Source organism: Erpetoichthys calabaricus, chromosome 18 (assembly GCF_900747795.2).
Source record: "Erpetoichthys calabaricus chromosome 18, fErpCal1.3, whole genome shotgun sequence".
Lineage (NCBI taxonomy): Eukaryota > Metazoa > Chordata > Cladistia > Polypteriformes > Polypteridae > Erpetoichthys > Erpetoichthys calabaricus.
In genome coordinates this window covers 9,636,171-9,780,349 of record NC_041411.2, presented here as the reverse complement: position 1 = coordinate 9,780,349, position 144,179 = coordinate 9,636,171, and the positions used below count along the sequence as shown (strand labels likewise).

General features: G+C 40.3%; 2 protein-coding genes across 9 annotated transcripts in view; one reads left to right on the top strand and one right to left on the bottom strand.

The window, feature by feature from the left end:
* rimbp2b (RIMS binding protein 2b) overlaps positions 1–52,267 on the top strand; it is a 118,361-nt gene extending 66,094 nt beyond the window's left edge. For 3 of the 8 annotated variants that reach the window (XM_051921078.1, XM_051921079.1, XM_051921077.1), the window contains 9 exons: positions 1,113–1,265; positions 3,397–3,575; positions 4,708–4,876; positions 13,473–13,538; positions 14,860–14,963; positions 18,887–18,937; positions 25,716–25,787; positions 41,642–41,776; positions 50,416–52,267. In XM_051921078.1, coding sequence (XP_051777038.1) covers positions 1,113–1,265; positions 3,397–3,575; positions 4,708–4,876; positions 13,473–13,538; positions 14,860–14,963; positions 18,887–18,937; positions 25,716–25,787; positions 41,642–41,776; positions 50,416–50,604 — 1,118 coding nt within the window. In that variant the 3' untranslated portion in view covers positions 50,605–52,267. Of the gene's footprint in view, positions 1–1,112; positions 1,266–3,396; positions 3,576–4,707; positions 4,877–13,472; positions 13,539–14,859; positions 14,964–18,886; positions 18,938–25,715; positions 25,788–41,641; positions 41,777–43,865; positions 43,913–50,415 lie in introns of all 8 variants that reach the window. The other 5 variants (XM_051921082.1, XM_051921081.1, XM_051921080.1 and 2 more) reach the window with 2 other exon arrangements.
* Positions 52,268–75,568: 23,301 nt separating this feature from the next.
* Positions 75,569–135,932, bottom strand: piwil1 (piwi-like RNA-mediated gene silencing 1). Its single transcript, XM_028824765.2, has 22 exons — positions 135,881–135,932; positions 131,608–131,660; positions 108,752–108,841; positions 106,423–106,525; positions 106,217–106,348; positions 105,337–105,551; positions 100,238–100,359; positions 99,967–100,047; positions 99,633–99,830; positions 97,874–97,982; positions 97,379–97,502; positions 92,362–92,479; positions 92,108–92,222; positions 88,764–88,951; positions 88,611–88,683; positions 83,592–83,792; positions 81,599–81,702; positions 80,888–80,958; positions 80,641–80,794; positions 79,861–79,986; positions 77,859–78,006; positions 75,569–76,047 (listed from the first exon to the last, which is right to left on the bottom strand). Exons 3-22 carry the CDS (start codon positions 108,833–108,835, stop codon positions 75,931–75,933), a joined length of 2,583 nt encoding a protein of 860 aa, XP_028680598.1. The 5' UTR covers positions 108,836–108,841; positions 131,608–131,660; positions 135,881–135,932; the 3' UTR covers positions 75,569–75,930.
* Positions 135,933–144,179: the final 8,247 nt, after the last annotated feature.

The window sequence follows — 144,179 nt, the reverse complement described above, 5'->3', positions numbered from 1 at the left end:
CTGAGCAAATGATAGCCCTTTGTGACCTATTATTTTAATTAAATATACAATACGTTCCCCTTTGTACTATAAGCATCTGACAGGACTTCATTTCAGTTTAGCTATCATAACGTTGGACCTTTTTAGCTCATACCAGCTGTAACACTAGATGTTTTGCTGTAGAACGAAAGCCTAAAGCATTGTCATCTTCACATTTTTCTGTACAAAATGCAGACAGCTTTCAGTCTGTCCTAAGATTCAAATCTTTTGATGAAAAGCATCTTATAGTGCTGTCTGTTCCATCACGTTAGTAGTTCTACGCTTTACTTGCTTTGTTTTAGTTCTCTAAGGCAACTGGCTGCTCTGTTGCATTCTCTAAATCAGTCACTCCCTTACTCACAGGAAATGTGTTAAGAAAGGTTCCTGTTTATTAAAAGAAGTAACCCTGACATAAATGTAATATAAATACACTGAAAAGAGGAGGTTTTTTATGATAATACTGAGCTCTTTTTTTATTCATTGGGAAATCTTAATTTGTTGTAAAATGTCCACTGGACTATGGGGTTAGATCCTAAATGAGGTATAATTTTCATGGGAGAATTCAAACTGTATGGCTTAGGTTGACGGGACAGGAAATATAATATATAATTAAAATCTAAATCTACTTTGGCATTTTAGAGTAAGTACATCAAGAGGTCAGAGCAGAGTACATAGTGTAGGGCTGTACAATAATTATCTGTTAATAATATAATGTCATTGTTCTACCTTCAGCAAACATCTGTCAGCCTTCTTCCTAGACTTAAAGCCATGGTGCACTGACATGTACAGAACTGGAGGCCAGCCAGTGTGGACAGAGTTGCAGTAGATGGTTTGATTTCAGATTAGGTGGAATTTATGAAAGTACAGTTTAAAGAGTTATTTTTTTATTCCTCCTGTTCACCTATTAATCCTTACTATTGTTGTTTTACTATTGTTTATTTTTAAAGGATGATAATAAACATCCAACTCTTAGAAGTTGGTTTTGAAATCCTTTTACAACATTAGTTCAACACGCAAGACTTTTGAAGGAAAAAAAGATTCCTCCCCCGATGGAAGTTAACTAAATGGAATGCTTTCATTGGTGTCTTCTGTAGAAATCACCATGGACAGTAACAGTGAAGGGGGCCAATCCAGGTCAGGGAGTGAGGGGAATGTCTCACCTGTCAAGGAGGATGTTTACTATCGCAGTGTAGCTGGACGCAGGAAATGGCCATTGCAGCGCAGTATGGCCTCTGAGCAACGATATGGTATGTGTGCAGCTTCTGAAGGTGCTTTACAAAGCATACGCTTCCTGGTATAGCTCCCCCATCAAAATGGTAAACTGTGTTATCCTCTTCCCAGCTGCAGTGCTATGATAGTGTCTTTTTAAGTTGCCTCTGCCATGTTTCTGTCTAAAGAGAAAACATTTCATTTGGTGTTGGTTCCTTTTTTGTGGTCTTTATCTGACCTCAACACAATGATTCTATATTTGGATATGTTATGAGAATGTATGTTAAAATAATAAGGATGTATATTGTTGGAAATAATACTTTGAGTGCACAATGTTGATGACATACTGTGGACTATGTCATGGGTGAAAAAGATATGTTATAAAAGGTAAGGTCTGATGATTAAAAAAAAGACAAAACCTAACAAATGCATTATCATCATCATCATCAGTTTAATTTAAAACATTTTTGGAGGATGCAAGATAGAAAAAATGACTTGTAACCTGAATTGCTTTATTTTTTGATTTTGGATATTTATCTTTTCTTTCTGTGCTATTCATCCTGTATTTAACTTTCCATGATCATTTTAATTTACCGAGATCAGTTTAAACTTCTTGTTTTATATAGCAACTACCCACTACACTGAGTTACAGCAGGCATCATGGGTATGTTCACGAAACTGACTGAAATGCAAGGCTTCTTGTTTAACTGTCTGGCAGGTTTAAAAGTAGACGTTTATTTTATGGTCCAGCATCAAAAAGAACATGACATCTACTCTCTGTGACCTTTCTCCACATAATATTACTTCCTAAATAATTTGTTCTTGTGTCTAGCCAGTTAGATATTTTGTTAAAAGTAGTACTGTTAGAAAATTCTAGGCAGAATAGGTCAAATCATGAGTAGGTATATTAACAAAGTAAGAGAAAGTATTGCACAGACAGTTCAAATTTGTTGCAGCCATCTTTATTTTGCTAACTATTCATGCAAGGATCGTCTTGATTTTTCCAGACCCAAACTGCAGCAGTGTAGATCTTTGCACTCTTGCACTTCTGTTTTTTACCTAACAAAGAAAGCTTTAGCAAAAATGAACCAGGTGTGAATGAATACGAGACTGAAGGACAAAGCAGAAAGGGCTTGAATTTCAAAGACTGTTAAGGGTTTAAAAAGATAAACGCAAAGGATCATGGGTCTGTGTGATAGCAGACTGCCAGCAGTTTCAATAGCACACTCATCTGTGTGGTGAGGAGGCCACCACCATCTTAGTGATGTTTTAGGAAATATAAAGCTTTATCGGTAATCAGGTTTCAGACTACAGTTACTAGACACAGTGTCAGCCTCAGATAGTTTGGGTCTGAGATACAGACATTGACCCAACCTGCGTTTCCTTTAATTTAATCCCACTAAAAACAAGAGCGTTGCTACAGATCATAACATAGGGATGGCCTGCAGTTTATGAAGCAACCATACACCCTTGATGTCTTATCCATGGATCATTTGGCATATGTTGAATTTGAAGATTAAAAGACTGTTCACAGTCAGTAAAGTAGCAGAATTTGAAGTAATAGATTATATTGCATTTCCTAAATATCGCAGCATTTTGCTGCTTCAGTTTCTGTGTTGCAAATTGTTGGATGGATTTCTTTAAATCACAGGTATTTACAGTGTAGCGTGCAAAATCACATGTATTCACACGTTTAGAACTGTCAACAGGTTTCTCTGTGTTATTGTACATCAAGTCATTACTTGCATCTCATGTTTAAGTGGGTTCTTGATTTTATTAATCATAAAGAGGCTTTATATGGGCAATGTAGTGACTAACATACAGAACTGTTAGTCACGGTGTAGTGTGGGTACAGGCACAGCCTAATGGCAAAGGGGTAATGGAGAAGTCAAAATGCGTCCTTTCCTTCACTTTGTTCACAAGCTCTGATTCTTTACCATTGGAATCTGTGTTGAGAGTCAAACAATGAGATTTACTTCCTGCTCCAAAATGAGTGTTATGAATTTGTTAATCCTGTTTGGTTTCCAAATAATAGAAAAAAAATCAACTATCATCTTATTTGGTAAACTCTTTTTGGAGGTAAAACACTGATTCCCAAAGCCACCATCTAAAATATTAATATCTGGAGTTTTGTACAGTATGTCTATGTACAGTATGTATGTGTTCTAGATGGTTACAGTGGCCAGGACCGGCACTCTTCTGAGTTCTATGATGAATCGGAGCCCGATTTGAATGAAGAGCCAACTCGGATATTTGTTGCCCTGTTCGACTATGACCCTCTGTCAATGTCTCCTAATCCTGATGCTGCAGATGAGGAGCTTCCTTTCAAAGAAGGACAGATTATAAAGGTAAACATTAGACTCTTTCATGGGTGAAATAATTTTTGTTCAGTAGGGCTGATCCCACATACGGTAGTTTAAATTCATTAGTGAGTAATCAGTTTTATCTTCCCATTTTAATCTTGGCCGGTAACATCAAGATAAAGCCAATAACCATAATTAAACTATTTGGTATCCCCAGTCCTTTACAGCATGTACTGTAAATATGTAACAACAATCCATATAAAGCTCTGCAGGTCTGATGGGACACGAAATGTCACAAAGGCTACAGGCCGTCAGAAATAACAGAAGCGTGATGAAGGGAAAACTGTCTTGCATTTATTGCACATTGCAAAACTATAACTACAGATTATTTTACTGTGTTTCCGTGTGTTGTGTTAGATGTTGTTTCACACTTATGTGAATGTGGGTAGGTTAATAATCAGTATATGGCATGAATTCTAACAAATGGTAGACGCCATCCAATCTGTGCATCTTTTTAATGTGTCCTTTGTTTGGAGAGCTAAAACTGCTTATGTTTGGTTCCCCAAGTTAAAATTGAAGTGAAATGAAATGGTCCACCGTAACCTTTAACGTGGTTTGTACTTCCACCTGGTTGTGTCCTGAGAGTGTGCCTGTAATAGTAATAATGCACTAGCAGTGCAGGTTTTAATAAAACACTTACCGCATGGCACATCTCCAGTAATTGCAATGAACAGAATAAACGCCATTATGTATGTATGTGTATCTATTTTGATTACTGCTAAAATGACGGAGTATTCTTGTATAGTAGTATATGAGAGGGAAATGAATGAATCGCGTCAAGTTTATTAAAAAAAAAAAAAAAGTCTTTATTGTCTGTAAATATATTTCTTTAAGCATTAAAACTATGAAGTTTGAAAACTTTGTGTGTGTCAGTAGTTTCAAAGTGCACATTGTTAATATACAAAAGGAGTCCGACTCGACACACACTGCAGCGTTAACTGTGAAATTGAACCAGTCGATGGAACTGACACAAAATAGACTTTGCATTTTGAATGTAGGAGCACTGTCCTTGGAGTTTTAGCGTTTATTTTGAATAAATACTGTCAATGACTTAATTACTGACGCTTTTTTTATGTTTTGTAACATGTACCTCTTTGTTCAATGTGCTACTTTGCAGGTGCATGGCAATAAAGACACAGATGGGTTCTATCGAGGAGAAATAAGTGGGCGATTAGGTCTTATCCCCTGTAATATGATCTCTGAAATACAGACGGATGATGAAGAGATGATGGAACAACTCATCAAACAAGGATTCCTTCCACTCAACACACCAGTTGAGAAAATAGGTAGAACTGTTTATTTGCTTTCCAATTTGGCTGCTATCTGGAAATGGCCGTAAAAAGAAACGGAATGAAATTTTCTCAAACAGAAGGAGGTGCAGTGAACAAGGTTACATACTGTATAAGGACGGAAATGAATCTTGCGCGAATGTGAGACAGCCATTGTGTTCACACAGGATGCATTTACAGTATCTGGAAAGCACTAATTGCAATGTTCTGCATTCTTAAGTAGTTCCACTCTGGAATCAAAAAATGTACCAATTTGTACTAAACACCAGCTGCTTACATTAGAGATTAAAAGATGAATATAGATAGATAGATAGATACTTTATTAATCCCGATGGGAAATTCACATTCTTCAGCAGCAGCATACTGATACAATAAATAGCAAGAAACAAAAGCACAGAATGTCACCTTTTATTTTTGTCCTGTTTGTTTAAGGATACATGTGTCTATTTATACAGTATATGGATTGTGAATGCTAAATCAGCCTTAGTGTTTGTGTGTTCACCTGCAATGGTTCTTGCTTTGAGCCCCATATTTTTGCTGCAAAAGGCTCCAGCCCCCTGTAACCCTGGTCAGAATCAAGTGGGCTTAAAAATTATATGGTATGTCACCATTTTTGAATAGTCCTAAACTTTGTGTTCCATTACCCTGTGTCAGTTGAGCACAAATACTGGCTGAAATTAAAGAAAATTAAAAAAATGTCAAATGTGCATCAAGCCTGTGACTCGCTGACATCATTATAGTTTTACAACAACAACATTTATTTCTATAGCACATTTTCATACAAAAGTAGCTCAAAGTGCTTTACATAATGAAGAAAAGAAAAATAACAGACAAAATAAGACATTAAAATAAGGCAACATTAGTTAACATAGAAAAGGAGTAAGGTCCGATGGCCTGGGTGGACAGAAAAAACAAAAAAAAAACTCCAGAAGGCTGGAGAAAAAAATAAAATCTATAGGGGTTCCAGGCCACGAGACCGCCCAGTCTTAATATGTTACTTTTAGGTTGTAGAACTATAATTAAGTCACCAACCTACCCAGTCTTAAATGTTATACCCTTTAGTTTTTCTTCTAATAAACTCCATAAATGTATAGCCAACTGTGTTTAGCATCCATTTTTGGTTGCAAAATGAGGCAGACAAGATGTTTCTATTTACTTCTGCTATGAAAGCTTTGGAGGCCTTTCTTGTCTTTTAGTAATCCAGAAGTTTTCTTTCCATCCTTAGACTGTTCCCCAATTGTCAAGTATTTTAGGCTTACTCTTGCAAATCCAATTTCATCTGCTATCTGTGTGCATCCTGAAACAACTGCCAGTGTACTCATCTGTGAGGAATGGAATGTAAATTAAAACGTAACTAAAAGGTGATGTCCTGAACTTTTGCTTCACTAGTCACCACTTAAAACAGTGAATTCCATTTTTTCTGCACAGTGACACCATATAAGATAAACATATTAGAATTTGTCAGACATAAAATATACGAAAACATTTTTGGAAGGCAAAATTATATTACTGCTTGAAATGCAAATTCTGTGCACAGTAACACCATATATTTTCCATGACATAGTAGATAATTGTTCAGGAAGTTAAGACTGGAAGGCATTGGCTACAATTGGCACATGCTAGAGAAGTGCAATTAGAAGAAATGTCCTTATTCTGTCCAGTTGTAGCCTTGTCTTTCACAGCAGTTTGACTAGAATAATAAGAGTGCCAGCTGAAGTAGCACAATGTCTAAAGTGTCCTAATATGTGTAAGTCTGCAGCACTAACAGCTAAGATCTGTGGAGTACTCTACATGTATACGTACCCAGAATAACATGAAGTGGTTCTCATCACTTAGCTTTTAAAAGGATAATAGTGTTTTTAGAAGATCAGTTTTAACTTTCTGTATTGGACTGGCATCTTTTTCAGGGATGGATCACTGCTTGCACCTGGTTTAGAATATTAGGTTTATTTTGAGATAGCATATTTCTTTCAATGTATAAAAAGATAATTTGTTAAAATTTGACCCACCAGCTTTAAGGAAAAAAAACAAAACACATTCACATTTGGTAATATGCGCTGAATAGGTAAGTATTGTTTTTATGCACAGAATGACAACACACATTCTGCTGGCACTGCGTAGCTCTCACCAGCCTTGGGTGTCTGTGGTATTTTTAGGATCAAGCACTGCTTCTGCACCTACAAAATGTTATACCTTCCTGATAATGTGACTACAACAAACACCCATTATACAATTCTTAGCTAAGGTAAAGAGAATGATGACAGTGATCTATAATTTCTTGGTGATTTCTATTTCTAGTTTCATTTGTTTGTTAACACTAGAATTACCAGAGCCTACAAGAAAACGCGTAAATCCGGCCCACCTTAAATCCGTTCGCACCTCTCTGTCAGCATCTTTTGTCCTGTAAATGTGCCAATTAGGACAAGCAGCAAGCAGCCTGCTATTCTATCTCCCCACAGCCGCAGACCGTGCACAAAGTTCTCCTAGCTCATGCCTTGATTGATTGTCTGGGAGTGAAGTGCTGGAGTTTTAGAGTGGAAATAATAGATCATTATTTGGAACACAACAAACCTTCTATGATGAATGAAAACTTTGGATGGTGTTTTCCCTCGCCCAGACACGGGTCATCGGGGTCCCTCTGGAGCCAGGCCTGGAAGGGGGGGGGGGGGGGGGCTTGAAGACGAGCGCGTGGTGGCCGGGCCTGCACCCATGGGGCTCGGCTGGGCACAGCCCGAATAGGCAACGTGGGTCCCTTTTCCCATGGGCTCATCACCTATGGGAGGTGCCAAGGAATTGTGAATTTCCCCTTGGGATTAATAAAGTATCTATCTATCTAAGGAGGTCGGGTGCAGTGTGAGTTGGGTGGTGGCCTAAGGCGGGGACCTTGGCGGTCCGATTCTCGGCTACAGAAGCTGGCTCTTGGGACGTGGAATGTCACCTCTCTGAAGGGGAAGGAGCCTGAGCTTGTGCGCGAGGTCGAGAGGTTCCGGCTAGATATAGTCAGACTCACCTTGACACACAGCGTGGACTCTGGAACCAATCTCCTTGAGAGGGGCTGGACTCTCTACCACTCTGGAGTTGCCCCCGGTGAGAGGTGCCGAGCGGGTGTGGGCATACTTATTGCCCCCTGACTTGGAGCCTGTTCATTGGGGTTTACCCCGGTGGACGAGAGGGTAGCCTCCCTCCGCCTTTGGGTGGGGGGACGGGTCCTAACTGTTGTTTGTGCGTATGCACCAAATAGCAGTTTGGAGTACCCACCCTTTTTGGAGTCCCTAGAGGGGGTGCTAGAGGGCATACCTCCTGGGGACTCCCTCGTACTGCTGGGAGACTTCAATGCTCACGTGGGCAATGGCAGTGAGACCCCAAAAGTATGGGGTACCGGACCCCCTGATAAGGGCTGTTTGGTCCCTGTACAATCAGTGCCAGAGCTTGGTCCACATTGCCGGCAGTAAGTCGAACCCGTTTCCAGTGAGAGTTGGACTCCGCCAGGGCTGCCCTTTGTCACCGATTCTGTTCATAACTTTTATGGGCAGAATTTCTAGGCGCAGCCAGGGCGTTGAGGAGGTCCGGTTTGGTGGACTCAGGATTGGGTCACTGCTTTTTGCAGATGATGATGTCCTGTTTGGTTCATCAGGCCGTGATCTTCAGCTCTTTCTGGATCGGTTCGCAGCTGAGTGTGAAGCGGCTGGGATGGGAATCCAGCACCTCCAAATCTGAGACCATGGTCCTCAGCTGGAAAAGGGTGGAATGCCCTCTCAGGGTTGGTAGCGAGATCCTGCCCCAAGTGGAGGAGTTCAAGTATCTCGGGGTCTTGTTCACGAGTGAGGGAAGAATGGAGCGTGAGATCGACAGGCGGATCGGTGCGGCATCCGCAGTGATGCGGGCTCTGCATCGGTCTGTCGTGGTGAAAAAGGAGCTGAGCCGTAAGGCAAAGCTCTCAATTTACCGGTCGATCTATGTTCCTACCCTCACCTATGGTCATGAGCTATGGGTAGTGACCGAAAGAACGAGATCGCGAATACAAGTGGCTGAAATGAGTTTCCTCCGCAGGGTGTCTGGGCTTTCCCTTAAAGACAGGGTGAGAAGCTCAGTCACCCGGGAGGGGCTCAGAGTAGAGCCGCTGCTCCTCCGCATCGAGAGGAGTCAGATGAGGTGGCTCGGGCATCTGATCAGGATGCCTCCCTGGTGAGGTGTTCCGGGCACATCCAACCGGGAGGAGGCCCCGGGGAAGACCCAGGACATGCTGGAGGGACTGGCCTGGGAACGCCTCAGGATTCCCCCAGAAGAGCTAGAAGTGGCCGGGGAGAGGGAAGTCTGGACATCTCTGCTCAAGCTGCTGCCCACGTGACCCGACCTCGGATAAGCGGAAGAGGATGGATGGATGGATATTTGGAACACATGCATTTCATGTGTGTTCTGTTTCTACAATAATCTGTGTAAACACATTGTTAAAACAAAAACTTTTTCATATTTTAGTAATAAATGTTGCAAAATACAGGCATAAACTATAGAATGTGTGAAGCCTGAAGTCCAAAGATCAAATAAACACTTTCACAAAAGGTTCAAGGACGATACAACAGCTTCCGTGGCATAGCGGTGAGATTTGCTGACTTGTGATCAAGAGTCCTCGGTTCGTTCCCCACTCACTCCTGTATTTTCCGTTTTCAGTAGTGAGCTGCTCTTATTGTTAATATTATACAGTACACACATACATTTGGTTTGTGTCTGTAACAGACGGTGTAACAGTTTACCGTTTTTTTCACTTTTATTCTCTGTCACGACCACAATACATACTACCCCAACCCCCAAACTCAGGGATCTGATGCTGTTACATTTTATCTGAAACTGGGAATAACTGTAGATGTGAGTGTTGTTTTGAGGCAATGAAACTGGACATTTTCTGATCTGGAGGGATAAAAGACGTAGGTATACATGATATTAGGAATAACTCATTTTATGACCTGTATAGTACATTTCGGAAAACATTGTGTCACGGATGCAACATTATTCATATTCATTTGCATAACATCTTGCATTAGTAATCACTGACCGCGTGTTTTGTGTGTGGTTTTTTTTCCCCCCGATCTTGCCAGTCCCCACATGGTGCTGTATGGTGATGTTTCTTTTGTACTCCAGGACATGCAAAGGAAAGACTATTACAGAGGTAAGTTCAGCGCTATATGCAATCATCAGATTGAAATGTTAACAGTGTACACACACGCAAGAACCGTCCTTCCTACATTTACGACGTGTGTACCCATTGCAATGCACATACTTCTGACAATGCTGTGGTTTCTATTACATTGAAAGGGCACTTGACACAGACTCGGTTTACTTTCCTGGGGAAGTGGCAGTCTTGGAACAGAAGCTTGTCGATGTTGCATCCTCTTTTTCTTTTTCTATTAAAGTGAGCCATGAGCACTCTTCTTTTCTCAGTGGCCTCTGTGCATGCCTTGCGCAGCATGGAGAAAAAAAAGAAAGAGACAAATATATGGGACATTGGGTATAAATTTATGGTACTTGTAAAAGGGGAGAAAGTGTTATTTTTTTTTTCTTTTTAACCTCAAACGGACTTAAAATTTATAAATTGGTATGCACTGTAAATTGTTAAGTTTAAAATGTCGATCGCGGTTATTTCTGTTGATTAATTCATGCTTTTTTACTTAGTCAGAACAGGAGCTTTTTCAGCTTCTGATCTGACTCTAACAGCGCCAGTATAAATTCACACCCGATCTGATGCTGTTCGTTTTCAAATAAATTTTGCATTAGTGTGATGATGTTTTCTGATTGGTACAATTCAGGTCAGAAAATGATTTCTTCAAAATGTCACATGTATTGTCTCTTTCTTTCAGGTGTGTAACAGAAACCACAGCACAGAGAGAAGTATGCGCATTGCAATGGGTACACATGTCGTAAATGTAGGAAGGACGGTTCTTGCGTGTGTGTAAACTGTTAACATTTGAATCTGATGATTGCATATAGCGCTGAACTTACCTCTGTACTAGTCTTTCCTTTGCATGTCCTGGAGTACAAAAGAAACATCACCATACAGCACCATGTGGGGACTGGCAAGATCGGGGGGAAAAAAAACACACAAAACACGCAGTCAGTGATTACTAATGCAAGGTGTTATGGAAATGAATATGAATAATGTTGCATCCGTGACACAATGTTTTCCGAAATGTACTATACAGGTCATAAAAAGAGTTTTTCCAAATATCATGTACAGTGATCCCTCGCTATATCGCGCTTCGCCTTTCGCGGCTTCACTCCATCGCGGATTTTATATGTAAGCATATTTAAATATATATCGCGGATTTTTCGCTGCTTCGCGGGTTTCTGCGGACAATAGGTCTTTTAATTTCTGGTACATGCTTCCTCAGTTGGTTTGCCCAGTTGATTTCATACAAGGGACGCTATTGGCAGATGGCTGAGAAGCTATCCAGCTTACTTTCTCTCTCTCTCTCTTGCGCTGACGTAGGGGGGTGTGAGCAGGGGGGCTGTGTGCAGCTGCTTCCTGACGGACATGCTGCACGGAGCTTCGCATACTTAAAAGCTCAAAGGGCACGTATTGATTTTTTTTATCTGTCTCTCGCTATCTCTCTCTCTGTCTTCCTGCTCCTGACAGAGGGGGTGTGAGCTGCCGCCTTCAACAGCTTTGTACCGGCGGTGCTTCGCATACTTAAAAGCCCTATTGATTTTTTTTTTGACTGCTTGCTTTGCACTCCTTTGAAAAGGAAGATATGTTTGCATTCTTTTAATTGTGAGACAGAACTGTCATCTCTGTCTTGTCATGGAGCACAGTTTAAACTTTTGAAAAAGAGACTAATGTTTGTTTGCAGTGTTTGAATAACGTTCCTGTCTCTCTACAACCTCCTGTGTTTCTGCGCAAATCTGTGACCCAAGCATGACATTCTAAAAATAAACATATAAACATATGGTTTCTACTTCGCGGATTTTCCTATTTCGCGGGTGGCTCTGGAACGCAACCCCCGCGATGGAGGAGGGATTACTGTATACCTACGTCTTTTATCCCTCCAGATCAGAGAATGTCCAATTCCATTGCCTCAAAACAACACTCACGTCTACAGTTATTCCCAGGTCGTGACTGAGAGAATAAAAGTAAAAAAAAAAATGTTAACTTTCACAAGTCCTATAAATGTACACCGTCTGTTACAGACACAAACCAAATGTATGTGTGTACTGTATAATATTAACAATAACAGCAGCTCACTACTGAAAACAGAAAATACAGGAGTGAGTGGGGATCGAACCGAGGACTCTTGATCACAAGTCAGCAAATCTCACTGCTACACCACGGAAGCTGTTGTATCGTCCTTGAACCTTTTGTGAAAGTGTTTATTTGATCTTTGGACTTCAGGCTTCACACATTCTATAGTTTATGCCTGTATTTTGCAACATTTATTACTAAAATATGAAAGTTTTTGTTTTAACAATGTGTTTACACAGATTATTGTAGAAACAGAACACACATGAAATGCGTGTGTTCCAAATAACAATCTATTATTTCCACTCTAAAACTCCAGCACTTCACTCCCAGATAATCAATCAGGGCACAAGCTGGGAGAACATTGTGCACGTTCTGCAGCTGTGGGGGGATGGAATAGCAGGCTGCTTGTCTTTATTGACACATTTACAGGACAAAACACTCTGATGGAGAGGTGCGAACGGATTTAAGGTGGACCAGATTTACGAGTTTTCTCATAGGCTCTGGTAATTCTAGTGTTAAATACACAGGCTCACAGTGGGGTATTGCACACTGTCTGCAGTTTGAATGCCAAAGTATAAAGTTTTATATCTAGGTGGCTTCAACATTTCTCACCAAGTATGGAAAAACCTAGTACGTCACATCTTTCAAGTTTTCAGCAAATTGAGAAAATTGTTGCCCCCATAATTAACAATCTGTAGATTGCATATTTTTCTGACCATTACATACACAATATTGTTTTATTCACGAATCAACAACACCTACCGTTTACATCACGCAGTCACAGCATTTAAATCATGTGATTGTAATCTGACTTTCTTATTGGTAGGCAGTCTTTCCTCATTAGTCAGTGGAGTTGCCAGGTTTATGTCTTGCAGTAAGTAAAATATCGTATACATTCTAGCTTTTTCCATCGTGCTATGACAAGAATGAAGACGTACTGTATTTAACCATCACCACTACCTTATAACATCAGGAAAGACCTCGTAACTCCAAAAACTAAAAAAAAAAAAATCTCAATTTTGGGGGAAAAAAAATGGCAGTTACTAGGTTTCCCCATTGCATGTGAGATTTACCTAAAAAACCCAAAACAATAAATAGCCCAGATGTTTACCATTCCCACTGCCTGTCTAGCCTCCACGAGAAAGTAACAAATCTTCATCCCAAAACTTTTAGGTGTGGGACATGCCAGTAAGTATCCCTGGTGCACATTAGACACTGCGGTCTAAAGCTGTAAGATATTTACAAGTGAGCCTTGGTTTTGAACATGTTGTGTCTTTAAAGGAGTCAAACACCTCTGCCTTGGGCTTTTCACATATCTCTTTTTTTTCCTGTCTGTCTGTTTGTATTCCTTTCCCTATGAAGTGAACTGCAGTCGTTTCAAAGACAGTGTGCGTTCAGTTAACCGCAGGTCCAGAAAGTCCAAGAGAGGTCTGTGCTTCTTTCAACCTAACTGTCCTTCCACCTTTACTTGTGCGCTTATTTGTCCTTAATTGCTTTGAGTTCTAAAGGGTCATGGTCAGTTTTTGTTTCTTTACTAATCATTCTGCACGCCTGATGATTATTTTGTTTCAGTTACGAGATGCAGATTTCCCTCTCTTCTTTGAATCAAAACCTAAATCAGTATTATCTGGAAAAAAGTGAAAAACCTCCACCCACTCTTTCATGGTTCATCTTTTTCCCCACTTTAAGGAAATTCCATTTGTAAGGTTCCATCTTGGAGACAGAAACGTGTGTTTTCCTTCCTCCAGCACTTGCCCCATCTAATTGATACAAATGAGTTTTTTTGCAGAAAGGGATACTGCATCTTGAGATCACTTTGCATAATGAACACATTTGGCAGCAGGTGTGATGATCAGAAAGCTCCATGTGTCCTCCTGTCAGCTGTGAAGTAGTTAGACGTTCCATGCAGTGCGTTTGAGTCCATCACTACTTGTTGTGTATGAACGACGCCAGTGTGTCTCCTTTGTGCTTCATCATTTTAAACAAAGGACTTCACAAATGGGAGGCAGAAATATGCACATTGCAATTACTCTAAAAGGAAGGATCAAGATGATTCTTAAATGGTGTGGTAGATACATTTATTCTTAAAGATTGAATTAGGGCAGCAATTGATAAAATGATTAATCTGTAGTAGTATGTACAATGCTGTGTTTGTAAATGATGAATATTCTATGTATTTGAATTATTACTTCCCAAATTTCTGTACCAAGTGATGCAAATTAATTTAGCCTGACCTGCATACATGTATCTACTTTTTAAACTTCAATCCGAGTGTTTGGCCCAATACGTTGCCTTTATGAAGATTTGTTGTCTTTTGTTTAATGTTTCATGCAGTGTGTACATCAAATGTGTCTGTGTATCCACTGTTTTCGAATTCCGTGTAATAAGCACAACCACAATGCAAGGATCAACAAATTACAAACTGCAGAAGTTTTATTCCCATCCTTCCATGTTTTTTTTTTTTTAAACTTTCTTTTGAAACGTTCATCATGGTATTGCTAATATTTTTAGCCGTCTGATTTTTAATTTCCATTCTGAAGCATGCTTTTTAAAGTTTTGTAAAGAACAGAAGTACTGTGAACATTTGATGTTTAGTAGTTCCAGTTTATTAAAACTGTGTCCAGTGTGGAGTTTACATTTAAATATGCCACTTTCACTAGGACAGGCTGTTTTTACTGTTACTAGCACTTCATAAAAATCCATGCTGTCAGATAAGATTTAAATCAATTCGCCTTTTGTTGTCTCACAGAAAGAAACCGTCGAAGTGGTAGACAGCATTCCGTATCCACAAGGAGGATGGTTGCACTCTATGATTATGACCCGAGAGAAAGCTCACCAAATGTTGATGTTGAGGTACTGAACGTTTGTTAACTTAAAAAATGTAATGTGGTACCACGTTAGTGTTGGCATACAGTAATAGGGGACAACACAGTGGTCCCTCACAGATCCAGCGTCCTGGGCTCAAAACCTGTGCCTGGTTGCTGTCTGTGAGGAATCGGGACTTGCTCCCCATGTCTCTCTGGGTTTTCCTACCACATTCTCAAGACTGGTGGTGTTACACTGGACCTCCATGAGTGGGCCCTCCAGTGAACTTGCTACCCGTCTGGGGTTGGTTCTCGCCGGGTGTTACCAGGATTGGCACCGACTTCCTGTAACCCTGAGTAGGATTAAGATGGGTAGAGAAAATTCATTTTTTTAAAGATGTAAAAGACTTTTGCATGCATTTGGTAGTTTGAGTGGTACTGTTCACAATTAAAGACAGTGTGCAGGGTGTCTTAACACTAGAATTACCAGTCTACAAAAAAACTCGAAGATCCGGCCCACCTTAAAACCATTCTCACCTCTCGTCTTGTAAATGTGCCGATGAAGACGAGCAGCAAGCAGCCGGCTATTCCATCCCCCACCGTCGCAGAACGTTCACTAAGTTTTCCCAGCTCATGCCTGCTTTGATTATCTGGGAGTGACTGAACTGCGGGAGTTTTAGAGTGGAAATAAGCATTTAATGTGTGTTCCGTTTCTACAGTAATCTGTGTTTAAAACATTGTTAAAACAGAAACTTTGTAATATTTTAGTAATAAATGTTACAAAATGTAGGCATAAACTATAGAATGTGTGAAGCCTGAAGTCCAAACTTCAAATAAACACTTTCACAAAAGGTTCAAGTATGATGCAACGCCTAATGTGGCGTAACACTAAGATTTACTGACTCGGAGAGCAGCATCCCTGCTGTGTTTTTTTTTTTTTCTTTATAACCTCAAATGGACATAAAATTTATAAATTGGTATGCACTGTAATTCGTTAAGTTTAAAATGTTGATCGAGTTTATTTCTATTGATAAATTCATACTTTTTACTTTGAGTTGGAACAGAAGCTTATTCAGCTTCTGATCTGACTCTAACAGCGCCAGTATAAATCACACCCAATCTGACGCTGTTCGTTTTCAAATATTGTTTTTTTTGATTGGTACTATTCGCGTCATAAAATGATTTCTTCAAAACGTCACATGTATTTGTCTTTCTTTTTTTAAAATGTGCGTTGATCACCGCCAGCATGTTGCAGCACACAGCAACTGGCCACATGCGTGTTCTTGCGTGCACTGAATAAGACAGCGCTATATGCAATCATCAGATTCAAATGTTAACAGTTCACACACACGCAAAGATCGTCTTTCTTACATTTACAACGTGTGTACACCTGTTACAATGTACACACTTTATGCTGTGGTTTCTATTACACACCTAACAGAAAAACAATATATGTGAAAACATCATCGCAATAATGCAATATTATTTGAAAACGAACCGCACCAGATCGGGTGTGAATTTATGCTGGAACTGGAAATTCTGATGTGGAATCAGTTCTGCATGGTTGTGGGTGTGAGTGGCGGACATAGCTGGGAATTACTGTGAATGAGCGTGGTGTTTTGAGATGAGGAACAGAACTGCAAAGTACAGGTGCTTGTTCGGTGTAATGGGAACCACAGCACAGAGAGGTGTGTACACTGCAACAAGTACACGTCGTAAATGTAGGAAAGGTGGACCTTGGGTGTGTGGGAACTGTTAACATTTGAATGCGATGATTTTATATAGCACAGAACGGAAATCAGCAGTTCTTAACATTGCACCACACAAGCGGTCATATCAACCGCCTACTGTAACTTGCTTTCTTTTTTCTTCGGTTATAGTCTTGAATAAAAGTGCACTTGTTTTGTTACACTTTTACATCAACATATGTTCCTGTGTTTGAGCTACATGGGCATGCTCAAAAAATACACGTATAATGCCACGAAAAGTGCATGCAGACACTTCAGTTCGCAAGCATTGGTACAACAATGCAGTCACAAGTACACTGCAGAGCTTTAGCGCGTCTTTATGTGAAAACAGCAGTGTCAGATGGGGAGTGTCTGATGATTGCATATAGCGCTGAAGTTACTGCTCTTTACTATGCTCTCCTCTGCATGTCCTGGAGTACAAAAGAAACCGCATACAGCAACATGTGGGGACTGGCAAGATTGGGGGGAAAAAAACACGCGGTCACATGTATCGTGATACACTGCAGAGCTATAGCACGTCTTTATGTGAAAACAGCAGTGTCAGATTGGGTTTGGTGTTAGGGAAGGATCCTGAACGTGACTGAGTCAATGAAAAGTGAATTTAAAAAAAATAAAATAAACAAAGCTAACCTTTACAAATATCATAAATTACACCGGCTGTTACAGACTGAAATCAAATGTATCTTTTTATTCTAAAATAGTGAAAATAAGAACACTTCTCAAAAGGGAGTTGTGCAGGATCGAACTCATGACCTTCTGATTCCCAGTCAGCGACTGATACTGTTGTGCCACGGAAACAGTGATAGCTAATGAGTGTCAATGTCACACACTAAGGTGGCTTTTTTTTGTACCTTTTGTGAAAGTGTTTCTTTGATATTTGGACTTCAGGCTTCATACATTATATAGTTTATGCCTACATTTTGTCATTTGCTACTAGAATATAAAAACGTTTCTGTTTTAACAATGTGTTTACACAGATTACTGTAGAAATGCAACACATGTGAAATGCGTGTGTTCCAAATAGCGATTTATTATTTCCACTCTAAAACTCCACTTCACTCCCAGATAATCAATCAAGGCATGAGCTGGGAGATGCAAGTCGGTGGAGGGATGGAATAGCCGTCTGCTGGCAGCTTGTCTTTATCTGCACATTTAGATGACAAAAGACGCTGGCAGAGAGGTGAGAATGGTTTTAAGAAGCGATTTAAGGTGGCCCGGATCTACGAGTTTTTTCGTAGGCTCTGGTAATTCTAGTGTTAAAGAAGTTCATTATGCTGTGAACCTAGAAGTGTTGACCACAAACTGTTTGCCAAGATTATATGTATATATAAAGTTAAAAATGAGTGAGCTGATATATGCCTATGATGATAATGTTTATAAAACTATATTATTGGGAAGCCTTGATGCTAGCTTTTTTTCCTGGTCAGTTAACATCTTTGATGACCAGGACTACCTTAAAATACAGTAGTTATGTTCCCTACATAAGCGGGATGTTTGTTACACGGCAGCGTGTATGTAGCCACCTAATAGGCTACTTGCCCATTTAAGTAAGGAAACCACACAACAGTTAAAATATGTGGTTACCAACAAGCTGCTTAACAAATTGGACTCTCTTTAGTTTTGGAACCTTAAAATTCAATCGGAAATCAAATAAAAAAGTATGGCTATGAACATAGCCATTTAATAAGCTGAGGTTTTGCACCTTGGGACTTGAGTGCATGGGAAAGGAGGTTAATCAATTTCATGTTACAAGATCACATTTTACTGCACATATGTTGTGATAAAATAATACGAGACTCTATTGAATGCCTTAGCTGTTTAGCCTGCTCACAGTTCCCTACTGTAAGATAACCATCTGCTTTTCTTCCCATAGTGACAAATGTAGTAGGAATGTTTTGGAGTCCAGTAATGCAGTAATTAAACTATAGTGCTCTGCTGTGCCAAGATGATGCCTGCTGCCTCTGCCCTTACTGCTTTTATACTTCAATACTTAGGCAGCTTGGATTCTACAGTATGAAGTCCGTTTGACATGAGAGTGTTAAGTACGCCATAGGCTAGCTTTAGGTCTCCAGAGGGAGATGGGCACATTCAACATTTGTTTTATAGAGACGGTGTTTTTTTTTTTTTTTTTTTTTTAATGAATAAAAAGAATAGTTTGCTTTTTTTTTTTGCCCCTTACCCTGCGATTTCACTTACTTTCACTTTCACATTGGCGCTGCTGCAGACAGACACAGAGAGGGAGACTCAGTTTGGGAAAGAGAGGCTGAAACTCGAGGTGAGTTAAATGAGAAACAATTTGTGTGTGTGCAATTCAAAACTGACCCATTCTCGGGACCTTTGGTTTTAACTCTTGACAGTTTTATGTTTAAGAATTGCATTATCTGACAACTCTCAAAAATGGTTCAAATATCAACCCACATAAGATGTAGTGCAAGAAAGGAGGAGACTTGCTAATAATCCAAGCTTACTGTAGAAGAGCTTCTTTCAGTTGACATTTTGTATGGGATGCTATTTGTTTGAATGTTTCATGGGAGCACAAATACAGCCACTGTGCCCAATGCTGTTTGTTTTCTTGATGGCTGTAAGAAGCACTTGAGTTGTCAGTACAGTGTTTGCACCCTTATTTGAGCTCCTTTTAAAGTACCCTAGAAGTATAAAAAGCTTAAAGCACATCATGCCAGAAGAAAAGTTCAACTGAGGAACCACTACCCACTTACAGCCCTGGGGCTGCAAACATTCAACGACCATTTTACAAAGGCCACATGTTGTGACTTTCTACTAGACATAACCCAAGAGTCACATTTGGGTGCCATGTTTCCTATACAGTGTCAGGTGTTAAGGAAGCTAATAGTTGAGTAGGCAGAATAAATAATCTAAATGACTATTGATATGTGCTGCCAACACTGCATTCTAGACCAGCTGTCCTCAAATTGTGGTTATGCGTACAATCAGGAATTACTGGGTGGCACAAGAAGTTAACGTCAAAAAAAAACCAAAACAAACACTTGAACAAGAGAGAAGGGAAGACAACTGTGCAGGAGACCAAAGCAGTTACACCTCAGGAAGTGCTTTCAGGGTTTGAATTTTGACACTGAGTTGTAGGTGCCCTTTATTTCAATTTCTTTCATGGGATGACTTAATAAATGTAGGAAAGTCAGCTTTGCTTTTAAGGCAAAAAAAGGAAACTACAGTGTTAGTTGTGACATATAAAGATACATAAACTGTGCATGTTCAGAGAGTTGTGAATGTTGAAAGCATTTTAATATAGTGCCTTACGCAGCTTCAATAAAGGCTGCAGTTGTCTGTGCTCTGAGCCGTGTGTTGAGTTAATGTGCGCACACTAATTCAGTCTCACAAGAGCAAATGTCATAAACCTGACAAACCCAATTTGAAAAGTGTATTCTTATAATTGTAGCTTAGAGAGTTTGTGTACATTGAAGTATTCTGAATTATTTTGATATTCACTAATTTATGTTGCATTACCACAGTAATACAGGTAAAATTCCATTACAACAAATATCTTCACAAGTCTATAGAAATCTCGTTACTACGAAGTACGTTCAGCAGATACTTTCATTACAACGAATTGCACAAAAGACCTTGAAATGCCTGAATGAATCATCCACAGAGCAGTTAGTTCTGTGGCTGCAGCTCAGTTGTGCACAATGATCCCCAAACACACACACTGTCATTTATTTTTCTTACTTTGAACTTTCCTTGTAGTTTTTCGTTTCCTGCAGTTTTCAGTGATACCTTTTACTTATCGCTTGTCAACATCTGAAAAACATCCATTGGAATTTAACTCATTGTCACCCTCCTATAGAAACGGCAGACACGACATATAAAAAAAAAAAAAACTTAAATTTTTTGCAGCTCTCGATTGTAGCAAAAAGAAAAAAAGACGTTGTCAGTGAATTTGGTATTTCGCCATCAACTTTCTTGAAAGACCGAGCAAAAAAAGAAGAAAAATCTTAGGTTACAAACGTATGCAAACTGCTACATTTGAAGACGTCGAAAGAAACAGCCATTTTTATGTGGTTCAGTGATACTCATTCAAGAAAATGTGAGGTTTGTAAACTCTCTTGGGACCTCCCATAACTGGACAACACGCCGAAGAGCAGGCCGAAGTGCGATCACCGCATCTGTACAGGCAGTAGCAGGCTCAAATACATGCTGCGTCTCTCCGCCAAAGATCTCAATGGGAGATGCGAGGTAGGAGCGCACACATTGTAAATGCAGATAACAGGATTACTTGATTATTGACCTGCACGACTCTGCCTGACTGCTGTGTCTGTGTATAGCAGAGAGGCAGATCACACTACAATAAATAACCGTGCTATTCCTGTTTAATCTGAATAAAGCTGGTTTGCTGAAGTGCTGAGTGTTTTAGGGTGCAAGACAGGGACTTGTAGTGTGACCCTGATCTTTTATGATTTGCTTCTGTGGTGCTTCACTGCAGCATTGTGAGCCTCCTATTGCCCTGCCCCAGCAACAGACAAACAATCTTCCACAGACGCTGCAATCGCACTTCAAGATGCACTTCAGCGTGTCGGTCCTGTTTGGTGGGGAGTGGGGGGGTCTCAAAAAAAAAAGAGTTCAGAAACCTCACAATATTCATATAAAAAAAAAAAAAAAAAAAGAAAGGATGATTCGGCTTCTGATTGATAACTGTGCTGCCCACAACATGCTTCCACATTTAGATAATGTTCGCGTTGAATTCTTCCCACCCAATTGCACAGCAGTGCTTCAGCCATTGGGTTTGGGTATCATTCACACCCTGAAAGTGTATTATCGCAAAGAAATGCTGAGAAAAATTCTCGTCACCATAACATTTAGGCAGGAGAAAATTAAAATTAATGCCATAGAAGCTATTGAAATGATTGCAAACACCTGGACACAAGTTAAAGAAAGCACTATAGCAACAAATACAGAATCTCATTACAACAAAATTTTTAATTCAACAAAATATTTTTTAGGTCCCTGGGAGTTCATTGTAATGGAGTTTTACCTGTATTTGTTTTTTTTAGCATTGGTTTTTAAGCTGCATTTTTGTGAGTTAAACGACAAACACTGCAAATGAACAAATTTGGCTCATGCCCATGTCAAGATAAATCAGTTTTGCCATGTTGTGCACATTATTCTTTTTAAACCCCATGCTGACAACTGCCAAAGCCCAATAAATTGCACCTATTTGTTGTTCCCCTGGGGAGGAAATTTGCTTTTCTGTTAGACATTAAATTCAAGCTTTCTGCTGTATAGTTGTTGTAAATTATAAGTATGAAAATGAAACTGTTTTTTACTTTATAATAAACCTTTCATACATACAAAAAATAAAGTGGCCTAAGTAAGAAAAATTAAAATAAGCACACATGCGCAAAGAAACTATTCATAACACTTTGTTACAAACCCCCAGTACAATAGTTTTGGGTGAATAAAGACTGCAGTAAATGGTGGTACTTAGAAATGTTTAAAAACTCAGGAGTGGTAGGCCAAGAAGAAAGGCTGAGAACCTCTGTTCTAGATATTTAATAGGCAAGGGTCTCCCAGGTGGTGAATGAGTATTTTGATCCATAACATATTTGAAATTTCTCAAGTTGATTGTGGGGAATTATTATTTTTCTTTTACATTTAACCTACCAATGGGAGGCACAGTGACAAAGTGATTAGCCCTCCTGCCTTTCGGCTTGAGAGTTTGAAGCCCCGCCAAGGCCCAGCCTCAGTGGGGTTTATGTCCTGTCCCAGTGTGTCCAGATACCCTCTGGGCTCCAAGACTGTCAGGTCACATCACAGCGAGGCTGGGATGATGAGCGACTTTAAACTGTCTCAGTTTCTATCTTGTGTGTAGTGCTGCTGCTGCCAGTTTCATTCTGGGTGAAACACATTCTGTAAAAAGAAGGAAGGAATAATTTAAGGAACAAATTAGACCTCCGTACTGCTGACATTAGCTGCTTCAGATAAATAACTGGTGGGGCAGTGAATCATTTTTCAGTCTTATTGTCACTGGTTTTAGTCATACAGTTAGGTCCGTAAATATTTGGACAGAGACGTTTTTCTAATTTTGGTTCTGTACATTACCACAAAGAATTTGAAATGAAACAACTCCGATGCAGTTGAAGTGCGGACTTTCAGCTTTAATTCAGTGGGGTGAACAAAATGATTACATAAAAATGTGAGGCAACTAAAGCATTACTGTAACACAATCCCTTCATTTCAGGGGCTCAAAAGTAATTCGACAAATGAAATAACTGGAAATAAAATGTTCATTTTTAATACTTGGTTGAAGACCCTTTGCTGGCAATGACAGCCTGAAGTCTTGAACTCCTGGACATCACCAGATGCTGGGTTTCCTCCTTTTTAATGCTCTGCCAGGCCTTTACTGCAGCGGCTTTCAGTTGCTGTTTGTTTGTGGGCCTTTCTGTCTGAAGTTTAGTCTTCAACAAGTGAAATGCCTGCTCAGCTGGGTTAAGATCAGGTGACTGACTTGGCCATTCAAGAATGTTCCACTTCTTTGCTTTAATAAACTCCTGGGTTGCTTTGGCTGTATGTTTTGGGTCATTGTCCATCTGTATCATGAATCAATTTGACTGCATTTAGCTGGATTTGAGCAGACATTATGTCTCTGAACACCTCAGAATTCATTTGGTTGCTTCTGTCCTGTGTCACATCATCAATAAACACTAGTGTCCAAGTGCCACTGGCAGCCATGCACGCCCAAGCCATCACACTGCCTCCCTCCACCGTGTTTTACAGATGATGTGCTATGCTTTGGATAATGAGCTGTTCCACGCCTTCTTCATACTTTTTTCTTGCCATCACTCTGGTAGAGGTTGATCTTGGTTTCATCTGTCCAAAGAATGTTTTTCCAGAACTGTGCTGGCTTTTTTTAGATGTTCTTTAGCAAAGTCCAATCTAGCCTTTCTATTCTTGAGGCTTATGAGTGGCTTGCACCTTGCAGTGCACCCTCTGTATTTACTTTCATGCAGTCTTCTCTTTATGGTAGACTTGGATATCAAGACGCCTACCCCCTGGAGGGTGTTGTTCACTTGGTTGGCTGTTGTGAAGGGGTTTCTCTTCACCATGGAAATGATTCTGTGATCATCCACCACTGTTGTCTTCCGTGGACGTCCAGGTCTTTTTGTGTTGCTGAGTTCACCAGTGCTTGCTTGCTTTCTTTCTCAGGATGTACCAAACTGTAGATTTTGCCACTCGTAATATTGTAGTAATTTCTCAGATGGGTTTTTTCTGTTTTTGCAGCTTAAGGGATGGCTTCTGTCACCTGCATGGAGAGCTCATTTGACTGCATGTTGTCTGTTCACAGCAAAATCTTCCACATGCAAGCACCACACCTCAAATCAACTCCAGGCCTTTTATCTGATTAATTGATAATGACATAACGACGGACTTGACCACACCTGCCCATGAAATAGCCTTTGAGTCAATTGTCCAAATACTTTTGAGCCCTGAAATGAAGGGATTGTGTTTAAAAAATGCTTTAGTTGCCTCCCATTTTTATGCAATCGTTTTGTTCACCCCACTGAATTAAAGCTGAAAGTCTGCACTTCAACTGCATCGGAGTTGTTTCATTTAAAATTCATTGTGGTGATGTACAGAACCAAAATTAGAAAAAAGTTGTCTCTGTCCAAATATTTATGGACCTAACTGTACCTTATCTATCTTCTTATTAAATATAATACTTGGAAAGCAGTATACTTGCCTTTTTTTGTTAGGTTTGTAAAGGATGTTTGTGGCTTTTAAAACAAAGACCAGCGTCATCCTGCAAAGTGAAGGTGTTGGCAGGACAGGCGATCACAGAACTGAGTGCTACCACTCACGCCACCTTATTAGATTGTACTGTCCACTAGGGTGTCAAGATGTGCCAGTGTATGCTGTTCCTTTATTAAAATTTTAACACTTGACCTTTTTCTTTGAGACGAAAGGGAAAATTCTAGCTTTCATCCTAAACGTGATTAAATACGTCTTATTTATATTTCCTATTTAAATCCACTACTTGTCGTAGGCCTGATCTGAGTAAAACGCATCTCTTTTACTCTATCATTTGATGACCATCTTGAATTAGTGTATTGTACTGTATTCCTTTTACATCACACTGTTTACATTGAGCTGCACATTCTGTAGCTGAGGCTCCTCAGTATTTTGGTCCACTTCTTATTTCAGCCCCTTGACTTTAACCTTAGTTGTTAAATAGTGTACATATCTATTTATAAATTTATAGTTCACTGCAAGCAAGATTTGCTGTTCATTTGTGGTGAACCCTGACGACACGTGTCAGACAAACCTGTACATACATTAGTGAAGAGTTGCACTGGCATTGGGATTTTATTTTTAGTTTATAGCAATTGAATTACAAGGATTAAAGAGTAGCTCTGCACGAGGTCAGTCATTTCTAGCCTGTCTCCTCTTCTCAGATTTTTGGGTTGGAGGTCCAATAGCTAGCCATGTCTCGCTTTATCCCAGGCACAGTGACAAGTGGAAAGGAAGGCTCAGGTGTTTTGACAAACTTGACACTGTAATGGACTTGACCTGTGCAGTTAGGGGTTTACTTTTTTAGTTAAAATGTAAAGTAAAATACGTGACCACCATAATAAAAAAAAAATATGGATAAAAATGCTCATTCAGCTCCTTCAAAATTTGTGCTCATCAAAAGTCAATTACAGTTAGGTGCAAAGATTGTAATTTAGGGGGACACTGCCCTACCAACTGATTAAATATCCAAAACACAGATTCAAGATCAGGCTCTGAACCTGTCAGTGCTGGTTTTCTACTTTTTGATGTGCTTCTTTGCTTAAGTGAGGTTTATATGATGACGAGAGATTCACAGCACCCATTGTGATTTGCTGTAGAAATTAGAGTACAATACAAGTTAAATGTATATTTACAGAGTCCCAGGAAAACTTTACTAGTTCCAGTACTGTACTTTTTGTGTATTACATGGAATAGTTATATTGATGAGTAACATGCTTTTTCTGTTCTGAAGATTATTCTTTACCAGGTGATTTTCATTGTCTTATTTTCTTCTCCCCTTTCCATGACAGGCTGAGTTAACATTTTGTGCAGGTGATATCCTAACAGTTTTTGGCGAAATTGATGAAGATGGATTTTATTATGTAAGTGAAACTTACTTTCTTGCAGTTTAAATATCAGAAGGTTTAGCATCAAAATCATCAGTTATTGTAAGCTTTCTTTACAGCCCAGAAGAAGAAGAAACTGCTTTTATATATTGTTCATCAAGTCCTCACAGTGCTTTACATAGAGAGGGGGGTGCCACTCCAGCCTCCACCAATGTGTAGGATCTCCCTGCATGGTGTAACAGCAGCTGCTTTTGCATCATTCCCCTCAGCACACATTAGCTATTAGGTGGTAAAGGGGTGAGACGGATGGTTCTGAGGATGCCCAGCAACCTCCTATTACCACAGGTTACTAAGAGATAAACAGCAGAGAAGTACACCGCTGGTGGCCACTAAAAGGCTGCAGTAGCTACAAGGGTGGGGAAGAGTAGAGTGCAGCAAGAGATGGACATGGCTCCTGGGAATGATGTCTTTAGAATAGATGTGCTGGCAAATTGACTGAATATTAATAAGAGAACGTCCTGTCAGAATTGACGAGCAGTGCTCTAATCAACAACAGATAGAGAATTCCATGGCTTTTGAGACGAGCACACCAACAAAGTACACTGCAGCTGAAGTTTGTTTGTTTGTTACGTTTTTACAATTAAATTCCATATCTGTATAATAACAGCACCAGAGAGCGAGAGAGAGACACAAACACACACAGAGTACACTTCTCTACATATATGACTGACTAAGTTTGTCTTATTCTGTTTGGCAGTAAGGACAAGTGACAATGTAGAATGGCTGAAGACTTTAATTATCCTGTGTGCCTTTGTAAGGCTGAGAATTTTCTTTAGTTATGTCTGTGCTGAATAGGAGGCAGCTGGGTGCCAGTCTCTATCTGTGCCACCTTCATTACCTTCTACAATGCTGAGCAGGTGCAATACCAAGATGTGATGTAGCCAGTGAGGATGGATTCCACTGTGCAGCTGTAGACGTTCAGGACGTACTGACCACAGTGAGCCTTTTTAGTAATAGCCAAATGTGTCATGGTCACAAGTGATGGTTAATATAAGGAACATGAAGCCTCCTCACAGCATCCTTTCTGAAGAAGACGGAGTGTGTTCAGTTTCCTCCTTCATAACATCCATGGCCATAGTGTTGGTTGTCCTGGCACCTCCTCTCAGTAAGCGGTCTCCTCATTGGTGGTGGATCAGGCCTATGATGATGGGGAGTTGGACTGGGGGTCTGATTGCACTGTCAGAGGTGACCATGTATTACAGAAGGGGTCTTGGCATGCTCCATTGTGGAGAGGCTGTCTTAAGGGTCAGAGAGGGAGGGCTACTGCCCATCTGCATCTGCTTTGGACTGCATGTCAGGAGGTCCACAATCCAGCTGCACAGGGTGGGGCTCTGGCCTAAGCTGAGGCGTTTGGTGGTCTGCTTTGATGGCACAAGAGTGTTCAATAAGGAGCTGTCATTCATCAACAGGACGCTGTTGTAAGATTTTATTATCCAGCGGAGCCAGTGAGTGCTTGCTACTCTGTTGCCCACTTGGGATGACTTGTAAACGGGAGGTGGTCAGACTACAAGAGCCCACCTTTGTTTTCTTTTAATCATTGCCCTTTTAAAGCTCATTGATCACTTGAGGCTTTTAAAAACACCCTGGATGTACTTTTGACCTCCTTGTCACGCACAGGAACAGAGGACTGAATCAGGCTGCACTGAAGGCAATCGAATGGTGGCCTGCTGCTCGTCACAATCCAAATAGGAATTGCAGGCATTGAACAAAAGAGGAAGACAAAGAGTAGATGGAACTGGATTAAGTTTTTACTTTTGAAAGGTTCTGTTTCACGCTATACTTAGTGTGATTTGTTACTGCTGATGTCATGTGAGGAGCAGTGCACTGTTGCAGTACTCAAAGCTAGTTATGGAGGTGCTGATATTGTGTGCTAATATGGGGTTGACAGGCCCAAGAAGAAAGAACAATGATCATGACAAAAGAATGGCAGGGAAGCACAAGAGCGGTGGAGTTTGGTGCACTGGCCGCCACTGGGCCATAGGTACTAAACCAAAACGAAGTGCCAATGAAGCTGGCAATTGAGTTGTTGCTCTGGTATACTAACTAATCAGGGCCACAGTTGCTAGGTGGTGGTGGTGATGATGATAATGTAGTATATCAACAACAAAATCAGTACAGAATTGCTATCTACAGGAAGACTGCAGGCCGAAAAAGCTTATGGGACCAGAAGCAATACTGCCATATACTGAGACAGGAGGGCCTTCTGCAATAGCAATGTACTAAAATGAAGAGCCAAGGAAGTGTAGCCTTCAAAGAAGAGAGCCAAAGACGACCTAAACTCTGCTGGTAGCTGATGTAGTACTGCAGTGCACTAAACTAGGAGAACCACAGAAGTGCACTGCTGGTGGGGCTTGGTCTTCTACCCAAATCTACTAAACGAGTGTAACATTGGCTGGTGGTGACCAACACACTACTCTAACATAGTAACAAAGACCAAAACGTTTTGTGCAACAAATAATAATAATAATTCATTACATTTATATAGCGCTTTTCAATGATAAAGCACCTGGCGCAGGGTCAGGGGAGACAATATAGTACCCTCATAAACAACTACTGTACATCAGTGTATGGAAGGCTGCAAATGTTTATTTCAGCCCAGGATTTCAATTATGAGGCAACTATTGCTGCTAAATCCTTCAACTTTCCACAGTGGTATTTCTACATGTCATTTTTGTTAACTCCCTTGTTCAGACTCCCCACCCTTCATTATTTCTTCTTGTCCTTTTTTCTCTAATTGCTGTTTGTTTGCTTAACCTGCTCCCTCCTAACAGTGAGGTGTAAATGACAAAGGAGCCAACAACTTAGCCCCCTGGTCCCATTTACACCAGGGTGTGCTCATCATGAGGTATCGGTCTGAATGAACTATCTGGAGAGAAAAGGAAAAGAGAAGAACTGAAACACATTATTTTGAGGAAAAATGTGCAATGTAAGGATGACAGCCAAAGAACTAAGATGTTGACCTCTGATGAAGAAATAGCTGCAACCATGGCTGTCCTTCAGGACCAAACTTGAAGATTCCTGTACCATCTACTAAAGCAGAAAGGCCATTAAAACAAGCAGCTGATGAGAGTCTGCTGTGGTCTTCTAAAACAGGGGAATCCAGATCAGGAGATGACTTGTGGAGAGCGACGCACTAGTCTAGTACACCAACACACGAGGACTGGTGACATGGCTGTACTGTACTAAACCAACAAGGCCAAGAATGACATGCCTGTATGGCACTAACTGGTGGGAAGTGGAACCAAAGGAGGACACGGTTCTAGTTTACTGACCATGCAGAAGTGCTGTCATAAATTAACTTGGGAGGTGGTGGGGTGGGAACTGGAGAAATAATTGAGGCAGAAATGGCGACTGATGTGCTGCTGTAGTATACTAACATACTTTACGTGGCTAGTAGGGACTGCACAAGAAACCCAAGTTGGTGTTACTGTACTTTTCTAACAAAACATGACAAGTGAAGTAAATGGTGTGGAGGTAGTCAGCTGGTGCTGAGTGGGACACTGTAGTAGAACACGAACGACACAAAAGACGGCTGAACAAAGTGAGACTAAGAGACGGGTGATGGCTTTGGTGTGCTGCTATATTTTGCTGACAAGGCGCACCATCGAAGTTCACTGGGGCTGATGCTGTGTGGAGGTATACAGACATGGGAAGCAGGCAGTTTGGGGTGGTGGTGTTTACTAATGCAGAAATGGGCTGCCACAGTGTACTAATAATAATAATAATAATAATAATAATGGACAGCCAATAACGTAGGTGGCCATTGGGAACTAGTAACCTGTTGTAGTATACTAGAACTGTAAAGCCTGCAACTCACTAGCAGCTGGCGAGTAGCACACATTTGCACTGCTTGTAGTTTAGTAACACAAGAGGTGAAAAAAGGTCACACTGTTGAGTGGGTGATGTATGTGGTAGACAGGGGCATACTCACACAGGAGAGCCAGTGAAGGGCAGAGCTGGGGGGGCTGGTGCACTGTTGTAATATATACAGTATACTTAAACGGGTATCTACTGCTATTCTGTACTAAAAAAGCAAGTACACTGCTAGTGGGGATTCGTGCAGGACTGCCAACTCAATGGTTCTAAAGCGCTACAATGGTATACCAGTGTATGAGGACTGGCAGCACTGTTGACAGTAAGTGAAGCAAGAGTCTGGCACTGACTGACTGGCATGCTGTTGTGGTATACTAATGGCAAGTAAAAAATGCTGTTCTACTGTACCAATAAAGGAGAGTAGGCTTGTTACGTACTGTTGATGTGAGACTAATTAAAATGCGCCAAAGCAGCAGTCAATGAGACTGAGGTGTCCTGAAATGGTATACTAACACATGAGGAATGCCAGCTCCTTAGTGTGCAATTGCAGTACACTAATCTAAAAGTTAATCTGTCTGGGAATATTACATTGTAGTAGCATATGTCATAGATGTCTGTAATGTTTTTATATCTGCAATAGAGACGGCTCATTGTGGCTAGTGTAATAAAGAGATTAAGGTATACCAAAGAAATGCACAGCTAGAGGAGGCAATGTGGTAGCAAGTAACATTGACATGTTTTCTGAGGAACTGCTGTACTATTTACTAAGAGTATGGCCATGCTGTACTGACAGTGGGCTGCCAGAGGAGGCGCTGGCTGCTTGGAACTGGTCCACTGCTCCTCCTGTATTTTAAAACTGGAAAGCTTGTGTGAAAGTCACATGAACTAATGTGCTGCGTGTAGTATACTAACATAACGTGTTGGTGAGAAGTGTTGTGTGTACTGTCTGCCTAATTCCAAAATGGCAGACAATGGGTGTGGGAGGTGTGCTGCAGTTGTACACCAACACAGAAGTTCAATCAGGGTGGGAACCTCGCATGCTGCAGTAGTATACTAACACAGATGGACATGAGCTGTGGAAGCAAATGTCACAGCACTGCCATCTCAGTCTGACTGAAGTACAGCCATAGTATTTAAGTGCGGAAAAACTGGGAAGTCCTCGTTGGTAAGTCATGTTCAGCTATAGTATCCTAGAAATCTGCCAACTATGTGGTGCTACAGTAGTAGTACATGAACACCACGTTTAAAAAGAAGTAATAAAAGCTGTATTGTAATGTATCAATGTGACAGTACGGGTACTTAGATGGCTGTGTGCAGGGCCTGGGGCACAATGCCTCTACTGTTACTAACACAAAAGCGCCAAAGCAACAGGAGCCAGAGGGGCATATTAAAGATAGATAGAACACAGCACATGACTTCCAAACAAAAGTGCTAGAGGGGCAGGAGCCTGGCACTAATGGAGGTGCTGCTGTAGTGTCCCTGTAAAGGAGAACCCAAAAAAATATTTGGTTCTACAGTAGTGTATATTAATTTTAAGGGAGAGTGAAGGAGGATTGAAACTTCTTGTAGTTTACTAGCAAAGGACAACGCGCGTAGCTGAAGTAAACTAAAAGGCCATAAAAGCAGTTGAGCATTGTGCTCACCTAGAACACTACTACCCTGACTGACTGCAAATGGTTTGGGCTGCTGCATTAGTGTAGAGAACTAACATGATTACCGTCATGGGGCTTGGGCTAACGTGCTGCCTGTACTGTACTAACACAAATGGCTGAGGCCCACTGGGGTCGGGGAGTGTTTTATGTACCCCACTCAGAGTTAACCTAGTGTGGTGAGGGTGGATGGCTGACTTAGTAGGTTGTGTGCAGATGCTGTGGGGATGTTACACTTTCTGCTGTCAATCCTCTGATAAGCTATTAGTTAGTGCTGTTGCACATACGGAATGAGACAGGTCTGCCATCACAGTAGGACTATGGTGCCTTTGTTTTATATTAGTACCCTAGGAGCAGACCATGCTATCATACTAACTTGAAATACTGTAGCCCGGTGGCAAACGCAGTGCCTGTACTGTTACTAACAGAGTTGCCCTAGCAAATGGTGAAACTGCACAGTATCCTTACTCCTGCTTGTCCAATTTACTGTAGTCATTTGAGTCAGGGGTTGTTATGAATTGGTGGGTGGGTATAAACACAGACACACACGCGCATAGCAAGGGCCGAAATGGAGGAAGAGCACTTTTGCATGATAGAGGGTTAGTCCTCATAAAGGCTTAGGTTCTGCTGTAACTTCGATTATATAGAATGAATTTATGAGGCCTGAATCTTTTATGGTTGTGTGGCTCTTGTATACTGATACCATACCGATTGTACGCTGTGCAAGGTCAGTATAGAAACCAAAAAAAAAAGAAAGGAAGGACACTTCCTCTAGGAGTATTCTCCTGCAACAACTCAAGGTAGGTTTGAGCCTAGGTCACCTCTAACTCTGACTCTTCAGGTCAGAAAATTAAATAATGGTCTTAATGGAGTTAGCTCCAATGTGATCATGACATATGGTTTTATTAAAAAAAAAAAAAGTAGAATGAGGAAATATTTGTATTAAATCAATAAAGGCTATAATCTCTTTTCTTATTTGCATCTTCCTGCTCTGGCTCTTGAGCCGCATTCTGAATCCCCCTTCTATGTACCTGGATGTGAACTCAAGCAAGGAACAGTTGAATGTTCTGGTCCAGCCAGCTGCTGCTGGAGAAGGCCAGTTTATCATTTATTGATACACCACACACCAAAGGCTCCACCTCTTTATTACGGTGAATCAAATAGAAGTAGCATGGGCCCTTAGCAAGAGGGGGTAAAATCTATATGTTTAGTCTAGGCGCGTAGGTGGAGAAGAAACCAAGCTAAAGGGTTGGGGGGTGGTTAGAGATAAGACCAGGACAAGGTCCTCCTGCTGAAAGGGAAGGACTTTTTCATTGGTTGGTGTCATGTCTAGAAACCAGCAGATAACGGCTGGGGCTCTCTTTTACTTAGATCAGCCTGCCCCTTTCCAATTATCAGGCAGAATAAGAAAGGGCAGTACGCAGCACTGGCTGTAGTGAGAAGTGAGGCCTGCAGAAGGTGCTCATTGTCAAGGGCAAGACCCATTCGTCAACTGTGACTTGGCTGCAACCCAGATCAATAAATAGTAGCCCCTTCTTCATCAAAGACAAGCGTCACTGTACCTCTACTCCTTAACTTGGACTCTCATCACTGTTAAGTAGGATGGGGCTGGGCTTAGGCTTACACTTGGATGGGAAACCAAGCAGCACAAGGTATTTACAAGAGAGGAGGCTAGTAGGAACTGCTCATACACAAGGTGAGGACCAATCCTCACAACTAAAGTGATAAAGGTTAGAAACCTCCGCTTTAGCGTGAAGCCTCCTCTCGTAGGTCTGGTCCTTCACCCGAGGGACTCCCATTCCTGCTAAGCAGGGGCAGTCAGGGCTTGGACTTGGATGGGAGACCAAGCAGGACAATAGGCAAAGATGAGGCCGGCAGGCGGTGTTCAAGGTGAAGGTCGGTTCCTTCTTTGTTGCTGGTCTCACAACTAAAGTGATAAAGGTTAGAAACCTCCTCTTTAGAGTGACACCTCCTCTCGTAGGGCTGGTCCTTCACCCGTGGGACTCCCATTCCTGCTACGCAGGGCCATCCAGGGCTTGGACTTGGATGGGAGACCAAGCAGGACAATAGGCGGAGATGAAGCCAGCAGGGGGTGGTGAAGGTCAGTTCCTTCTTTGTTGCTGGTCTCACAACTAAAGTGATAAAGGTTAGAAACCTCCTCTTTAGAGTGAAGCCTCCTCTCGTAGGTCTGGTCCTTCACCCGGGGGACTCCCATTCCTGCTAAGCAGGGCCATCCAGGGCTTGGACTTGGATGGGAGACCAAGCAGGACAATAGGCAGAGATGAAGCCAGCAGGGGGTGGTGAAGGTCAGTTCTTTCTTTGTTGCTGGTCTCACAACTAAAGTGATAAAGGTTAGAAACCTCCTCTTTAGAGTGAAGCCTCCTCTCGTAGGTCTGGTCCTTCACCCGGGGGACTCCCATTCCTGCTAAGCAGGGCCATCCAGCGCTTGGACTTGGATGGGAGACCAAGCAGGACAATAGGCAAAGATGAGGCCGGCAGGCGGTGTTCAAGGTGAAGGTCGGTTCCTTCTTTGTTGCTGGTCTCACAACTAAAGTGATAAAGGTTAGAAACCTCCTCTTTAGAGTGACACCTCCTCTCGTAGGGCTGGTCCTTCACCCGTGGGACTCCCATTCCTGCTAAGCAGGGCCATCCAGGGCTTGGACTTGGATGGGAGACCAAGCAGGACAATAGGCGGAGATGAAGCCAGCAGGGGGTGGTGAAGGTCAGTTCTTTCTTTGTTGCTGGTCTCACAACTAAAGTGATAAAGGTTAGAAACCTCCTCTTTAGAGTGAAGCCTCCTCTCGTAGGTCTGGTCCTTCACCCGGGGGACTCCCATTCCTGCTAAGCAGGGCCATCCAGGGCTTGGACTTGGATGGGAGACCAAGCAGGACAATAGGCAAAGATGAGGCCAGCAGGCGGTGTTCAAGGTGAAGGTCGGTTCCTTCTTTGTTGCTGGTCTCACAACTAAAGTGATAAAGGATAAACCTCCTCTTTAGAGTGAAGCCTCCTCTTGTAGGTCTGGTCCTTCACCCGTGGGACTCCCATTCCTGCTCAGCAGGGCCATCCAGGACTTGGATAGGAGACCAAGCAGGACAATAGGGGGAAATGAGGCCAGCAGGAGGTGTTTAAGGTGAAGGTCGGTTCCTTTGCCGCAGGTCTCACACCTAAAGTGATAAAGGTTAGAAACCTCCGCTTTAGAGTGACGCCTCCTCTCGCAGGTCTGGCTCTTCCCACACGGGACTCCCATTCCTGCTAAGGAAGTTGAGGCTGGGCTTGGATGAGAAACCAATCAGGACAGGGTAAGCCAGCAGACTGAAGCATAGGCTCAGCTCCAGCAAGATAACAGATTGAACCCTTTTTACTTGCTTAAGCCTAGTAGCAGTATACCTGGCCTTCAACACGTAGGATTTCAACACCTGCTAAGGCAGCTTGTCTTAGCCTGACAGAGTAGAAGGTAAAGGGCTTGCCAGGGAGTGAGGGTTATCTCAAAACCAAATAGAGAAGGCAGAAGTAGTCATACTAGCTCTCAAGGCATAGGACTCCAGTTCATGGGAAGCAGGCTTGGGCCCAACTTGAATGGAAGACAAAGCAGGAGAGAGGAGTGAGTAGAGATGAGGGCAGCAAGAGATGGTCATGCTGAAAGAAGATTTTTTTTTTTTTTTTAAGTGTTACAGTGCAAAGTTAAACACCCATGTCTGCAAAGCCTAGACAAGACTTGAGCCCAAACCAGACAGGATGGTGAATAGAGGGCCACAGGGAAGAAAGGGCAAGTTTCTTAACTAGTAATGGGAATGGGAAGCCCGTCAGTGTAACTCAGGCTGTTTCCAAAAGGAATTCCTATTGCGGCTTAGGAGGTTGGGTCTGGGTCTGGGTCTGGGCCTGGTTTGGGAAGGGAAACCAAGCAGGACAGGAAAATAAGTAGAGAGGCCAGCAGGAGCTGCTTTTTGTAAAGGGAAGGACCCATTCCTCCATCATTCCTGGGTTCAAAACTAAAGAGATAAAGGGTGTCCTCTTTTTCAAAGTGAAGCTTGCCCGTGTAGGTCTAAGCTTTCTCAAACGACTAATTTAAGTTGAGCTTGGGACTCAAGACAGTGGACAGAAGGGAGATCAACCAGGGCAATGTGAACTGTGAAGGGCTTGGAGAAGAAGTGAAACCACCAGGAGGTGCTCATGTTGAAAGATAGAGTTAGTAGTAGTTAGTAACTGGATAAAGGTTGGAACCATCTTTCCTTGCTTGAAGCTGACAGCAGTAGCCCTGGTCTTCTACACAGTTCTGCTAAGCAGGTTTGATCTTGCCCAGTACAGGGAAGGGAGACCAATTCAGACAGGGTGTAGGGTAATGCTGAAGGACACTCCCTCAACAGAGGAAAGGCTGGAACCTCCTTTGCTTTTATGAATGTAGGAGCAGTAGCACTGACTCTTAACCAGTAGGACTCCAGTTACTGCTAAGAAAGATGAAGTAGGACAGGGACGGAGACCATCTTACATTTGTAGTAATAATAATAATAATACTGTGCATTTATATAGCGCTTTTCTCACTACTCAAAGCGCTTAGCAATTGCAGGTTGCCTCTGTTGCAAAGGGAAGCCTATCACTTTAGGTCCAGGCCTTCATAAGTGGCAATCCAGATTGACCAAGCAGGACCAAATGATAATTACAGATAACACCAGCAGAGGCTCAGGCTGAAGGAGAGTGCCCGTGCCGTAACATGAAAACATTCAAACTTAAATAAAAGCTATTACTCTTTGATGTCATTAAAATTGCTGGTCATCTTTCTAAGATAAATGTTTGCCTCCTCTTTACCTGTGGGCCCAACTCCATTGGCGGGCACTCCCTTTAAATATATCTAGAAGGGTTTAGGGGAAGATGCTATGACAATAAACCTCAAGTACTACTTAACCTCACCTTTGTAAGAGTAGAGTAGAAGTAGTCCTGGACTGCATCAACATCTTGTTGAACATCAAGAACCCCAGCAGTGAGCGGTTACATTCAACAGTTGATTGTGCTACCACCACCACCACATTGGCAGATACCCTCATGTCCAGGATTTGGTCCTACGATACTTTAATCCAACCAGAACAAAAGTTGAAAAGCACTAAACAGATTAAGATAGATGAAGTCAAGCTATTAGTACTTAGAGAAGCCTTTTTTTTTTTTTTTTTTTAAAACAAGTTCTTACTCTCACTAAGGCCCCCCCCCCCCCCCCCCCCCCCCCCCTTACACTAATTCTATTCTCACATGTGCAAAATGGCAGTTGAGGAGAAAAAATATCCTGATGTTATGTTTTAAGTATGAGTGCTTAACTAAAGTAGCTGGTTGACTTTAAACTTACCTGATTGGAGCTGCAACACAAAACCATCCCCCCCAACCAAAAAAGGTTAAAGTTCTGCCTGACTTCGCTCGCACATAATGCTGCCTGACCTCTCTTCAAATACAAATAGAAGATCCCACACAATAGGCAGACTCCACTCCTCTCCATAGTGGTAGGGATAACATAATTAAGGATGAAGACCCCAATAAATATCTAAAATACCACAACACATCCTGTCTGCGATTTAGATGACTCGAGAACACAGTGGCAGGTTGACAAAGCGTCTGTATGTGCACAGTGATTTCAGCACAATATCAACAGCGCAAGGCCTGTTGAAGGCATAGACCAACTTCTCAATAATCCTGTTTCTCAAACACTTGTGCAGTCCTAATCTTGGTAGGTTATTCTTCTTGTTCATATATGACAAGTTGCTAGTCCAGTAGACTTGTCAAGCCCCAAATATCCTCCCGTAACTGATAACCTGTGTACTCTGACGCTCATGAGACGCTGGCCACCTCTTAACAACCCCAGTACTTTGTAGTCTGCACAGAGCCCATAAGCAGAGACCGCTTTGAGGTGCACCATGGTGACATCTCTGTAAAGACCGAGCTACTTGAGTGCAAGAAAATGACACTGGCAGCTACTTTTACACAGTCAAAAAAAAACGGCCCAACAACTGCCCAAATGGAACAGAACACAGTAGTATATCTGGGCAGCTTCAACGCCGACATGCGGTGTCAATAGGTCAGTGGTTATCCTAAGAACGCTTCATTTTGACAACAGTAGACATACAGAAAAAAAATGTGGTGTTTCAGGACAATTCAATAAGCAGATGTATCATGTTAGATCCTTACCACCGGAAGGTTTGCTCTTGGCCTGTGATGTCTGACAAACATTGTTGAGTGTCTCACACAAAAGCATCACACCTTCAAACTTTTATCACTTGGAGATATGTGGGCCCACCCTACTATGCATTATTTGCAAAATGAACTTGTTTTGGCCATTACTCTTACGAAACACAGTATAAATGTAAATTAAGTCTTTTCAAACAAAAATGAATTTCACTGAGGAAAGTTTGGATCTACAAAAAAAGTGACCATGAACTATAAATTTCAAGTACCTTGCTATACATCCTTCATTTTAATAAAGTGCTGTACCTATAACATCACCTTCCATCATATAGCTTTTGGGGCCTTCACAACAGAAGGCACTCAGACTACAAGTCAGTATTTTTTCTATGAATGAACAAAGTCCCAAGTTGTCTAAGGAGGACACCAACTCAGACACCTGGTCCTACCATCTTTAAAACACCACCACAGTGCCTGCAAGCTATGAATTGTAAATCTGCAGGTCTAGGAACAATCCTGTATATATATGTTAGTGCTGGGCAGTAGGACCAAAATTCTACATCACGGCATTTTCAAAATTATCCCGGTTTCACGGTATTCCAGGGTATTTTTCCCCATGCATGAGTGGATGTTAACATTTTCCACTGCAATTACTGCAGAAGACTGGCTAACAATAACCCATTCCACTGTCATGAGAACTGTACCTTGTACAAAAAAACATTTAAATGTGCACACAAGTATTAATCCAGGTTTGCATGGCCGCATAAAGTGATAGTTTTCAAGGGTGTGGCACTAATGGAGAAGGAATCACATTGCATGATAGTTGCAGTCAAAATATAGAACCTTTTCATTGAACAAATTTTGCAAACAAACTAAAATTGACAACATATTTTCAACCATCCAAAGAGCCATTTAGACTTAAAATATCCAGAAGTGCTTGTCAAAAGTTGTATTGCACTGAACACGTCTTAGAAAAGGAATAAACAGTAAATATTTTTTGTAAAACAACTACACTTTGTTAATGTTAACAATCTCTGTCCACTGACACTTTAAAAGTGACTTTTTAAACAATGTTACCATCACTAAACTGCATAATATTTAAACTAATAAATAACATAATAAATAGTATTATTACTGATAGTTGCACTATTACTTAAAAACTTCAAGCCCAGGTGCATTACACAGTATTCACAAAATAAAAATAAAATAAAACAAGTGCAACTTAGCAATGACATCTTTACCAACTGAACCATCATTAACACTAGAATTACCAGAGCCTACGAAAAAACTCGTATATCCGGCCCACCTTAAATCGCTTCTTAAATCCGTTCACACCTCTCCGCCAGCATCCTTTGTCCTCTAAATGTGCTGATAAAAGACAAGCTGCCAGCAGCCGGCTATTCCATCCCCCCACCGACTTAGAACGTGAGCGAAGTTTTCCCAGCTCACGCCTTGATTGATTATGTGGGAGTGAAGTGGAGTTTTACAGTGGAAATAAGAGATCATTATTCTAAAGTAATCTGTGTAAACACATTGTTAAAACAGAAACTTTTTCATATTTTAGTAATAAATGTTACAAAATGTAGTAGGCATAAACTATAGAATATATAAAGCCCGAGTTCCAAAGATCAAATAAACACTTTCACAAAAGCTTCAAGAATGATGCAACAGCTTCTGTGGCGTAGCGCGCTAAGATTTGCCTCTTAACACAGAGTAGCTTTTCCTTGCCTCACAGACCTGAGTTCGATTCCCCGCTGGGGATGAAGTGTTGCTTTTTTTTTTTTTCTTTTCTTTTAAACCTCAAACGGACATAAAATTTATACATTGGTATGCACTGTCAGTTACTGAGATCGTTATATTTTCATGTGGGATGCTCCTTTTCAAATATTTTTTTTACAATTGAGACTGCAATTAACAGGAACAACTGTCCTTATAACTTATTTTTAAGATCCATAACACACAGACAGACAGAGCACTGCGTAATAGAGAGACAGACAGGCAGAGAAGTCACTAGATATAGAAATAAACAGGGAAGCCACGTGTACTGAAAGAAAAAAAGAACATGTGCGTTGTCCCTGACTAGCTAAGTAAGATCGGGGGAGGGGTGATGTTAGAGCGCCTGCGCTTATTCAGTGCAGCTGGGACAACGCACATGTTCTTTTTTTCTTTCAGTACACGTGGCTTCCCTTCTCTATCTGACGTACCAAACCCCCAGTTCCTATCCTTCCTTTTTCTTTCTCCACATAACCAATCACCACGCGATAAACATCTTTGTGAAATTAAAACTAGTTATAAACTAGTTATAAACTTAGACCACGGAGTATTCAGAATTTTAAAAAATCTTCGTTGTATATGTTTAATTATGCCGTCCATCCCAGCATGCATTGTGTGCAAGGCAGCAGCAAATCCTGAACAGGGCGCCAGCACATCACAGGGTGAATACGAGCAATACATACAGTAGCAGGGTCAATAGAGCACAACAAAAGCCCACATCCTACATGACTCTGAAAGGAAACTGAAGCACACCAAGTAAACCCACCAGAAAAACATGCAAATTCAAAGCAGGGAACACCCAGGACCCCCTCTGCTGCGAGGCCCCCACATGATACATTTCATCATGAAAATGATATCAAGTATTTATCTTAGCATTCTAAATGTTCAGGGAGCAGGAATATCATGAAGTGAATGTATTCTGTGTGCTGCCTGCACCTCCTCTTCGAGCAAGAGGAAGTCAGTTTAAGAAGCACGTAGCGATTAACATGGCTCTGGGAACACTTAACACAAAGCATTTAATGTGCTACATAACTTTTGACGGGGTATGAGAAAATCTAGAAAATTAAATATTCATTTTAAGATGAAGTTTAGTTTATGATGTTCTACTTTAATGACAAATTACGAGAATAAACTCAACATGTCGTCACACTATTACACAGTACCCAGGTACATTACACTGTATTGAAAAAAAAAACAAGTACAACTTGGCTTGCAGTATTATCCAGTAGTAAAAGTAATAGTATTCACACATTTGAACATAATGGTCCACATCCGACCTTTTAAATCCAAAGTATCTCCAGACAACAGACGTGACTCCTTTTTTCCAGAAAAAGTTCTTCTGTGTCATCATTTTCAACTTTATCGTCTGCTACAGCTTCAGTTTCGGAATGTTCTCTGTCCATTTTCACTGTTCAATACCTCCACTATCGCATGTACTCCATTGTATGCGTGTTTAGCGGTGTAGCCGTGAAAAAGGTCCCCCTTACAGTTTCCTGCTGCGCATGTTGTTTAGGCCATTTAAACCGGTGTTGTGGTATATGAAAAATCCATATCATAACAAAAACAAACTGTTTTCAGTATGAACCAGTATACCACCCAGCACTAACACACACACACACACACATATATATATATTCTTAACCCTGCCTAGTGGACTTGATCTGTAATCAGATTTCAACAGTGAGATCAGGGACACTGGCTGTCCTGTAAGGACACACTTCCTAATGCTCACTGTGGTCACTGTCCTGTGGTAGACTGTTTAAGCTCTGAAGTATCTACAGTGAAGGTTAGCTGTTCAATGACAAGAAACAACATCCATAAAAGACAGTAGATAGCAGACTGTGCCCAGCATTCAAACAAATGATACAGGAGTCGAGAGGCAGGCCACACCAACGCTCAATTCTGCCACCAGTCTCAAATTTCTGTCATTAAAATTCCAAAGTGCAATTATAAACATGGAAAGTATGAGGTTTAATTCTGCAAATAAATTATGCTTATCCACATCAGAGGGCAAAGAAAGAGAATGGCCAATGGCCTACCCACAACAAACCTACTGCCACGCGGCCAGCACATGATGAACCCTTCAGGTTTGTTAACTATCCATTTTTTAGAAAAATAACACTACTGGAAAGAGGAGGGATACCTGCACAGGTGTGCTCTGTATATGCAATATTTCAAGTAAATAAATTAAAAAGTTTGTGAAAAGGCACTCCTAACTATTCATTAATAAAACTGTTCTGACTACAAGATGAAGTGTTAAACAGAAGTAAAAAGCAAGCATCAAAATGAGAGTGGGTGTCTCGTCCAGAACCGAATTAAGAGCCAGGTAAAAGTAAGCAATTCCGTGGTCTTTAATTTGACTTTCTATTTGCTGTTATGTGTGCCTTTTTGAATTGAATAAATGTGTGAAGCACTCACATACCTTTGTTCTCCCAGGGGGAAATTAATGGTCACAAAGGTCTTGTTCCTTCCAACTTTCTTGAAGAAGTGCCTGAAGATGTTGAAGTCTTTCTCTCTGATACCCCATCTCAATTTGTGCATGACCCGCCACTGCGGACAAAGACTAAAAGGGTACCTTTTATTTTTAGGAATCATTTCCTTTACAAAAAATGTATTTTTGGTTGCATTTTAAATTCATACCTACAGGTATACACTGTAGCAGTGGTTTCACTAGGTATGCCAGTTACTCCCAAAAACACATCCCTTCTTCCTTTACTGCAGATTTGTGTGGTCTTTGAGCTGAGAACCCTACCTTTTTATCACTTCACTCCTCATCTCTTCCTCCATCACAGCTCTGCTGACTGGCCCGTCATGCCTCTCCTTTTTAATTCACTAAGACAGACCATTACCAGGTAGTTCAGCCTGTCATACCACTCGCTGCTTCCACACAATTCTGAACTCTGAGTTCTCACCTCTGTCTGTGCGGCTCAAGTAAAAATGAAGACGACAAGCATCCACTCCAAACAATTTACTACATTAAACATCACTCGTAAAATTTATACTGCAAATCACCAAGAGTTAGCTGGCTGTCTTCAGTTGCTGGGATATCAAGTCTAGGAGACCACCTTTAAACTGCCCCGGTCCAAGAAAACAAAAACAACCTTTGTGAAAACAGGCGCCCAAGTTTGTGCAGATGGCCCACAGTATGGTGTGATTTGTACAAATACTAAGTGTCCCAACTTGAAACATGGAACCACATGCAGCATTGCTAACCTGGTGGGCTAAAGGGTGCATTCCAGCAGCAGTCCCTCCCATACATGGAAGGGATTTCTACACCAGGACCCAAAGCACTGCTGCAGCTTGCTGATCAAAACCCCGAACTATTAAATTGTTACTGTTTTTACTATTGGGATTCAAGTGACAGTTTAACCACTAACCCTTAAACCCTGCCACCATCTTGTCAGAATTACTGGCATTCGAGGCTTACGTGAAGTGACGTCAGGCGTTCACAGTTCATCTCCCTCTGAAGTACACACAACTGCAGCACACCCACCAATCACTTAGGAGCAGCAGGTGCCTGAAGATCACGTCACATCCCTTACGGTTTATTTACTTACTTTCACGGTACGGTCACCCTAATCACACATTTTTTAACCTGCCAATGCCATGCTGCCACAGATAATGTTGTTTCCTACTGCCAAATTGATTCACTCATTTAAGGGGGGCACAAATAAGCAACATTTGAGAATGGAGGGACAACATGTGCCTGGACGAAGTCCAGTATCCAGACATCAAGCAGCACTTGTCACTGAGCCAGTGTGCCTGACATGTTCGGGTGAGTGTTTAAAATAAAGAAAGAGAGGAGTTTAGATAGTGAACTGAAAGGGCTCCACCACGACAATCAGGTCATCCAAGTCAAAGCTGACCGTAGGTAGCAAAGCCCACTGCTCTTGTGTCTAAGAAACTTCTGTTCAAGGTATGAAGGCATTACGTTTGCAAGCTCTCCCCAAGTTTTCTGTGGGTACCCTGGTTTGCTTTCCTATTTTTCCAATAAAAGTTTTAGTGATTCAAGTCCTGACTCCCTAATGACCGAATATTGCTCATAATACACTAGGATCACCAGATGTTGCTGTGATGCACACTGTCCCTTATGACCCGGGAACATACGCCATGTCTTTTACCAGCCTCCTACTGAAAGTCATCCAACCAGTTGGCAAGGCCTCTTGGCCTGTCACACTGGTGGCACAACCTCAACTGTTACACATCAGACCAAATCCTCGGTGAAGCTTTCATTTTGCTTTGTGACCTCCATTAGCCACAATGACCATACCAGTGACTGCCACCTTTCCTAGGACCTTGTCACCTACCGTCACCCCGTCTACAAATCACTACTTCCATCTTTTTTTTTCTGTATTACTTCCTCCTTCACATCCATCATGTCCTTCATCTGCTTTTGAATTTTTTCCCTTTACACACCAATGTTTTCTTATTCAACACTTTTATTTTTACATTTAATTGAAAATACGAGCCTAGCTGATACTGTTTAAGACAAATGTTAGCATTGCAAATGGCAATTTTAGTGTTGATGTACTTGCTTTACAAATGTCTGGACTGCTCTTCTAGTGAATGTTTGTTCTGTTCATTTTCATGTTGTGGATTAATATAATTCCATCACTGCATTTTTTTTTTTCCCATTTCTTTCTCACCTGCTTGGCAACAGAAGAAGAGTGTTCATTTCACACCTTAAAAAGGCACTATAGTCATCACGTAAGTGGACAAGTGAAGATACCAAGCCCCTTTACAAAGCAGATCTAATGCAAATGGCATGGGCAACTGGCTCTTTTTAGTTTAGTCCCATCCTTTAGAAGGTGACTGACCATCAGAGGTGCTTAACACAGTTATGTAATTCACTGTAGATGTTTCAACAACAGTAGATTAACTAGTCATTGGGACTCCAGAGAGAGGAACCATGAAGGCGGCCAAAACAAATGACCTCCAGACTTGTGAAATCAGCTGAGCAGCTCTCATGTGCTCAGGACTGGGGCTTTACGCAGACTAAGTGAGACACTGCCATACTGCCATCACTACGCAGCCACAGGCTTCATCTTTATAGTGGAGGCGTGATTACTTCGTAAACCCTTTACATGCGTGACGACCGTCTATTAGGTCACATATACAACAAATGGTACACTTCAATATATAAAAACAAGTCAGTGGTGCCACTCTATACATTAATGTTTAAATAATTACGACCCATCCCCACCTGTACGCCAGTGCTTCCTCTTTATGCACGGTGTGCCCAGGCACGTCTGGGTGGTTATTTCACTGTTGTGTGAGGGGAGTCAGGACAGCAGTACCTGATTCCATGTAAAAGCCAAACAGCAAAAATGACAACACTGGTAGGACTGACCTTAAAACAAATTGTGGGTATCAAGCCCACCCTCTACAAGCTACAAATGTTTACCTCAATATTCATATCACACAGTAGCACTGGGTTTGCATCCAAGGGGGAGACAGCGGTTAGTCTGTCAAGGACACTTGAGCAAGGAGTTGTACCAAGTGCTGCAGTATCTCACATTTGATCACACACGGAGTCATCGCTCTTAGTTTCAAACACTGACCAGAACAACAGTTGCCTATGTTTGCATCCACTGCCATGTTTAACTGTGTTATTCTTCTTAAAACCTGGGTGTATTTTAATAAAAGCCTTGGCTGCATTTAGAACATTAAAATGACCACCATTTGGGGTCTTATGTCCACTTTTCTGCTGACCTTATTTCCTACAGGATCCTGTCACACTAGGACTTCCCATTCTAAATTAGAGCTGCATTAATATGAGTGGGAAAAAAAAACTGTCTGGTGGTCACCTTCCCTTAAACTCGGCGGCAGGCTTCAGCAATCCGATCTGACTTAAACAAGACAAGGCACATCCTAAAGAGTGAGGAAACATGAAGAATACAGACCTTACGTTGGATATCAAGCAAACAAACGTGTTCTGTGTATAAAGAGGGACAGAGTTGTTTTCATTTTCTTTTCTAGACACTGTGTCACAGCACTGCTGTATAAAGACATACGACACAAAGTCCAAACTGACAGGTGGACAATAAAATAAGGACTCTACAAATGTACTAGCTTAATGACCAGTTTACATGTCTTATACGAATGGCGTGGCCACCTCAACAGAGGAACTCTCAACATCTAACCCAACCTCGGTCCTGGGACCCCCTGTGGCTGCAGGTTTTTGTTCCAACCAGATTCCTAATCCATGACAACACCTGATAGCACTCATCTCATTTAATTAGCTGGGATTATTTTTCTTTTATTCTATATTCAGAAAAGCACAGCAGCATGGTTTTTACATTTATAAGACATTTAGAAATATTTCTGCTTTTCTATAGATTTAAATGCCGAACTCTTTTTGGTTGATTTCATTATATTTTGCTCTTTCTCTGTGCAGTTTTTCCCCTTTGTTGTATCTTATTAATGACAATTAAGAATGAGCAGAGCAGACACGCTGGCAAACAACACCTAAGGCTGCAACTACTTTAGCATCAGACCCACTAATTAGTAAATAATGGATTAATTGAAAAGAAAAAAATACATTATTCTCATATAACTGCTTGGTACATTTTAATCTATATCTTTTCGCGTTTCAAACGGAAATTACGTATGACCACGCGATATGGAAATTACGTATGACCACAGAACATATTATAATACAGGAACTAATCAGCTCATTTGTGGACGTCATTTTTATATCGTCTTTACGAATTATTATTTGTGTGAGAGTTATTTTACTGATATTGAAAAGAAGTAAACACAAACACGCCGATCTATCCCATAGAAGTGTGCCCCGCGTTGCCCTCTCCCAGCCCTCTTCTCTGGACTACAGAGCTGACCCATCCGCCGCCAGGCGCGTTCTGACAGAGAAGTTTTATTTATTCGTCCACGTGACTGTCGCGGAAACTGCCACATTGTAACTTTTTTTTAGTTGGCAGTACTTGATAGTAGAAGAGATGAAGAAAACAGCTTTGCATCTTTCTACTTTTTAACTGCGCCGAGCTGTAAACAATGTGCGTGAGAACAAAGTGGACCCTGGGAGGCACGAAATGTCGGGCTGCTCCGCGGGGTCGAGAGCCTCGCAGTTTTGGGCAGCATCCTCTCTTCTCGCACTGTTTGTGACACTTCAATTGCCCCATCGGCTCCTGGGAGAGTGGAAAGTTTTGCGAATGAGTGTAATCGGCTCCATCGAAGCAGGACTCTGTAAATATCCCTGCACTACTACTTACTGTCCCTTGAGTTCGGGTCACTACAACCCCACAACATTTAGGGTTCCAATTGTGATGAATTATTTTAAAAAGTAAATCACAGGCACGTAGTGTGAGGTTGTCAGGCAGAAATTTGGACGATCACATAGAAAATGTAATTTCTATACCACAGTGGTTGTGTAGCGCCTTTCACTAGGGCTCTACTACTGAGAGAATACATTTTAGCTGCTGTTAGTACTACTTACCTGTTGTGTTATAGCATCTTTAAAATGTGGTTTACCCCAAACCACTCCAGTAGTGCTCAATATATCTTTACTTCTTAAATGTTAATGTTTTACTGTTTAATAACTTAGACTACATTATTATAGACATTATTATAGACTACATGAGCGAAGCCACTGGGTAATCAACTAGTATATATATATATATATATATATATTTTTTTTACTAAACTTAGTTTTCTAATTTCTATATTGTTCTCAAAACACAGAACTTGGGAAATAACATCACTTAACACTAGAATTACCAGAGCCTATGAAAAAACTTGAAGATCCGGCCCACCTTAAATCCGTTCGCACCTCTCCATCAGAGTCTTTTGTCCTGTAAATGTGTCGATAAAGACAAGCAGCCTGCTATTCCATCCCCCACAGCCACAGAACGTGCACAATGTTCTCCCAGCTTGTGCCTTGATTGATTATCTGGGAGTGAAGTGCTGGAGTTTTAGAGTGGAAATAATAGATCGTTATTTGGAACTCATGCATTTCATGTGTGTTCCGTTTCTACAGTAATCTCTGTAAACACATTGTTAAAACAAACTTTTTCATATTTTAGTAATAAATGTTACAAAATGTAGGCATAGACTATAGAATGTGTGAAGCCTGAAGTCCAAAGATCAAATAAACACTTTCACAAAAGGTTCAAGGACGATACAACAGCTTCCATGGCGTAGCGGTGAGATTTGCAGACTTGTGATCAAGAGTCCTCTGTTCGATCCCGACTGCCTCATATATTTGCCATTTTCAGTAGTGAGCTGCTCTTATTGTTAATATTATACAATAAACATATACATTTGGTTTGTGTCTGTAACAGACGGTGTATATTTATAGGAATTGTAAAAGTTGCTTTTTTTTTTTTTTTCCACTTTTATTCTCTCGGTCACGACCACGATACATACTACCAAACTCAGCCCCACTCAGGGATCTGACACTTACTTTTTATCTGAAACTGGGAGTAACTGTAGATGTGAGTGGTGTTTTGAGGCAATGGAACTGGACATTCTCTGATCTGGAGGGATAAAAGACGTAGGTATACATGATATTTGGAATAACTCTTTTTATGACCTGTATAGTACATTTAGGAAAACATTGCGGCACGGATGCAACATTATTCATATTCATTCGCAAAACATCTTGCGGTAGTAATCACTAACTGCGTGTTTCGCATATAGCACTGAACTGACCTCTCTGTACTATTCTTTCCTCTGCATGTCCTGGAGTACAAAAGAAACAGCAACATGTGGGGACTGGCAAGATCGGGGGAAAAAAAAAAACATGAGTTATTCCAAATACTGTATCATATACACCTATGTCTTTTATCCCTCCAGATCAGAGAATGTCCAGTTCCATTGCTTCAAAACACCACTCACATCTACAGGTTTTCCCAGTTTCAGATAAAAAGTGTCAGATCCCTGAGTGGGGGTGGGTGGTAGTATGTACCGTGGTCGTGACTGAGAGAATAAAAGTGAAAAAAAACAGTAACTTTCACAAATCCTATATATGTACACCATCTGTTACAGACACAAACCAAATGTGTGTACTGTATAATATTAACAATAAGAGAACAGCTCACTACTGAAAACGGCAAATATAGGAGGCAGTCGGGATCGAACCTAGGACTCTTGATCACAAGTCAGCAAATCTCACCGCTATGCCACGGAAGCTGTTGTATCGTCACACATTCTATAGTCTATGCCTACATTTTTTTTATTACTAAAATATGAAAAATATGAAAAAGGTTGTTTTAACAATGTGTTTACACAGATTACTGTAGAAACGGAACACTGATGAAATGCGTGTGTTCCAAATAACGATCTATTATTTCCACTCTAAAACTCCAGCACTTCACTCCCAGATAATCAATCAGGGCACAAGCTGGGAGAACTTTGTGCACGGTCTGCGGTGGTGGGGGGATGGAATAGCAGGCTACTTGCTGCTTGTCTTAAATCGGCACATTTACAGGACAAAAGACGCTGATGGAGAGGTGTGAACGGATTTAAGGTGGGCCGGATCGACGAATTTTCTCATAGGCTCTGGTAATTCTAATGTTAAAAGCAGAAGCTGGTTGGAACAAAAATCTGCATCCACAGTGTGCCCCCAGGACCGAGGTTGGGAAACACTGATCTAGACTTAAATAAAGATCACACACACCTGGCTGGAAATAGTGCTCAGAGGGGCCACTCCACAAGCAATAGCAGCCATGACCTGAACAACTGGTAGTTAAGCACTACTTGACCCTGATGTCCCCCAGCAGACACCAGTTACTTCTTACAGCACTACGCTTACGGACCATTCTGACGCGGAGCTTTAATTTTAAGACAATCTGTCAAACCCAACCTGCTCCTGTACAGTGCAACTGTGGAGCGGAGAAATAAAAAAATGTAAAAACACAGAAGAAATTTCAAATGACTACGCTAAAGAGAAGGTTGCCATGGACTTCAGTCTGGGCTGATGACCGTGCTGCACTCACTACTGGGTCGGCCACCAACTGACCGGACTCTAATGCACATTTTCTGCAGTCCATTCCCCTCCACTTAGTCCCCTGCCTGGTGTTCACACCACTTGACCAGTGGTGACAAGCGCAGTATGATGAGGTGCAGTTACAATCCAGGTGGCTTCTAGCCGAGTGTGTGCATTTCTCTTTGAGGGTCCTAATGTCCCATGATGTGATGCATTAGATCCAAACGAGCCAAGGCCAACAAACATTTGGTATCTTCAGTTGTTTCTCTGAGTGTTGTACACCAAATATATTTTATCATCACTTTCAACCAAAAAAATTGTGATAAAATGAAACATTTGTGCACGTTGATGATGTTTGCAGTTGTGTGTTGCTTATGTTTATAGTTAAACCTTTTACCCTTTGAAGTACTGCAACCTTGCTTTTCAAGCTGACAAAGTCACTGGAGCTTTGTGTTAAGTGCTGCTGGGGTGGTTTGCTGACCAACTGAAAGTCTCCCTTAGTTTAGGCCTTGAGGTATACGAGGCTTACTCACTAGAAGAAAAGGTGCCAAGTACAAGTGAAGCACCTCAGCAATCAGAGTGCAGGCCAGCTCCGAGCTGGGTATAAAGCACAAAACACAGGGGGCATCTGACTGGCGGTGTACTAAAAGTGCTAAATTGCACGGCCTCTTACTGGGGTGAGCATTATGGCCACACATAACACAAGCCCTAAGAGAGAGGCTGAAGAACATCAGATAGTTCTCGGTGTGGATCCATTACTATCTCTTACTAAGATGACTCCTAATATTTGAAAACCCCTACCCAATGAAATGGCAGTACGCCTTATGAGCCAGTTCCCTTGTGGTTCACACCACCTCCAATACACTCCAATACAATGGTGCTGTAAACCTTCAGCTATGAACAAGGCAGATTGCGTTACCTCAAAGTCTGGAACACCAAGTATAGGATTACGATGGCTTATCAAATGAAAACACAAAACCCACAGTTGTAAGTGCACAGACAGTCCCCAGTTGCATGTTTTGAGAATGTCTAGAAGGTCATATGGACGCATCTTTAGCCTAAGACACTGTAATCCCCTTCTTGGCGCCAGGGGATTTAGAACTTGGTGCAACTACTCGGTGCAGAATACTTGTTTACAAAACGTAAGCCTCAAGTATTCTACTGCCTGTGCGTAGCGTCATGACTGCAGCTCTCCACTACTGCTGTGACCTTTCAAGTCTCTCTCGCCTGCCACTACTACGGATTCTCACTTATTCTTCTTTTCTAGGTTCCCTCAGAAAACATGGCTAACCCCAGAAGAGCTCCTTCTCCAACTGTGACCCAACAGCCTCCACCAGGACCAGGAACAATAGGGGCCGGAAGTCCGATAAGGACTAGGGATATGTCTGGAAAAAAGAAAAAGGGACTGTTCTCTAAAGGGAAAAAACTACTTAAAAAACTAGGGGGTGTAAAATAAGTTTACTGAAGCACGAAATCGTAAAACTTGGCTACATGTGTCACAAGTATTATGGGATGGGGGGGATTCAAATACTTCCCACTTGTAAATTAAACACTGTGCAGTGGGGTTGGGGGGTTAAACACACTGGGGGAATGACCCATGTTTTAAAAGCTGCACTCCCAACTGTTGAAACTGTTGATCCATATTGATCTAGATATTAATATGTCACATTTATTTGATTATATGAATGTGGTCAAGTGAAGAAACGTTGTTTACATTAGCAATGCTCTAATAGACTCCTTTTTATAACCCTTTTCAATATTTACGAGTACAATAGTTAAGAAAAGGGGCACCATAGGACCAAATTCATGAAGAGCACAAAACTGGATAAGCAAATTTAAAACAGTGTGCAATGGATGTCAAATGTTTGGGGGTCCACTGCAGTATTGATCAAGCCTACCTTCATACAAATACTCACAGCACCCAAGACATCACCTACACACCTGCGTCCTGTGCTTCTAAAGCTGGGAACCTGCTACTGCATCCACGTGTGACGAATTCCCTAGTTGGAGCAAAGCCACGTTCTTGCCTTATTAACGCCTAATGTCTTGTTCTCTGTCCAGTTACAGTACTGTATGTTTGTGTGCACTGATCCCATTAACATGTCACCAAGTAGCAATCAGGCGTGAAGTGCACAACATGGGGCCCGGCCTGAAACTGTGAGCTGCTGAGGTCATCACGAGCTCCTTATCAACACCCGTACCCCGGACAGACCCTAAGTCACGACTCATTAATACTTGGAGACAATACTCCGCAGACGGGAGCTCCATATTCAGTAAACAACATGGCATCCTGGCACGGGGGACGGAATAACCAATCAGTGGGAATACAAATTTAGACACAACCATGCACACACACTCACTCATTCATCTTTGGGTTGTACCATCTTGTGCTTTGCTTCCAAGATTATAACTTTAAGTTGAGCATCCATCAGCGATACAAGACAAATCACAATGTACAGGCCCCTCACAAACTTGTAGCCGTATACAGTTCGAGGTCTTGTACCTCGCATTACGTGTACCAGGCTATAACCGTCAGTCGGCTCAGACTCAGTTATTTTGCAAATGAAACAAAATCTCTGCACAAAACTCATCCGCCTACTTCAAACAAATGCATTTACTTTAACCAATCAGGTTGTTGTCTGTCTAATGTTTTATTACCTTTATAGAAAAAAAAATCCAACAACCTCTGCTTCATTCCTACACCGGACGCAGTCCATCTTTTGAAGTTGTCCACCTGTGGCACACTAAAGTGGCACAGAAACGATACGAGGTCATTCGTGTCCTCTCTGTCAGCAGGTCCTGAAAGACCCCCAGTGAAAACCACATCAGACTTTTGTGAGGCCCGCAGGCTTCCTCCGACGTCAGTCAGTAGCTGCATGTTACTTTATGGATTACACAACTGACAGTATGGCACCTGGAACTTTCATTTCTAAGGACCAGCAACTTCAAACATCCAAGCCTGCCAAACTAAACAAGTTAACAAAGCAGAGCTTAGCCAAACAGCCCCTCTGAGGAGAGCACCCCAGTACTCGAATACTGCTTATATGATACTACATATTGTTTGAGTGTGCGCTGCTCTTTTTTGTACTTTGTCCAGTTGTAAATTGTTTTTAAATGTTTATACTTGATTTTCAGACTGCCTTTTTTTGCAGAGTTTATAAGCCATGCAAGGTTCCCTTCCCCTACGGTGTCCTCAACAAATACGTAACTTGTTCCATAAAGTCTCCAGTCGTGAGCTTACTAGAGAATGACAAAACTCATTGGCCTCGCTGTGGTAATTGGTTGTTGTGTGTGTGCGTGCGCGCATGTATACACTTATTTTCTAAGGACAAATTTGATATTTTGTAAAAAAAAAAAAAAAAAAAAACCAGTGTGAAGCCTCATTAAATGAAATTTCACTTGACAAGAGTGTCAAGTTGCTTTGTACTTAAGCAGCACTTAGCACCCCAGCTTGGGCAGACATTAAACACACACCCCCTTCTAAAATACAGTAATGCACAGCTACCCTGGAATGAAAAAGTGGGATCAAACACCATGGATGGAAAAATACACAAGAGCTACCTGGCCGAGTCAAAAAGAGTGGAAGGCACAGCACTGAAGGGCAAAGTGGGCACTGCCCATCTGCTAGGCTACAGGCACACAAGGCCGGCCCACCTGTCTGCATTCCTGAGTGATTGGCTGAACTGCGGCTCATTTCACCCTTGGACTTCATCTGCTAACACCCGAGATGACATCTCTGCATCAGAAAGAATGGCACCCAAATGGATATTCATCTTGGGCTTGTGACCGCCAGCTAACCTCTGGCAGGGTGTGATGGACACAATAAAGTGCCGTTAAGCCAACATTAGTTCTGTACCGGGAGGTAGACCTTGATCCCATCGCCTGAGCTTACAAAATCAGAAACTATAGGGTGAGCCAAAAAGAAGCACCACAAAAACGCTAAATGACAAACTAAATTTCATTATGACACATTATGTACAAAACTGATTTTTTTTCCCCACTGTGTTTTAAAAACGATGTCTTCAAGGTGGTGGCCATCATTAGGCAATACACGCTTTGAGACGAGTTCTGAACACTCCCATGACTCGTCTGGCCATTTCAAGGGGAATAGCGGCAATTTCGTGGCAAATAGTGTCCTTGAGAGCTTCAAGGTTTTGTGTATACCTTCGACTTGAGAGAACCCCAAGAAGAAATCGCATGGAGCAAGATCAGGAGAACGTGAAGGCCACCCGACATCGCTGTGCAGGGACATCAGATTCCCTGGAAACATCTCCTGCAAAACTTGCATGGATCTCCACACCATATGAGCTGTTGCTCCATCCTGTTGAAACCAAGCATCCACCACATCCATTTCTTCCAGCTGGGGCTGCAAAAAGTTCTCCAGCATTTCAAAATAACGTTCTGTAGTGACGGTGACTGTTGCTCCCCACTGCTGAAAAAAGTAAGGGCCTACAATGCCAAATTCTGCAACGTAACACCAAACGGTAACAAGCTCTCTGATGAAATTCACAATGGTTGGTTTCAGCCCAATAGCGAAGGTTTTGCTTATTTATGCAAACATTCAGAAGGAAATGTGCCTCGTCGCTGCACTTCATGGCATCTCAAATGGTTTGCAGAATGTTTGCTCACAACTCTCTACGGCTCTCCCAGTCTCTCTTAGCGAGTTCCTGCACTACCATCATTTGGTATGGATGGAAATTAATGTCCTCATGCAAAATCTTCCTCAAAGACGTGTTGCCCAAGGAAGCACACGCAATGTCTAGAAGACACTAAAATTGATGCCCTCACAGCTTGGATGTTTTCAGGCATCCAGGATAGCCTGGAGAATTTCTGTTCAATGTTGTACCCAACTGTCTAAATTTAGCCACCCACTGAAGAATTGTTTTTCGATTTGGGACGTCACCGTTAGGAGGACTGCTGAAGTGCGTTCGGAAGGCGCGTTGCATAGTGATGACGAATTTGTTGTTTGTGAAGAATGCTTCGACAGTGAAAGCACGGTGTGCACCGGACCAAGACATATTGCCAACTGAAAAGTACACAGGATCACCGGGATCAAAGGACCAAACCCCCACTCAGCTGCCTCTACCCTGCACAATGACCTTGAGAAATGTGGTACTTCATTTTGGCTCACCCTGTAGTTACATTCATCTCTTCCATGAGTTGTTGTGGGGCCTAAAACCAGACAATTCACTCTGCCCCGGCTGAATATCGCTGATCTTTTATCTTTGTGAGCTGAAAGTTGACAAGCCGCCGCACGTTTTGGGGAGAGAATCTCCTACTCGTTGTGGAGCAAAGGACTCACCAGCTGCCTTTGGTCTGGAAGCTCTTCTCCATAGAGTCTTGTACCTGGGCACCCTGAACTAACATTAAGGACCACTCTGCCAAGCCATGCTCTGTGCCAGTGACTGAGAGGCAGCCATTACTTTAGCACCATACATTATTGTGCCACAAGAGTAACAATTTTCCCAGTGAAGTTGCAAAGGGCACAACAACTGAGAAAGGCAGCATCACATCACACGGCCAAGACAAAGAGTGCACTCGAGTGCCAGAGAAGTCCTCCACTTGAACCCGGAGCAACAGAGGCAGCCTCTTGTGTGTGACATGTTGGTCTCTCTCACCGGTCTGTATACGCACTCATACTCCCACTGCCATAAGCTGTGTGTTACCTACCTTGATGTAAAGCTAATTGTCAGAGACCCCCCCAACCATCCTATTCAGAAAGAACAATTAAGAAGGATCCTTTCCAGGTTACTTAATTACTGGCATAGCAAAAGACAAAACTAAAAATGAATCAACCGAGTGCTCAGTTCATGTAAGAAGAGCCCGAGCTTCACTCATAACTAAAGTCACCAAACAAACCGTAAAGATGGAGCCTACAGGTGATATGTGAAGACAGGAGCTCTGCATGTGGACGTCATCAGCGTCGCCACATGCCCCCCCCACCGTAGGATGACCGCCTTCCTACACATACCAAAGGTCCACATGCTGTCTGAAATTCCAGTTTCCAAGTCAATCAGGAGACAAACCCATTGAAACCATTCACCTCCAACATTGCAAAACTTTTCCTGATATACATGATTAGGAAGGATTTTTACTCTGGGCACGTCGTCTCAATTATACAACTGAGAAACTGAAAAGGTAGGCATCTACAGAGCCCCCCAGTGGCAGAGCTTATTTCTACTATCTTTTGAAAAGCTGAGAACCCCAGGAGCAGCAAACCAAAGCACATCTGCAGAGCAGGCGTCTCCTTGATGGTCACTCAGCAGCTACCTCTGACACCACACGGAGATAAAGCAGGAACTCACTTCGCGGTTTTGGGGGACTTGTTGTTTATGAAGTTCTTTTGTTGCACCATCTTAATTCAAAACCCCTCACAGAGTTTTAAAATAATAAAAAAAAAAAACACTCCACCTTAGAGGACACTTCATTACACAAAATACTGTACATCACAGCAGAACTTGCAGCTGTCTGCAAGACTCTAATAAAGGGGAGTTTGTATACAACATGTAACAAAGATCCCACCCAAAATAAGACGTGACTTGAAACTAAACTGTAACAAGACCGCCAGGGGAGAAGTCACCCATGCCAAGCCCAGACCCTCTTCTCAGTTTACTAGGTCACTGAAGCTTCAGTGAATGTAGAAGGAAAGCTGCTGTAGTAGTAATAACAACTTTGGTACGTCAAGACTCAGGCTAGCAAAGCTAAAACACTGAGCCCCTCAATGGAGTGAGATGCCAAAACCCGAAAGTGAACTGAAATTCATTTTACAAAATTGAAATTTATGGCACAACAGCACCTAGAGAGGAGCATGACCCATCAGGAGAAGGTCATTCTTCCTTGACACATGGGTGGTACTCCCAACAGGCTCACTTGAAATAAACAAGACTTGGCGATATTTCACTTGCTAACGTCACTCTTCAGAAACACATGCAGCCTTACTTATTGATTTACATGAAAACCCAACCTACAGTGCTGGCAGAACATAGACAACGGAGCCCAGAAAAAAAAAAAAAGTGTTAGGCATCAGTAACAAATTTATAACTCTACACCCTCTGAAACATTCCCAGCATGCCTCTAAAATCATTGGAACATTAAAAAAATGTGACAAGAAGCTAACCAGTAAACTCTTCCGAAACGACACCAAATCGAGATGTGAAGGTGCCTAAAGTCCTGCTCACCCCCAATCGACGCTACTTGGTCACTTATTCCACATACTTGTGGTTCTTTGCATTAGAAAAAACTTTCTAACACTCGTGCAAAACCTGCCCGTAACAGGTGTTGAATGTGCCCCGCTATTCTTGATACAGAGTTTATTTTAAAGTCACAGGCTCGATTCACTGGACACTTCAGTAATGTCCCCTCTTAATCTCCGTTGGCTTACATTGTTAAGGTTCAGCTCCTTCAATCAGTCTACTTCCTCTAGTGCTGCTTTGTCTTTCATTGTAATATGGAAACAAAAAACTACAACCAAGTACTCCACGGGAGGCCTCACTAGTGCGTTGTACAACTTAGCTAAATCTAACCTCCTCTGACTTGTACTCCACATATCCATGGTGCTATATAACCTCACGCTGTGTTAACTTTCTTGGTTGCTCCTGTCTGCTGTCCAGATGTAGATAGTGACCAGTGCACTGCGACTCCCAAGTCCTTCTCATGAGGTTTACTTTCAAGTTCTAGACTTCCCGTTGTGGATATAAATCTAACATTTGTACTTCCTACATGTTGTTCTATACATTTATTTACATTAAAGTTCATCTGCCACATTTCTGCCCAAACCTGAATGCCGTCCAAGTCCTTCTGTAACACTTTTAGCTGATTATTCCCTTATCTGCCTTCCCACCCAGTTCTGTTCTTGTTCAGACTGTTTATGGACACCAAAAAGAGCAGCAGCTTCAGCACTGAGCCCCACTGGACATCACTTTTAACATCATCTAATTCTTAAAATGGACTCAAACACCAGAAGGAAAGGGTTGAGGTGTGGAACTTGTTAAATCATCTACAGATCACAACTTCAATATCCTTTCTGAATCATATGTACAGGTGCTGGTCATAAAATTAGAATATCATGACAAAGTTGATTTATTTCAGTAATTCCATTCAAAAAGTGAAACTTGTATATTAGATTCATTCATTACACACAGACTGATGTTTAATCAAATGTTTATTTCTTTTAATGTTTATGATTCTAACTGACAACTAATGAAAGTCCCAAATTCAGTATCTCGGAAAATTAGAATATCAATTAAGACCAATGCAAAAAAAGGATTTTTAGAAATGTTGGCCAACTGAAAGGTATGAACATGAAAAGTATGAGCATGTACAGCACTCAATATTTAGTTGAGGCTTCTTTGGCCTGGATTACTGCAGCAATGCGGCGTGGCATGGAGTCCATCAGTCTGTGGCACTGCTCAGGTGTTATGAGAGCCTATGTTGCTCTGATAGTGGCCTTCAGCTCTTCTGAATTGTTGGGTCTGGCGTATTGCATCTTCCTCTTCACAATACCCCATAGATTTTCTATGGGGTTAAGGTCAGGCGAGTTTGCTGGCCAATCAAGAACAGGGATACCATGGTCCTTAAACCAGGTACTGGTAGCTTTGGCACTGTGTGCAGGTGCCAGGTCCTGTTGGAAAATGAAATCTGCATCTCCATAAAGTTCGTCAGCAGCAGGAAGCATGAAGTGCTCTAAAACTTCCTGGTAGATGGCTGCGTTGACCTTGGACCTCAGAAAACACAATAAACCAACACCAGCAGATGACATGGCACCCCAAACCATCACTGACTGTGGAAACTTTACACTGGACCTCACGCAACGTGGATTCTGTGCCTCTCCTCTCTTCCTCCAGACTCTGGGACCTTGATTTCCAAAGGAAATACAAAATTTACTGCTGACCACTCAGCAGCAGTCCAGTCCTTTTTGTCTTTAGCCCAGGCGAGACGCTTCTGACGCTGTCTCTTGTTCAAGAGTGGCTTGACACAAGGAATGCGACAGCTGAAACCCATGTCTTGCATACGTCTGTGCGTGGTGGTTCTTGAAGCACTGACTCCAGCTGTAGTCCACTCTTTGTGAATCTCCCCCACATTTTTGAATGGGTTTTGTTTCACAATCCTCTCCAGGGTGCAGTTATCCCTATTGCTTGTACACTTTTTTCTACCACATCTTGTCCTTCCCTTCGCCTCTCTATGAATGTGCTTGGACACAGAGCTCTGTGAACAGCCAGCCTCTTTAGCAATGACCTTTTGTGTCAGTGGTCGTCTTTTGGACAACTGTCAAGTCAGCAGTCTTCCCCATGATTGTGTAGCCTACAGAACTAGACTGAGAGACCATTTAAAGGCTTTTGAGTTAATTAGCTCATTAGAGTGTGGCACCAGGTATCTTCAATATTGAACCTTTTCACAATATTCTAAATTTTCCGAGATACTGAATTTGGGACTTGCATTAGTTGTCAGTTATAATCATCAACATTAAAAGAAATAAACATTTGATTAAACATCAGTCTGTGTTTAATGAATGAATCTAATATACAAGTTTCACTTTTTGAATGGAATTACTGAAATAAATCAACTTTGTCATGATATTCTAATTTTATGACCAGCACCTGTATTTGTTGCTACCTTACACAATTCCAAGTGTATTAAAGCAACACAACCTTCCTCATCTGAAAACTCATTTAGTATCTGCTAACAAGCCTGCTCTGGACCTGTGATGTATGTTACACTTAGTGGCCTACTGTTACGTGGATCAGCCTGCTCAAGCTTTTTATACTACGGGATAACACTCGGTAGCCTGCAGTCTTTAGTTGTTTCGCCTGTGAAGAAATTATAAAATTTTGGCAAAAGGCTTTACATTTGTACTCACTAACACTAGAATCCCTTAAGCCTATGAAAAAACTCGGAATCCCAGCCCACCTTAAATTCATCTTTTGTTTTGTAAATGTGCCAATTGGCACAAACAGCCTGCTATCTCATCCCTACCCCTCAACGGAGCTCAACTTGAGCAAAGTGTTCTCCCAGGCCAAGGCTCCTCATCTGCATGTGCGGTGCCTGGAGTCGTAGAGGGTAAATAATACAGTGTATCGTTATTTAGAACACATGCATTTCATGTGTGTTCCATGTCTACAAAGGTCTGGGTAAGTGTAGGATGAAAGGAAATGCAAGGCAATAAATGCTAAACACATACCTAAAACAGAAAATGTCTCCATGTTATACTAATAATGACATGAAGTGTATAATGCGTGAAGACTTTAGTCCACATATCAAATAAACACATGTGCTTTTCATTCAAAAATATAACTAAAGGAAAAAAAAAAAAATCAATTTACATGTTGGTGTCAATGAGTTCCAAACCCAAGCTCAACTGTCAATCGACAGGACGTTTACACGTCTTCTTGAACGGTGCAGAGGTAAGAACTGCTGCCTTATAACCGTAAGATTGCCGGTCCGAGTCCCAGTGCTCCTCGTTTTGAGTAGTGAGCCGCTATTATTTTCCTATAATAAAAATATACATTTGATTTGATTCTATAACACCCAGAGTAAATTTTGGCTACTTGTAAAAGTTGGAGCTTTTTTTATTATTCAGTTTTATTCTTTCAGTGACGTTCACGTGGTACAACAATCTTGCCTCTCCCTCCGAGTTGATGGCATTTATCTCCATTCTTTTCACAGGAGCAGCGATGACCACAGTTGGTACTGTGGCTGATACCTGCTCAGAATTATTTGTTGTAGTGGCAATCAAACATATGATGTCCTGTGACCTCTATCAGACAAAGGCAGGACAATAACAACAGCTTTTTCACAGCACTTATCGCTGGATAACAGATTGCTGCACTCTGCTTGGCACCATAAAGTAAAATTGCACTTCCACCTGCAGCTAAAGTCACTTCAGTACACGAGCAATTCGCCACACTAGTGTTTAGATCTGACAGTTCTGTAACAGCCGGTGTAAAGTTTTGCTACCTGAAAAAGAGATTGCTGAAGAGATATAGATAGATAGATAGATACTTAAGCAGACACACAAACGCTGGTGAATCATGTCTGCTTGATAAGTTGTTGTCACTTTTGTTATTCAGTTTTATTCCTTAATAAAAGCACACTTGTTTCATTATACCTATGCAAAGGTGTTTATTTTATATTCTGGTAACCCCTTGAATGAGATCAAATCTGTCTCTGCCTCTCTTGCACACACACACACACACACACATTCATACATGAACACGTAACTATCTGAAAACGCTCTGCCGTTTGAACATGTTTTGTTTTTTCGATCTTGCCTGTACTCCGCGTTATGGTGCTGAAAATGCAGACAAACTTCTTTTTGGGGGCATACACCATCAGCATATGGCACTGCCAGATCTGAACAATCTCTCGCGTACTAAAGTGACTTTAGCTGCAGGTGGAAGTCCCATTTTACTTTATTGTGCAGAGTACAGTGCAGCAGTCTGTTATCCAGCGAAAGCGCTGTGAAGAAGCTCTCTGTTGTTACTGTCCTGCCTTTGTCCAGTCGGATAGAGGTCACAGGACATCGTAGGTTTGATTGCCACTACAACAAATAATTCTGAGCAGGCATCAGCCACAGTACCAACTGTGGTCATCGCTGCTCTTGTGAAAAGAATGAAGGTAAGCGCCATCAACTCAGAGGGAGAGGCAAGCTCGTTGTACCACGTGAACGTCAATGAGAATATAAAACTGAATAATAAAAAAATAAAGTGCTAACCTTTACAGAAGCCAAAATTTACACCTGGTGTTACAGACTCAAATCAAATGTATGTTTTTTTATTATATATTATAGTGAAATAGCAACTCACTACTCAAAACAAGGAGCACCCGGACCCTAACCCGGAACCTTTCGGTTATAAGGCAGCAGTTCTTACCTCTGCACCATCCAAGACGACGTATCAACTTTCTGTCGATTGACATTTGAGCTTGAGTTTGTAACTCGCTGACGAGTTATATGCAAATTGAATGATTTTGTTTCTTTGGTTAAACTCTTGAATAAAAGCACACGTGCTTATTTGATATTTGGACTAAAGTCTTCACACATTATACACTTCACGTCATTCTTAGTATAACATGGAAAAACTTTGCTTAAGGTATGTGTTCAGCATTTCTTGCCTCGCATTTTCTGTCATCCTACACTTACCCAGATCATTGTAGACACAGAACACACAAGAAATGCATGTATTCCAAATAATGATGTATTACTTACCCTATACAACTCCAGGTACATCACACCCAGATAAAGAGACTTGAGTTGGGAGAACTTCAGCTTCGTCAGGGGGGCGATGGGATAAAAGGCTACTTGTGCTAATCAACACAAAACAAAAGACGCTGATGGAGAGGTGTGAAGGAATTTAAGGTGGGCCGAGATTACGAGTTTTTTCGTAGGCTTCAAGGTTTCTAGTGTTAAGCATTTGAAGATGAACATGATCTGGTTCAGATAATTTGTTATTCAGCCAATTTAATCCAAGAAGCACTTTTCTCCCTCTATAATTTTTATAATCCTAAGTACCTCTTTAGTAATCCCTGTCACTTTTGGGAGGACACTGTAAATTCAGGCTCTCCTTTAACAATCCCAATACAGTCATGCACCAATTCTGACTGCATTGAGGCGATTCATAGGTATGGCCCAGTGCCACTGGAAAACAATAGGGTATTAATGCTCTAGAAAATGCCAAAACCAGCCGCAGTAATAAATCTTTTTAACTATTGTCATTTCACAGGGTCTCATATTTTCTGACTCTTGGAGGGCCCTTTAAAAGGTTTGTTTTGATTGGCACCACTCCACCTTCTGTTACACCAGTGCTAATTTTTTTTTATTTTAACTGTACCCTTGGGAAAATGAATGCGACCGAGGGTCTCCACTGGTAAAAGGAGAAGCACTGCCGATTTCCTTTGGCGTCACACTCGCAGTATAACGACAGCAACCATTGGTTGAGAAACACTGCCTTACCCAGACCTGCCATGCAACTGCTGAGATGTGGAGTTTGGTTTGTGCTTTTCCATACCAGTGGTTGAATTATAGTGACCCGCACCGGACCCACAGAGCCTCAAAGGCAAAGACCTTTAGCAGTATGTGATGGGGACACAGCCAAATTTTCATTCCCAAATGGAACTGTAGCTCAGTGCATAAATTTTATTACTAAAACATTGAAAGAACCTCTTCGGGTCGTCTTTCACTGCAACATTTCTCTGTAGCTGTCGTTTAACCTTCCTAATTTTTAATTTTTTTTTAACCATGCCTCTCAGAGGGCCTACAGTTAGTGCTGGAGTTCCTAGTCTCGTATCCCTCAACACAGCTCCTTATTTACCGACCTTAAAGTTTTCTTTAATTCATTACTCCCTCTGTAAAAGTGCATAACAATTTTAAAGCTGCCCTTCAACATCTCCACACTTAAAAGCTTACAGTATCCCAATTTAAGGCTCTGCTGCATCTACCCAGAATCTGCCTATTAAAACTAAATTGAACTGTTTTTCTTTTCGAACACGCACTCGCCAAAACACTGAAATCCATTTTATTATGGTCACTGAATCCTACAGAGACAATCACCTTATCCAATTCCTCAGCCCTGCCTATCACCTCAGAACCAACATTCAGCTCTGCCAAGTGCTGAAAACATCTGGAAACCTCCAACTCTGGGGTTGATGCTCCTGGACAGTATGCCCCTCTTACTGTGTGCTTAAACCTGACTGTTGCCCACCTGTTTTTACCTCACTCAGCTGCGATCTACTCCCACACCACAATGGGGTCCGAGATCACAAAGGACTTGCACTGTGGTTGTCTCTATTAAGCCAGAAAATTGAGGAAAAAATACAAGAAAATGCGAGCAAGTCTACAAATAAACAGCACATCGTGTTCAGTAGTGCTGGGCGGTATGACCAAAATTCTATATCACGGTATTTTTCTAAATTATCCCAGTTTCACGGTATTCGACGGTTTTTCCCCCATGCATGAGTGGATGTTAACCACATTTTCCACTGCAATTACTGGCTAAGAATAACCTATTCCACTGTCAAGAGTATTGTACATTGTACAAAAAAAAACATTTTAATATGCACACAAGTATTAATCCAAGTTTGCATTGCCCCATAATGTGATAGTTTTCAAGGGGGTGGCACTAATGGAGAAGGTATCACATTGCATGACAGATGCAGTCAAAATATAGAACCTTTTTATTGAAGAAATTTTGCAAAAACAAACTATAATTTTGACAACATATTTTCAACCATACAAAGAGGCATTTAGACTTAGTAAAATATCCAGAAGTGCTTGTCAAAAGTTGGATTGCACTGAACACGTCTTAGAAAAGGAATAAATAGTAAATATTTTTTGTAAACCAACTACACTTTCTGTTAATGTTAACAATCTCTGTCCACTGACACGTTAAAGTGACTTTTTAAACAACTTTACCATCATTAAACTGCATAATATTTAAACTAATAAATAATAACAATAAAATAAATAATAGTATTATTACTGATAGTTGCACTATTACTTCAAGCCCAGGTGCATTACACAGTATTCACCAAATTAAAATAAAATACAGTGATCCCTCGCTATATTGTGCTTCGCCTTTCGCGGCTTCACTCTATTGCGGATTTTATATGTAAGCATATTTAAATATATATCACGAATTTTTTGCTGGTTCGCGGATTTCTGAGGACAATGGGTCTTTTAATTTCTGGTACATGCTTCCTCAGTTGGTTTGCCCAGTCGATTTCATACAAGGGACGCTATTGGCAGATGGCTGAGAAGCTACCCAACTTACTTTTCTCTCTCTCTCTCTTGCGCTGACTTTCTGTGATCCTGACGTAGGGGGTGTGAGCAGGGGGGCTGTTCGCACACCTAGACGATACGGACGCACGTCTAAAAATGCTGAAAGATTATCTTCACTTGCTACCTTCTGTGCAGCTGCTTCCTGAAACGACATGCTGCACGGTGCTTCGCATACTTAAAAGCTCAAAGGGCACGTATTGATTTTTGACTTTGTTTTTCTCTGTCTCTCTCTCTCTCTCTCTCCCTGCTCCTGACGGAGGTGGTGTGAGCTGCCGCCTTCAACAGCTTTGTACCGGCGGTGCTTCGCATACTTAAAAGCCAAACAGCCCTATTGATTTGTTTGCTTTCCTCTCTGTTTCCTTTGAAGAGGAAGATATGTTTGCATTCTTTTAATTGTGAGACGGAACTGTCATCTCTGTCTTGTCATGGAGCACAGTTTAAACTTTTGAAAAAGAGACAAATGTTTGTTTGCAGTGTTTGAATAACGTTCCTGTCTCTCTACAACCTCCTGTGTTTCTGCGCAAATCTGTGACCCAAGCATGACAATATAAAAATAACCATATAAACATATGGTTTCTACTTCGCGGATTTTCCTATTTTGCGGGTGGCTCTGGAACGGAACCCCCGCGATGGAGGAGGGATTACTGTACAAGTGCAACTTGGTGATGACATCTTACCAACTGAACCATCATTTAGGCAAACTGCATTAATATGGACCTTGCTTCAAGCTAAGCTATATGCATAAATAATAAAACTGCATTTATAATGCTATTTGTGGTATAGCCCTTCGGAATCGTATTAGGGCCACGGTGAAGAAAAAAACAATACGGACACAGGGAAGAAAAAAACAAACTATATGTCGAGAATAAAATCAACATTTCCACTTTATTCTCATAGTTTACTTCATAAAGTAGAATGTCGTAAACTAAACTTCTTCCTAAAATCAATGTTTAATTTACTAGATTTTGTCAAACCCCATCATAAATTAATGCAGCACATTAAATGCTTTGTGTTGTGTTCCCCGACCCAGTTGTTAATCACTACGCTTCTTAAACTGACTTCCTCCGCACTAAGAGGAGACAGCGATCACCATACAGAATCCATTCACTTCATGATATTCCTGCTTTCTGAAAATTTAGAATGCTAATACTTGATATTTTCATGATGAAATGCATTAAAGCAGGTATTACACATGCACGGTAGTGCTGCTCCCTCGCAGTAAGGGGTCCCCAGGTGTATGTTCAGTGTAGAGAACTTTATGGCAGGTGTGACGAGGCTCCAAAAAACTGGATATATGAATGGGTATCGCACACGTTTAACTTAAATATTGTGTAAATGTTGGGTTTGTGATCTGGTGGTCGGAGACACGAACACAGAATTCAATGCATGTTCTTCTGAGCGGCTCTCTTTATTGCATGCATGCTGTCTCTATCTGACGTACCAAAACCCCAGTTCCCATCCTTCGTTTTTCTTTAAAACTAGTTATAAACTTAGCCCATGGAGTGTTCAGAACTTTAAAAATATCTTCGTTATACATGTTTAATTATGCCATCCATTCAGAGTTGCGCCCATCTCTGAACGAGTCGCCAGCACATCACAGGATGAATACAAGCAAAACACTAGCACTACACTAGCAGGGTCAATATAGCATAACAAAACCCCACATCCTACATGACTTTGAAAGGAAACTGAAGCGCCGAGTAAACCCACCAGAAAAACATGCAAATGCAAGGCAGGCACGCCGCCGTGCCCCCATATGATTAATGCATGTTTTAATGCATTTCACCATGAAAATTATATTAAGTATTTATCTTAGCACTCTAAATGTTCAGAGAGCAGGAAGATCATGAAGTAAATGTATTCTGTGCGGCGATCGCTGCCAGCGCCTCCTCTTAGTGCAAGAAGAAGTCAGTTTAAGAATCTCGGAGAACACTTAACACAAAGCATTTAATGTGCTATAGAACTTATGACGGGGTTTGAGAAAATCTGGTAAATTAAATATTCATTTTACGATGAAGTTTAGTTTACAATGTTCTACTTTAATGACAAATTATGAGAATAAAGTCAACATGTCGACTTTAATCTTGACATAAACGGCGAGAATAAAGTAGAAACGTTGAGAATAAAGTCAACATGTCGTCACACTATTACACAGTACCCAGGTACATTACACTGTATTGAAAACAAATAAAACAAGTACAACTTGGCTTGCAGTATTATCCAGTAGTATAGAAACAGTATTTACACATCTGACCTTTTAAAACTAAAGTATCTCCAGGCGACAGACGTGACTCCTTTTTTTTTTGGCAAAAGTTCTTCTGTTCATCATGTTCAACTTTATCGTCGGTTTCAGTTTCGGAATGTTCTCTGTCCATTTTCACCGCACAATACCTACGCTACCGCTACCTATTTGGTGGTGTAGCAGTGAAAAAGGTCCCCACTTGAACAGTTTCCCGCTGCGCCACGTTCCGAACGTCGTTTAGGCAATTTAACACTAGAATTACCAGAGCCTACGAAAAAACTCGTAAATCCGTCCCACCTTAAATCGCGTCTTAAATCCGTTTGCACCTCTCCGCCAGAGTCCTTTGTCATCTAAATGTGCTGATAAACACAAGCTACTAGCAGCCAGCTATTCCATCCCCCCACCGACTTAGAATGAACTTCTCTCCTAGCTCAAGCCTTGCCTTGATTTGATAACCTGGGATTTAAGTGGAGTTTTACAGTGGAAATAATTCTAGCGTTATTTGGAATACACGCATTTCATGTGTTCCATTTCTATAGTAGGCTGTGCAAACACAATTTTAAAACAGAAACGTTTTTCATATTCTAATAGTAAATGACAAAATGTAGGCATAAACTATATAACGTATGAAGCCTGAAGTCCATATATCAAAGAAACACTTTCACAAAAGGTACAAATAAGAGAACATGTGCGCTTTCATTCAAAAAATTAAAAAAAAAAAAGCCGCGTTAGCATGCCACATTGACATTCTTACTACAACCGCCGCGGTGGCGTAATGGTATCAGCTCCTGACTGGGGATCAGAGAGTGGCGAGTTCGATCCCGCACGGCTCCACTTCGAGAAATGATCTGCTCTTATTCTTACAATTTTAGAATAACAACATAAATTTGATTTCAGTCTGTAACAGCCGGTGTAACTTATGATACTGGTAAAGGTTAGCTTTTTTTTTTTTTTTTTTTAATTCACTTTTCATTCTCGCAGTCACATTCAGAATCAATCCATACAACCCCATCTGACACAGCTGGTTTCACATAAATAAAAGTGCACTTTTATTCAAGACTATAACCGAAGAATAAAGAAAGCAAGTTACAGTTGGTGGTTGATACGACAGCTTGCGTGGTGCAATGTTAAGAACTGCTGATTTCCGATCCGTGCTATATAAAATCATCACATTCAAATATTAACAGTTCCCACACACCCAAGGTCCGCCATTCCTACATTTACGACATGTGTACTTGTTGCAGTGTACACACCTCTCTGTGCTATGGTTCCTATTACAATGAATGAGCACCTGACACTGTACTTTCTTCCCTGGGGGAAGCTGAGGTCTTAGAACGGAAGTTTGTTGACGCTGTATCATCTTTTCTTTTTCCATCGCCTTTTCCTGTAAGAAGCGACGACGAAGTTCCTCTGCAAGGTGAGCCATGAACACTCTTCTTTCCTCAGCGGACCCCGTGCATGCCTTATACAGTACGTGTGCGTTCATCGCTGCTAGGTCAAGGATGTTGTAGAACACAGCAACCGGCCACCTGCGTGTTCCTGTTCGCACCGAACAAGCACGCGCCTTCTGGTCCATGATGTCAACGCCACGCTGGGGAAAAAAGAAAGACAAATATATGTGACATTTTGAAGAAATCATTTTATCACCAGAATAGCACCAGAATACTTCGTCACACTAATATTTTTTTCATTAGCATACCTTCATGTGGTTGTAGTCTGTGACTGTGTTTGGTTTTTTTTTTTATCTTGCCCAATCTCCACATCATGGTGCATTGTGCTGAGAATGCAGACAGACTTCATCTTTTTGGGCACATACACTGTCAGCATGGCACTGGGAGATCTAAACACCAGCGTGGAGAATTGTTCGTGTACTGAACTGACTTTAGCTGCAGGTGGAAGTTCCCGTCGCACTTTATTCATGGTGCCAAGCAGAGCTGTATTGCGGTGCAGCAGTCTATTAGCCAGCGAAAGTGACGTGAAGAAGTTGTCTGTTGTTACGGTTCTGTCTTTGTCCAGAAATGGCTCCATAAGCTTTATGACCACAGACTCGGAAAGTCTTTCTCCCGTGGGACGACTGGGATCTTTTCCTAAATAAGGAGTGGCATTGCACATGTACTTTGTCTCCAAATCTGCCGCAATCCAAAAAGGCAGAACCGTAACAACAGACAACTTCTTCACGTCACTTTCGCTGGCTAATAGACTGCTGCACCGCAATACAGCTCTGCTTGGCACCATGAATAAAGTGCGACGGGAACTTCCACCTGCAGCTAAAGTCAGTTCAGTACACGAACAATTCTCCACGCTGGTGTTTAGATCTCCCAGTGCCATGCTGACAGTGTATGTGCCCAAAAAGATGAAGTCTGTCTGCATTCTCAGCACAATGCACCATGATGTGGAGATTGGGCAAGATAAAAAAAAAAAACCAAACACAGTCACAGACTACAACCACATGAAGGTATGCTAATGAAAAAAATATTAGTGTGACGAAGTATTCTGGTGCTCTTCTGGTGATAAAATGATTTCTTCAAAATGTCACATACATTTGTCTTTCTTTTTTCCCCAGCGTGGCGTTGACATCATGGACCAGAAGGCGCGTGCTTGTTCGGTGCGAACAGGAACACGCAGGTGGCCGGTTGCTGTGTTCTACAACATCCTTGACCTAGCAGCGATGAACGCACACGTACTGTATAAGGCATGCACGGGGTCCGCTGAGGAAAGAAGAGTGTTCATGGCTCACCTTGCAGAGGAACTTCGTCGTCGCTTCTTACAGGAAAAGGCGATGAAAAAAGAAAAGATGATACAGCGTCAACAAACTTCCGTTCTAAGACCTCAGCTTCCCCCAGGGAAGAAAGTACAGTGTCAGGTGCTCATTCACTGTAATAGGAACCATAGCACAGAGAGGTGTGTACACTGCAACAAGTACACATGTCGTAAATGTAGGAATGGCGGACCTTGGGTGTGTGGGAACTGTTAATATTTGAATGTGATGATTTTATATAGCACGGATCGGAAATCAGCAGTTCTTAACATTGCACCACGCAAGCTGTCGTATCAACCACCAACTGTAACTTGCTTTCTTTATTCTTCGGTTATAGTCTTGAATAAAAGTGCACTTTTATTTATGTGAAACCAGCTGTGTCAGATGGGGTTGTATGGATTGATTCTGAATGCGACTGCGAGAATGAAAAGTGAATTAAAAAAAAAAAAAAAAAAAAAAAGCTAACCTTTACCAGTATCATAAGTTACACCGCCTGTTACAGACTGAAATCAAATTTATGTTGTTATTCTAAAATTGTAAGAATAAGAGCAGATCATTTCTCGAAGTGGAGCCGTGCGGGATCGAACTCGCCACCCTCTGATTCCCAGTCAGGAGCTGATACCATTACGCCACCGCGGCGGTTGTAGTAAGAATGTCAATGTGGCATGCTAACGCGGCTTTTTTTTTTTTAATTTTTTGAATGAAAGCGCACATGTTCTCTTATTTGTACCTTTTGTGAAAGTGTTTCTTTGATATATGGACTTCAGGCTTCATACGTTATATAGTTTATGCCTACATTTTGTCATTTACTATTAGAATATGAAAAACATTTCTGTTTTAAAAATGTGTTTGCACAGCCTACTATAGAAATGGAACACACATGAAATGCGTGTATTCCAAATAACGCTAGAATTATTTCCACTGTAAAACTCCACTTCAATCCCAGGTAATCAAATCAAGGCAAGGCTTGAGCTAGGAGAAGTTCATTCTAAGTCGGTGGGGGGATGGAATAGCTGGCTGCTAGTAGCTTGTGTTTATCAGCACATTTAGATGACAAAGGACTCTGGCGGAGAGGTGCAAACGGATTTAAGACGCGATTTAAGGTGGGACGGATTTACGAGTTTTTTCGTAGGCTCTGGTAATTCTAGTGTTAAACCGGTGTTGCGGTATAAGAAAAATCCGTATCATAAAAAAAATTAAAAAACGGTTTTCGGTATCCCGCCCAGCACTAGTGTTCAGTATGAACACATTAAGCAAACATTCACGACTTGTATTTAAACAGTTAAACAATTGGCTTCTGCTGCTGACAAAAAAGCAACAGCTACAAAATCCAAATGCAAAGTGCTTGGAGACAGACTAGCCGAGCTGAAAGATGGATACACAAGAAATAACATCAGAACTGAAGGTCTCCCTGAAAACTGTGCAAGCCCAAACCCAGTGAAATTCATCACTGAACTATTCTCTTAAATAATTACAGAGGACTTCAAACCAGACACCGGGATATCAGCAGCTTTCCACAAACGTGGATCGAATACCTCTAAATCTAAACTAAATCTGATGTCGCTCCTCAGACAAACTGGAGATTTCTTTTGAAAATAACCACATTCACATTTTCCCTGATTTTTCACCTTCAACAGCAGCTAAAGGCACCACATTTTACAGCACTAAACAGCACTTACAGAAAGCTGGTATCAGATACAGCCTTTTGTATCCTGCTAAACTGAGAGTGGATATTCAAGGCAAGTTCTACATTTTTAGATCTCCGGATAAAGCAGAAAAACAGCTAAAAACAGTTGAGCCCAACACTTTCAGAAACACGATTATGAGTCGCATTGTGTCCTGGCAAGGCAAAGAAAATTTCTCCTGCAATTTGAAATATCTGCAATGATACTTTTGCCATAATTGCACATTCTGTTTATGTATGTGTGTATGTATATACAGTATATGTATAGATTTTCTCCCCCCAAACGAGACTATCCAAAACGTATTTGCATCCATTCCAATCTTGAACACACATAACATTATAATGGACGGAGACTTTGTGTTTTAAAATCAAACCTAGATAGGTCTTCAACTACAGAGGCGATAACATCTAATACTGCAAAAATAATCACACAGTTTTTAATTGATCATAACTTAATCAGACCAACCGAGATTTCTAAATCCATACTCAAGAGCATACTACTCCTCGCCAGTACATCACTGCTACTCCAGATCTGATTATTTCTTTATAAATTAACAATTTCTTGCCCACAATCAAATGTTGCAAGTACAATGCTACAGTTATCTTTGAACATGACCCTCTGATTATGGAGATCACATCACTATGCCCCACATACTCATCTCACAGCTGGCATCTTAATCACGTGTTATTAGATGACAAAAAATGTACAGAATTTATATCCCAGCAAATTGATTATTTTTTAAGAGACAAATGCATGATCAAAGGTTTCTGCACCAATACTCTGGGAAACTCAAGGCATTTTAAAGAGGTCAGATTATCTCATTTCTCTCCCACAAAAATAAACTGGAAACCAAGAAGGCCTCAGAGTTCATTAATGAAATTACCAGAATAGATTAGGAACACACCAGGTCTCCAAATGAGGCACTTTGTACGAAAAGACAGGCTTTCCAATCAGAACTCAACCTCTTGACGACAAAAGAAACATAACTGATTTTTAAATTGCGACATCATTACTATGAACATGGAGAGAAGGCTATAAAGATCTTAGCTCAACAAATCCACAAGCAGGAAGATCACAATGCTATATCTAAGTAATCACCAACACAGAGATGAAATCACTGAAAATAAAAATACAATACACACATTTAGAGGCTACTATAAGTCTATATATTCTACTCAGTTTAAAGAATACAAGATACAATCCAATGTGTTTTTTGATACATTACAGATACAACAGCTATATACTCGCAGTGCAGAGGAATTGGATAAACCTCCGACACTCTCAGAATTACTTGACACTATACACTCACTTCACAGCAGGAAAGCACCTGGTCCTAATGGCTACCCTTCAGAACTTAAAAAAAAAAAAAAAAAAAAAAAAAAAAAAATTTTTTCAATTAAGTTAGCTCCCCTTTTGCTAGCAACATTTAAAGAAGCCAGAGACAATAACTTTTCGGCAAACATTATTTACCATTTTTCCTAAGAAAAATAGGAACTTATTACAATGTGCATCATACAGACCAATCTCACTTCTGAATAATGATGTTAAGATACTCTACAAAGTTAATGTCAATTTATTTATATAGCACATTTAAAACAACATAGTAATGCTGTGGCCAAAGTGCTTTACAATAACAGAATAATAATAATAATAATAATAATAGTTCTACCTAGAAGGACTGAGAATGCGCGCCCTTCTGTAAAATCACAAGACCAAACTGGATTTATTAAAAATTGACACCTGGCTTCCAATCTTCAACACCTATTTAATGTGATATATTCACCCATTAAGTCTAACACGTCTCCATTTTGCCATTATTACAGTATTATTTATATTTCCTGTAATCCTACATTTACCCAGATTGTTGTAGACAAGGAACACACATAAAATGTATACATCCCAAATAACGATATAACCTATACAATTGCAAACACCCAGCTGCCAGATAAAGAGACTTGAGCGTCTGAGTTGACTTCAGATGCCTCTGTGGGGGGTTTTGAGCGAGCAGGCTGTCTGCTGCCAGTGCTGATCGACACATTTGCAAGACAAAGACGCTGATGAGGAGGTGCGAAGGAATTCAAGGGGGCCTGACATTATGACTTTTTTTGTAGACTTCAGGGACTCTGCTGTTAATAAATTCACTAACACTACAATAGCACTCTGAGCTTGGATACATGCCATTTTGGAGTTTGTACACAAGGTGGAATGATGAAGTAAACACACTTTCAGAGGGGATTTTGCTTTCATTCCCTATTCTTCCTACTCTGACATGAGCATTTGAATGCTAGTGCTGTGCCACTTCAATCCATGTCTACTAATGTTGAGGGCACTATAGTGTGAGATATGACAAGTGTTCTGAATTAGACCAGCTATATGCTAAAACAAAAATCAATTAAAAAGCTTAGTGCATTTAACTTATAAAGTATTTTTTACCTCAATTTAAATTATTAACCACATTACCGTAATGGTCGTTTTCCCTCTCCACACTCCTGACATCATAGCAACAGGTTTTAGTTTGTCATCTACAGAGATCCCCCGCCTATCGCGGAAGTTACGTTGCAGACCCACCCGCGATAGGTGAAAATCCACGATATAGAAGGACCACTTTTTTTTTTTAAATCTAGTTTAAGCCTTACAATACCCCTCCCACACGCTTTAAACACATGTAAACTTATTAAAACACACTTTGGATACACATATGATACACGGATGTTGGACTAAAGATATGAACAACATAATCATCATCATCATCAGTTTTACCTTCTCCTGTATGGTCAAAGTCTTCCTCTGACGCTTAGGCTCACTGCTACCAGAAGGCTTACAAGATGCAGGACGCTTGGGAGCCATTGTAGGACTTAAAACAAAACGAAAAGTTCACTCAGAAAAGTCGGACCACAAGCAAGGTACGTAATACGTGACCCACGCACGCTGTTCTTGCGAGATTACACCACGTTAGCAGCAGCTAATCAGAGCCCAAGAGAATAAAATCTGCTCTGATTGGTTGAGTCTCCTCTTTCAGCCAATAACGGGCTTTGTAAGAAATCTGGGTGCTGTAATGCGAAACTCTGTCTGCTGAAAACCGTATGCTTTGTTATGAATTGGCTGCAAAGTACACTACAGGTAGGATGTACTTATTGAATTTTTTCGTGATATATTGGGGGTGCGATAGAGCGGGGGATTATTGTACTGAGGAACAGCTGACAGTACAGGAGAAATTAAACTGGGACAACAAATGGGTGACTTGACCAAATACAATACTACCCTCTCCTACTGCTTCAGAACTTCAGCATAACAGGACTCCTCAGAAGAGGAAGAAAGTTGCATGTTACTGAGGCAGTGACAGCTACAGAGGAAAAATTAATTCTGCATGAGCTATTCAGGTCTGGAGCAAGACGGATCATGTGAAAAGGGAAATCAGAAACATCTTTTTAAAAAAAAAACAAAAAAAAAAAACATCAAGACTCTTGGAAAAAGGTCTGTCACCATCAGCAACTAGCAAGGCAGATAATTTACATCACGTGCAGAAAAAGTAAATAATGGTGAAATGAAACAACTTTAAAAAAAGCTAAGAATTAAAACCCTAAAATATTCCATGTAAGTTGTTGCTTGCTTATAAATGTATTTTACATGTTCCCGAAACACATCCCCTAGAAGTGAATTTTACAGTCACAGAAACCCTGACAGGCACTCACTTGCTATCGCTTACAAATACAAACCATTAGGATAAACGGTTTAGAAGCCATCCATTTGTAATATGTCACCGTCACCCAGCAAGGCGCCTGAACTTTTAGGGTTCATGATCCACGCAAGGAACAATACGTCACATAAAAACTAAAAGCCGGCACAGCCAACAAGGCCTCACGAGTGGTGGTCATGTTCAACAAACAGGAGGCATATTTATGAGAAAACAAAATCTAAAACATACACGGATTTAACTGTGAACTACTGCTCTTGATTTTTAGTAAGTCTGGTGTGATGACCCATTAGTGTACAGAGTTTGCTTAAGCACACAAAAGATTAGGTCACACAGAGATCCTTTTCACCTCAGCTAAATTAAAATATAATTAAAAAATGAGTGATTTCTGTAAATCCAGCAAAAGCTGTGAATTAGATACATACGTTATAGAAGGACCTAGGCAAAAATCAGATTTGAGAATACGCTGGAAAACTGAGCTTAATGTATATAAAGCTAAAAACACTAAGAAGAACTGCACAATGGGACAAAACTGTTAAACGTAACTAAAAAATAAAGTAGGAGTCATGTAACCAGCACACAGAAGAAATCAGGAAGGTTAGCAGGACTTTGGGTTATACAGTAGGTATGTGGAGGGCTTCAGCTGGACAACTCTGCTCTGATGACAAATCCAGGCCTGTGTCTGTAGTTGTTGTTCAGATCTCACAGTGACAGCGTCGCCCCAGACTGCTCTAGAGGTCAGAGCCTACTCTGGGACTGGACTGCTGCCAGGTATTGTATTAGGAGCAAACATTGAAAGACTTGAATCTTGTCCTCTTAAACAAAACAGGTTAAATGTGTCACGACAAATAAATAAACCATTACAGGGGATTTAAGTAGGAAAGATTCAAGGAGCAGGACAGATGGACACGTTACCAAGACCTATGGAACCTTCCTATGCTGAATCAACAGCAACAGGAAAAAAAAAAAAAAAAAAACTTTGTTGGGCCAATCATCCTCATCTTGTCAAGTTAATTATTTTTGCCACCTACAGAATCTACGATGGAGTCAAGTTATTAAAGACAATGTACACGAGAAAGTGCTTCTGGGGACCTTCCTCCTGACACTTAGAAATGTACAGTAAGAACTTTTGTTCAAAGCTTAAAAACTCAAAAGCAATTATGTAAAAATGAAGACACCTCTGGATCAAAGTGAATCTGGAACAGGTTTTAATTTTATAACGCAAAACAGTTAACAAAATAAAGAAAAAGCAGCCTAATTCCTTTTTTTTTTCCTTCCTCCAAATTTTCTTTAAATCTGCTTAACTCAGAAATAATTATAAACACTTAGCAAATCTACATCTACACAGGCACAAAGTAGACAACATGCCCATGCATCATCATCTTTAAACTCAATATTTATTAACTTGTTAAAAATGAAGAAAATCCGGGATCAAGCTTCAACTGAAATGTGTTTTCATTTGAAATAAATTTAAAGAAAACACTGATCAACAAAAGTAAACAATTAACAGCTTCCTAATTCAAAATTCCCCCCCAAACTTTCTTTAAATTTACTTAACTCAAAAATAATTTAACACGTAACAAATCAACCTCCCCATCAGCACAAAGACAACCTCGGAATGTGACCTGATATTTTATAAATAATAAAGCAATTCATCCATATTGGGATTGGGTTCTCGGTGGATGCTTTGCCCAATCAGGAAGGCAAGTTTATGTGCATACTGGCAAGGTGCTGGCACTGCGATGATTCCCTGCAACAGGAAACAGAAAAACAAAATTCACCGTGCAAGTACAAGACAGCAGAACCTCCAGCGTCCTTTGACCTTGAAGCTTCAGTGTGCCTGGAAGGCAATCTGCACTTTAATGCGTTACCGAGTTAGCTTATGGACTAAATAATGGTTTATGGTTAAATTAAAGCCTCAGTGACTATCCTCGTCTACTCGAGTCAGACTTCTGTTCACAGCTTCCTGACAGCAGTTAAGAGGAAAAACGTTAATCTCTGGTGAAAAGTTTCCACACTGAAAAACAAATCTCTAAAAGTATAAAAGTACTGCGAGCAATGAAAACAAGGACAGAACATATGAATGCTTGACCTAATATCTATAATCCACTGTAGCAGACTGTCCCATCCTTAACTGGTTCAGACAAGTCCCGAGTACCTTAAACTAACAAAATAAAGGATGCGCCATGATTGAGTGTCTGCAACGCAATTAATGTGCGTGTCCATCCTTCAGCAGTTGTTCCCACAATGCATTGCACTCCTGGCTGCTGACTTTGCAATGAGACCAGGAAACTTCCCAACACAGACTTCCAGCTTGCACCCTTCCCTGCACAAGGTACTTAGCACGATAGTCTCAACAGACCATAGCACAGAGGGCAGACGTTATTTAAACAGGTATGAAGTGCCAGCAAAAGGTGCATTTCAGGACAGGCAAAACAAAAACATAATTAAAACAGTAGTAATAAAAAAAGAACATTTCTGATTACTGAGAGCTGACCGAGTCCACTCACTTCCACAGCTCATGGCCTGCAACAGTATGCCAGCAAGCTAAGTGCATCAAAGAATGGACCTGAAGTTTGATCATGTGGCTGAAACATCACAGCAGAGACCACTTTCACAAGTCGCAATATGCACAGGCGGAGGCCTTTTTAAACTTCATTAGGGTGACATTTGCTTTACATTTCTATTTTTTTCTTTTGCCTGAACCTTGGAGGCATAAATTACAGTTATTAAATTCCTTGTTAAAAGAATTTACCATTTCAAATATTCACTGAATATATATGCTGAAGGTGTATATTTTAAGATTTTGATACCTTTTACATTCCTCTAGAATTACATAACCTCCACCCAAATGAACAAATAAAACCTGCTTCACAATCGCCGCACTCTGACGGAACAGAAAAACAACAGGAGTACAGATGGGAATTGTCAATCACAATACAAATAAAAGTGTTCAGTACGACACATTATCTGACACGCATGTAACTTCAACCAAAACAAAGATGAAGGCCAAGTTCTACACATTATTGCAGAGTACTGCTGCTTCCATTCTTCTGGTTTTTGTAAGTAAAACAAGAAAGTTGAGTACATGATAGAAAAATAAATTTGTTTTTCTCACATTCTGTATTATGTGAGTATTGGGCTTGAATGTAGCACAAAATGAGAGGTACCACCATGTATGCACACCACAGTTTTAAAGATGAATCAGACTGAGAAATCTGAACCTAACGAGGTACAGTCTACTAGCCACTCGGAGCCACAACTGGCTGTCATCAATGAAACTCAACGTCACCACAACAGAACTGCTCACAGTTTTGACTACAAAATGCAGCAATACTCTTTACTAACTGGAACATATCCCATGATCACCGAGTAACTTACCCAGGCAGAGCTGAGAAAAGAAGAGGTTATCAACAAAACTAAAATCATTAAACATATATACTGCTCCAATTCCAACATTTGACAGGAACACAAATGTGAGCCAGACTGTTGTGGGGGAAAGTTCTGAGAACCTTAATGATGGGAGAGATTCCCAAGAAGCTGACAAATTCTAATACATACCGACCAATTGTAGTACATGTGGCAGAGCTTGTGTGTGAGTCGCTGCATGTAATCGGGCTTCAAACCGCTAGTGTCGTACACAACATTGTAGTGAGTAGGAGACACACTGCCAATGCGGACTGCCTGGCTGATCACGTAGAAGTCATACCTAGAGAGCAACATAAAATGGATTTTATTTTAAGCAAAGTTTATTCAATTGCATCATCTTCTTGACTTCACATTTTCCCTAAGCACCAACTCAGATTTAGTTGTTCTGTGCTTACCTAAGTAGTATATCAAGGTACACGCTTATTTGGATGGAGGTCCCAATTATATACCTAATACTCAATTTCTGCCTCACCATTTACATTTACTGTATAATCAGTTAATTCTTCAGAGTTCAAAAGCAAAGAAGGGCACAATGGTACCTAACTTTAACTCCACAGATATTCTTCAGGCGTAGTTAACTAGGAAGAGGAAATCTTGCACCAGTTCAACTCTTTAAGCTTGGATTTGCAAACCTGCTACCATTTATAACCGCCAACCAAGTTGAAATGCAACAAGCCAACAGCTATGCCAGTGCCTTTAAACCAAACGACTGCACCCGCAGATCAGGGTTTTCAAATTCAGCCTTGGATACTCCTGAGGTGGCAGGTTTTCATCCCCACCAGTTTCATAATCGCAAAGCCATGATCTCAGTGTTTAGTTAGCTCAACTACTTTTACTTTTCTTATTTTGCTTTCAGCAAAGTGTAGCAGTGTGAAGTTTACGTTTGTAAGAATTTAAGAATATTTCTGCCATAGCTTTAACTGTGTAGCTCTGTTTTGCCACTTTATTTCTAAGTCACATTTTTCACTTTCTCACAGTTGTATTCAATTCAAAGCAGAGCAGGTAACACCGTATGGTAAAAGGCAGCATTTCTGTAATTGTGAGCCACTTGTGGAGCTACTATCAAATGATGCTTCAAGGGCAAGGTTATTTACTGTATATACCACGAATCAAATGCAAATGTATTATAAAAGAATTATTAAAAAAGAAATAAATGGCTATTTTACAGAAAAAAAAATGTCTTATTGATTCAATTCACGGAGAAGCTGCATCAAGTGAGAATGCTTTGGGTTTGTGCAAACCTCAGGTCTTCAGTAGTTTGTTCCACAGGCGAGGGCACAGAAACAAAACGCTGCCTCACCCTGCAGGGCTCTGATCCCACAACAGTGAGAAGACCTGTCCCACATGACCTGAGGGGTCCAGATGCTTCGGAATGGTGGAGGATATCAGACGTGTATTTTGGCCCAACACCATTTAGTGGCTTATATAGAAATACAAGTATTTAATAGTTTATATAGTTTACAATTGCGTGAAAATTTAACAAAGCAGAAACTATTAAACAGGAAGACAAAAAGAACAAGCTCATCCCCATCTTACACACAAATGCTCATCTCACTCATGAACTGCTAAGCATAACCAGCTTGCAATTTGTGGAGCAACAAGGAAACAGGCGGCTTACTTAATTAACAGAAAAGTCAAATGAAAAAAACTGAGGGGGACAAAAACCTGAAGCTATGGGGGCACCAGGACAGAACTTTAAATCCCCCACTGCAGCAGAGACGTGAATGAATGAGACATGGCAGTGAGGTTAAAATAAAAGGTAAACTTGTCCTGGACCTGTAATAAACATGGCAACTCACCTCCACACTGCAGCTTGCAAGCATTTTGTTCTCAGCTCAAAATTAAATTAATTACTTTTAAATTATTTATTATTGTCATAAAGTTATATTATTTAGTTTAAACCTGCATAAGGTATTTAAGAGGTCAGGCAGAGCAGATAAGAGGTTACTGAAGACCAACACAAAAGTTCAAAACACTCATCTCTCCATGCACACAAAGGCCTACTTTGATTACAAACTGCCACCACAAATTAGACAGACACACTAAACCTTGGAAGTAGTCTTAAACTTTAACTGAAGGTCTGTTTAATAAACACAACACATACAGTAAAAAACGGTTAGTAGATTCCACTTACCATTCTGGCCTTGTCACTTCATTATCAACCACTGTTCCAGGAGGTGGATTACTCAGTTTTCCATCAATTTTTGCAAAGAATCTTGCACCAATACGCTTCTTCACAACAACCACTGAAAGTTTGGGACTAGAACACAAAATTAAAGACACCCATTACTTTAAAAATAGTGGTTTAAAATAACCACAAAAAATTAATCTAAAAGGGCTTCACCAATTACAAAGCACAGCCTTTGAACTATGAAAACACAAACTTTACCACTTCGTTTAAACCCAAAGATAGAAAGAAAAAAAAAAAAAAAAGTTAAAATTTATTGTTTAGCAATGAAAAACAAATCATTAGTAGTAAGAGTGAAACTTGCATTTTACTCACTCAAACAATAAATCCCTGCCCTACTTCATGCCATCACAATTGGAGCAAACAAGAGTAGAATTCAAACTGCACTATTTTCTAGGTTCAGTAACAGCAGTTCTAGCATCTTGACGTTCACGTCATGCATTCAGGTTTTGTTTTGTGCAGTATGTACTCCCCCCGCCCCACCCCACCCCCAAACAAACAAAAGAACAGGTTATTCGGCAATTGCAAATCGGCCCCAAGTACATGCAGTATGCACACAGGTGGGGTCCGTGCAGGACTGGTGCTCTGCTGATGGTGTGACCCCATCTGACAATGAATTTGACTAACAGGGACCAAGATGCTTAACTGGATATCTTCTCTTAGTACAGCACAGACATCTTATCCTACAAGTCCTGTTTAACACTTCAGTGAAAGGTATATCCTTACTTGTAATCCTCTCCAAGTGCTTTAATGCACTCAAGAAACTGAGGCACTTCATAACTGACAACACTTTGAAGCTGTCCATCTCCAACTCCATCTCTGTAGACAATTATACGTGAAGGTAAACAATTGTTGTGCCGAAACCAGGCTTTCAAAGCAACTGAAAGAGAACAATCTCACTTCAGACTCGTATTAAGCCGTGTTGATATCAAGTCACATCCACACCTCCTTCCTTAAAGAGAAATGAAGTTACCTTGTAGCGAATATTTCAACCCATCTATAATTTCCTGTCCTGGTCTTTGTATTGTACACTTGGAAAACCATCTGGGGGAAAAAAAGTTAGAGTAAGGGTATTTAATCACAATACTTAACAACCATGCAACAAGCTACCTAAAATAATTAGGCAGCAGATCTCCTATGGTACAACAACACAAAAAAGGTTTCATAAAGCCATAAAATGTGCATAACATTTAAAGAAAATGATAAAACAGTTTTAACATCAGCATACTTTAACAATGAATACATTTGTCATTTGCACAAACAACTTAATAGCTAAAGCACTGGAAATGAACGTTATCATGACAAACATCACTTTTAAAAAACATGACGTGCAAATGTCCATAGTGCCAACGTCCATGAGCACATCAGTTTTCTAATTCTGTCAGCACATCCATTACTTCTTCACCGCGGACTGTTCAACAATGGTCCACAACAGCAAACCTACATGCTGTCCTTATTCCGTGATGTGCTCTACCCATGTGGTTTCACCTCCTGATGATCTCTTCGTCTTCTTGCACTAGTCAAGAACTGGAGCTGCACCTCTTTTTTCCTCATGTTACGTTACCTCAGGCACCAAGACACAAAATTCTGCACATCTCTCTACCCTGCAGTTCACTGACCATCCATTTACTGCATCAAAATATCAACAGTAATGTTAAAACTTAAAAATAGTGACAAAAACTACCTTGTCATGCCTTGATTCAGACTGGCCACCAATCCAGCAATTGATCTTCGTCCAGCAGTGGTATCATGGTAACAGTCAATGCCAACAATCATAAGCTGTTTCAACTATAAAAAAACGAAACAGTATTTGACACTTCACTCATATTAATTTAGCACTAAATTACCAAATCAAGATATTGGGTGAACAAACTCCCAATATGTATTATAAAAACCCAGAAATTGATGAGATCCATAATCTAATAATAACAATTAGTGATGAGCAACCTCCGCAGTAAAGTGAATGTTGAAAGGGGAAAGAGGAACCGAACGAGTCGAGTGGACTATAATGGTACAATTTTTTTTTTAGTGTCACAGAGGGCCAGAGAAGCATCTGCCAACTCTGCTGGACCAATTATTATGGCCTAAAATGTCAACTTTGCTGTGAGGCACAGACTGAATATTAAAAACAAAATACGACAGCTACAAACTATTAAGAACATTGTGCTTAGAGTTCCACTGTTGAAGCACACACTGTCCATGTCACAAAGCGACTGCGAGGGACAAGCTCGATTCCCGTTTATGAAGCTGCAGCTCTGGGTCCTACTGGGATTTCTTTTTTGTTTCCCACTTTACATTTTTCTTTTTTTATTAGGAAAAGAAATTCCTTATCAACAGTAATATTTTATTATTACTTCTTCACACAGCCACTCGTGTTCTAACAAGGGGAGTGCTCCTTTGAGGCTTGTTTTGAAGATGCAGCATTATAGCTAACTATGGGAGCTGCTGCTTGGACACACAGATTAGTGTAATATATCCAGTGGCAGTACTCATAATATTGTCATTAGAGCCAACCAGGGAGTGCACTCATCAGATTAAAATACTGCAACTTTTGTTTAGTTTTTAAACTCATGCGGGTGGAAATACAGCTTGTGTACTGACTGGGTTTCAATATTACAGTAGACATGTGTGGAATTTCTGCCCATGGCTACTACTATTGCAGATCTGTGATGCCATGCTGGCCTCCCAAAGCACGGGGGGCACTAGGAGAACAGTTATTGTTTAAGCAGGCCACAGGGTGCACTTCCAGAAAAAATGCTCTACGAACAAGGTGACCTGTGCAAACTGCATTGTTGCTGTGAAAAAGACTTCTGCGAATTTCACCAATCAACACTATTAATAGTAATACTAATAAATAATTACATTTAATAATGAAGTAGCAGTTCAAGAACATGTAAAATCAAAGTTTGGCAAGTGTAAGTAAAAGAGATAGTACTTGAAATCTGTTAATACAACCATAAAGATGTGACAATGTTTGGCTCCCTTAAAAATACCAAATCAAGGAGTACAAATTTTTTTTTTAATTGTGAATGTGTAATGAAACATGGTCATAATTTAGAACAAGTTATTTTGCTTTCTTAACCTCCTTAACATTACATTTGTTTTTAAAAAAAACCCACATGTAAAAACCATTGCATCTTTTGGCTACAAAGATGACATTTTTATTAAATCTCACCTTTCTACTATAAAATGCACAAAACACTAGAAGTTCAAAGTGAAGTGCAGGAAGTATAATAATGATACCAATAACAATAGTAATATGAACAGCAGACTGCACATGTGTCACTTTCAGAGTGACCAGAGTCACTTTCAGCTTCACTGCCTGAAGACAGATTCACTTTGTCATCACCACTGATAAGAGGCGTTTCTTAGGGTTCATTTATACTTCATGCTCAGAACGCGTACACACCCGCATCATGGCCGCCACGCGTTCAGAGCGTTCATTTGATGCGTCCTCTGATCAGGTCCTCAGAAATTAACACGACGCGTGCGCGAGTTGCAGTACCAGCAAAAAGTCGGGGGGCACAGTGTGCTAAAAGTTGGAATGTGACGTCAGAGTCTCCGTTACTATCTACATGTGACAGAAAGGTGCTTTGCGGATCCTACAATCGGTGTGCAGATCCTACAATCGGGAGAAGTGAAAAATGTGTTATGTAAAATATATTCAAATTACTCACCGGTATTTCAACACTCCACAATTCTCCACCCATTTTACAATTCATCTGCAAGGCAATTTTAGTCGCCACTGTCATCATTGCTTGCGGCTTGCTCAAAGTCCGTGCTACTACACACTGACTTGGTGTTGGACGGTCCACACAAAGAAACTTCTTAACTGCATCATACTTATCCTTACGATTGTTGGGAAGAATGCAAACCACCTAAGAAGACAAAACAAAAATCAGTTCTAACAGAAAAAAAGAACAAGTCATGGAGAAATCTAGCTATAAAGCAAGCAACAAAGCATTTGCTACGTTTTTAACATACCTTCACTAGAGTGTACTTTCATGATAAGACCACCAAAGGTGGACTGCCTAGGCCTTGTACTCAACATTTTCTCTGCTAATAGACATTAAGCGGAAACGCAGTGTTGTAGCAGAAAGGCAGACATACCTTCCAATTCCCAGTATGTCACAACAAACAATACTTCGGTACAAAGTCAATACCAACAGGCTTTTGCTATTGCCAATGTTATACCATTATGGAGTTTGTTCAGAAATAGATTAGTGAGTGCTTTAGCACAATGACATGACCAATCATACTGTATTTAACACCATGTCCTACACAGTCCTGAGAAAGGAACAGAGGCTTTATATTCATTCTCCAAATGAACATCTACAGATATCCATCCAAGCATTCGCAAGCATCCCCAATTATGCGTATAGCACTGCAAGACATAAGAAAAAACTGCACATCTACAGTTCTAGTAACAGGTGTATCAAATACAAATCAAGGCCAAGTTTCAAAATAATTTCAGCATTTCAATGCCTTAACCACAAACCATGTCTCTCTAGTAAAAAGATATATACTGCAGCAACAGAAACACATCACAGAGATGCAGTTACAAGAATATGGGCAAAAATGCACACTGAACATGAATCTACAAACAGTAAACTTGTGTCAGTCGTATGGTTTTTGAAGACAAACTAATGTTCACGACAAACCATGTGATGAACACAGTGAACTCATATCCTGTGTATCATATCTCTCAGCTACAGTTAACTGACTGCAAGAAACATGCGTCCAGATCATTTCCAAGTTCTCGTTTTAAACAAAGGCTAAGCAATAAAGTTTGATCACTTTTGTAACAATACTTACAAAACGACACAAAAGGCTGCTATACAAGAGTACCCGAGTAATGGATTAATGCAAAACACACGAGTCTGATTTCACACTAGAAGCCATGAAGTTTGTACAAATGTATAAAACAGACATATCTAGACAACTTGGGACATTTGAATTTTGAGCGCCTTCAACACAATCCAACCTCTGCTCCTTAGGGACAAGCTGACAGAGATGGGAGAAGATTCATACCTGGTGGCATGGATCGTGGACTATCTTACAGACAGACCTCGGTATATGCGTCTTGGGAACTGCAGGTCTGACATTGTGGTCAGCAACACAGGAGCGCCACAGAGGACTGTACTTTCTCTGGTCCTGTTCAGCCTAAATACATTGGACTTCAATACAACTCGGAGTCCTGCCACGTGCAAAAGTTCGCTGACGACACTGCTATCAGAAGAGCAGCTTCAGCGACAGACTGCTGTCACCATCCTGCTCCACTGACAGACTGAGGAGATCGTTTCTCCCCCACACTATACAACTCTTCAATTCCACCCGGGGGGGGGTAAATGTTAACATTTTTCAAAGTTATTGTCTGTTTTTACCTGTATTTTTTATTACTCTTTAATTTAATATAGCTTTTTGGTATCGGTATGCTGCTGCTGGAGTATGTGAATTTCCCCTTTGGATTAATAAAGTATGTTTTAATTAGTTTGACTCATCTGTTAAACACTGCTCTATTAGTAAGTTTTATTTTATTTTTTTTAACCAGCTAATGATGCAAAAGGCAAATGTTGGAAACCTAAAAAAGTGACAAATCAGATTTTAAAAGCATTTTGTTACAAAAAAGAACATTCAAGAGTGTGTTTAAATAAAAATATCCTTCAACAGAACAAAAACATCTGAAGTCATATTTTTACCATTCATTTCAAGAGGTACTTTGTGAGGTCCCCCCGCCTCTGCGACCCTAAACTGCACACACTGATTAGAAAATTGACAAATGCTCAGAGAATGAATGCAAAGCCTCCGCTCGTTTATCATGACTGTGGAGGACACTATTTAAATGCAATTATTTTTGTAAAGATTTTTATCTCCTTTTACAAATGTGTGACAATACAACTTACAGTCAAATGAAAAAGTTTGGGACCCCCTCTCAGCTTGCATAATTATTTACTTTCAACAAAAAAAATAACAGTGGTACGTCTTTCATTTCCTAGGAACATCGGAGTACTGTGGTGTTTTTCGAACAAAGATTTTTAGTGAAGCAGTATTTAGTTGTATGAAATTAAATGTGAAAAACTGGCTGTGCACAAATGTGAGTCCCCTTGTCATTTTGGTGATTTGAATGCCTGTCACTGCTCAATGCTGATAACTTGGTGTGATGTGCTTGTTAAGCCTTGAACTTCATAGACAGGTGGGTCCAATCATGAGATATAAAGGTATTTAAGGTGGTCAATTACAAGTTGTGTTTCCTTCCCTTTGACTCTCCTCTGAAGAGTAACAGCATGGGATCCTCAAAGCAACTCTCCAAAGATCTGGAAACAAAGATTGTGGAGTCTCCTGGTTTAGGGGAAGGCTACAAAAAGATATCTCAGAGGTTTAAAACTGTCAGTTTCAATTGTAAGGAATGGAATCAGGAAATGGAAGGCCACAGGCACAGTTGCTGTTAAACCCAGCAGGTCTGGCAGGCCAAGAAAAATGCAGGAGTGACATATGAGCAGGATTGTGAGAATGGTTACAGACAACCCACAGATCACCTCCAAAGACCTGCAAGAACATCTTGCTGCAGATGGTGTATCTGTACATCGTTCTACAATTCAGCGCAATTTGCACAAAGAACATCTGTATGGCAGGGTGATGAGAAAAAAGCCCTTTCTGCACTCATGCCACAAACAGAGTTGCTTGTTGTATGCAAATGCTCATTTAGACAAGCCAGATTCATTTTGGAACAAAGTGCTTTGGACTGATGAGACAAAAATTGAGTTATTTGGTCAAAACAAAACCGCTTTGCATGGTGGAAGAAGAACACCGCATTCCAAGAAAAACACCTGCTACCTACTGTCAAATTTGGTGGAGGTTCCATCATGCTGTGGGGCTGTGTGGCTAGTTCAGGGACTGGGGCCCTTGTTAAAGTCGAGGGTCAGATGAATTCAACCCAATATCAACAAATTCTTCATGATAATGTTCAAGCATCAGTCACAAAGTTGAAGTTACGCAGGGGTTGGATATTCCAACAAGACAATGACCCAAAACACAGTTTGAAATCTACAAAGGCATTCATGCAGAGGGAGAAGTACAATATTCTGGAATGGCCGTCACAGTCCCCTGACTTATATCATCGAAATCTATGGGATGATTTGAAGCAGGCTGTCCATGCTTGGCAACCATCAAATTTAACTGAACTGGCTTTGTAAGGAAGAACAGTCAACAATACCTCCATCCAGAATCCAGACACTCATCAAAGGCTATAGCAGGACAGCGTCTAGAGGCTGTTAGGTTTGCAAAAGGAGGCTCAACTAAGTATTGATGTCATATCTCTGTTGGGGTGCCCACATTTATGCACCTGTCTAATTTTGTTATGATGCATACTGCATATTTTCTGTTAATCCAATAAACTTAATGTCACTGCTGAAATCCTACTGTTTCCATAAGGCATGTCACATATTAAAAGGAAGTTACTACTTTGAAAGCTCAGCCAATGAGAAACAAAAATCCAAAGAATTAAGAGGGGTTCCCAAACTTTTTCATACGACTGTAAATGATTACACCTCATTTGAGCAGTAACATGATTTTGCTCTCAAAACACAGACAAATTTGTTTCTGAAGTAATACCATAATAGGATAAATGTGGCTAGTCCATGTGTACAATTTATTTTTTTAAATGACAAGTATGATTCCTGCACTATATGCTGAAATTCTCCACCATAAATACAAAGCATGACCTCTGCTGTTTTTATTTTCGACTTGTGTTGATGGAATGCTACAGAATCACCACTGTGAGCCATTTAGTACACACAGTTTTTACTCACATCTTTATCATATTGTGCTTTCTGGAGTAATGTCTACTTACAGCTACACAGGAGTACAATGATGACTAGAACGTTTAGAACCAAAATTTTCATTCTTGTGACATCCCTTATACCATCTTTTCAGGTTTCACCAAACCAACAACATCCCATTTTAACCAGCTGACCAATGTGACCAGAAACTGAGTCCTTTGCCTACTCTAGCAGCCACAGTCTGGCATGTGTAAGGACTTAAACGCCAGGATACACCTTTCCCAGAAGAGCTCTACCCTCTTCTGCACACTTGTCAGGGTGTACTATGCCTCCTGGTACTGACTCTAGGGCTTAGTAAAAACTCAAACAACAGGGACACCAACAAATGACAAACACTCAACGGTGTTATGTTTCTCTTGTTTTATGCATCTGGTGTCCTGTGTTTCATTAAGGCAACCATCCTGTGTCTACAAATGGATGCATTTAACAATGAATTAAAATAAGACTGCATAGTTTGTGATGCAAGTTTAACTCTCCATTGGGAAAGGTTAAGTCAAGGAGGATTCTCACCATAAAGTCTCATTAATTGCAAGCAAGTTCATATTTCCTAAATATTTAACGAGGCAAAAATTTAAATTCATTAATCTAAACGTTCTTCAGATTACGAGCAACAAAAATATTCTTCTGCAGAATTCAGTTCTCAGTAAGTGTTTTGCTGACAAAGGATTAATCAATCATGTACAAGTACTACTTGTGACTGTCAAAGTCAAAAATGAGAAAATCTGATTAAAATCAAATGCCACACAATTTTTAAAAATATTTTTTCAGAGGTGTGCACAGAATAATAATGAAGACAACGACGTCTATACACCTACACCATTTCCACGAATTAACTGTTCAAGTATCAATATGAATTACCATTTGGGTGCTTGAAGTAACATTCTGCTGTAAAGCTCTCATTAAGGAATCATGTCGGTCCTCAACCTCAATCCTGCAATATAAATTATAGACAATTTAAACAATTCTGCAAATAAATGTTATATCAAAAGTCTCCAATAAACATCTACTTACATGATAGGTTTCTGTATTCTGATACCCATGGGACTGCACACTTTACCAAGAAACTGAACCAGAGAGTATGCACAGTCACTGTTGCGGCGAATGAACAGAATCATCCAGTCTTCCAATGGCTGGGTGCTCATCAGCTGCACACCTCTCATTTCCTTTGTCCAGTCTGCTACCCATGGACTATATTCATACTTTAAAATAAAATAAATAGTTATGAATACAAGAAGCCCAAAACACTTTAATATATTAATTGCTATACAAGTATCAGTATAATGAGAACCTCAAATAACATCTTCCACGAGACAGCATGTTTTACTAAATTTGAACTTCAATATTTAGTTTCCATAACCAAAAATAAAAATCCCAAGCATCAGGTTCAGGCTCATATCAAATCCCACATTAATTCTTTCCAAATCAGATATTACCTACTAAGATGCAATTTGTATTTATGATCACACAGGCATTCCATAGGAACATGGTCATCAAGTCAACATTTTACAATAGGAATTAGCATTGTCCTTACAGTAATCCCTCGCTATATTGCGCTTCGACTTTAGCGGCTTCACTCTATCACGGATTTTATATGTACGCATATTTAACCCTTTAACCGCCAACTCCCTAAATATTCCCCAAGCCAGGCGAAATCTGAACAATTTTTGTTTTTTTACTTTTTTACATTTTTTACATTTATTCAAGCAGTATTGACCACTAAATGTTGTGCAAGTTGCCAGTGTATACACGAAATCTATAAATGTAACCTGAATTCTCAGCTAAGCAAAACATCTTGATACCAAACCGTGCCCTTTTCAATGGTAGATACTGTCGAAACTGTAAGCGGCCCTTCCACGACAATAAACTTTCATCAACTGCAACTGACGGTCCTGGCATGTAGGGCAACTGAAATGCTTCAAATAAATGATCAATCAAAGGACGTAGCTTGAACAAGTGGTCGCGGTTTGGATCTTTCTTATCTGGCTCGTTTCTGTTGTCATTCAAATGAAAGAATTTCAGCAGCAAAGAGAATCGGTTACGTGTCATGACAGCTGCAAAAATAGGTGTTGCATACATAGGATCTGTAGACCAGTACATCTCAATATCTGGTTTTCTGATTATTCCCATCAACATCAAAATCCCAATGAATTTTTTCATTTCGTTTTCATCAGTGTCAAACCAAGCACGAACACGGGAATGTGGAGGTAAATTGGGATTTTTCTCAATAAACTGTGCTGCATACAGATTTGTCTGATGAACAAAATGTCTAATCAAATCAGGTGACACAAACAGCTCATAAAACTGCTCAGCAGTGTAATTGTTTACATCAACAATAAAGCCACACGTTCCCTCAAACGAATGAAGAAAAGGTAGTTCACCACGGGCAGCAGCCCAGCTGAGATGCTGGGGATACACCCACTCAGCGCCGTCATCCGATGCGTCTTCATTCACAATATCATGCAGCGCACGTTGCTGCTCATCACTGTCACTAAAATCTTCTTCAGAACTGCTACAATCATGATCAGAACTGTCCAAAATCGCCTGCAAAGCCTCACTTGAAGTCAGTTTACGTTTCGCCATATTCACAGCTGTTACATGCGAATCACGTCACATGACCGGCCAAAACAACCACAGACTTGTCGAAATACAACGTAGTAATAATACCCACGCCAAACCGTCAGTTATACTACTTGCCAGGCATTCATATAACCACAGGCAAATGTGCCGGATAATTCCGGCAGTATGGCGTTAGCATTAAAACAGCGGTGCCGGATATATCCGGCAGAGGGCGGTGAAGGGGTTAAATATATATCGCAGATTTTTTGCTGGTTCGCGGATTTCTGCGGACAATGGGTCTTTTAATTTCTGGTACATGCTTCCTCAGTTGGTTTGCCCAGTTGATTTCATACAGGGGACACTATTGGCAGATGGCTGAGAAGCTACCCAACCAGAGCACGTATTACGTATTAAATAAAACTCCTCAAATATATTGTGAGCACGGGGGCTGTCTGCACCACTAGAGGATACGGCCGCTCCTCAAAAAATGCTGAAAGATTACCTTCACAGTGCTCCCTTCCTTGCTGGGCTTACAAGTGGCTGCTTTGTCAAGCAATATGCTTCCCGCACGGTGCTTCGCATACTTAAAAGATCAAACAGCACGTATTGATTTTTGATTGTTTGCTTTTCTCTCTCTCTTGCTCTGACATTCTCTGCTCCTGACGGAGTGGGTGTGAGCAGAGGGGATGCTCCCTTTGCTCCCTTCCGTGCAGCTGCTTTATCAAGCGACATGCTTTCCGCACGGTGCTTCGCATACTTAACAGCTTGAAGGGCACGTATTGATTTTTGATTGTTTGTTTTTCTCCGTCTCTCTCATGCTCTCTGACATTCTCTGCTCCTGACGGGGGTGTGAGCAGAGGGGCTGTTCACACTGGCCCAGAGGATACGGACGCTCCTCTAAAAAATGCTGAAAGACTACCTTCACATTGCTCCCTTCCTTGCAGCTGCTTTATGCGGCGGTGCTTTGCATACTTAAAAGCCAAACAGCCCTATTGATTTGTTTGCTTTTCTCTCTCTCTGACATTCTCTGCTCCTGACACGCACTCCTTTGAAGAGGAAGATATGTTTGCATTCTTTTAATTGTGAGACGGAACTGTCATCTCTGTCTTGTCATGGAGCACAGTTTAAACTTTTGAAAAAGAGACAAATGTTTGTTTGCAGTGTTTGAATAACGTTCCTGTCTCTCTACAACCTCCTGTGTTTCTGTGCAAATCTGTGACCCAAGCATGACAATATAAAAATAACCATATAAACATATGGTTTCTACTTCGCGGATTTTCATCTTTCGCGGGGGGTTCTGGAACGCAACCCCCGCGATCGAGGAGGGATTACTGTATCCCCAATTTTTCAGAACAGAAATGACACCTCAAACTTTTTTTTTTTTTTTTTTTTAAATAAACTACCAATAAGGTGTCGAAGCATAAAAGATATTATTGAAGACATACGTGGCAAAATGTTGGGTTTTCTCCACAATAGCTGACCTTTTGATCTGCATTTTAAAGATGTTATATGTGGAAATCTCTGGGGAATTTCAAGTGGTCCTATATGCTGATCACTATGTCAATCATTATCTTCATGTTTTGTGATTACTTGCTTTTCATATTTCACGCAAACAATGACATATACTATACACACTCAGCTGTTTATCATATGAATGTACTAGACATCTGTCCTAATAAATTACCAACATTGCCGACAAAAAAAACCAAAAAAACCTATGCGGTTGTCATTGTATATGATGATATACCATATTTTTAACAATTCAGATTGTAGCATATTTAATAAAATGGGTTACTTACAATTTTCCCCCCTTGAGAGATCTTCTCCGGTGGAAGAACTCTTCCTTTCAATGATAGAAGTTTGTTGTCAAACTGTAAGCCCCAGTTTGCCATTTCTGCTTTGGCAGCAGAATCTCTGTATACAAAAAAATAGATAAAATTCAAACAGGTTTAAAAGCATCTTATTTTGTATTTTATAAAAAAGAATTGTAACAGTGGTAGTATATAGCACTTTCCCTGTACCACATCAAAATGTATTTAGATTTTAACCTTACTTGTGCATATTAGAAATGAATCCAAGCAAGCGCTGTTCCCTCTGCTCTGGAGTCAACCTTGTGTGTGCAGAGAGATCCTTCATGATAGTGAAATCACTGCGCATTTTATCTGTAAGACCTATGAAAACCCCAAAAAATGTTTAAATATCAGCACTTCAAATGTATGCCCCAAGGACAAATACCTTTAAAACATTGCTAATATTTATAAACATCTAAAATATAAATTCTCTCTCAAATATCCCATTTTCTTTCAAGAAAGTATATTCTAATGTCAAACTCGTGGTTCCAAAAGGCATGTAAATTCAACGTTTATTAGGAGGAATGAAAAAAATGATCATGCTGGCTCAACTCCTGGTCTGATGCTCTTTAAGAAAGTATGTTCACATTGACTTGAACGTTCAAGTATTGTTTTTAAAAGGAGTACTAAAATAAAAGAATGGTATACAAATAATGAACAACGGAGAAGAGAAATGGGCAAGCACCATCAGCTTAACACATTTTGATAAAATCTAGCTGAACATTAAATCAACTATGCAAATGAAAAATGCTTTACTACAAAATAAATCCTAGACACTCTGAAGATCTTAGGCCAATAGATTCCCTTAACAAAGCAAAGTTTCTACTCCCATATTATGTTTATACTCATTGTAAACAGCCAGAGACAGGAATAGCTGCTATTCCAGCTACTGTTCCTAATGGATGACAACAGGAATCCAGAGAGGGACCTAGCCAAAAAAAACTTAAGAAAAAGACGTACTAAACCCAAAAGAGTGAGAAAGGAAAGTATCTAGTTTTTAAGGGGTAGCTAATTCTGTCTCCAGAGTTCACATGAGGTACAATCTGCTCACACTATAAGAACAAGTGTGTCCGTTAGAACAGGATAAGAGATCAGCCTGGTCTTACAAGGCTTTAAAACCCCATCTTTCCAAGCCCCTCTTGGTTTGTACGAATTTAAAGAGCAAACATGTCATCTTGATTAACACAGTTGATTAGAAGATGAAATTCACAAAGACGGGTGAACAGATGCGGACTACCAAAGCAAATGCAGACTTAATTCAGCTTAGCTACTCAAAACAACATCCCAGAGAAGAAGTTTAGCCTCAGACACATTTGTACTATAGCAGGCTCTTCAACTTTGTCAATGTTATTACAATGGAGAATTCCTGGTACGTTATAAAAATCCTAGCAAACGAGGTATAGTGCCCACTCGGTCCTACAAGTATTTGCAGCTTAATTAACAATATTTTGTTTTTCTTAAGGACAGTAACTAGATAATGTAATTATCTCCAGTAACATAATTTAAAAGGTTCTATATGGAAAATAACATGAAATAAAGCTGAAAAAGTGCTTTAAGTCAGTCAATCACTCTAATAAAAGTTTTCCATACATGCACTGGACGACTAAGCAGTGATATTGGCCTATTTTTGCTCGGTAGGACACACAATACTTCTATGCAGCACTCAGACAGAGTCTTCAATCTTTGACTAACATTTAACGTCAAACCACCAAATGAGACAATGTGTAATTATGTAGGCAACTGAAAGTGAGCTTCCCTGTGGTGACAGAATGGGACTCTCTCACTATCAACATCTATCTATGCAATATCCATTAAATTAGAATAATATTATTTGCTAGCACCTCCCACATGCAGAGATGTTTATCTTTGAAGTTTTGTTGCCTGTTCGGTGAGGAGAGTTACCGTAACTCACTTTTGGTAATCCTAACGGACAAACATATGCACCAACTCTGAACTACAATTACCAACTACAAACTTGGACTTGGGTATACACAAGAAGCTAATAACAAAATGTCCACCCCTTCCTTTATAAATGTATGTCAAAACTAGCTAGGTGTTCTTCACACATTAAAATTAGCATTGAGTTCAGCTTCTCTTTATTAAGTACACTCTGAACTGCTTAAGGTACAGAGAGCAGTAAAGGTCCGAGTACCTCACTACTCCAAGGGAATCTTAAATATCACAGACATCAGCAAAATAAAACCAGAAACAGAGCTGTGCATGGGTACCAGAGTTCAGCCTCATTGAGTCAGAAGAGTGCACGAGTTAGGCCGGAGTTATACTTCACGCGACGCGACGCATTCTGATGACACCTTACCGCGATATCTCTGAAATGGATGTTTGATTAAATCCAGGGATGTGTCCATTCCAGCAAGCATTGGGCACGAGTGAGAAATAATCCCTGGACGATGCCTCGGCTCATCGCAAGGTGAATACAAGCACACACATACACTATCATCATTTTAGCGGCACCAAATCCCCAAATCTGTATATCTTTGTAAGGAAACTGGACCACACTGAGGAAACCCAGCAGGAAAACATGTAAACTCCAGGCAGGGAATACCAGCGACGTGACTCCCTGCAAGACAGCAGCGCTAACATTCCGCCACTGTGTCACCCCATGTGTGTAATTATAATAATAATAATTCTTTGCATTTATATAGCGCTTTTCTCACTACTCAAAGCGCTCAGCAATTGCAGGTTAAGGGCCTTGCTCAAGGGCCCCAACAGAGCAGAGTCCCTTTTGGCATTTACAGGATTCAAACCAGCAACCTTCCGAATGCCAGTGCATATCCCTAGCCTCAGAGCCACCACTCTGTCCTATTAACATTATTCATTAAACAAAATTACCGATTTATCTGTAAAATGTAATATACATACTTCAATGCTTTTCATCATGAAAGTGATATCAAGTATAAATCTAAGGATTCTAAATGTGCAGAAGAGAGTTGGAATATCACACATTTAATGTGCGCGGAGTGCCGATCTATTGCTGGCGATTCGCTGCTGTCAGGAGCAGAGGAAGCCCTAGAAAAAAAGGCACAGTATGAGAATTTTAAAATGTATCGTGTCATTATGATCGGGAATATGCGACACTTGAATAAAAGCACCACGAATACATCTGTATGTCGGCATTTTGCTTCACCACTTCGAACCATTCATCAAATATCGAAGCGCACACACCGATCTCGTATGATCCGCAAAGCGTCTTTCTGTCACATGTAGATAGTAACAGAGACTTTTTGCTGGTACTGCAACTCGCGCACGCGTCGCGTTTATTTCTGAGGACCTGCTCAGAGGACGCATCAAATGAACACTCAGAACGCGTGGTGACCATGATGCGAGCGCGTATGCGTTCTGAGCGTGAAGTATAAATGAGCCCTAAGAGGCCATACGCTGGGCTGTGGAGAGTTAGTAAACAAAACCTTTGACTTCAACTATGACTCCTCAATTTATGGTACCAGTGACTCCAACTCTTCGATTCGTAATTAGACTAAAAAACAGTATGTTGATTAAAAGCACTTAACACATAAAATACAAGGCATTTCATTGCAGCCAACGTGAATCATCGGGCTACCTTTTAGCACCCTAACCTGTTAAGTTTGGGCTTAAAGGCTGTAGGCATACCTGTCTTTGTGGCTTATTTTAAATATTTATTAAGGAATCTACAATTATTGAGTAACATTAAACAAAACATTAAAAAAAGATACTATACTTTTATCAAAAGGCTAGAAGAAAAATTAGTTTAATCAAATTAGTGTATGTGTAAGTACACATTTTATAATACGATTTACATTTAGTCAGAGTAAGAGTAGGTACATTTTTTTTCCCCGAATCTGACAATCCAATAATTCCATTTGACTCCAACTTCACAGCCCTATAAATTCTATCCCTTCATGTCAATGAAGCAAGGAATTTATGGAGCACTAACTCACTAAGCAAGGGAGGACTGTTATGTCAAGACTTCAAAACTACAACTACCAGAGACACAATGTACAGCCTGACCTTGAGAACGCAACACAAAGCACACTTTCATCTGCATGTGCAAGGGAAAACTCTAAAGACCTCGGCATTAATCATCACTCTTAGCCCACAAGATTTACAGCTAAAAGGCTAGACTCCTAGAGCCAGCTTATGTATTAGCATACAGTACTTATTTTTTGGTCCCAAGTAAAGGCTAAAAACAAATCTGCGCATGTCACCTTTTATAATTTTTTTTTCCTCAGCCTGTAAAAGGAATTCCATGAGGGGAGTCCTCCTTACAATATACTCACAGCAGCGGGCTTAGGCTCTGCACAGCCGCCTGACATCATGCAAAATTAATATTTTCAAGCAGACAGTAAAGTGGTGGCTGTTTATGAGAAATCATAAGATTTATGTAACCAGCTGACAAGCCAAATATCACAGAAGCATTTAAAAGCTGGACTACAATGAGCAATGTTCCCTAGTATAATTTGCAGTACAAAATTGGAAAGAAAGGAATTTGCAATTTCGAGCCCAATTTATAGAAGAAAAAGAAGCCAAGTTAGCCTTTGTGCTGTATATACATACATACATATAGCCATCTTCTATGATAATATTATGTAATAATTGCATAATTTTGTTTATTAATGCATGCTTGGACAATTTGCATATATCCTAAAAACAGGGCAAGTGAAGGTGGTGTATGCAACAGTTTAGTCAATTTTAATAAAATGAAACATTTCAATCCAGACACCATCAAACCACAAAACAGGCATCTTTCCAGACAACAAACATCGATAGTCACCTGCACTTTTGAAAATCTAAAATGTAATACAAAGTGAATTCACAACTACAAAAGGAAATGTTTAAGACTCAACAGTTAGGCACAGGTGATCACATAAGCCATGACAGGCAGGTGGAATCAACAGTTTGTGTGCTCCTTTGATACATAGTACCTCCTGATGCTTTTTGAAATTATAAAACAAGCAAATGAATGTACAGTTTTGAAAGACCTCACTATGGTAATAACTAAATTGAACACAATCAGAAGTTTACAACACCCAGATTTTTTAGGAATATTAAAACAATAACATTTCTTATGAGTTTTCACAGATTCCTTAGAAAACATACTAATGCTGTGACTGTTCTGCTAAACATACCTATAGAAATATCTGTTTTGGCCTAAACAATGTCTATCCTCATCACCACTTTTAAGCAAAGTTAAATTATATTATGAAATGCATTACAAACAAGTACCTGTAAGATAACAGAACTCTGGGATTAGCAAAGCAGGACCCAATGGACGTCCACCAGGGCCACTTTTCTTGACACGGCTAATTAGCAGTACTTGATTGTTGTCAGTTATGTCCAAATTGTATTGCTGTTTATTAAAGAAAAAAAAAAAGAAAAAAAATAATCTGAATTTAACCTGTTCCCAAACACAAACTCTGAAAAAAAGAAAAATGATTTCATTTTCTCCTAATTTGTCTGTGTTTATCATACAAGGCAAAGTTCATCTATAACATTGTTGTTCATATTTTATTTATATGTAAGTAACAAGTAAATCATATTTCAATCTTTTAACAACAACCCTAGTTATGCTTAACAAGGTATGTAACTAAACCAGAGGAAAATCAATCAGGGAAGGCATAGTTAACAGACATATGCCACTTCTGAGATAGTCAAGTTATAAAACAATATCATAAAACGTTTTTATAAAAAAGCCAAGCAAAGGTTATGTTGCAAACTTACCGTTTTGTAATAATTCTTAAAAGAAATGCTGGTATCATTTTTTGAAAAAGTATTATTTGGAGTCTGATCCCAGGCGATCCCATCAATCCTGTAGGTTTTGTTGTTGTATCTTTAAAAAAAACAGCACCATACTCTATAAAGAAACCCGTAACATACAGAAGCCAAATTCCAATTCCTCTATACAGAGACAGCGTAACATTCAAAACATGTTTACAGAGAAAATAGGACATGATGAAAAAGACAGACTGTAAAATCTAACTTCAGATTTTACAGTTTTAAATACACTTATCTGTATGACCCACCTCCATTATACACCTACAGCACTTCATACATTTAGGAATAACACAATAAAAATACATAGTAGTGCATAAAAGCAAAAATAATACATTAATCAAATTTTAAACACTTTTTGATCAGGAGAAACGGCAGCAGCCTACACAGAACAAGCTACATATAATGCATTCAAAACTACACTATAAAATACATTTGTGCAGAATACATTTTAAATATACAAGAACAACAGGGGTAGGGGAAACACCCAAGCCTGAAAATATAAAAGAGTGCAGGAAATCGGGTGTCTTCTGAAGGTGCTTCAGGGATGGACCGGGGATTCGTGAAGGGACTACAAAGGCTGTCCATGAAAGCCATCATCTCTGCCAACCACCTTTGCTCTGCTCCCGCCTTCAGACAGTCCCAAGACAGTCTCCAGTATATTTTTGAGTTGATTCTACAACATGTAAATTCTGAAAATACTAAACGTTCTTCCATACAATGCACAACTTTTCTCCCAAGGTGAAAGAATATGACATTATTCACTTTCAATGATCAAAATTAGAGCAATTCTTAAGTGCAAAAGAGAAAAAAAAAAAATGCAACTTAGTAGTATTTTGAGCTGCTGAAGGTCTTTCAATAAATCACAACGAGACCACTTGAACCATGTGCTGAAGAAAAAGTACAAACCAATGAAGCACAGAAATCCACAACTGATTCATTTCTTTCAGTCCTTCGATTTTAGTTCCTGAAAATGAGTTACCGGGACCCATTATCCTTATGTCCTCCCGTTGTGAGAGAACTTTGTCCTTGCGTATGGTTAAACATCTGTAGATTACAGTTTCATCACTGAAGAAACACAAGTAGTTATTAGCCGATTTCACTGCAGGATAACATGTCCATATGGTGTGCTGCTCAATGGAACGGACTCTCAGAACAGATTTCAACAAAAAGGGTCCCTAAAGAAGCTTGATAAATGAGACGAGTTCGTCAGTCAGTCAGTCAGTCAATCAGAGTTCAAAAATGGCTCTAGGAGAGCAAAACTGGAAGGATAACACATACAGGGTTAACACATAACAACTAAAAAGTACATATTCTACACATACTTATCAGAGGAACACGTTAACAGGTTTTGAAATATTACGGCTGTTTTACAATATCTTACAACATATCAACATATATATACACACACACACTTTAGCCATGTTCAGCATTAAATTCTTGACTGCATCATAAAACAAATTACAAATAATACACTTGAAAGTGTTACAAAAATAACTGGAAATGCTTTCTGCAAAACAATCTCTCTTCAAGACACACCTGGATGAAGTTGGTGTGTGCATTATTACAAGAAAAAGCCCACTTTTGACAAGATTTTAAAAAAATAAATAAATAAAAGATAAAATTGGAAAAATCAAACCCAATGTCGATACAGACAGAAGACACAGAGGAAATGTCTAAGTATCTATACAAAGAAACTAATGTTTACCTAGTTAGCACAATTAAGCCAACCAGTTCCTTGGTGCACACGTCTTCAAATTTCGCTTCTCCACACTGCTGTCTTAACTGGTACATTAAGTTTAGCACAGTTTCACTACGAAGGACCTTATGACTCACATCTAAAGAAAGCAAGATGCTGACTTCGTATCGGAGAATAGAAGTTGAAAACCCTGGCCAAACCATAAGCCTGTTTGGGATAGAAAAAATGCACTATTATTATGTGCCATCAAAAAAATCTAGATGCATTATATTTAGAGCTTGACCACTTAAGACAATTATACTTGCCTCATGGAAACCAGACAGAATTAATTAGAAGCACCCACCTGTGCTGAGGAATGTTCTTAGGATCATTGGGATCGTAGTAGTGTCGTCCAATTTGCTGCATATTCAAAATTCTCAAAACTCTGCAGAAAGAGTAACGTGTTAGGAACAGAAACTTTAATCATAGTAAAATTACTTATTTCCAAAAGAAAATTCCAGATACTGTATATAAAATTCATATACAGTAAAATTTACATTAGAGGCAGATGAGACTTTTTACTCAAAATTAAACAGTACAATACTTCTCTCTTGCAAGTAGGAGCAGAAATTTACCTTCGGAAAATAATGTTGTAGAACTGCAGACAGACGGGAGAGGTCGGTGGCAGTTCATTAGTCAGGGTTAGAGTTATTTTCACAGTCTGACCATCCCGTGTTTCAGAAACAAACTCTGTAACCTGAAAGGCAGCACAGAAGATTGTACTCCACGCAAGTGTTTGCTATGAAAAGTCCCTACAAATATTAGCAGCAAAAAAATTTCTGTAGTTCATTTGTACGCATTACAATAAAATTTATACATGCCTGTGACCCACAGACCAATAACAGCAGTACAAGGATAACATACAATGAATACCATACCATACGTTAAAAAAATCAGACAACTGTAGGTGTAACTGCCTGATGAGCTTCCTTATAATTTTTGGAGAAGCTTTACTTCACTATGGAAGTACTACGGTTAATGTTCAGAGATACCATTCACTATTCTTAGGCTGATAAGTGGCAGGTCACAGAAAGAAAGGAGGTGTGTACCAGTGACATTTTTTTGCCATCCACACCAGCCTCTACACTATGTAGGGGTCCCCGAGTAAAAGAGAAGTAATGCAGCCAGTGAAAACACGCTCCACTGCAGAAACTGGTGAGCACAGATAGATTAATTCAAGCTTCATTAGACTTCCAAAGTAAAGGCTCTGGTGAGCTTTCCTGGCAACATACAAGTTAACTTGTGCCTGCTTCAAGTCTTCAGTGATGTTAATCTAAAGAAATTTAAAGCTACTGAACCATTCCAGAACTCTTCCTATGATATAGATACAAATGTAGTCCTACTCCTGCTTCCAGAAGCCCGAAGAAGAAAACAAAATTTCAAATGGCAAATCTCTTCTTTGTAAATTGTCTATTTACAGGTAATAATTAGGACTACAATAGTGTTGTCATTAGCAAATGAAATGCTGGAGGCGAAGCTGTGCTTGGTCACGCACTCACAAGTGAACAAGGAGTACAGCTGGCAGCTCAGCACATTACCCTGTATAGATGACAGCATTGAGTAAATTATGTTGTTGGTCTTTTAGTTACCTCCTCTGCAACTAGATTTAGAATTGTCCAAGTCTCAAGCACAGGAGTTTGTGATCAGTGTTAATCACATAATCATGTTGTAGGGGCAGACTGGCAGCACTCATTTTGCCAGGCTGAAACACAAATCTATGGATTAGCAAGCTTCTGACAGACATTCTTAATCTCTCTTTGACTGGGGCTCTCTTAGGAAAGCAGTCTCTGAACTTTATCTGGTAAAATGATCAATCACAAAGTAAAATCTAAGAGCCATCTTCTCGTGGTACTGGTTAAATGTTCAGCTGAAACAATGAGCTATAACTCAAAGACTTGCATCCTTGAGAGAGAGAACTTTGCATGAATGGTTAACCTAAAAGAACAGGTTTATGTGCACCCAATAAACCAATGGCAAGATGCCCATTTCTGCCTTTAGAACGCCTTAACCAGGTCTAGGTATCGGCACTCTTGTTCCAATTCCATTCAACTATCAATGTTATCTTTATTTAATTAGCATGCACTAATGTATGTTAAGTTCTAGCTTTTTTATATATATATATACATATATATATATATATATATATATATATATATATATATATACATATATATACAGACAACTTAAACATGCACATTAAACAGTAATATAATGTGACCAATTTCAGTAATACTACCGGTATTTGAAAGGTGTTTACATGGTGTCTTCATAACATATGCATAAGCATGAAATGAATCAACCCTTGATTAGTAATGGACGGTGAACATCAGTATTTGTAGGATGTGGATCCCAAACAAAACATCTATATCACCTAGCAAACAACATTAGAAAAAATAAATATTGCAATATTGCAGTTACTCAGTAACCTGTTAGCCAAATTTATTCCCCTATTGAACATATTGAACTAATCTTGAATTAGTCAAAATTTAAGAGACAGCGGGAACATTCGTGTCCTTTTATAATTGTACAAATTAACTCTCTCGTTAATCAGTCTCAAACTGCCCTCAGACAAAAAAAAGAAAATGTTTTAAAATGAGGATCTAGTGCTGAGGCGTTTTTGACAGGGGCACTGAAGGAACAGAACATGAAAGAGAAACAGCCACTGACTGACAACTCCACTAATTTGTTCTGTGTGGTAGAGCTACTTTACATCGGCTCCTTTGCACACATGCTCAATTTGGATTCATAGGCTGCCCTGAAAATTCGAAAAACTGTCTGCTTGGTCAGCCAGGTGATACACTTTTTAAATATTTTCAACAATAGCAGTACAGCCACTATAGCTACATATTAAAAAGAGAAGCAATGTTTATTACACTTTCCAATGCACAAACTTGTGACTGATGTGGTCACGCAAAGAAAGTACATTGGAGCTCTGCATACTGTATAAGCAGCGAGGATGCTCCTGGTCAGACTGGCATGCAGGGCGCTTGTCTGCAACACATCTGCCACAGACACCCAGTCGTCTTTAACGTAATGACGTATGATAGTCAAATAGGAATCTGCTGCCCTGGGTGTCTAGCTGTCATAACTTAGGGCTACTCTCTTGGCTGACCTTAGCTTAAGATCATCATAAGCCTAGCTACAATGACTTCACTCATTTGCCTTCCTTTTGGTATAGTATACAGCAGTTCAAAAAAAAAAAGTGTAGACTGTTTAGGCTCTACTTGTCTGGATATCAACCGAGATGTTTCAGGATGATGCTGGGATAAGTGATTTCTGAGATTTGTTGTGTTACCATGATACTTCAGAGTTGCACAGCTTACAAATAGCTTTGCTTTATCTAGCTGTACTTTACTGACTCACTGTTTGAATCCATAGCAAGTCCACACATCTGATTTGGGTGTCGAAGATGCAAATTTTAGGTAAGGAGGACACAATACTTTGGGAGAAGTACAAGTAGTAATTCTCTTTTCTGCAGAAAGCCCTAACAGGCGCATTAGTAACATCTACTGGATTGGACGTACTGTTTGTATCTGTAGGAAGTCCACATGTGATTTAAGTGTGTAAGAAGCGGGTTTCAGAGGAGGAGTACACACCGCTTTATTCTGTCCTACCTGTAGCCAGACCCTTCTCATTCTATACAAAGTAGTAAAGTGCTTTTTCTATAGCAAGCCTTAACAGGCACCTTAGTAACATCTACTTGATCAACCACCAAAAACGAAGATAAGCAAAAATCTACAAATAATAATTGAGCTTGACAGAGATTCACAAGATCAATCTTGAGGCTTAAAAATGATATTGAATTGTTTAAACGAAAAATAAATCGAAAAATCGATATTCACCCAGAAAATGTGTCAATTGACATGTCTGGAAAACAATAGAGGAAGATAGTGTATAATAAGGACTTTCGCCAATTTATAAACCTTAAATTGCAGATATCTTCATATCTCTTGCATCCCCACTGGAAAGTAAAACCAAGATGACTCACCCTTACATTACTTTGGCGCCTCCCTTTTGGTGCCTTAAATTGCTTTAATTTCCACCACTGCCTAAGGCAAGACTTACTTGACTGAATGTGCAATTAACCACTCATTCCTACACTATTAAATCTTGAGCTATATTCTACATAATATATGGAACTGTCTTAGTTACTTTATAGGTGCACAAGGATGATAACAAGAGCAAGGAGTATGACACCCCGTGTGGGCCTTTTTGTAACAATCAGCAGACTGTAGAAGGCTTTCTGGAAATATGACGACACATTTCAACGTCACCTCTGAAATGTACTCCAACATTTGCTTGAGGACACCACTTTAATTTTAACTTAAGAAATATACCATGACGTGTCTGCAAAATTGTGGGTTGTCAAACTGTACCTGGACTGATCTGCCTGCTTGAATAAAGAAGGTCCCATCTGATGCAGCATTTAAGTGGAAGCTGAAGACTCATCGTCTAGCTAAACCTGAATACAGCTGCTGATCAACTATTCTTGCCCATGAAAAATGACAAATACTGGGAGTCTTGGAATTCAATGATAAAATAATCTTTGTGACTCTGTCATACGCATAGTTAATATATAGTTGAATGACAAGGATTTGGTCGACATCCAGTTGGGCAATGTTATCAAAATTGTGCCTTTGTGATATCCAATTATGGAATCCCAAGTTTTTTTTTTTTCTCCAATGTACAGTAATGTACAGTATTTGTATACCCGTTTAAGACTCAAACATATTTTTTTTAATTTTTGAAAATGTATTGACTGTGTACACATCAAAACACTTCTTAATGCTCTTATAATCAGACAAACTTGATAGTAGGTTGTCACACACGTGTGATTAGGAGGAAGCCAAGTGGATCAAGTGAAGGTAATTACCCCGCCAGGCCAGAGGGTGACAGGGTGCACTAAACCTACTTCTGTTGTCTCTGCTGGCCAAATATGGGAAAACCTGTGTGATTCAACTTCGACTACGCGACTTCTGGTTCTGGCTTTTAAAGCCGCCATCTTTTTGTATATCAGATCAGTTCATCTTAGAACTCAAAGAGTGCATTTCAGTGCTGTCTTTAATACCCTTTTGCAGCCAGGGAATAATATATGGTTGGCTGCCCCAAACCTTTTTCGTGTGTTGAGACTGATTACTTTCACAAGGTATGCTCTTCTCTAAAGCTGATAAAAGTAAAAGTTCTTTCTTGCTCACTCACGCTGGATCCTAACACATACAACACATAGCTTTTTCCTGCCCTCTTTCTTCATCATTGCATCAACAGATTAAAGTTGGCAAGAAAAGACATCACCTTTAAGACACTAACACACCAACAGGAAATCACATTTGCACTTTTTTGTTTTACATTTAAAACGATGATTGCAGGTTTTCAACAAATTTATTGGCATACTGTTAAAATGGGTCTTTCAAAATCCATACCAGAAGAGGAACTTTACCTATTATACCAGATTAAATCTCACTTCTTTACTGTTCAATATGACAACTTAGCAAATACTGGAAGCAGCCTAACACAAGCTACTTTTTTCAATAGTGATGGCATTCGATAAAAAATAGATAATGCATTAGGAAAAATGTCATACCTTGTTAAATGGGCTACATAAAACATTTGCACAAAACCCAGTAAATATTGTATCTGCAACAAAATTAAACCTATAAATAATATCAGTTCTTACGGTATTGGGTAGTCTGTGTGGAAGAAACAAAATGCTTCCATCAAAAGTCCGAGTGGTTCCAAGCAGATCCTCATTTTTTAAGAGAAGAGCAGACCTGAGACGGCGAGACTCCATCGGAGGATTATAATCAACATGATACTGATACAAAACCCACTGAGGTCGAGAAAGAATGCGAAAATAGTTTGCTCTCAGTTCAATTGGGGCACCAGAAACACCTGTTACGGAAAGGGGAGAAAATATTTGTACTCAATTCCATAAATGTCAGCACATTTATACAGCAACTTCTGCAGTAATATTTGTTGACCAAAACAAAATTATACAAATCAATGCAGCCACTTTATTTTTAAAGACATCTAATTAACATTTTGGATGTTAGGGAAGCACAGTAATTGGTGCTGCTGGTTCCCAGATCCACCAATCTAGATTTAAATACAACTCCCCATGGTCGTTCATGTGGAGTCTACATGTAGGTGGGTTTCCCTCCCACATCACTGTAGGCATACACACACACACATGTTCATCTGCAACTCTAAAATTGGCCCTGTCGGGAATGCAATGAATGTATGCTAGAGTGAGCCCTACAGTGCTGGTTCCAGCTTTGTGCCCAAGGTCACAGAGTTTTTGGCCCACAGTGACTGTGAACTCGATTATTCTGAACGTTTCAAACAAAAAATATTGTTTTTAATTGAACACCATAACCTCATAATCCATAGACAAACCCACTAAAACTAATTCAGAAAAAAATAAGCATATTAAGGTCCAAAGATATCAGGAAAGAAGCATCTAATGTTAATTAGAAAAAAAAAAAGATTCAGAGGAATTATCTCAGCTATGGCAATTAAACGAGCCATGGTATAATACATAGCAACAAACAAATTACCCATCTTTGATTCCTGGACATGTTCAATAGCTTGTCTAGTATTAACTCCTACATCATGGAAATCTCTCCGTCTTCCACCTCTCTCCCCGATGGTCATTTGTTGAAAACCAGCAGAAATTGTAATTATTTCTCCTAAGGAAACATTCACAAGTAAGAAGAAATGCAGAGTAGGGTGGGGGTTTGGGGGGAGTTTAAACGTTTGTTACCTTCAGGTACAGCTGCCCCAGTGGACCTCTTCTGTCTCCCTCGGCCAAGTTGCTCAGTTTCTGCAGGAGGCACAGCTGCTGCAGCTCCAGGTGCCAGTGGTGCCTACAAAAAAAACAGGACAAAACACTTGGCTCCCAGGTGAAGTATTGCTTTCTTTATTTTAACGGTATAGTTAAATTCAATTCCAGACCTATAAATACCCGGGAGTGCAGCTGGATGATAAACTGGACTGGACTGCCAATACTGATGCTCTGTGCATGAGAGGACAGAGCCAACTATACCTCCTTAGAAGGCTGGCTTGTCTCAACATCTGCAATAAGATGCTGCAGATGTTCTATCAGACGGTTGTGGCGAGCACCCTCTTCTACGTGGTGGTGTGCTGGGGAGGCAGCATAAAGAAGAGGGACGCCTCACGCCTGGACAAACTGGTGAGACTATTGTAGGCACGGAGCTGGACAGTTTGACAACCGTGGCGGAGTGACGGGCACTGAGCAGACTCCTGTCAATCATGGAGAATCCACTGCATGCACTGAACAGGATCATCTCTAGACAGAGGAGCAGCTTCAGCGACAGACTGCCGTCACCATCCTGCTCCACTGACAGACTGAGGAGATCGTTCCTCCCCCAAACTATGTGACTCTTCAATTCCACTTGGGGGGGATAAACGTTAACATTATACAAAGTTATTGTCTGTCTGTATACCTGCATTGTTATTACTCTTTAATATTGTTTTTTGTATCAGTATGCTGCTGCTGAAGTATGTGAATTTCCCCTTGGGATTAATAAAGTATCTACCTATCTAGTGTCAAAGGCATCTGGAACCTTATGCAAGTAAAAATAAAATGCTTCTCTATATTTTATAATAGGAAAAACAGTAATACTGTCTCAAAAACCCAAATGGAAGATGTGGGGGATTTGTTTGAAAGGAAAAAAAGAAATGCCTACTTGCTCATTTTCCACTTTTCAAGTTCTAAATAATGTAATAGCAAATGTGAATGACAATAATTGAAATTAATCAAAATGCACATTTTCATTTCTTATAATTGAGCATCATCAATTATGCAAGACTATAACTGCTAGACCATGCGCTTTGTGTAATATCTGAACCATGACTTATATCTCAGCATTTTATATGACATCAAAGAAAAGCACTCATGGGGTCACGTTTATAAAACTCAGCTTACACACAAAGAGAAGACCGAAGTGCATGTACACAACTTTCTATACAAAAGTAGAAAGGGATTTATAAAAGAAAAGATAAACCCAGCATCATGATGGGATGTGCTGTGCTAAATAAAGTGACACAGCACAATAATTTTCTACTCATAACCTCGCTAATTCCGGAGCCAACCTACTGCGGTGACTGCCATTCCTGCTGTGAGGCAGCACAAGGACGTGACAAGTGTTCAGGTATATTTTCTAGCACTATCTTTTAATAACACAAGTATTTCTGTTAGTGCTCTACCTTGATCTCCCCAAACTCTTGGCTCACTTAATGAATGGCCATGATTGCATCTTTATGTCTAGAGTACAGCATCGGTGAGGACACCGCCACTGCTGGATGCACTGACGAAAAATACAGAAGACCTTGGTATAGCATCTAAAAATCTGTTGGGACCTCGTAAATGCCACCTTCACCAGCAGTCAGAAATGCTCATGACAACTGTATCTCTAGACTGTTCAGGCATAAGGCCACAAAGTAAGGCATCTCGGATTACAGATGCCATTTTAAGATCGAAACTGGTAAGCGTAGATGTGCTTCCCCCCCTCCTCCAACCCCCCTTTGCACTCACACTCTGCCGGTGACATGTAACCTGATTCTTCGCCTCTAACTTGATGTCAGACTAACCCCAGTCATGGTGAGGCTGGTGGAGCTCAACACTTTCACGGTAGAAGTAACATTTTGCACTTTTTAATATTTGTGCTTGTTGGTGACACCCGTGCTTAAGCTACCAAATAAAGGTTTGCTTTTTGCCTCTCCTGTCTGTTGTCATAATTGCCATCTGTTCATTATATATTTAATGAGGTTGATTAGCATGGTCCATATATGCCTTTTCAGTATGGCAACTGGGAGGAGTTCAAGGTGCACTCATGTATGTGTATTTACCAGATGACTGTGATTATCAAGAGTAAATTGTGTGAATGCCAGGTTTAAAAAAAATAAAAAATAAAAAAATAATTTTTTTTTGGGTGTACCCAGTTTCCTATTTTTTGGCATACATATACTGTCACACTCGAATCCATGCAAAGATTTATAAATGTTTCCCAAACACAGACACTAAGCCTACTAAAATGACCTAAAAGAAACATCTATAGATTAAGTCTTACCACTCCAGGAGCTTCAGTAGGCTGAACTTCATAGGTACGGGTTCTTCCCCTTGAACGAGATCTTGCTCTTCCTCTTCCAGTCATTTTTACCTTTCATAAAATAAAGCATTCCTTAACTAAAACATCCATGCATATTAGCAATAAAATGTTTGAATCTAAAAACATACAAATATTGTATTACAGCTGGGCAAAAAAAAAAAAAAAAAAAAAAAAAAAAAAAAAAAAAAAAACTTAAAACACACAAAGCACACCAAAGTGAATCTGGCCCCTGTACAAATTGATAGAAATATTTATTAAATTGTTCTGTTAACGTACAAGGCATGATATTACTACTAGTGCTATTACATTTAACCCCTTAACCGCCCTCTGCCGGATATATCCGGCATCGTAGCTTTATTGCTGACGCCTTACTGCCGGAATTATCCGGCACATTTGCCTGTGGTTATGTGAATGCCTGGCGCGTAGTATAACTGACAGTTCGGCGTGGGTATTATTACTACGTTGTATTTCGACAACTCTGCGCTTGTATTGGCCGATCACGTGATGTGATTCGAAAGTGAAAGCTGTGAATATGGCGAAACGTAAACTGACTTCAAGTGAGGTTTTGCAGGCGATTTTGGACAATAATTCTGATCATGATTGTAGCAGTTCTGAAGAAGATTTTAGCGACAATGATGATCAGCAACGTGCGCTGCATGATACTGTGAATGACAACGCATCGGATGATGGCGATGAGTGGGTGTATCCCCAGCATCTCAACTGGACTGCTGCCCGTTATCTGAGCCAGATATGAAAGATCCAAACCGTTACCGCTTGTTCAAGCTACGTCCTTTGATTGACCATTTATTTGAAACATTTCAGCAGGTATTTCAGCAGGTAAATACTGCTTGAATAAATGTCAAGTAAAAAAACGAAAATTGTTCAGATTTCTCCTGGCATGGGGACTATTTAGGGAGTTGGCGGTTGTGCAGGATTGAGATCAATTCATGAATCAACTCATCAGTTCCTCTGTGCAATTACATTTGATTTTAAGCAACTTGAAATTACATGTAGTGCTCCAGTACTGACTATCAATAAATGTTAAAGCCACCTTCAATTGGTATTTGATGTAAAGAGAAAAGCTGATAAGTAATCTAAATAAAAAAAATCTGAAGTTGGCACTAGAGGAGTGAACAGCGTAACCATGCAAATAGGACACCGGCAGAAATCAATACCAAGGTGTGGATGGGACTACTGTTTTTATCGTTAAAGGACTACTTGAATATGCTTGAATAGTGAAAATGCTGCTGTACTGTAACATATGAAACCCCAAACATTACAACAAATAGTGGGCAATGTTTTACTGAAGCATTCATTTTCTTTTCATTTCCCACACCTTCCTACTCAATTTTCATAGTCAAAGTTATCATCAATAAAATTGCATCTCTGAGGCGGACATGGCAAGATATTGGGATGCAAGCCGAGTCAAGTACAGGAACAAGTAACAAAACAAAAATCCAACCAGTTCTATCAAACTTAAATTATCACACAACCTTCAACACGGGTCCAGTCACCCTACTGTGAAAAATCATCTGAAGTCATGAGGCTCAACTTGATTCAAAATGACTGAACAAAATTCTGGCAAAGTTTATTTCAAGTTCCAAATTAATTTGTTTTCGGAAAATCATGGAGTAAAATGAAATGTGAAAATAAAGAAAACATTTCCTTTATAAACAAATTAAAGGTAGTAGAGAATTTATCTTATAGAACATTTAATCATAATATGTTACAAATGAAAGCATGTTCCAAGTGTCTTCCATCTAAATATATAATTCACTAAGGCAGCCGACCATGGCAGGCAAGACGCAAGACAAAGCCCAGCCCGCCAATTCACAGAGCCCCACCCACCAACAATTCACTAAGCAACCGACCATGGCACGCAAGACAGACACCATGGGATATGCACGACAGAGCCCCGCCCACCAACACTAAGACAATGGGATACGCACGACAGAGCCCCGCCCACCAACTCTAACCCTCCTCCCGCGTCCACCCTCGTTCTCGAGGCATGAGCAGGCAGTGCGCATGGAGTACGCACGACAGAGCCCCACCCGTCAACTCTAAGACCATAAGGTATGCACAACAGAGCATTGTTCTTAGTCACAGAAGCATAGTCATACAGTCTGCTCAACAATACGCTGACTACATGAATACTTCCGGAGTTTATGGTGGCGAGGCAAAAATTGTGGCAATGTCCCAAATGCTTCCAGCTACTATCACCATTCACTTCCGAGATATCCCTGACCCCATCAGATTCAAATTTGCCTTTTACTTTTACACGCAGACAATTTCCTGTTAAATTGGCCTTTGCAATGACAATTAATAAGGAGCAGGGCCAAACTTTCAAAAAGATATGCCTGTATCAGCCAAAAACAGTTTTCAGTCACGGACAATTGTATGTTGCTCTCTCCAGAGTTCCATCTTTTCATTCACTCACAGTCGTATCCTCAAACCCACCCCATTTGGACAACTGTGTCTTTCAGAAAGTGTTCACCCATCAGTAAATAATTATGCGCGGGTTGGCTAGTTTGTTAGGTTTTGATTTGCAGGGCTGGACAAACTGTAAAGCCAAACGTCTGTCTGCTGGGCTCCCAGCCGTTCAAACCTGATAATACATACAGTACAATACAGTTTATTTTTGTATAGCCCAAAATCACACAGGAAGTGCTGCAATGGGCTTTAGCAGGCCCTGCCTCTTGACAGTCCCCCAACCTTGACTCTCTAAGAAGACAAGGAAAAACTCCCAAAAAATCCTTGTAGGGAAAAAATGGAAGAAACCTTGGGAAAGGCAGTTCAAAGAGAGACCCCTTTCCAGGTAGGTTGGGCGTGCAGTGGGTGTCAAAAGAAGGGGGGTCAATACAATACAATGCAGTACACAGAACAATTTCTTAATATAGTAAGAAATAAAAAATATAAAATTTTAGAAGTACAGAGCAGAATTTAACAGTAGATGATATAATCCAGCTATGCATTCTGGTAGCCCAGTTTTGCAGTTCATAACAGATGGAAGGTTATAGGCAAACATTTTACAACAACTATTGTGTGTAAAGTTTTGGTGTATATGAGCGTATAGTATACTCTTCTATCACAATATAAAAACTGATAATTTCTTAGTAAATTGATTTTTAAAGGATTGTGTCATGCTCATGCATGGTCCTTTTCGACTGTACACAAAAATGTTACGCAAACTAAAATGCTGCATTAACATTATATTCTCAAATTTTGTTTTCAGACCTGATTTAGACCATACCAATTAGTTTCGCTGTAAACAAACAAAAAAAAGCCACCATTCTGATCTTCAAGGTTATTCTGAGATGCAGCATGTCTTTTACAGTGCCATATACCTTTAGCTGACCACAGCCAGTGAGCCGAGCTAGAGCTGCATTAAATGTTGTCATGCTTGGAACATTACGGGAGTCCTTGTGTTAGTAAAGTTATGGTTTAGGCCTGAAAAAGCATGTTCACACTCTGCAGTGTTTGGGCTTAAAGTAAGGAGTGTTTTCACAACCTCGAGTATACCTGTTAGAAGTCTACAGTACACGTCAGTTAATGATAATCATCTTTTTTTTTTTTTTATGACTTTATAAAGGCAAGATCCATATTAAATGGAGTAGAGTCCTCTGATTTCCAAAAGTTAATGTCCATTTCCTAAGGCTGAACACTTGAAAACGTACAACAGGAACACTGTTGAAACATCCAAGCCATCAACATGAGATCAAGCAGCTGCTGAATATTTTAAGATCTCCCCCCCCCCCCCCAGAGGTAGGAATCCCCTTCAGTTGGAAAGAGTTGAAAACAAAGGTCCACTTTTATATATGGTTTATGAATGTTCACTGCAGATAGCACATTATGTTCTCAGACTTGGTTGAGATATTTGAAAAATGATTATTTTAACTTATATTTTGTCATGGTGCAGCGTCTAATTCCTGTCACATGTATCTGGTATTGAAGCTGTACTGGAATGGATCACCTTGTCCTTACCTCTTTTTATTTAAATCCTTAAAGCACAGGTGTTGAACTCCTGTCCTCGAGGGCCGCAGTGGCTGCAGGTTTTCATTCTATCTTCTTCATTAGTGAGCCGTTTTTACTGCTAATTAACTTTTGTTTTAGTTTTAATTAACTTGACTCAGGCCTCTTAATTGTCTCTTTTTCCTTAATTAGTAGCCAAACAATAATGAGACCTCAAACAAGCCACCATATGACCAGCTCACCTGTGTCTATCACACAATATCTGAAAATAAAGAAAGGTGAAGGTCTCAGTAATGTTGATCTCTCAGGTCACCAAAACATTTTGACTATGTTAAAAAAAAAAAAAAAAATCAGAAAAAAATCAACAGATTTGGAAATGTCTGCTGTGACAGAATGAGAGCGGCAACAAGCCACTGAATTAAACAACGGGTTTAATTAACAGCAAGAAACAGCTTCTCATTAAGAGACTGTTTGGAGTGAAATTGATTGGAGTTTGAAATCCCCGTTTAGCCGGTCATCTATTGGCTCGTTTCACGTCTCATTTCTGTTTGGCTGCCATTTAATGAAGAAAGGAATCAATTCAAAGGACTGACTCCTTAAAAACAGGGCTACTGAAATGAAGGGAAAAGGAGTTAATTAGCAGTGAAAACTACTCACTGATTAGGGAAAGGGCTAGAATGAAAACATGTAGTCACTGCGGCCCTCCAGGCCCGGAGTTCGACACCCCTGCCTTAAAGTATGCATTCATTTTTACTTTATATTGTGGTAAATAGTGAGAGGAGACAATTAACTTTTGGCATTCTTGCCCTCACTGCCTCAGATGCTCTAAAGCTGAGAGCTACTGTTTCTCTTGCTTGCTTTATAGACTTGCTGCACAACTTCACTATACTGCTCACTAGTATGAACGTGCAGACCCATTAACCAAAACCACTGAAAGGAGGGTGAATACAATCTCATGAGTGGGTGACCTGCATGATGGAGATGTACTTCAGATATTTTTGCATGTCTTCCATGCTCTTTGATGACCTGTTGCTTCATAGTCAGTCCTTTGTTTCATCATTCCAGCACCCATGTAACCAGTTGGATATTGAAATTCACTGTTTAGGGTACGTGTATGTAGAAAAAATTCTGTGTGCAGCATGTGGCAAAAATCCAGCACATGTCACCGTGTCTGGCATAATTTTTGTTGGGCTGCTCTCACAACCATCATGAATGCATCACATGTAAAGTAGGTTTTAGACAGGGATTAGAGCAGTCTGTAGCACTCTAAGCATCTGTCTTTAAAAATGACCCCAAAGTTAAGACTGCACATGAAGAATTGGGTCTTTTGTTTTTATCATATGGTTTGTTACGAAGACAAAATTGCATTGACTAAAACCCAAATCATTCACCGGGCTTCGAAAGTTTGTAGTACGGCTGTTTAGAATTAAAAACATGTAATCCAAGGCCTATCTTTTTGTCAGCACCTGATTCTGTAGTAACAGTACAACGGAACCTCCATTTACCAGTGAACCATTTAAAAAAATCAATGGATAAGTTGAAAATGGAAAAAATATGTTTAAAATACTACTTTCTTTCAATAAGTTCAGCTCATCTTAAATAAGTACTTCCGGTTTGAGTGAACGCTGGCGGGACTGGTCGCCGCTGCTCGCCGGTAACTAGACTATGTGATTTTGTGGGTATTTGTTTGTTTTTTTTGCCATTTTGTTGACATCTCTGCGTGGCTGTATATGCTGTGTATGCATTTAGCTTCATCCTAACCTCCGTTTCGTTTGAAACTTACCGGCTTATTCTCTGGACGTCTGAGCTGCCTCTGGCCTCCTCACCTACAATGTGGACTGGTAGGATAATCGCCTGGTTAATGCTTGTTTGGAGTCTTCTGTCGCTCGTTATCCAACCTGCGACTGGCCTCCTCCAGTATCCAGCTGCTGAGCTTCTTCGACTGCGTCTTCTCCAGTCTGTGCCCCTGCTGTCGGTGCTGTGTATCGACCCGGACGTCATACTTCTCCCTTGTCGGAGATACATCCACCGTGGGTCTCGTCGGAGATTCCGAACGGACGTCTCGAAAGGAATTAACTCCTTTTGGTCTGATTTTCGGCACCCTCCACACAACACAGATAGGAACGTTGATCATAGCGTGTTGGCCAGCTTAGCTAGGTCGACTAACACCACTGTCAAATGCGACAGCAACATTGTCAGCTTTGGTCTACTAAACATCCGCTCACTCACGAGCAAGGGACATCTCATTCAGGATCTCCTCATTGACCGTAAGTTTGACTTTCTCTGTTTAACTGAGACTTGGCAACAACCTCAAGACTTTTCACAACTTAATGAATGCACCCCCCCGGGGTTTGTTTACACTTGTCAATCCCGTGCCTCTGGCCGTGGAGGAGGTGTCGCGATTATTTATCGCGAGAAGTGGAAAGTCCTGCCGTTGTCTGCTCCTGCTGTTAGCTCTTTTGAATCGACTGTGTGCCAACTGTCTGGCCCAGTTCCTACCATTATTGCAACTGTCTACCGTCCTCCTAAGTCAAACAACAATTTTTTGAACGATCTTGTTACCTTTCTTACTCATTTATCTGTAATTACCCCAAATATAATTCTGCTGGGGGATTTTAATGTACATCTGGACAATATCAATATCCCTCTCACTAGAGACTTTTTATCTTGCCTGGAGAGTTTTGGATACCAGCAGCACACTGATGTTCCTACTCATTGTAAAGGACATATCTTGGACCTGATCTGCTGCTCTGGTGTTGTTCCTTTTGATCTCACAGCAGATGAACTCACTATAACCGACCATTTTCTTCTTTCATTCAATGCCAAACTTACCTTTTCTGTTCCTAAGCTTCCACGTCTCATAGCCTTTCGCAACATTAAGAATATTAACTTGAATTTGCTGTTTTCTAGAATCGATTCCCAAATGGACTTTTATAATTTATCCACTCCCATAGAACTGGTCTCATATTATAACACCTGTCTTAATGATATTCTTAATTCTCTGGCTCCGCTAAAAACCCGTTCTGTTTCTTTTTCTGCCCCTTGGTTTATGCCTGAACTTCGGCTTCTGAAAGCTAAGGGCAGGCAACTTGAAAGGTTGTTTAAAAAATCCGGACTGTTTGTCCACAAAGAGATGTATAAAAATCATCTTCTCTATTATAAGGATTGTATAGCTCAAACCAAGTCTAATTATTACACTCAGTTAATTACTCGTAATACAGGTAACACCAAGACTTTGTTTTCTTTACTTAATAATGTTACACAACCTCCAGACTCTTTACCATCTCACCTTTACTCAACTGCTTTCTGTAATTCTCTTATGTCTTTTTTCAACGAGAAAATCCAAAAGATACATCAGCACCTTGGTCCAGATCCTCTCTATATTCCTTCTGAACTACACTCGCCTATTCACTTTTTCTCTTCTTTCCAGCTTCCCACTTCCTCTGAAATTTCAGATCTCATCTGCAAATCCAAGTCATCTACTTGTCAGCTGGACCCCCTGCCTACAGTTCTGGTTAAAGCCTGCCTCCCCTCTCTAGTACCTCTCATTTCTGCCATCATTCACTCTTCTCTTACTACTGGTATTATTCCCTCATCTTTTACAACTGCTGCTATAACCCCAATACTAAAAAAACCTGGTGCTGATCCTACTAATTTCAATAATTTTCGCCCCATTTCTAACTTGCCCTTTATCTCCAAAATTCTTGAAAAAATAGTAGCTATTCAACTTCACACCCATTTATCTCATAATAATCTATATGAAAAATTCCAGTCTGGTTTTCGCCCCCTTCATAGTACAGAAACGGCACTTGTTAAAATTACTAATGACCTCCTTATGGCTGCTGATTCTGGTCTAATCACTATTCTCATCCTCCTTGATCTGAGTGCGGCCTTTGATACTATTTGTCATACCACTCTCCTTAATAGATTATCTCTGATTGGCATTACCCACACTCCACTTGATTGGTTTAGATCCTACCTCTTAGGCCGCACTCAGTTCATACAACTTAAAACCTTCACATCCCAACCCACCGCTGTTACCTCTGGTGTGCCCCAGGGCTCTGTCCTGGGGCCTCTTCTTTTTATTATTTACCTTCTTCCCCTTGGCAATATTTTTCACAAATATAACATTAATTTTCACTGTTATGCTGATGACACCCAGCTCTACCTTGCTGGTAATCCCACCTCCTCTTTTATTGACTGCATTGCTGAAATTAAATCCTGGTTTTCTTCGAATTTTCTTAAATTAAACAGTGACAAAACTGAGGTTCTCCTCATTGGTTCAAAATCATCATTATCCAAAACCAATAATCTTTCTCTTATTATTGATGACTTTGTTGTTTCCCCATCATCTCAGGTCAAGAGTCTGGGTGTCATCCTCGACAGTACTCTATCCTTCCAATCTCACATTAATAACATCACCCGGTCTGCTTACTTCCATCTACATAATATTAATCGTATTCGCCCCTCCCTCACTCCTCACACCACTGCCATTCTTGTTCATAGTCTTGTCACTTCTCGGCTGGACTACTGCAATTCACTCCTCTTTGGTCTCCCGAATAAATCTCTTCATAAGCTTCAGTTAGTCAAGAATTCTGCAGCACGTATCATCACTCAAATCCCATCTATTCACCATATTACTCCGGTCTTGCAGCAGCTTCATTGGCTCCCGATTAAGTTTCATATTGATTTTAAGAATCTACTATTAACATTTAAGGCCATCCATAACCTCGCCCCTTCATATCTGTCTGACCTTCTTCATGTTGCCATTCCATCCCGTAACCTTAGATCCTCTTCCTCCACCCATCTGACTGTCCCTCCCGCCCGTCTAACCACAATGGGGAGCAGAGCTTTCAGCCGTTCTGCTCCCAAGCTCTGGAATTCATTGCCTGCGGATCTCCGAAACATCAAATCATATTCATCCTTCAAATGTAAACTTAAAACGCATCTGTTTAAAATGGCTTTTTCTTTTTCCTCCTGATTATAATGGTTTTGTTTGGTTTTAATTTCTAGATTTTCTGATGTTTTAAGTTTTTTATAATTGTGTCTTTTATTTAATTAATTATTTATTTATTTATTTATTGTTGTTCGGTGTCCTTGAGTTCCCTGAAAGGCGCCTTGTATAAATAAAATGTATTATTATTATTAAGTATATGGCATATTTATTAAACCTTTACTGTTTTTGTAATACAATAAATTACTATATTCAATAATTATGAAATACAATTTAGGCATAACCGAAGTATTACATTTGGAAAACCTGCCATCATTCCTACTCACCACTCAAAGGTGTAAAATGTGAGGAAAATGTTACATTGGGGTTTTGCTGTATCAAGAAATCAAAATGTGCATGTATATGTAAAATCACAGCAGATAATAAAACCTTAAATTACACTAATGTAAGTTTAAGAAAGTTAATTAAATAATATATAGCCAACTCAAGAGTTTAAGTGCAGTTTGCACAGTACGCATTTCTTGGTCTACATCACTACTGATAACAAAATCATGTCAAATTAGTACAACACAACCTTAATGGGGTCAGGCAATTTATGTTCAATACTACATTTAATCCTTAATTTCACTACAAGCTGCAGGAAAAAAAAGAAATAAATCCATACTTTTTACATAGATGTTAAGTATCAGAATCTAAAAAATGTGTTCAGCACGGTCACCTTTGATTAGTTTTGTGGCGAGCACCTTCTGTGTCATCACGTTCAACTTTATCGTCTGCTACAGCTTCAGTTTCGGAATGTTCTCTGTCCATTTTCACCGTTCAATACCTCCACTACCGCATGTACTCTGTTGTATGCGTGTTTAGCGGTGCAGCAGTCAGAAAGGTCCCCCTTAAACAGTTTCCCGCTGCACCACATTCTAAATGTTGTTTAGGCAATTTAAACTGGTGTTGTGGTATAAGAAAAATTTAAGTGAATAAGTGAGCCTCGTTACACCTGCCATAAAGTTCTCTAAACTGAACGTACACCTGGGGACCCCTTACTGCGAGGAAGCAGCACTACCGCCACACTATCGTGCATGTTTAATACCTGCTTTAATGCATTTCATCCTGAAAATGATATCAAGTATATATCTTAGCATTCTAAATTTTGAGAGAGCAGGAATATCACGAAGAGAATGTATTCTGTGTGGCGATTGCCGCTGGCGCCTCCTGTCAGTGCGGAGGAAGTCAGTTTAAGACGCGCATAGTGATTAACAACTGGATCGAGGAACACAACACAAAGCATTTAATGTGCTACATTAACTTATTCCAGGGTTTGAGAAAATCTGGTAAACATTGATTTTAGGATGAAGTTTAGTTTACGACATTTTACTTTAATTATAAAATAAACTATGAGAATAAAGTGGAAATGTCGACTTTAATCTCAACATATGCGTCAAGATCACCAGTGTATCCATGGAAATGCTCCACTATATCTTAAAAAACTCCTTATATTACAATCCACTACAAGAAACCTCCATTTTACAAATACCTACTGCCTTCACCCTCCTGTGACCAAACTTCATACAATGGGAGACCGAGCCTTTGCAGCCGCTGCTCCACGGCTCTGGAATGTCCTACCAGAGAGCCCAAGAACACAGCAGATTGTGGGCTGTTTTAAAAAACAGCTCAAGACTTTTCTATTTAGGAAAGCTTATTAACAAAAATGCTATAATTATTGTTGTTTTATCTTGCCTTTAATCTTTTTATGTTGCACTTTGAGATTTACTGCTAATGTAAAGTGCCCCTATAAATAAAATGCATATTATTATTTATTATATTATTATTATAAGATCAAAGTGGAAATCTCAAGAATAAAGTCAACATGTCGACTTTATTCTCGACAGTTTTTTTTTTTTCCTTCACCGTAGCCCCTATACGATTCCGTAGGGTTATACCACAAACAGCATTACAGTATAAATGCAAGTGGCAGTTTTATTATTTATGTATATAGCTTAGCTTGAAGCAAGGTCCACATTAATGCAATTTGCCTAAAAGATGGTTCAGTTGGTAAAGATGTCATCACCAAATTGCACTTGTTATTTTATTTTTATTTGGTGAATACTGTGTAATGCACCTGGGCTTGAAGTAATAGTGTAAGAGCCAATTTTAGAAAGTTAAAGTTTTGAGTTAAATTCATATTAATGTTTTCTTTATTTGAATAGAACATAATTTCTTCTATAGTCATAGACAATGGTATAGTCTTTTCCCCCCTATCAGTAGATAGAATCTCCTTGCTATAATTGAGAAACAGTGTGAAGTTTAGTTGTGTTTAGAACAGGTTCCAGTAAAGAGGGATTTGATAAACCCATTTTAAGTTTAGAAATGGGATAAGCATACAGTTTTCTGACCGTTTTGAAATGGTTCAGAAATTATAAGTGACTAGTAACGATTTAAGATGTAACAAGATTAAGCTTAGAACTAAATTTTTTCTTATTATAATTTTTCTTTTTTTGCTATTTTAATTTTTCTTCCTTTATTTTTGTGTGAACTGTTTTACTTTCAAAATGTAACTAAACTTTTGAAAACGAAGATATCTTGTCTGTGGAATCATTTCTGCGCGTCAGGCTTTTGTTGAATCCCATTTTTTTAAGTTGGAGCTGCTGAATTTTGGAAACTTTGGGAAAACGCAGCTACAAATAGTATTACTGGAAGTTGCACTATTATTTATTTTATTGTTATTTATTAGTTTAAAAATTATGCAGTTTAATGATGGTAAAGTTGTTTAAAAAGTCACTTTAAAGTGTCAGTGGACAGTGTGGCAGGTGGCCGGGTGCGGCCCTCAATCAGCCGCCTATTTAAGGAGCCGCCGCCCTGCAATCAAGGCTGGAGTCGGGTGAGGAGGTGGACGAGGTCAGAGGAGGCGGCAAGGAGAGGCCCTGAGTGTGTGTATAGTGAAGAGACGGCTTGGAGGAGAAGCCAGGACTTTGGGAGACTGTTGGGGTTTGTTGGTGGCGGTGCACTTAGTGACTTATGTACAATAATAGTGTAAATAAACGTGTGGTGATGGACTGTAACGTGTCTGCCTGTCTGTGTCCGGGCTGGACCCTTCTACAGTGGCGTAGTCGGCAGGAGGCTGCACCTGGCACAAGGTGCGGACCTGCATTCAAAATATTGTCTGTGGAAGGCCCGGCACAGCAGGCGAGCTCACCCACGTGCCGCAGGGGCGGCGTGCACCGAACCCCGCAGAGAAATGTGGAGTCGCAGACCATGAGCAGTCTGCTTTCAGACTTTGTGTTTCAGGGGCAGCTTGGGAGCGCGGCGGCAGCTAGGAGAGCTGCCTGGAAGGAGATGCTGCAGCCGCGGAGCTGCCCAGAACCTCGCCCTCGAGTGTGGAATGAGGGTGAGGAGGCCGCAGACCGAAGGTCCCTCCTCGTAGCAGGCACGGGATTGGGCAGCGTGTCCTGTCCTCCTGCCAACGATTGGTCAGAGGCGGGAGCAGGGAATGTCCGTCTCGTGCCGAGAAGAAACCCGAGTGGGCAGCAAGGAAGTGTCCACAGAGAGCAGTCGGTGAGTGGAACTATTCGCGAGGTAAGCCCACCGGCGTCTGCTTCTCTCTCCTTGGCGGCGATATTGCAGGAGCTGCAAGAACAACTGCGCCTTGTGCTGTCGCCGCCGGCCGAGCGATGTGCCCTCCGGGCGGAGACGCTGGAATCAGGAGGGATGGCAGTGGCGTCGGATCGAGAGCCGCAGGCAGAAGAGGATTGGCGCACTGCAGGAGCTCCTGGACGGAGAGGCACAGCGGGGAAGGTAAGGGAGACCGACCCCGTTAAGCTCCGGACGCCAGCGGGGCTGGGTCTGCCCTCTTACAATGGGCAGATCCGAACCGTCGCGGCGTCCCAAAGTAAACGGAGGAAGCGGCTTGGGGAAGCCAGTTCCTCCGATAAGCGAGGACATGCTGCTGGGTGCGCGTGTCCCGCAAAGGGCCGTCCTCTGCGGAGGCAGAGGAGAATCCCGCAGCTGGAGAGGTGGAAACAGAGCGTGATCCCACTGGTGATTCCGTGGCGGGGAGCACGGACTGCTCGGGCTGGGAAGCCGAGAAAGGGAGCATCGGGGTGCCGATCGGGGCCGAGAGCGTTGGCCCAGCTGAGGATGAGCCGAGGGGCTGCGTCAGGGCAACGCCTCCGCCCTTGTTTTTCTTTTGGGTTTACAGGATCGGGCCCTAGGCTACAGTGTGTCGGCTTGCCGCCGAGGGGTTCCCGTCCTCCCGGAATGGTTCGCTGGTCCCAGGAGGTCTCAGCTAGCGGGGGAGTCATGTGGCAGGTGGCCGGGTGCGGCCCTCAATCAGCCGCCTATTTAAGGAGCCGCCGCCCTGCAATCAAGGCTGGAGTCGGGTGAGGAGGTGGACGAGGTCAGAGGAGGCGGCAAGGAGAGGCCCTGAGTGTGTGTATAGTGAAGAGACGGCTTGGAGGAGAAGCCAGGACTTTGGGAGACTGTTGGGGTTTGTTGGTGGCGGTGCACTTAGTGACTTATATACAATAATAGTGTAAATAAACGTGTGGTGATGGACTGTAACGTGTCTGCCTGTCTGTGTCCGGGCTGGACCCTTCTACAACAGAAATTGTTAACATTAACAGAAAGTGTAGTTGGTTTACAAAAAATATTTACTATTTATTCCTTTTCTAAGACATGTTCAGTGCAATACAACTTTTGACAAGCGTCTCTGGATATTTTACTAAGTCTAAATGCCTCTTTGGATGGTTGAAAATATGTTACTATTACACTGAAGGGGCTGGGGGAACGGCGGTCTTGGAACAGAAGCTTGTCGATGTTGCATCCTCTTTTGCTTTATCCATCGCCTTTTCTTGTAAGAAGCAACGACGAAGCTCCTCTGCAAAGGTGAGCAAAAAAACATTCTTTTTTCAGTGCCCCCTGTGCATGGCTTGTATAGTACATGTGCGTTGATCGCCGTCAAGTCAAGCGTGTTATAGCGCAAGCAACGAGCCACCTGCGTGCTTCTGCTGGCACCGAATAAGCTCACGCCTTCTGGTGCACGATGTCAACGCAGCACCGGGCAAAAAAGACAGACAAATATATGTGGCATTTTGAAGAAATCTTTATGACCTGAATAGTACCAATCAGAAAACATTGTCGCACTAATGCAATATTATTTGAAAACGAACAGCGTCAGATCGGATGTGAATTTATGCTGGCGCTGTTACTTACAGTCAGATCAGGAGAGGCGGGGGCGGTGGTTTGATGGCTGGTGTTAGAGCGTGATCGTGATTGAGAGAACAGCACCAGATCTGCTGTAAATGTATGGCATTTCTAAAAGTTAGCTTTTTTTCCAGTTTTATTCTCTCAGTCACGTTCACACTCTCCCTCGCACCCCCCCCAAACCTTCTGATCTTACTCTAACAGCGTCAGTATAAATTCACACCCGATCTGACTAAAGACATTGACGGAGAGATGCGAAGGGATTTAAGGTGGGACTGATTTACGAGTTTTTTCGTAGGCTCTGGTAATTCTAGTGTTCACTCTGAGAACACATTAGTGTTTTCCTTGCATCTGTTGCTATTATTATTGCTTACTTGATAGAGGACTTCATGCACATAAATAATCTACAAAATAATTCTATGTTCAGGCAAGTCTCCACCACCCAATAAGCTCATACAGCATTCAAAGTGCACATTACTTATATCAGTGCTCCGCAACCGGTGTGCCACGGCACACTGGTGTGCCTTGAGCCGATACAGGTGTGACGCGGTCAAATAAGACAATTTTCTAACTAAATAATATTTCAACGGTCCTCCTTAGAAACACAATTAACGAGAATACGTGCAATGAAATATTCGCGTAAATAGCCTTTTAAAGGTTTCATAATTTTGTGTGTCATTTCTCTGAAATAATAAATCCCATCGCCTGGTGCCTGTCGCCTACGACGTAGGCCCTACGTAGTCGCCAGACAACTCCGTAGTATGCTTTGATAGGCAGAGCGCTCCGTGCCCTCACCTAGATTCAATTCAAGCCGACGTATTAGTCGTGCTACGTCGCATTCACTCGTCTTGCGACAGCAGTTATCATTCATTACTATTAGTTGTGTTGCTGAATTGTGTATGGTTAACGTTCTTCGTGTGATTCATATTTAGTTTTATACCCCTTTAAATATGGATAAATTTTTACGTGGAAAAGATTCATCTTCACGTACAGATGATGAAGAACCCAGCACAAGTGTTGCAAAAAAAAAAACAAAGAAGATTGTGAAAAGAAAGTACAACGAAGACTACATTCGATATGGATTCTCGTAGTGTGGTGACGAAACGGCTCCAAAGCCACAATGCATCATTTGCGGCGATCAGCTATCAAACGAGGCAATGGCACCCAGTAAACTAAATCGGCATCTAAATTCAAACCATCCCAGTTACGCCAAAAAAGACAAACAACTCTTGTGTTAATTAAAAATGATAAGCGGTCATGCTTAAAAGATCTTGACCAAGAACTTCGGGTTGCGCTGTCAAATATTGAGCCGAATATAAAACTTTTGTGTTCATTGAAACAAGCGCAGGTATCACATTAATCAGTCATTATGTTATAATAATTATTAAGATTGCATAAAAGTTAATATAGTATAGTTTATATGTATGTATACTTATAATAAATGTATACTTATAATAAAAAATGAAAATTTATTGTAAAATTTGTGTATTAAATTAATATCTATATATCAGTGGCGTAGCTGGAGATCATGTTGCCCGGGGCGGTGAAAAATTTGACGTCCCAAAGCTGAAAGAAATTTTTTTTTTTTTGCGCCTCCTCAAGGAACAAAAAAAAAAAAGAAAGAAAGTACCGTAGTTTGGACGCCCCTAAATAGCTGGCGCTCGGAGCGGACCTCCAGCGCTCTAGCTACGCCACTGCTATATATTTTAGCTTTTGACGTGCCGTGGAATTCTAGGAAGAACTTTGGTGTGTCGTAGGTGAGAAAAGGTTGCGGAGCACTGACTTATATCATCTTAAAGGGAAAGACGACCCACAATAACCACAAAAACACAGCAAGTTTCTAAATGAGATTATCTAAAGGTGGTTGCAGCATAACCACTGAATTTACAATATTTTGACAATGACTGGCAATAAGGTAAAAAAAATGATGACATCTGATATATTACTCCTAGTTGATGATATGGCTGGCTGCTTTATTACAAATCAATATTTCAAGAATGTATGAAAACTAAAATTGAACAATTGTGCAGAAGTTATCAAGTTAGAGAAATAACATTCATGGAAACCTTGTTCAGAAATTACACAATTCAACACCACACAGCACTACACTGTTTGAAAAAATAAATGGACTTATGGACAGCAGAACAATCCAGGTATATTGATTGCACCTTTCCGTTTTTGTGGATGAAAACACCTAAAATTGCATCACAGTTGAGATCCTGTCAGCTATACATCTGCTAAATAAGCTGAGGAAGAATATGACTAAATTTTGTCACTTTTCATCAAGTAACCTAATGAAAAATGTAGATATTTTTTAAAATGTCACTAAACAGGAAAGCTGTAACATTTTCTATATAAAGGGCGAGTCAAAATTATGTTAACACTAATGGTACTGACTTGTATACAATTTATGTACCACATTTGGTCCATGTGTTGAACATGATGGCAAACAGGTTGAGAAATTCTTTTAAATCATCTTGCACTTATGAAATATGTTTTGTGAATAAATTGTTCTCACCATTCAAATGTTAACATAATTTTGACTCACTCGGTATAGTCAAGGGAAAAAATAAAGCAAAAGTATCAATATATCATGAACAGTGCAGATGTAGATACAGAAGAACTACAACAGGTTTGCTTTTTGTGAACACAGACTGCAGGAGCAAAAAGAAGAAATGGTGTCTTTAAATGCTGGGGGAGTCCTCACTAAGATGTTTTTTGCAAAAGGCATACCATTAGCAAAAATTCTTCAGAAGCATGCTTTCTGTCTTAAAGTAATAAAAGAACAATAATGCTAATTGTCGCTTGCCTTACCTCTGTGTTCACCACGTTCTGCCTTGACTGTCTGTTACCTGAAATAAGGCTTATTAAAAGAAATAGCTTTCTCCAACAAAAACACAAAAAAATGATATATACAAAAAGTGTCTTGCCAACTTAACATGTACAACTTTACTACCGTCTTTTTCCGAAAATAAGACACTGTCTTACTTTCTTTTTTGGTCCAAAATACGCACTAGGGCTTATTTTCGGGGGAGGACAAAAATAAAAGTATATTTATATATTTTTATTTAATATTTATTTATTTTACACAGAATACAGAAATTAAAATTTATTCAATTACAGTCATGTCATCTTCTTCTGGAACATCGTCATAAATCAAGATTTACACCCCTGGAGTCCCTTTTTGTACTCGACGGAATAGCTCTTTCGTTTTGTACTCATTTTAACTGCGGTTAAAAATTATTCACTTTATAAAAAATAAAATTACGTATGAGGAAATAATCAGACTTACAAGACTGAAATGAACATACATTGTATCTGCACTGTCGCTCAATGTAGACTGCTGCCTTAATGAACAATTATTTATAGTGTGCGCCAACGACGCGTTCCGTCGCATTCCGCATATGCATGCCCCCCTCCACTCCCTCCCCACCTCATTCGACCATACTCTGCGATACGCGCGACGCAGTACAACACAGCAGAGCGGACACAATATTTATGTATTCATGCTGCCTTATGTTGTATTTTTAAGATAAATTCCAAGAATTAATTTGAAACGAACTGTAGAGGTAAACAATGAATTTCTCAGAATATTTTATTTCAAACATTTCTCTGAAATACGAGTATTAGGGAAGCTAAACATACTTAATAAATCAACAGCATTTTTTAACGAATTCTTTTTTTCACATTATTTTAACTAGGGCTTATTTTCGGGGGAGGGCTTATATTACAAAAAGTTCCGAAAATCTTGATAGGGCTTATTTTCGGGGGATGTCTTATTTTCAGAAAAAGACGGTATCTGCAACAGAGCTCACATTTCTCTGAGCCACACACTAAAAATTCTGGGAACTTTATTCTATCAATTTATGCTGATTTGACTGATATACCCATCAAGAAATTACTCGACTATCACTTAAGTAAACTAGTTACTGACATTCATAAATATCAAATTACAATCCAGGGATTGAATTTCATGTGTGATAGACATGAGACTCACCCCATTTTATAACCTTGAGGGGATTTCAGGAGGGAACTTATAAAAGATCTCAACATGGACTACCTAATTTATCTTGCCATGTGCACATTCCAAATTTATTCTCGGACATATTCTACCCAGTAATATGCAAAGTACTGCTTACTAAACATACTAATTCAAACTATTATATGTGTACTGTCGAACTTAAGATAATTCAGGATAATTTCATTTAAATAAATGTAATGTCTTTGTAACAAAACACGCAAAATCTGGTTTTCTCTTTCATTAAAGACAACGAAAAATACTGCATTCATGATTTTATTTGTTACTCTAATTGCTTTAAAATAATGATACAGCATTTTCAATGTCAATAATTCTAGTTTTAGCTACTTAAATCAATGCGCATTTTCCCCAGATAATTTTACGAGGCTGACAAATACATTAAGGTTAACCTAGTTATACTTTTACCGGACCTGTAAATGGGAAAAGGAAAAACTGATCTTTCCTGAATCAACTTTGTCATTCAGTGACTGGTGGCTCCTGTCAGCAGCACTCAACTGGCACCCCATGCTGCCAAGTGTCAGGTTTGGTCCCTCACACCATACATCACCAAGAAAAGAATATACAGTGCAAACACATAAATTTTAAGATACATTTCTAGTTAGGCCAGGGTAAAAAAAATTGATTTTACAATCGTTTATATTTCATTTAGTCAATTTGATATCAATTTTTAAAGTCTGAAGATCATTCTTTTAATCTCTAGCCTGCTCAATTACTATATGCAGATTTTTGCTCATCTTTGTTTTTGGTGTCAGATCCAGTAGATCTCGCTAACGTGTCTATGGAAAAAGCACTTTACTACTGTGCATAAAATGGAAAAAGCACTTTACTACTGTGCATAAAATGGCCTGTCCTCCTCAACTGAAATTAGCACCTACACTTAAATCAGACATATGAACAAACTACAAATTCAAACAGTGTGATGGTAAAGAACATACGGTTAAAAGCAAAGCCAAGTATTGTATCTGAAATCTTATTTATCCCAACGTCACCAATAAACGAAATCTGTCAAATTCCAAATGACCATGTCCTAAACAATCTAAAGTAGAGACAGCGTTTACCTTCAAGTTTCCATTTAATTTGCCTTGTGCCGAAAATTAACCAACCAGAAAGTAAATGAGTTATAGTTCCTAGGCTTCATGACGATCTCAAGGACAGCATCGCCATATCTCTCAGGTCACTACATTAAAAAAACTGGGCATCAGTGGGAAATGTGTTGCAGAGAAGAGCGCTGAATAGCAAGCACTTCACGAGCAACCTCACTACTGTGATGGCTGGCTGATGTTCCCAAAACCTATCTAGCATTTCCAATGCACTGTTCCATTGCGGGACCACATCAATCCCAGGTTTGTGAGTTGGCAAGTCCAATAAACGCAGCATCTCTCTAAGTATTGGTTGGCTGTACTTCTACGGGGAAAGTGTTTGCAACACGTCTCACCCGGCCAAGCAAGTGGGCAACTGTTAGAATTTTGATAGCAGCCTGTGATACCAAGGTGAGCATATGTACTAAGCAGCACCGCATGAATATTAGCGGCACTGTCAGTCATGATGGCTGCTTCTTTGCCTTTTATGCTCCATTCATCCAACACCACTATAAACATGCATCAGATCTAGATCCTCGTTTTAAAACACTTCCTTTTTGTCAATGGAGGAACTGTACGGTCACTGAGTAATGGGACTGCTACAAGTGAGCAAATGAAGATATGTGCAACTTGTAGAAGTATAGAAAGACACGAGTCTTCCCACCGTATCTTTAATTTCAACTAATTCAAGATTATTTTAAATGTCCAATAGGGGAATAAATTCAGCCAACAGTTTAGTTGAAGGGTGTCTACGTGGAGATTCATAACACATGAATAGGTTACTGAATAAAAAATAATTATTTAAGAAGCAACATTTGTTTATATTATCCATCCATCCATTTTATTCACAAGATAATACCAGTTTGTTAATAAAGCACATGTCATTGCATTGTATTAAAACAAGGAGCCACTACCCCCAAATATATGTGGACTCTGATTTGGCAATACATTTAAGTTAAATTACGGTGAATTTTGAATGAGTGCAGTGTTGTAAATTTTTTTTTTCTAAAAAAGAGAAATAATACTTTGTTCTACATCTTCAAAATACCGATGTTAACTGTCCATTACTAATCTAGTATTGCTTCTTAAATGTCATTCCATGCTTATGCATATGTTATGAACTCACAATGAAGACACCCTTTAAATAAGCGTTACTGAAATTTGTCACATTATATTAATGTTCTCTATGCATGGTTAAGCAATCTTTAAAAAAGCCACCACTTCAAATAAATAGATCAGTGCACACTAATTAAATCAAGATAAAATCAACATCAAATCTAATCAGGCCATCAATGCAGATACACAGCCCTAAACCTAGTATGTATTTAATTTTAATACGAGTATTCAAATCATACTGTTTTGACTAATTTGAAAGCCCTACAGCAGAACTACAGCATTTGATGGTGTTGGTATGAAAGAGACTACCAAAGAACTCTATACTAAAGCAGGATTCAGCCCAAAAGAACCATTCTCTTCTTACATTTTAAAAAAAACAAACAAAAAAAAAAAAAGACCTCTGCAACTACAGAGAAAAATTAGCTTCATTTTGATAAGCCACGACTTGACTTCATCTGTTAATTTGTAACATTTTTATTTTTTTTGTTTTTAACTTAAAAAAGTGCTTAAAGCTGATTGTTGATTAGTATTGCAAACCTAATGATGATATGCAAGTAGTCAACAGTGTAAACTTTTTTAAAAACACAAAACTATGCACTATTTTTTTATTTACTAGCTGATTACCCAGTGGCTTCACTGAGTGCAAGGGGAAAAAAATAAAATGTAGTCTATAAGTTATTAAACAGTAAAACATTAACATTTAAGAAGTAAAGATACATTGAAAGTCCCACTTGCTAGAACTTTGTTAACCCCTTAACCGCCCTCTGCCGGATATATCCGGCACCGTTGTTTTATTGCTAACGCCATACTGCCGGAATTATCCGGCACATTTGCCTGTGGTTATATGAATGCCTGGCAAGTAGTATAACTGACGGTTTGGCGTGGGTATTATTACTACGTTGTATTTCGACAAGTCTGTGGTTGTTTTGGCCGGTCATGTGACGTGATTCGCATGTAACAGCTGTGAATATGGCGAAACGTAAAACTGACTTCAAGTGAGGCTTTGCAGGCGATTTTGGACAGTTCTGATCATGATTGTAGCAGTTCTGAAGAAGATTTTAGCGACAGTGATGAGCAGCAACGTGCGCTGCATGATACTGTGAATGAAGACGCATCGGATGACGGCGCTGAGTGGGTGTATCCCCAGCATCTCAGCTGGGCTGCTGCCCGTGGTGAACTACCTTTTCTGCATTCATTTGAGGGAACGTGTGGCTTTATTGTTGATGTAAACAATTACACTGCTGAGCAGTTTTATGAGCTGTTTGTGATGGTCTACAGATCCTATGTATGCAACACCTATTTTTGCAGCTGTCATGACACGTAACCGATTCTCTTTGCTGCTGAAATTCTTTCATTTGAATGACAACAGAAATGAGCCAGATAAGAAAGATCCAAACCGCGACCACTTGTTCAAGCTACGTCCTTTGATTGATCATTTATTTGAAGCATTTCAGTTGCCCTACATGCCAGGACCGTCAGTTGCAGTTGATGAAAGTTTATTGTCGTGGAAGGGCCACTTACAGTTTCGACAGTATCTACCATTGAAAAGGGCACGGTTTGGCATCAAGATGTTTTGCTTAGCTGAGAATTCAGGTTACATTTATAGATTTCGTGTATACACTGGCAAAGAGGATCCTATGAGTAGTATTTCAGCAGTGTTGCCAGATGAATGTAAGGACTTTGGACTTTCAGAAAAACGCTGTCATGTCTGTTCAAAGAAGGGTCAGCGTAGAGACGTCAAGACCTTCTGCTCTAAGTGTCCCAGCAATCCAGGACTTTGTGCAGTTCCCTGCTTTGGCCTGTGGCACAGCAAACTCAAATACTGGGAATGAAACTATGATTGACTGAACTACTTTTGACTTTTGAATTACTTTTGACTGTTCCGTTTTTGTAGTTGACAATAAATCCAGAAGCCTGAGAAAAGGTACATTTTGTGCTTTATTATGTGTTTGCCCATTTCTAGAACTTGCACAACATTTAGTGGTCAATACTGCTTGAATAAATGTAAAAAATGTAAAAAAAAAAATGTAAAAAAGTAAAAAAACGAAAATTGTTCAGATTTCGCCTGGCGTGGGGAATATTTAGGGAGTTGGCGGTTAAAGGGTTAATGACAAATAGTACGTAAAAAAAAAAAAAAAAAAAAAACCCATCACATCAGCTAATCTGTACTTTACAGCAATATCACCAAATTTCAACCAAATCTGTCAAGGCAGTTTTGAGATTCTGGGGTATTTAGTTTTTCTATTGTGGGATTTTTTTAACCCTGATTTATTAATTTATTGAAAAGTAATTTTTTAGTGAACACCTACTATCCTAGATACAATATCCTGCAAAATTTCAGCTTTTTAGCTAAACGGGAAAGAGTGTTTGTGTTAATGAGGGAGTTAATCAAGTTTGTATTATGTAGATTTAATAACAAATCCATTCGGTTTTATTTAGAAAAATTAAAAATGAATAGCATTACCTTTTTGATACGCCTCAAGTGATGTGGCAACAATCAGTTGGGAAATACCCGGACTAGACAAAAAAAAACACAAAGAATGAATGACTGAAAACAGAGACGGCTGTTGAAGATTCAACACACTAACATGAAACCATATCAAGTGTCATTACCATAATTTACACTTAACATTTTAATGGACCATTGCTGAGCACATTATACAGTTGAATGAACAGATATGAAATCAAAAATTGAATTAAATAAACCTGGACACGAGTAAAAATACCTTTGATTTACTTAAGTAGAAGTAAATATATACTCAAAACCTAGACAAAGCCATTTTATTTTCAGTAATAAAACATGGTTTACATACCGCTCTCACCATTAAGTATTAGGGAGATGACATGTGCATTTTACCTATTGTGCTAATTTTAATACATCCCAAGGTTTTACTTGAAGTTTAATTTTATTTACCAAAACCATCTCTGGGGAATGTCTGAATAAAGCGTTGCTACAAGTCTTTGTTCATTTCAATAGGTTGTGTACTTTTACATTTGTTACTGTCAATACGAAGAGAACAATCCCTTCAGGTATTTTATTTGAGCATGTGGAGACTGGACAACATTTTACAAATACAAAAATTCTTAAGCAATAATCTATGAAAATCTGATACTTGTGGATCATTTTAAAGCAACATCATCATTTCCCATTTATACCCATCCAGCTTTGGTGTAAAGAAAAAAAAGTAAAACTTGACAATGATAAAACGGTTAAAAGGTGTTTTGGTGTGTTGTTTCATCATGTGGTGGGACAGGCCACTAAGCAGACAAACCAGATGTTATAAACTTTAATGAACAGATTTTTAATTGCTTTGCAAGCTGCATTTCCTATTTCTCAGTTGGTGCAGAACTTGACAAATGGACAGTGGTTTAATTGAACAATTACCTGCACGGTTTTTATTAACCAAGTCTGAAGATGAATCACATGACGTACCAAACAAAGAAAAAATGTTTAGATAGATAGATAGATAGATACTTTATTAATCCCATCTATCTATTTATCTATCCTATCTATCTAAGTCTGCAATCCTACTTGAAGAGTTCAGTTTCTTTTTTCACATGAAAGAAGACAGAACACACACACGGGTAGAAGAAACCCCTCAAAACTTGGTAGTTAGTTGGGCTTACGCACAAAAAGGATTCATGTGTTCATCTCACCTCCAACACAAAAACACGTTTTCTTGAATTGCAGACTTCAACACATCAGGATTCAAGCATGGTTAAGCATTTACAAGCAACCATTTTTTTTTTCTAAAAATTTTTTTTACTTTTGTATAGTCTCATTCTTATTTGTAAAAAAAAAAAAAAAAAAAAAAAAAAAAGGATACCTTTGCAGGGAACCAATTAAGTCAAAGATGAGCAAATCAAATGGAAGGACCCAGCTCGTCACTTTAAATATGATGTTGCAAGAAAACTTTTGAATATTCTGGTCAAAAATACAAGGATTTAATGATCTTTTCATTTTCAAGGCTTTATTAAAATGTGATATTTTACAAGTATTTCAAGACGTTCAGCTGTCAAATCAAAGTAATATTTGCTGTTTACTCAAGAGCTTAGATTAAGCCGATACTGGCTGGTCTGAAGATTTGAATAGCATCAACAAATGACAGGAAAGAGATCCCAATTAAAATTACAGCAAATAAAAGCTATCCAATCATAAATGCACTTTAGTTTAATGCACTTTGATCATATCCTAATTCAACCAAAACTGCTCATCATTAAATTTTCCCAAAGCAACACCTAACCTGTCAGCAATACAATTAAGGTCCTGCACAACCTGGTCACTTTATGGGCAAAAATGTTTGTACATGTCCATTAAAATAGCTGCCAACTCCCAAAAAACATTACCTGAAGCAATGCCAGTTGGGACAGAAGTGTGCCATGGAACGCAAATTGTAAAATACTATACTGGTGGTTCTTAACATTTTTGGCCATGGGACGCAATGTTTTATGCTTTTGATCAATTATGACCCCAGACAACACCTTCCCTTGAAAAACATTTAAAATACAGCGGGGCAATGTTGCCCAAGTGCAGTGACAGATGAAACAACGAGCAGGAGAGGGTGGTCCCTCTTGGAGTAGCAGCCACAGTGACAAAGAGAATATATCAAAGATCAAAATTCTTGGCATCACTAGAGTAATAATAAACATATTAAGGTAAGTGTAACAAGCATGCATACATGGGTGGAAGGTGTGAGCTACTCAGCCAATGGTGGTGCACTGAGACTTAACCTTACTCAACTGCAAGAATCCAAATAACACTGTTACTTAATGGAAATTAACATTCCGTGATACCTGAAAAGGACCCATGTTCAATCCGTGTATTTTGCCTTTTTATTGTACCCAAATAACCATTTTACAGAGGACTCTCTAATCAGAAAGCTACCTTCTATAAAACCTTGCAACTGTCAACAATAGAAAATTAACATTTCAAAACACGATTAAAACAATGGAACAGCTCAAAATGGCATCACCACTGCTTTGAAAAAGGATTCACCAATTGTAACTTCATACACTTAAGACAATAAAACTTGGTACTTGTGTACTAAACAGACGGCAGTGAATTACATATATATATATATTATATATACACACACACACAAATTATATATAATAAATTCCAATTGTACTTATGTATTTCAATGATATTCCAATTTCTGTATATTTTTTTAATCACAACAAATGTTATGAATTCGTCCAAACACTTCCGTTTTCCTTTATTCCAAGTACCTCCAACTTTAGATAGATAGAGAGCATACACGGAGCTGCTGAAAAGGCTGCCACTCTCGGCGGCGCCGGAACTAAAGATACTTTACTGGATGTATACCCCCATATGGAATAGCACTAGGGATTTTCAGGTCGTTACACAATTGTTATACACTGAGCTGCTAGGTGGGTTTGCTGGAGACAATTAAAACTAGCACTGTAACATATTCCAAGTCACAACTGTGGGACTCTAGATCGTGTAATGACAGCACCGTCCTGTCTGTCTCAGGGTCCACACACGCACACTCGCATTGGTCCAAATATCCCATTTAAACTGCTCGGACATCCGTGCCTCTGAGGTAGCGGTGCTGCTAATTGAGCCATCTACTGCACTACCGTGCGTGTGTACATCGTTGGCAAACCTTCCATGGTGATGCGATATGCTTCATCTGGGTCGTCCAGAGCCCCTTTAATACATCATTTTTTATTTTTAGTGTTTGACTATAGTGGTCACCGGGCATATAAAACTGGGGAATACGGCAAGCCGTTTTAATATGGAATTGCTTTCTGTAATTAGTTAAGACTTTTGTAGTGAATGAACTACAAACCGACCCCGTTCTCCACCATCGTTGCCCTCCGTTTCTAAAACGTCTACTCAAAGAACTAGCGGAACTCCGATTACAAATCCTTAACTGAAAACACCGTAGACGAGCAAAGATACGCGCTTAGACGTCACCGATCCGAAACGGACTGAAGCGAGGATTTACACGAGTAAAAGCGGAGTTAGGCGCCAGCTGCCAACACTTGACACGGCCAAATGCGGAGGGACGTTCACTTTATTTCAAAACTTTACAATTGTGACGTCTATATTTCTTAACACCTGTTTAGTTTCGCCTTCTGCTCGAACGTTGACGTCTTTTAATGCGTCTCACTCTAGTCTAAAGTGACATATTCCTCTCTACAGGTCGCCGTTTTTTTCCAGCGATTTTCTGATCCGACTGCAGCGAGAACAAGTGCGTCAAAATGGTCGCCGCTCAGTAGCGGACGGCGTCTAAACGAAGTACTTTTAAAGTTTTCCCATTTTTTTTGACGATTTTCATTTCGTCGCAACAAACTGCGTTACACTTACGAAAATTACTGGCGTCTACAGCGTGTTTGTCGGCCATATCCAAGATTGTCTCTGCGCCCATCAACTATCGTTTCAGAAAAGGGCGTTTCGACTTTATTTGACGGTAGTCGACACGAACTTTCTAGAAGTAACGAGTTTTTCTAAATGCTAAAATAAATGGAACTATCTTTCATTTGTTTTAAAAAAGACCGCATTAAAAGGATATACAAATTCAACTACTAATTTTTCAAACACGTGCAATCTCGAAAGCATTTCACGTCATGTAAACCAATTGACTAAATATAACGTTTTAAAACTATTTTATCATTTTAGTAAGACACTGCATTACTTTTTTTTGGTTAACAGCAAAAAAACAACAAAACTTTAATTTCACAAACACGCGCCATTAAAACAAAACGTTTACCTTGTGCCTCAGTCGACGTCGAACTGGCGCTTCTAACAGGTGTTCTAACGAAACATTCTACCCATCGAAATGATCCACTTACTGGTACCACGCATGCGCAGACCAAAATTACGCAACTTTTCTCGAAGCTTACCAACTGCTTGTCGATCTGTCCTACCTAGTGTTGATACTGTATTTCAGTAATATGTATGCTTTTATTAGCCTTACTACATTAATGCATTTATTACAGTTTACTGCATAGGTATTTTTAACTGATGACATGGTATAACGTTATAAGTTTAATGCTACGACTTACAATAAACGGATGGGTGTAACATATACGGTGTATATACCATTCATGCCAAGTAATCTGTTGCTTTTGTTGACATAGTGTGTAATAAATAAACTGTTAATTTAATGTGCTAATTACAACTTGTTTATTTTGCTTTTTTAAGCTATGGAAAAAAAGTGGGAAGAAATGTATAACTTTTTGTCTGCGGGATCATACCCTGATGGATTCTTCTGCAAAAGTTCTGTTAATGTGAAAGGAGCATCCCAATGTTCTAAGGTCCAATACTTGTTTGTAATGATATCTGATTAACATCTTTGATATTGCATTTTGGAAAACCTAACATAATGCAACACACTTTCAAATTTTAAGTTCGGTTTGCTTGAAAAATTATTTTGTCAGAAGCCGCAAATATTAGCATACTAGCAATAAAATAATTGAAAGGAAATTAAATATTGAGTGAAGATTATTTTCTTATTTTGAATAACAGCAGTATGTTACACCTAACACTACTATTGCTTTTTCAAAATACTGAAAATTAATCAAATGACTGATGTTAAAGCTTGTATACTAATGAGAACAACTGTGATTATAGGCAATGCAGAAGATTATTGCTTGGTTTCTTCCAAGCTGGAAGATGATCCCAATAAAAGCACAATTGAAATGGTAACAATATTTCAACATGTACCATCCACAATAATATAATATCCTACTATGCTCATTTTCACTCTTCATAATTTTGTTCTTGGGGTCTAGTAATATAACTTAACAAGTAACATATTAACTGCTTCTACACCTGCTTGGCTGCATCGGAAGAAATAGTTAATTGAATCAGTCACTATTATTACTGTTTCCATGTTCAGACTAATCGTTATGTTTTATTTTTCAGGTGCAGTGTGATATGTGCAGTCGCTGGGCACATTTTGAATGTGCCAAATTCAATGAAAAAATTGAAATAGCATATGTTTGTAAAAAATGTATAGATAAATAAGTATTGTTCTTTGGTCTTTGTTGTTGGAGTGTTTTATTGTTCACAAATGTATGTAAATTAAAGCCTTTCTATTCTTCCTATGATGTACTATTGTTTTATTTGAAATGCCCTCAAATAAGGTGCTTTATGGACCTTAAAAGTTTCACTTAATATGTTCAATAGAAAATATTACACATACTTTATAATGTTGTATGTAATACAGTTGTTGTTTATTTTGTTATACTATGCTGTATATAATGTGTCAGCTTTGCAGTATATTTCAGTCCTTGGAAATGTGTTACTGATCTACCCATATGCATTATAAAGGTAGGATGCTTCGATAAGGTAGCACCAATCGATAGATACATCTGTCGAAATAAACTACGGTAGGATACTTCGACAAAGTAGGACAAATCGTCAAAACACCGGCGCTAAGCCTCCAATACTATCTGTGGCGGAGGGATACCGCGATTCCGCCTCTGCAGGCATTTTGTAACTTAGCGCTTCCATAAGCGGTTTTTATATCACTGCACTGTAGATAAAGTATACTGTGGGGTATACAGTGTATGTCCAAACCGAGCAGCGTGTTCTCTAATCGGTGGTTTCCCTTTATTATAGTTGGTGGTCCGCCTCAGAACATTCGTTGTTTTGTCTTTGTACTATCAAGTACAGCGATCGGTATAGGACGATTTATTGGGCCAGCTTCCCCGAATTAATTCGCACCTCTTCACCTTAATGTAAGTGGACAGATTCACTTAGTAACAAAGCGTATTCATTTACTTGTGATCTGGCTTGTAATTTAGGTGTCCATTGAGATCTATATTAGTCTGCACATGTCCACGCCACCTGTTGTATGGACCGCCGGGTCAGATCGGCCACAGTGTCACACTGCAACATTTCAATTCGTCCTGACAATGACAGTCTGCACGCTGCACACCACGACGATGTCTGTTTAGAGGACATATGGGGGGAAAAGCGGCACGACCTGGAGTCGTACATATGGCAAGTTTTGAAACATAAGAAATCAACCAGCCCCAAACAGCAGGAATCAGGCTGGGGGGCTCGAAAGGACTGGCTAGAAATGTGAGGACGGCTCCACATCTGTGTAATCTTACATAGCGCAGCTCCTGTTAGGTGGGCTCAAGTACGGTGAGCAGGTGACTTCTACCAAGTGTTCTTCTCTGGTTCCTCTGTGTTAGGAGACCAGTCCAGCCTCATGTACTTGTAGTGGTGCACCACCTCCACCTCCACCTCCATTCCCTGAACAGTGAACTCTCACAGAGGCTCTTTGGTGCAATCAAAGTCAATAAGCAGTTTCTTGGTTTTGCTGATGTTAAGTTGCAGACCATTCTCAAAGTTCTCCTCCCAACTGCTATCCCCCTTGAGCAAATGTGCCTCAAATATAACCCCTCATCAAAATATTCCTTCTGCTACAGGCAAGTTTAAAACTGGTAAGAAACCCGAGGTTCCTAATTTTTCACTAGTAGGCCTACATTATCTACTGCTTAAATGACACTCTTCTTTCTGGGTAAAGGCATCTTTAAAGTATCCTTTTAAACCTAACTAGGAATATGTCCAGTGCACAGTCACTGCTACCAAGAAGCACTTCTGGGTCAGGACCCCAAGATAGCAGACTCACCTCCCAATAGCTCTTTCTGGTGGCACCTGCAGACTTCAACAGCGGGTCCCTGCAGAACCACAGCTTTTACGCTGCTCTGCTGTGATCCAAACAGGGGCTTAGTAAGAAGGGTTGCTGCCCTATAGTATACCTAGGAGTGACATTGCCACAGGGGCAGCCTCCCAGTACCCTTCATTCACAGTCTCCTTCCGTTATACTTTCTCTCCGGATGAGAAAGATAATACCATCTATCCCTGCCAGGACACCAACCTGGCTATATCTTCCAGTCACCTGGCTGGGACCATCCCCATTTTGGGAAGTGAACAGGGCTCCAACTTCTTCTGGATGCCCATCCATCCATTACAATTAATAGCAAGAACTAAAAAAAAAGCAGTAGATAATAAATCACATGCTTCAGGTGTCCTCTAATATATGCAGTGGTAACGCTGGTATTTCTATCCCAGGTGGAGTTTGCATATTCTTGTTGTGATCACGTGGGGGTCCTCTGTGTGCTCTTGTCTAATCTCACAGCCCAAAGATATGCAGGTTAGGTGGACTGGTGATGCTAAATTAGCCCCTGGTGTGTGTGTGTGTTCACCCTGTTCAATGTGGAATATGACAGAGGATGACATCAAATTGTTCTGACCAGTGTAATCTGGCGCCTTGTCCAGGGATTGTTCCTGCCTTGCATCCAGTGTTTCCTGGGTTGGCTCCCCACTCTGGATAAGTAGGTTTGAAAAATGGTTGGAGAGTTGGAATAGCACCTTTCATTTATTATTTTTTAAGGCTGGCGGGGTGATTAGTGCTGCTGCTTCACTACCAGTGGTCTATGTGCAGTTTGCATGTTCTCCTGCAGTCTTTGTGGCTTTCGTCCCACAACCCAATGGCATGCAGGTGAGGTTAATGGCAGTTCTTAAAGGCCCCACCATGGGTGCCTGTTTTAGAGAGCCCCTCAGCAGACTGATGCCAGGTCCACGTCTGGTCCAGCTGTTGTTGCTGTGACAGACTGCAGCCGTATGTGACTCTCAGCTGATTAAGGCAGATTTGAGAATATTATGGTATGTTTACAAAGTCACTGTTTTTTATATCTTCTCTTCCATGTCATCATTTACTCCTAAGTGAGTCACTATGAAAGCTTCCTCTCATACAACAATGGTGATGATGAAGAAAGACCAACATCATGAAGGCTGAAGAGCTTGGCATAATCTGCTTGGAGCTCTGCCAATGATTAGCAATGATAGAAAAAGCCTGAAACAGTTAACTATTGGTTTCCTGATACTTTACAAACCTTACATTTAAAAAGGTCTGTAAACATTTGTATCTGGTTATGTATTCAAATATATACATGTATATATGTAGATATTTATATATGTATGTACAGTATGTATATATATATATATATATATATATATATGTATCAAGTCAGGTCAAGTTGGGGAGCAAGCACTGGTACACCCACTACACAACGAAACAACCCGGGATCCCGGTTTGCAACCCCCCCAGGCAGACACGCGGTCCAGTCCCACCCTCTAGAAATGACCCTCTATCTGCCACAGCCAGGTGTTATGTGGGCGACCCCTTGGCCTGGTCCAGCCACTCGGGTCCCCAACAATGAGGATCTTACGAGCCAGATCACCCTCAGGGAAACGCGCCACATGGCCGTAGTGTCGTAACTGACGCTCCCTCACAATGCAGGTCATGTGCCTCATTCAGGACTCCATGAGCAACACAAAGTCAAACCAACGGTACCCAAGGATTTTCTGGAGAGACCCAGTACCAAAGGAGTCCAGTCTTTGTTTCAGGTCACTGGATAGCGTCCATGTCTCACAACCATATTGCAAGACAGGAAGCACCAGGACCCCAAAGACTTGGACCTTCATTCTTTTGCATAGATACCGGGAGTGCCGCACACCCCTTACCAGTGATCTCATGACCCCCCATGCTCTCCAATCTGTCTACTGACTTCATAGGAAGAGTCACCAGAGACATGAATGTCACTGCAGAGGTAAGTAAACCACTCAATGACGAGGTTGACACTCTCTCCACAAACAGACACACTGCTGATGGCTGTACCCAAGAGATCATTAAAGGCCTGGATCTTTGGTTTTTATCCAAGGCACTCGCAAGCCCAGACACTCAGACTCCTCACTCAGTCTCTCGAGCGCCCCGATCAGAGCCTCTGTTGACTCCGCGAAGATCACAGCATCATCAACAAAGTCAAGATCCATGAATCTTTTGCCCCACAGCTGCTGGACCCCACGACCCTGCCCAACACCCAGTCCATACAAGCATTGAACAAAGTAGGAGCAGAACACACCCCTGACGAACCTCAGAATCAACTGGGAAAAACGCTGAGGTCCTGCCTCCACTCTACACAGCACTCACAGTACCAGTGTACAGGCCGGCCATAATATCCAGCAACCTCGAGGGGATCCCGCGAATCCTCAGGATGTCCCACAGGGCAGCTCAATCAACTGAGTCAAACGCTTTGCGAAAATCGACAAAGGCTGTAAGGAAACTCTGTCGACATTCACATTTGTGCTCCATGAGAACCCTCAGTGCCAGGATGCAGTCAATGGTAGACTTCTTAGGCATAAAACCAGACTGTTCTGGTCGCAGATAGGTGAGCAAGTGATCACGGATCCTATTGAGGACGACCCTAGTGAGGACCTTACCCGGCACCAAGACCAGTGTTATCCACCTGCAGTTGCTGCAATCCAGGTGATCCCCTCCCCTTTCCAGATAGGGATGACAAGTCCTGTTTTCCAGTCAGTTGGGATGATGCCAGTCTCCCAAATGGAAGCAAAGATTGCTTGCAATGCCAGGAGGACAGCCTTACCACCAGCCTAGAGAAGTTCACCCTGGATACCACAGATCCCTGTAGCCTTCCCCCTCCCCCCTCAGCTGGTTCACCACCTGTGCCATCTCAGTGAGACTGGGGGGTTTACAGCTAATCAGCCTCAAGAACCGTGGAACCAGAGATATCCAACGTCCTAGCTGGAGGATAAGCTTTGAACAACTGCTCAAAGTAGCCAGCACAGCGGTTCACAACTGCAGTGTCATCCATAAGAACATATGTATATATATGTTGTTTGCATGTTCAGAGCTGCTTCTCTTCTTTCTGTTATAAAGATTGTGTTACTTTGTGTTTTCTTTTGACTTTCTTGTGGATTGTGCTACAGTCTATTAAAAGAGAAAAAAATATCTGTAAAGAGAATTGCTATTGTGATGTTTGAAGGCTGCCTCTAGAGGGCAGCACAGCCATATTTATAGCTGTTCTGTGAATTAGCCTTCATTCTAAAGATCCCCACCAGGGGGAGCATGAAGTCACCGCCACTGAACATTCAGAGAGCGTAAAAGCAAATCCAGAAAAGCAATTTTAATATGAGAAAAGGGAGGTGGGACAAGCAAGTAAGGATTTCACTGTACTCTGTTAGGTGACAGCACCTGCATGACCACTAGAAGCAGCCATTCTGTGCACAAGTGGCTGGTAAAGTTGAAGGCTGCTTGTTGAACCCATCGAATCATATAAAATTAAACAAACATACATTCTGCACCTGTTAAATGGCTTGGAATGATATTAACAATACAAAGGCGCTACATATATTTATAGGAAGTTGTTTGTATTTACCTGACTGGTATCTTGGGCCTGTAAAACAGTTTCTACAGCGGCTCTGGGCAAGTTTATTGAGTAGGAATCCACTAGAACTCACAGGTGGCGCAGTGGTGGTGCTGCTGCTTTGCAGTAAGAAGACTGTGGAAGGTTGTGGGTTCGCTTCCCAGTTCCTCCCTGTGTGGATAGCGCTTTGAATACTGAGAAAAGCGCTATATAAATGTATTGAATTATTATAGAAAAAGATAAATGTAAAATTATGTCATAAAGTGCTTTGATGCATTAGATATGCAGTCAAAATAAAATAAAATTTGTCTAGAACGTTTCTCACATTTAAGCACCAAAGACACTGCCATTATGTAAGTATTTTTATATTCAAAAACACTTTTTAGCTTTGCATTAGTAAATTGGTATATCAGATTAGACAATAACAGATAGATACAGTGGTGTGAAAAACTATTTGCCCCCTTCCTGATTTCTTATTCTTTTGCATGTTTGTCACACAAAATGTTTCTGATCATCAAACGCATTTAACCATTAGTCAAATATAACACAAGTAAACACAAAATGCAATTTGTAAATGGTGGTTTTTATTATTTAGGGAGAAAAAAAAATCCAAACCTACATGGCCCTGTGTGAAAAAGTAATTGCCCCTGAACCTAATAACTGGTTGGGCCACCCTTAGCAGCAATAACTGCAATCAAGCGTTTGCGATAACTTGCAATGAGTCTTTTACAGCGCTCTGGAGGAATTTTGGCCCACTCATCTTTGCAAAATTGTTGTAATTCAGCTTTATTTGAGGGTTTTCTAGCATGAACCGCCTTTTTAAGGTCATGCCATAGCATCTCAATTGGATTCAGGTCAGGACTTTGACTAGGCCACTCCAAAGTCTTCATTTTGTTTTTCTTCAGCCATTCAGAGGTGGATTTGCTGGTGTGTTTTGGGTCATTGTCCTGTTGCAGCACCCAAGATCGCTTCAGCTTGAGTTGATGAACAGATGGCCGGACATTCTCCTTCAGGATTTTTTGGTAGACAGTAGAATTCATGGTTCCATCTATCACAGCAAGCCTTCCAGGTCCTGAAGCAGCAAAACAACCCTAGACCATCACACTACCACCACCATATTTTACTGTTGGTATGATGTTCTTTTTCTGAAATGCTGTGTTCCTTTTACGCCAGATGTAACGGGACATTTGCCTTCCAAAAAGTTCAACTTTTGACTCATCAGTCCACAAGGTATTTTCCCAAAAGTCTTCGCAATCATTGAGATGTTTCTTAGCAAAACTGAGACGAGCCCTAATGTTCTTTTTGCTTACAGTGGTTTGCGTCTTGGAAATCTGCCATGCAGGCCGTTTTTGCCCAGTCTCTTTCTTATGGTGGAGTCGTGAACACTGACCTTAATTGAGGCAAGTGAGGCCTGCAGTTCTTTAGACGTTGTCCTGGGGTCTTTTGTGACCTCTCGGATGAGTCGTCTCTGCGCTCTTGGGGTAATTTTGGTCGGCCGGCCACTCCTGGGAAGGTTCACCACTGTTCCATGTTTTTGCCATTTGTGGATAATGGCTCTCACTGTGGTTCGCTGGAGTCCCAAAGCTTTAGAAATGGCTTTATAACCTTTACCAGACTGATAGATCTCAATTACTTCTGTTCTCATTTGTTCCTGAATTTCTTTGGATCTTGGCATGATGTCTAGCTTTTGAGGTGCTTTTGGTCTACTTCTCTGTGTCAGGCAGCTCCTATTTAAGTGATTTCTTGATTGAAACAGGTGTGGCAGTAATCAGGCCTGGGGGTGGCTACGGAAATTGAACTCAGGTGTGATACACCACAGAGGTT

Bases quoted from the DNA above. Each gene is read 5' to 3' on its own strand.
- piwil1 (XM_028824765.2), bottom strand. From the start codon at position 108,835: ATGACTGGAAGAGGAAGAGCAAGATCTCGTTCAAGGGGAAGAACCCGT. The intron at 105,552-106,216 runs GTAATTTGTTTG...TTTCCGTAACAG, and splicing joins TGTCCAGGAATCAAAGATGG to GTGTTTCTGGTGCCCCAATT. The intron at 97,503-97,873 runs GTAAGTTTGCAA...TTTAATAAACAG, and splicing joins TTAAGAATTATTACAAAACG to CAATACAATTTGGACATAAC.